A 144,179-nucleotide genomic window follows, 5' to 3' on the forward strand; every position below is an offset into this window, starting at 1 on the left:
CATGCGTACTCGTATCATTCGTAAGTTGAACATAAAAGTATTAATACCACAGATGTGGTTTATTTCATGAATTCTAACATTCTCAGTGTTAAAAGATACTTTCCCAGTAAGAAGAAATGGATTTTTCCAAGCAATTTGGGAGTGCTGTCTCTGTACAATGATGTTGCCTTGCAACCAGAGAGATGTTTGGCCAAGCCAAAAAGCTTGATTCTTGCCCGTGACATTTAAGGGACTCAGTGAACCATTTCTGTCATCATCGCAACCTGGATTCCATAATGAAGGTGTTGTTTTCACAGACAGATTCTCATTGATTGACCTATTTATTGCCCAGATTTTCTGTCTGATTTTAATCTGCAATGCTCATCCCGGGTCGAAGATCATTTCTTCAATGCTTCGTAGGATATTGCATTTCTCTGGCTCTCCTAAAGCGTCTTTGTCTTCCCATCTGTCCCCGGTCATTTTAAAACAGGGCTGCATATTCTTTGACATACCTTCCATCAAGAGTCAAGATCTATGCCTCCTTCACTTAGATCCTGAGCAGGCTCGGGGACCACTTCAAACAAGAGTCCCGGGGAAGCGGTGACGTCCAAGTCTAAATCGTAGAAGACCGTGCGGGTTCCACTTTGTTCACTGGAACACTTGCTCTTGGAGATGTGATTCACCACGTAAAGAGGTCTGATGATTCTGAGGCCACTATGTTGTGCAGAACCCAAGGTACATGGAGAGGCCTTTGTAGATGCTTCAGTCAACTGCCCCCAGCTGGGCTTTGAATCATTCCAGTCACGGGGCCAAACATTTGCATGAAGAAGCTTCCAGAAAATTCCAACCCTTCACCACTGGAGTCTTTCTAACAGAGGCTCCAGAAACTGTGGAGCAGAGACACATCATCCTTTCTGTTTACTGTCTGAATTCCTGACTTTCAAAACCCGTAAGTCCGATACACTTACTAAGTTTTACTAAGTTTGGGAGGGTTGTTAAGCATCCACAGGAAATTGGAATGGACACTAAAGATCCTTTAACGACATTCCATCAGATTCTTTCCTAACCTTTTTGAACTTGTTCTTCGTGGATGGGCTTCTTTTACAGATGTGAAGGTGTCATATGATTGGATTCTGCATCTCTCTCTTGGCTTTTGCTTTATTCTTCAGTTCCAACACCATTAAGGACTATAAAGATCACTGTTGTAATTAGTCAGTTGCTTAATATCTATTTTCCTTACTATCATACAATCTGCATGAGGGCAGGGGTTATATTTTATCTTATTCTCAAGCAGCTAGCACAGGGGTTGGCAAACTTTTTAGTAAGAGGCCAGCTAGTATGTATTTTAGAGTTTGCTGACCATATGGTCTTTGTCATAACTCCTCTGCCCTTGCTGCTGTTGTGGCAGAAAAGAACACATAAATAAATGTGCCTGTGTTTCAATTATTTATGGATAATGAAGTTTATTTATGGATAAATAATAAATTTATGGATAAATAAATAAAGTTTATTTACTTTATTTATGGATAATGAAGTTTTTTTTAAGTTTTAATTTATTTACTTAGAGCGAGCGAGCGAAAGAGAGAGCATGTGTGGGTGGGGGGAGGGGCAGAGAGAGAGAGAGAGAGGGAAACCCAAGCAGGCTCCACACTGTCAGCACAAAGCCTTACGTGGGGGCTCGAACCCACGAACCGTCAGATCACGACCTGAGCTGAACCAAGAGTCAGATGCTTAATCGACTGAGCCACCCAGATGCCCCAATGCAGTTTTAATTGCATATAATATTCATGGATCACGAAGCATTATTCTTTTGATTCTTTTGCCCCAACCATTCAGATAGGTGTCTGTGCTCGTTAGGGCTGCCACAACAAAGACCACAACTGGTTAAGTCACCAAAACAACAGACCTTACTCTCTGACAGCCCCAGAGTCTACAAGTCTGAAATCAAGGTATTCTCTTTGAAGGATGAGTTTATATCAAAATCCTTACCTAGTTGTCTCTGCACAGTCCCTATTTCCAAAAAACGTCACGTCTAGAAGTCCCTGTTAAACAGGAATTTTAGGAGGACACTACCCAGCCCGCTACAAAATGCAAAAGCCACTCGTAGCTCACAGCTGGCATAGGTATGGGCCTAGGACACCGTCACGAACTTAGTAAATGTTCGGAATCCTTGTTGAAGGAGTGAAGAGTGCCTCAAACAGCGCTGGAAACATAGGAGGGCCTTAAGAAATTAGTTGGCCCAAAAGAAAGACATCTAAAACCTTAAGCAGATTCCACCCGCACGAAATTAGCTAAGCATTACGATAACTACGGTAACACCGCATTATCTGATCTATTCCTTGTGTCAGTTCTATGAGGTAGATGTTCTTTTTTTTTTTTAATGTTTATTTATTTTGAGAGAGAGAGAGAATGCATATGCGAGTAGGAGAGGGGCAGAGAGAGAGGGAGAGAGAATCCGAAGCAGGCTCAGTGCCATGAGTGGAGAGCCCAATGTGGGGCCACATCCCATGAACCTTGAGATCATACCTGAGCCAAAAATCAAGAGTTGGAGGCTTAACAGACTGAGCCACCCAGGCGTCCCTGCTCACCGTTTTTTTTTTTTTTTTTAATCTCTGATTCTTTGTCTTTCTTCTGGACAGTAATGCTACTGGGCGCAATTGTCCTCCCTTGATGACCACAATTGATTCACCCATTCTATGGTCTCAAAGCAAGGTGGGTTTTTTTTTTTTGGTTTGTTTTTTAAATCTAAGTTGGTTAACATATAGTATAATAATGATTTCAGGAATAGAATTTAGTGATTCATCACTTACGTATAACACCCAGTGCTCATCCCAGCAAGTGCCCTATGAGGTAGATATTCTTATTCTCATTTGTAAGCAGAGACAGACTTAATAAGTTTAAATGACTCCCGCAAGGTCAGTGGGTAAGGTAGCTCTTGAACCTGTCCCCAGAGTAGCAAGTAATGTTGTGCGTCCCGGGAGAATGAAGCGGTTATAATAATACAATTTAGATAAGATGTGGTGGTGGGGAGGGGAAAGAGGGAGGTCAGGAACAGAGACCTCACTTTCTAATTTATAAAGTGAAGAAAAGCTTCGTGTGGTGATAGGATATGTGCCGGATCACGGGCCAGGGAAGCCACTGGCTGAGCCAGGACAGGGTGTTGGAGGCACAGGTGCATTGCGGGAAGAAGCCAGGGCTTAAAGAAGGACGGCTGGACACATTGGTTCCGTCTGGGAGTGAAGGAGAGAGACCGAGTCACTCTCATAACCTCTGAAATGGCGTGGGGGTTTTGAAACTTGAGTGATAGGGTACAGAAAAGATTTAATGACCGAAGGTGATCAGAATATGCCAACTCCAAAGATACCACTTTGGCATAAGGCTTATTTAGAACTGAAGGCAAGTGAGAAAGAGCAGACACAGGAAGAGCTCTCTGCCCTCCCCCTTCTGCCTAAAGGCAGGACATAAATTTCCTGTGAGAAAGGTGCTGTCCTTGTACCAGGAAGGGGAGAGAGACTCTTATCACTGGAGAAGGGGTGTCAAGGCCGAGGTGAATCTACATAAACAGACTTTACTAAAATAACCCTTATCTTCCATTAGTTCCCTCCATATATTTCCTAGACACCTTCCCACAATTTATTACCTCTAGAAGCCCAAACCCCCCTTTTTTTTTTTTTGTCTAGGCAGCTCTCCAGAATTTATCAACCTTTGTTAAAATGGGGTTTCCACTTCTTTTCTGTGAGGTCCTCTGTGCGCAGAAAAATATTAACATCAAGAGAAATTGTACACCTTTTTTTTCTGTTAATCTGTCATTTGTCAGTTTAATTTGCAGGCCCCAGGCACTGAACCTAAGATGGTAGAGGAAATGATTTTTTCCTCCCTTAATTTAAGATTTTCATTTGGAGGTCTCAAATGAATAGTTAAAAAAGAATTTTTTTTAAATGTTTGTTTATTTTAGAGACAGAGGGAGCACAAGTGGGGTCGGGGCAGAGAAAGAGGGAGACCCAGAATCGGAAGCAGGCTCCGGGCTCTGAGCTGTCAGCACAGAGCCCAACGCGGGGCTCGAACCCACGGACCGCGAGATCATGACCTGAGGCAAAGTTGGACACTCAACCAACTGAGCCACCAGGCGCCCCTCAAATGAATAGTTTTAAACTCTCTTATAGTCATCTGTGTTCTATGGAGAAGTCCATGTGTGGAATTCTTCCTTTTTTTAAAATTTTTTTTATTTTTTTAATGACGAGACTTTTAAAGTTTTATTTATTTGGAGACAGAGAGAGAACCTGCAGGGGAGGGGCAGAGAGAGAGAGAGAGAGAGAGAATCCCAAGTAGGCTCCACTCTGTCAGCACAGAGCCTGATGTGGGGCTCAATCCCTCAATCCCATGAACGGTGAGATCATGACCTGAGCCCGGATCAAAGCCGGATGTTTAACTGACTTAGCCACCCAGGGGCCCCATGTGTGGACTTCTTAAAGGCCTGGATATTTGATGAGCCCTAATGACTAAAATGGAGCCTGCGGACCTCATGGGGTTAGGTGGCAGGTAGCAATTGTGATTTCCAAAGCCTTTATCAACGGGAGTCATGTGAACAGTGGTCCAGGCCGGTTTTTGTGCATTTTAGTGTATGCCTCAGGCATTCCAGTGTAGAGCAAGGTCTTGCCTCCCCAAGGCTTAGGCTGATATCAGCGACCAGTGGCACCATGCCAAGAGCTTGAGACAGTGCCCAGTGGTGGTTTCCTCCTTCAAGTGCTGGAGGCCAGCTTGCTGGGCCTCCCTGGACACCCCCCCCCCCCACCCCCGCCAACACCCCAGTGCTGGCCACACAGCAGGCTCCCTATTAAAATCTGTATTGCAACCTGTATTGCAAATCTGTCTTTGACTCCCTTCCCGCTACCAAACCTGTTGGCTTTACTCCTTCGGGAGTAAAAACCCTCTGCTGCTGCGCGCTCTCTCTCTCTCTCTCTCTCTCTCTCAGGTCCTCAGGGCAGATCCCATTCAGGCCTGTTTACCCTTATCTCCTTCCCTCAGGTTAAAACCTCCACCATCTGGGTGGGGCTGAGTTCAGCTAAGAAGAAAGCGATCTGATTAGAGTAAGTCACACCAAAGCTACAGCCTTCTGGGGCGAGTATTTGCATTTTAAAAGGGAGTCTGGGGTTTCAAAATACTCCGTTTACTCGGCTGGGGTAAGAGGGACTTTTGAGTTTGAGGAACTTCCTGGTTCACTTGATTAACCCAGGCTATTGGGATTATAAACTAATCCTCGAGCCGTACTTTAGCACCTGGGAGTGTGGCACCTGGGAGCTTGTTAGAAATGCTGACTCTCGGGCCCCCGGGGGTGGGGGGGGGTGGGGTGGCGGGGGGGTGGGGTGGGGGGGGTGGCGGCGGGGGGGGGGGTGGCGGGGGGGTGGCGGCGGGGGGGGGTGGCGGCGGGGGGGGGTGGCGGCGGGGGGGGGGGTGGCGGCGGGGGGGGGGGTGGGGTGGCGGGGGTGGCGGGGGTGGGGCTCCCTCAGTTAAGTTTCCTGCTCGCGATTTCGGCTCCAGGCCTGATCTCAGGGTTTGTGAGTTCCGGCTCTGTGCTGACAGCGCGGAGCCTGTTTGGGATTCTCTCTTCCTCCCTCTCTCTGCCCCTCTCCCTGCTCGTGCGTGCTCTCTTTCTCAAAATTAATTAATTAATTAAAAAAAAAAAAAAAAGAAAGAAAGAGGGGCGCCTGGGTGGCGCAGTCGGTTAAGCGTCCGACTTCAGCCAGGTCACGATTTCGCGGTCCGTGAGTTCGAGCCCCGCGTTGGGCCCTGGGCTGATGGCTCGGAGCCTGGAGCCTGTTTCCGATTCTGTGTCTCCCTCTCTCTCTGCCCCTCCCCCGTTCATGCTCTGTCTCTCTCTGTCCCAAAAATAAAAAAAATAAAAAAAACGTTGAAAAAAAAAAAAAAAAGAAAAGGGAAAAAGAAAAAGAAATGCCGACTCTCCGCCCCACCTCGGACTATTATTGGGTTACTAGGGAAGAATCAATCGGATCAGAACCCATTTACAAGTAAACCCATTCGCGCTGGCTGGCCTGTCTTCCCCAGGGGCATCAGAGGCTGCCCTCCTCCAGGTGAAAAAAACAGATTTCTTGATTCCACCTTGTGAGAACTCTGACCCTTGCCCTAGAGTTATATACTTTTTATGTCAGTACTTTTCAATTTTTATTACGCACAAGACTCCTCTGAGGGCGCTCGTTAAAAATGCAGGGCTCCTGAGAGGGATTCAGTAGGTCGGGGGTGTGGTCTAGGAATTTGCTGCTTCTTCTTCTTCTTCTTCTTCTTCTTCGTTTTTTTTTGAATTTGCATTTTTAATGAAGCTGCTCAGGTGATTGTGAAACGGGTGGTCCTAGTTTCGCTGAGAACCTAGTCCTTAGTCTGTTCCAGCCTGGAACAGCGTTTGATGGGAAGGGCTGCCGACCATCAAGGATGGGAGTCTGCTTGCTCCACAACAAAGGAGAAATATTGGCATGAAGGTAGAGGTTCACATAAAAACTCTTTTAGAGGGGGCACCTGGGTGGCTCAGTCAGTTGAGCATCCGACTCCGGATCTCGCAGTTTGTGAGTTCCAGCCCCGCGTTGGGCTCTGTGCTGACAGCTCAGAGCCTGGAGCCTGTTTCAAGATTCTGTGTCTCCCTCTCTCTGCCCCTTCCCCGCTCATGCTCTGTCTCTCAAAAATGAATAAACGTTAAAAAAAAAAACCAAAAAACTCCTTTAGAGTATAAAGTCCTTGTTATTTATAGACTGTGGATCTTCTGCCTGTTGGTTTGTTGAGGAAATATGGTAACTTTAAATTTCAGGGTTTTTTTTGTTTTTGTAATTTTTTTTTTTAAGTTTCAATGTTTATTTTTGAGAGAGAGAGAAAGACACACACAAAGACGCACAACTGTGGAAGGGGCGGAGAGGCAAGGAGACACAGAATCCAAAGCAGGCTCCAGGCTCTGAGCTGTCAGCACAGAGCCCGACGCGGGGCTCGAACTCACAAGATCACGAGTTGAGCCAAAGTCAGACGCTCAACCGATTAAGCCACCCAGGCGCCCTAAAGCTCAAGGTTGGTTTAAGGCAAGTAACGGGAAGTTATGTTTACCACCTGGGCATGTTTCGCTCTTGGCAAGACAGATGTGATTTTTTTTTTTTTTCTCCACCACCCTGGCTTCTTGCCTCCATTATGTCTCTTCTTCCCCTTGGGACCCACCGCTGGACTGTTCACACTTTCCGGAGCCTGGGGTGGCTGCTGAATGCAGCAGGTAAGAGCCTTGCAGGGGGTTGAGAGAGAGAAGACGGAATCACTTTCTTGGTCTCTTCAGAGTTATTACAGAGAGTGGGGTCATCGGCTGCAGGGAATTAATTGAATATGATGAGCCCAGAACTGCTAAAAAATCCCCGTCCCGGGGCTTTCTGGAAAAGTGTGCTGCAGATCGCTTTTCCGGTTTGCCGTTCTTTCTCTAGGGCTTTGGTCGGTGGGGCTGCCGAGGCGGTCGGTGTCCACGCGGTCACACACGGGTCACACACACGCATAGAGTATGGCTAGGCGAACACATAACCCGCCACTTGTGGGTCGTTTAACGGAAGAATCTACGTGTCAGGATGTTCCCACTGCAACTCTGAAGGCTGTGGCTGTTTCTGAGGCTCTGGGTGTCTCTAGGAAGAGGACTGTTGAATATTCCAGAATGTGTCTTTTATTAGGAACGCGGTGATTGCAAGCACGTGTGATGTGGCGGTTCTTTTCCCTGATGAGAGGGCCTGAGAGAACAAAGACCTCAGGAGGTACGTGTGCGTTTGTTGTTCGAACTGATGAAGCTGGTTCCCGACATCCCGTCATGTTCCAACGTTGGGCTGAAATGCAGTCATCCTGTGTGCATCTTGACGTCTGCCCTGCATGTTCTTTTCCCAGTAAAACAGGCGGTTATTCTTTTGTGAAAAATGCCCGAGACGTCCACATTCTGAGGTACATTCTCCGACAGCCGGGGAAATCTCTCCCAATCTCATTTGTTTGGAGCCCTCTGCCCAGTCCTTCCCCGTGAGCCCCAAATGGTGCCTTGGCCTTCCCCTTGATGGATTCATTGTTTTGATTTAAGTCATTGTGGCAGAAAATCTGATGTCATCTGCAGCTGCTACACTGAGATTCAAAGAAGCAGTCATTAACCCTTACAAAGATCCACGCGAAGGCACCGGGGCCTTCCCAATATTCTATGTGTCAGTAACCACGGTGTGAGTCAGATTTCTGTGTTGTATTTAGCATTCGTTTGGTATTTGCAGAGGAGTTTTTAGCTCTCTCGCGCATCCAGTAAATACACGTTTCTTAAACCCTTACAATGTGCCAGGTGAAGGGATCAGTACGGACCACCCTAAATATGCCACTTTGGCATCCGGATTTTTCTGAGCCGAAAGCGATCGAGAATCAGTGGATGCAGGGGGAGTGCTCTTCTCTCCCCTTTTCTGCCTAAAGTTGGCACAGATCTCCCCCAGGGAAGGTGTCCCCCTCTCGCATACCAGGAAGAGGAAAGGAACTTACCACTGGAGAGAAAGAGCTGGAATTGAAATAAATCCGCATAAGTAAACCTCACTCGAATACCCTGTACCTTCCAAAAGTTCCCCTGTGTGTATATTTCCCAGTCACTTTCTCACAATTTTTCATCTCTTGGAGCCCAAACCCCCTTTCTGTAGCTAAAGTGGTATGTAAGCCCCTGAGTCTCATCACTTGATTTTGAGTTTCTTTTTTGTGAACTCCCGTGCACATAAAATATTGAGAAAATGTGTATTCCTTTCCTTCTGTGAATGTGTATTCCTTTCCTTCTGTCTTTTGTCAGTTCATTTGCAAGCCTCCATGTTAAGAACCTAGGAGGGTAGAGCAAAAGTTTTTCCTTCCTGACCCAGGCAAGTAAGTCGGGTCTTGTCCTTAGTCTCACTAATCTCTAGGTGCCTTGAGGATTCCCCAGCCTTCGTGAAAACTTTTGGTTCATGGGCCCTGGGGAAGAAATTCTGCTTCTGGAGAGGTGTTGGCAACGTGCAGTGCTGTTGCCTGAGCCTCAGACAGGCTTTTGGGTGGAAGGTTCGTTCACTCTCAGGTCCTTGGCCCCCAGAACACCGAGGGGGTAGGGCTGGGGACTCTGGCATGGACAGTAATGCCATGAGGTAGTCCCTATGGTGATCAGAGTCTCTCATGCTGTTGGAGCAGGATCCACCTTAGATGTTTGGAGCAGGGACCCAAATATTGGTCTTTTACGTTTATATGTTTGGATATCCTCAAGAGCTGTTGTTTTGTAGGTGAAAGGCAATTCTGTAGTTAATTTCATCGTTATAAATTAACATTTTATTTGCTAGTAACAAATTTCAAAATCTAGATCCTTTTTTTTTAAAGTTTATTTATTTTGAGAGAGAGAGAGAGAGAGCACACGTGGGAGGGGCAGAGAGAGAAAGAGAGAGAGAGAGAGAGAGACAGAGAGAGAGAAGTGAGAGAGAGAGAAACCCAAGCAGGCTCTGTCAGGGCAGAGCCCAACGCGGGGCTCCAACCCACAAATGGTGAGATCGTGACCTGAGCCAAAATCAAGAGTCGCACGCTTAACTGGCTGAGCCACCCAGGCGCCCTAGGGTTAGCGTTCGTATAAAAGAGGCCCCAGAGAGCTCTCTTGCCCCTTTCACCGTGCGAGAGCACAGCCAGAAGTCAGCCATCTCTGAAGTAGGAAGCAGGTTCTCATCAGATGCCAAATCTGCCGATGCCTTGATCTCGGACTTCCCAGCTTCCAGAACGGTGAGGAATAAATTTCCGTGGCTTACGTGCCACTCCGTTTATGGTATTGTGTTACGGCCGCCCAAACAAAATAAGACACACACCAAATACATAAAACTCCCTAACGTCAAAAGATTAGCGGTTTCTATACTAAATTCTAAATCGTCCTGGGATGGCACGGGGCTGACCCGCTAAGGAAACCGTTGTGCACTTCGCACAATATTGGGAAAGTGTTTTCAGCGCAGCGACGCCGAATACATCCTTGTTCTGACCCCAATGGAACATATGGAGGCCTCCTTACGCTCCGCGGCAGGGACACCCCCACGGTGAACAATTGATTGCATTTTGTATTTCTTTGGCTCTTAAGGTAAGAAGGTCCTTTTCTGCCTAATTCCAGAGGACCTTTGGACTGAGAGTAAACTGGTGTTCTTTTTCGCAAAATGTTTTTCTCTTATCATCTTGTGACTCTTATAAGTATTCAAACAATGTCTGACTTCTTTCCGTATTATCTCTTGGCTTTGCTTGGTTATTTGAGTGATAATTGTGTAACCATTCGGCCACAGCTTCTATTGTATTGACACATCTTGATGAAAAGTGGAATATTTTCATGCATATAAAAGCATGACCCTGGGGCACCTGGGTGGCTCAGTCAGTTAAGTGTCCGCTCAGGTCACGATCTCACGGGTTCGCGGGGCTCTGAGCTGACAGTGCGGAACCTGCTTGGGATTCTCTCTCTCCTTGCGCGCGTGCTCTCTCTCTCAAAATAAATTAAAAAAACTTAAAAAAAGAAAAATAGGATGTCCCTAGTCTAGTGCTTGGTACCCAGTAGATAGTCAATGGCGGTCATTAGTATTTGAGATTTATGACCAGGATCCCCAGACCGAGGACCCAGTGGTTACGCCAGGTCTCCAATAAACACTGACTACTACATAAGGTATAGAAAAGAAGAGATAGCTCCTCAATGGTAGGATAAGAGAAAGGGACTGGATAAGAAGGAGAAAATAGGCAGAAAATGACCTATGACCATCTAGAGATATTTATATTTAGTAAAATATTCAGCTTACACACACACACACACACACACACACCCAGCAAAGCATCCAGTTGAATACCCGAACGTGTCACGGCAGGGAGATGGTGATTCACAGAGATTTCCTTCATAAAGAAACAGAGACTCGCCTATTTAAAAGCAGTTCCATTTAATGCAACGCTGAATTGAACAGGGTTTCTTTTCAAGGGGCTACTATTAAAGGCAAGATTATTATCTTCAGCATTTAGGTGCATGCTGACTGGGGCCATAACACCGGGGCACTTAGACGCTCCCATTATCAATGTACAGTATGGTCTTTGGAAGTTTAAAAATAGCTTTCGCAACCTTTTATGGCTTCCCTTGCGCGGGCATGGCTGTGTGTGCTCTGCGAAGCCTGGGCACCCTGCAGGGAAGGCAGCTCTGTTGGAACCTGGCTAGCACGTTGACCTTGGGGGGTCCAGGCTGCGGGACCACCCTGGATGTATGACCCCGTCATAACAATGTCCTTTGAGACCACGGGTAAACTAGAGTTTAGGGGAAAGCAATGTCCTGGGAATAATAGGATTTTTGTCTCAATTATGACATTTGGGCGGTCATTTATCCTTTCTAGGTTAGATAAGCACTTAGGGGCACGGCGAGATTCAGAATTCTCGCTTTGTTTTTAAATCTCAGTTCGGTTCGATGAATATATATTGAGCACCTATGATGTTCAAGACTTCACACTAGGTGTTAGGAATGTAAAGGGGGATAAGGCTTTCTGTGCCTGCTGGTGGGCTGGGGGTGGGAGGGAGGCCTATGACAGATCCATTCGATGTGATTCCTTAGATCTCTTTCTCCAAAGGAGGTGTCCAACGCAAATGCTTATGGGAGCCAGGCCGATCTCGTGATGTGTGAACGGGTGTGCTTGGGGACCACAGCACGTGGAGATCATGCGCTCCATTGTTCCCGGGGGCAGGGATGCAGGCCCAGTGGTACCAGGACTTCCCGTTTCTCAAAGGGATCCAAGATCAGAATTCTTATGTGAACTATCCCAGGTTTTAAGTGTTGGGAATCGTGTGGGCCAACCCCAAATACATCTGTGAGCCGGGTCTGGCCTGGAGTCAACAATCACGTCCCCTCTCGGTGTAAAGGATGATGGAAGGATGGGAACCTTTGCTTCAGTCTTTTTATTTGCCTTTCGTCCAAGATCTTCCTTTTTGATAGGTTTCAGTTACTTTTGAAGAGCATCCTTTCCAAAAGAACAGTCCAGTGAGTAGCCAGGTACTTAGGAGGGTTTGAGTAGGCACTGGTGACCCTGGATGGGCATGCTCTAGAGGGTTCTCCATGCACAACAGTGAGCAGAAGGAGATAGAACCGTAAGGGAAAGGTAGATGGTGCTCAGTTCACAGAGGCAGGAGCTCAGGCACTGAGACGGAGAGCTGACCGCCATGATGGTGAAGCCTGGAGCTGGGGGCAGCAAGTGTGAGCTCCGGGGCACTTACCGCACTCATTACTGAGCCACCACAGCTGCTGTGTGTTCTGGACAGAGCCTGGTATCTGGAGCCATCTAGACTGTATGCGATGTCCAGTACGACAACCATCAGGCCCGTGTGGCTACTTAAAATAATTAAAATGAAATGGAAAATTCAGCTCCTCTGTCACACTTGCTACATTAAGCGCTCTGTGGCCACAGGTAGCTAGTGGCCCCGTATTGCAGAATGTGGAAGATATTTCCATCATTGTGGAAAGTTATATTAGACAGCACTGATCTGCAGTTTTCCATACCTTTTCTTCCCCATGCATGCTTTTTTAAAAATTGAACTTTATGCATTTAAAAAAAAATTTTTTTTCTAACGTTTATTTATTTTTGAGACAGAGAGAGACAGAGCATGAACGGGGGAGGGTCAGAGAGAGGGAGACAGAATCTGAAACAGGCTCCAGGCTCTGAGCTGTCAGCACAGAGCCCGACGTGGGGCTCGAACTCACGGACCGTGAGATCACGACCTGAGCCGAAGTCAGACGCTTAACCGACTGAGCCACCCAGGCTCCCCTATGCATTTTTTTTTAACTTCAGAAGGAGTGAGCATGAGCAAGGGAGAGGGGCAAAAGGAGAGAGAATCTCAAGTAGGTTCCAAGCTCAGTGTCGAGTCTGACACAGAACTCGACCTCATGACACTGGGATTATGACCTGAGATGAAGTCGAGAGTCAGATGCTCAACGGACTGATCCACCCAGGCTCCCCTTCTCCATGCATCCTCAGTTGAGATAACCCGACCTTGCCTCTCTTTGCCATTGGAAAGTCTTCCTAGTACCGTGACTTAAGGTCTCCTTGAATGTCATCTTCTATGAGAAGGATCAATGTCTCTGTCATGAGGTATTCTGAGACTGGTCCTCCCCCAATCCTCGGTTTGTTTATTTATTTTTATTATTTATTATTTACTTTTTATTTTTTTAAATTTACATCCAAATTAGTTAGCATATAGTGCAACAGTGATTTCAGGAGTAGATTCCTTAATGCCCCTTCCCCATTTAGCCCATCCCCCCCCACACCCCTTCCAGTAACCCTCTGTTTGTTCTCCATATTTGTGAGTCTCTTATGCTTTGTCCCCCTCCCTGTTTTTATCTTATTTTTGCTTCCCTTCCTCTGTGTTCATCTGTTTTGTCTCTTAAAGTCCTCATATGAGTGAAGTCATATGATATTTGTCTTTCTCTGACTAATTTCACTTAGCATAATACCCTCCAGTTCCATCCACGTCGTTGCAAATGGCAAGATTTCATTCTTTTTGATTGCCGAGTAATACTCCGTTGTACATATATACCACATCTTCTTTATCCATTCATCCATCGGTGGACGCTTGGGCTCTTTCCATACTTTGGCTATTGTCAACAGTGCTGCTATAAACATGGGGGTGCATGTGCTCCTATGCATCAGCACTCCTGTATCCCTTGGATAAATGCCTGGTAGTGCAATTGCTGGGTCATAGGGTAGTTCTATTTTTAATTTTTTGAGGCACCTCCATTCTGTTTCCCAGAGTGGCTGCACCAGCTTGCATTCCCATCCCATTGTATGTTTATTAAAACAATTTTTTGGGGCACTGGGTGGCTTAGTCGGTTAAGCGTCCGACTTCAGCTCAGGTCATGATCTCGTGGTCTGTGACTTCGAGCCCCGCGTCGGGCTCTGGGCTGATGGCTCAGAGCCTGGAGCCTGCTTCCGATTCTGTGTCTCCCTGTCTCTCTGCCCCTGCCCCGTTCATGCTCTGTCTCTCTCTGTCTCAAAAATAAATAAAACGTTAAAAAAAAAAATTAAAAAAAAAACAAAACAATTTTTTAATTGTGGTAAAATACAAATAACATAAAATTTACCATCTCAATGATTTCTAGTTCAGGGCATTAAATACATTGACGCTGTTGTGGAACCATCCCCAGCATCCAACCCCAAAACCTTTTCATCTTCCCAAACTGAAACTCTACCCATTAAACACGAATTCCTCCTGCTCCCTCCGCCAAGCCCCTGACACCCACCATTCTACTTCCTTTCTCTATAAATTTGCTCTAAGTAGCTCGTGTAAGTAGAAACACACACTATTTGTCCTTTTGTGACTTAGTCACTTAGCCTAATGTCTTCAGGGTTCATCCACGTTGTGGTTTGTGTCAGAATTTCCTTCCTTTTTAAGGCTGCATAACATCCTGTCGTATGGAGAGACCACGTTTTGTTCATCCATCCGTCCACTCATGGACGCTTGGATCGGTCCCACCTCTTGGCTGTCGTGAATGGTGCTTCAATGAACAGGGAAGAACAGATATCTTTCCAAGACCCTGCTTTCCATTCCTCTGGGTATATACCCAGCAGTGGCATTGCTAGATCGTATGGAAATTCTACGTGTAATTGTTTTGAGGAACTCCCATACTATTTTCCACGGCGGCTGCCCCATTTTGCATTCCCTACCCACGGTGCACAAGGGTTCCAATTTCCCCACATCCTCACCCACACTTGGCACTTTCTGTTTCGATCACGGTCATTCCAATGCGGGTGAGTGGTGAGGTGGGATCTCACTGTGGTTTTCCTTTGTGTTTCCCTCATGATTAGTGATGTTGAGCACACTTTCATGTGCTTTTTGGCCAAGCTGTTTTTGTGAAACCCCAGTGCTTAACAGTAAGGAAAGGAGCCATTTTCAAAAATTCAAGCGATTGTTTCTGATGTCACTGTTTTATTTTGTTTCTATTCTTCTGTGTGTGTGTGTGTGGGGGGGGGGTATTTACTTGGCCTTGAGGATAGATCATTTTTGTTGTTTAGGAAATGATTTTAAAGGCCTTTGGTTAGGGGGCACCTGGGTGGCTCAGTCAGTTGAGCGTCCTACTGCAGCTCAGGTCATGATATCACGGTTGGTGAGTTCAAGTCCCGCTTCAGGCTCGCTGTTGTCAGCCCGCTTTGGATCTTCTGTTCCCCTCCCTCTCTCTGCCCCTCCCCAGCTCACACTCTCTCTCTTTCAAAAATAAATACACATAAAAAAAAAAATAAAGGTCTTTGGTTAAACAGTGATAAAGTAACAACCCTCTTCAGAAACGAAGATGTTAGCACAAGACAGACCAATGATCTTAAATTTCTCTTAAAAAAAAAAGTTTGTCTTCTTTGTAGGTGGAAGATACATTTCTGTAGGTTCTTTTTTTTTTTTTCCCCTAGGAAAATCTTCCCTCCCCTTGATCTTGGGGACACTGGGGCTTGGACTTCCGTGGGGTGCAGGGGAAAACGGACTCCTGAAAACTAGGCCTGAGCCTAGGGAGTCAGATCAAAGCTCTGCGCCTGGGGCCAGGGACCTTTAAGCAGCAACCCTCTGGGGGAATCTACCTCTGGGCTCTCAGAGTTGCGTTATCTTTGCTGAGGCCCCGGCCTTCCCTACGATCTCCAATGTTCCAGTCCGTTATTAGTGGACACTGAGGGGAGTTCAGGCAAGGGTTTGCACCCATGCCCGAGGTGAAGCTGAGACAACAACAGCAGCTGCCTGGAGAGTCGGGTTTCAGGGCAGCGAGAAGGGTGGAGCAGTGGCCTAGGGGAGCGCTGGGGCCAGCTGGTGGTTGAGGTGGCAAGTGAGAGGCAGGACAGATTTGTGGAACATGTGGGTAGTCCCTGGGGATTCCCAAAGGGCGGCGGGGAAGGGAACTTGGTACTAGGCTCACTTTCCTCCAGCCAAGTGCAACGAGGCTCGGGTTCTGTTGCTTTGGGCGTAAGAAGGAAGCATAGCCTGGGTTTGTCGTCACAGGCCGGTTCGTTCTGAGACAACCACTGGGTTCCGTGTCCCTCACAAGGTCCACCCTTAGGGCTGGTTGCTCTGTGGCCTTCTTCCCCTCTGCTAATTGTAACTTTTTGTGACTTGGGCACTCTAGTGGCTCACCAAACGCCGTCCCCACTGTCCCCGAGGGGGTTGGGGGTGGGAGACACTCGGCTGGCCTTGAAGTGTACCCATGAACGTTGTGTGTGGGGGGTGTGGTGGCACGTTTTTTGAGGTCCTGTGAGAGAAAGTGCAGACTCAGGCAAGGCTAGGAAAAAAAAAAAATGAAAACCAGTCAGTGAACAAAAAGCAGATACAAAGAGGGCATTCGCTCATTTGTTGGCATTAGAAGTGCTTCGGTAAAGGTTGACTTCATTTGCAAATCTTCATTTTGGTTTGAGCCGGGGCGCTCTTGTCTGTAAATGAAAGTGTGAACTCGGCTCTGTTTTCATCCTGTCCTCCCCTGAGTTCTGAGGTTCTGAGCTGTTGTTCCCTGGGGTTCTCGAAGGAGGAAGCTGAGTGAGCCTTGGAGCAGAGGAACTTCTCTCTGCTGACTTTCACGAGAGGTTTCGTTTCAGCAAAGGGTTCCGCAGCGAAGAGAGGTCGGAAAACCAGCCACCAGATGCCCTCTGGGCTCGTAACTGGACCGCGCTGTGGATTAATCCGTATGTTTTACAAATGCAAGTATCATATGCAGAACAGTTACTTTGTATTCACCGTCTCCCCGTGAATCTATTTGTAAGATGATATTTAAAAACCATACATATTTAAAGATGACCCACAGGCCTGGCTGGTTCAGTTGTTCAGTCGGTGGAGCGTGCGACTCTTGATCTCAGGGTTGTGAGTTCGAGCCCCACCTTGGGCGTGGAGCCTATTTAAAAAAAAAAAATGACCTGCAATTTGGCTTTCTGGTTTCAGTATTGCTTTTTTCTTCTTCTCTGAGGTGGTGGGGGGGACTCAAGACAACCCCAGTGTTGATGGTTTTCTAGGAGGACTCACAACTCAACATATAGTCATACTCATGGCTACGATTTCTTACGGCGGAAGGATGCAAAGCCAATTCAGCTGAAGGTGAAGGTGCGTGGAGTGAAGTCTAGGGGGAAGGCCAGGCACAAGCTTCCAAGGTCCTCTCCCGGGGAGTCCTGTAGGATGTGCTTGGGTCCTCCGGCAACAAGGCGTGACAACACATGTGAAATGGAGTCTATCGGGGAAGCTCATAGAGACTCAGTGGCGAGGGTTTTTACTGGGATCTGGTCACATGAGGCCCCCTTTGAATGGTATGTTCCAAAATTCCAGGTCCCCAGAAGGAAGCCATAAACCCCATTATTCAGGCATGGTGGGCCATTTTTATCAGGGAATGGTGGGAATCACCAGAAATCCAAGTTCCCATCAAGGGCCAACTTCTCAAGCAAGCCTTTCTTTTTTTTTTTTTATTTTTTTTTATTTTTTTATTTATTTATTTATTTATTTTTTATTTTTTTTTATTTTTTAATATATGAAATTTACTGTCAAATTGGTTTCCATACAACACCCAGTGCTCATCCCAAAAGGTGCCCTCCTCAATACCCATCACCCACCCTGCCCTCCCTCCCACCCCCCATCAACCCTCAGTTTGTTCTCAGTTTTTAACAGTCTCTAATGCTTTGGCTCTCTCCCACTCTAACCTCTTTTTTTTTTTTTTTCCTTCCCCTCCCCCATGGGTTTCTGTTATGTTTCTCAGGATCCACATAAGAGTGAAACCATATGGTATCTGTCTTTCTCTGTATGGCTTATTTCACTTAGCATCACACTCTCCAGTTCCATCCATGTTGCTACAAAAGGCCATATTTCATTTTTTCTCATTGCCACGTAGTATTCCATTGTGTATATAAACCACAATTTCTTTATCCATTCATCAGTTGATGGACATTTAGGCTCTTTCCATAATTTGGCTATTGTTGAGAGTGCCGCTATAAACATTGGGGTACAGGTGCCCCTATGCATCAGTACTCCTGTGTCCCTTGGATAAATTCCTAGCAGTGCTATTGCTGGGTCATAGGGTAGGTCTATTTTTAATTTTCTGAGGAACCTCCATACTGTTTTCCAGAGCGGCTGCACCAATTTGCATTCCCACCAACAGTGCAAGAGGGTTCCTGTTTCTCCACATCCTCTCCAGCATCTATAGTCTCCTGATTTCTTCATTTTGGCCACTCTGACTGGCGTGAGGTGGTATCTGAGTGTGGTTTTGATTTGTATTTCCCTGATAAGGAGCGACGTTGAACATCTTTTCATGTGCCTGTTGGCCATCCGGATGTCTTCTTTAGAGAAGTGTCTATTCATGTTTTCTGCCCATTTCTTCACTGGGTTATTTGTTTTTCTGGTGTGGAGTTTGATGAGCTCTTTATAGATTTTGGATACTAGCCCTTTGTCCAATGTGTCATTTGCAAATATCTTTTCCCATTCCGTTGGTTGCCTTTTAGTTTTGTTGGTTGTTTCCTTTCAAGCAAGCCTTTCTAAAGAGAGCAGTCAAGTTTGCTTTGCGAGCCCTTTTCTGCCCACCCTCCCCCTTTTCTCTCTTGTCTCCTTTTTGTTCTTCTTCCTCTTTTGAATAATATACTCAAAGGGTGCCTGCGTGGCTCAGTCGGTGAAGCATCTGACTCTTGATCTTGGCTCAGGTCATGAATTCAGGGTTTGTGAGATCTAGCCCAGAGCTCGGCATGGAGCCTGCTTAAGATTTCTCTCTCTGTCCCTCCCCTGTTCGTGCTCTCTGTCTCTCTCTCTCTCAAAACACAATATATTAGAAACCTTCAACAAAATGGAAGTAGCCCAAGCTTCTTTCCACCTCTGAGAGGCCCTGCCATACTGGGTGCTGTACTGGGTACTTCTTCTGGGGTAGGATGGCAATGGGGAGGGAGGTAGCAGCAAGGCTATGTAGGAGTCTCATGCTCAAGTTCATGTGTGAGGTGATGGGCACATACCAAGGGGGATGGTGAGGAAATGGAGAGGGGACAATTTTGAGAGCCACCAACAGAGAAGGGGGGGTGGATGTGACTTGGAGAATGCTTTTTGGCTGGACTTCCCGATAATTCACCATGCTTTAGGCTGTCTTCCTTGGCATCAGGTGACGTGTTCATAAAGGCCAGTTCTGCCCCCTTCCCCAAATAATAACACATACAGTAGAATCTTCAACTCAAATAAATATTACTTTTCCCTTGTGTTTCATTACCTGTGTCACAATTGAATCTCTTCCTATAGATAGCTTAAATAGCTGCCACTTTCTATGCACTTGAGAATTAGGACTTAGTGTCTCATTGAATGCAGAGGAGCCTATCTACGTTTATGAGGAAAAATTTAATTTTAATACAACCTGCTAATTCAGAAGCTGACACAAAGGGACAGTGGTGAAAAGGTATTGCTTTCTTTCTATTTCTTATACATTGTTTTTGACCAGTTGGATTTTTTTTTCTGACTAGAAATTACACGTGCATGTGTATTTCAGAGCTCAAACTAAAGCTAACTGAAGGTGATCAAAGCAGAAAAGACTCAACTATAGAGTGAATGAGTTCTCTGTTTTGAATTGGTTGAGTGATTATCCTGAACTGATAAGACGTTGGAAAAGCCTGGTTAGATAACACTCTTCAACTGTCCCCAGACAAAGTAGGTTGAGAACTGTTTTTCTGTGTATTTTGTTTTGTTTTTTGCTTTTTTTAATTTTTAAATTATTTTTGTGAGAGTGAATGGGGAAGGAGCAGAGAGAGAGAGAGAGGGAGACACAGAATCCGAAGCAGGCTCCGGGCTCTGTGCTGACAGCAGAGAGCCCCATGCAGGACTTGAACTCATGAACCCTGAGATCATGACCTGGGCCAAAGCTGGACACTTAACCGACTGAGACTGAGCCACCTAGGGGCCCCTTGTTTTTGTTTTTAATTGAAGGATGGTTGACATGTAATATCCTGTTAGTTTCAGGTGTGTAACATAGTGATTTGACCATTATGTATGTTACAAAATGCTAGCTGGAAATGCTCAGTTACCCTCTGTTACCGTACAAAGTCATTAAAATGCTATTGGCTACATTTTCTTTGCTGTACTTTTCGTAGTTGAAAACTGATTTTGATCACTGAAGCTTGTCTCAGTGGCTGGTTGGTGCTTTCCAAAGAGATACACCAAACAATAGGAAAGGGGAAATGAGAGAAGGAAATAGCATTAAAAGCCTAAATCAAGGGACCCAGTTTAATGAATTAATCAGAAATTAGGAGCCCAAAAACAAATGTTTTACACTTACCTTGATCCTTTCAGCTAATTGATCAGTAAAATCACTCCTCATTATTTTTGACTTTTTGACCCTCTCAGTTCTATGGTATTTGTTGTTAAACTCTTCCCCTGACTCATATTCAAGAAGTTAAATTACTTTGAGAAATTGATTTTAAGAATTTGAGACACTGACCAATGTTCCTTTAGATCAGGGGTTCTTAACATTAAAAAGAATAGTAATTATGGATCCTTTCCAAGTGAGTGAAACATTTGCACCCCTTCTCCCAATAACGTCTTTAAGTGCTCAAAATAAAATAAATTACAGAGGAAGCGAATGAAAGTACGTTTATAAGAATCTTTTGAAAAACCAAGTTTACCACAGAGTAATATATTTGCTTCCCTATTAGTGCATCAAGCATCAAGATCTAGTGGCGGGTGATGGGTATTGAGGAGGGCACCTTTTGGGATGAGCACTGGGTGTTGTATGGAAACCAATTTGACAATAAATTTCATATATTGAAAAAAAAAAAGATCTAGTGGCGGGGAGGTGGCGTGAAATGGGTGATGGGGATTAAGTTTATTTATTTATCTTTTTAAAGTAATCTCTACACCCAACGTGGGGCTTGAACTCATGACCCCGAGATCAAGAGTTGCATGCTTTCTGACTGAGCCAGCCAGGCGCCCCAGTTGATGGGGATTAAGGAGTGCACTTGTCATGATGAGCAGTGGGTATTGTGTTGGAAATGTTGAATCATTATATCGTGCACCTGAAACTAATATAACACTGTAAGTTAACGAACTAGAATTAAAATAAAAACTTAAAAAAAAAAAAAAAAGATCCGGTGGCAGACATGATACCATGATTTCAAAGTAGTGATGTGTATAAACAGTGTTTTGTGATCTCTAAAACAATGGTATGTGATATGTGGTTTTTATTGGTGGCAAAGCTACTCATAATATCACGGTCTATTGCTTACATTCAGAATAGAAGTAAGTGCTAAATTGCAGTTAGAGGCTGGTGAAAATAAGAATAAAATCCACCCCACCCCATTTTCAAATCCTCTGAATTCTATCTATGGGCCCCTTGAGGGGTTCAAGAACCCCAGATGAAGAACCCTTGCTTTAGAAAATTGCAGATTCTTTAATTGGTTTTTTCAATCCTTGTTTTGATACAATAACTTCTCTTGGTATTTCTCTAACTGAGGTTTGAAGCAGGTTGCCCTAACCATACCTGGTGTTCACTGTGGGTGTTCTGACTGGATTGAGAGGGCCACCAGATGTGGGGTGCTCTGATTGGGCGCAGGCCAGCAGCACGGGTGGTGGAAAAATTGACCGAAGGCAGAACAAAAGAGATGAAGTGTATCGAATATACCTCCAGGGAGCTGTGGGCAGGACAGCAGAGGGGACTGTCGTCTGCTCCTAGGTGGTGTTGAGGGGCCACAGTTATAGGGCGGAGTCAGGAGGTATGAGATCTGGAATTTTCATTCCAGAAAATTCTTGGTAACTCTGCCTGGCTGTAAGTAGCCCATTGGTTAGTAGGGCTATTTAGAGGGGGGTTACTTAATAAGCCTCTTTGCATCGCCTGTTGGTATTCAGCTCAGTGGTAGCCGTGGACCCTTTTGTCTTGATCAGGTTTCCAGTTGCTCAAGCCTGTTGCCTGAAAGTGCTTCTACATTCAGTGTTTCATTGTTCTATGTATTTTTTTTTTTAAAGAAAGTAATTGAGGATTTTTTTTTTAAAAAGTTTATTTATTTTGAGAGAGAGGAGAGAGAGAAAAAGCACGAGCCAGGGAGGAGCAGAGAGAGAGAGAGAGAGGGAGAGAAGGAGAGAGAGAGAAGAGGGGTTTGAGTTCACCCAATGCAGGGCTCAAACTCACGAACTGCAAGATCATGACCTGAGCCAAGGTCAGATGCTTTTACCGAGTGAGCCACCCAGGAGCCCTTGATAGAAGACTTCTATACCTCTTACTATGTGCTAGGTACTATTGCAAACATGTTAGTAATACTAATTAATATTTACAACTATTTACCAGTAAAACTGAATTAATATTTACAAAGATTAACTCGGTATTAGCATGTTTCTCCATTGGTTGTGGATACATTTCTCTTGGGGGCTGTCACTCTTTCTTTGCTCTCATTGGAGCAAACCATTTCACGGTTTCCTTTTTCCCCAATCTGTATGTGTGATTAGGAAGTAATATGATTTAAAACTTGGACAGCTTTTCACTATTTTCTTTGTATTTATTCTGGTTGGGATTTGTAACGTTTCTGTTTTGTTTTTTTTTTAATGTATTTTATTTTATTTTTTAAAAGGTTTTATTTTTAAGTAGTCTCTGTAACCAACATGGGGCTCAAACTCACAACTCTGAGATCAAGAGTTGTGTGCTCTACTGACCGAGATGGCTGTGCCCCCAGTGATGTTTCTGTTTTTTTACTTTTTGGGTTCTGTGGCTTGATGCCCATTGGTAGTTTTGGAGGGTTCTCCAGCTATTGCTTTTGCCCCATTCTCCTCCTCCCTGGGATTCCAATCACATCTCTTTTAACTTTTGGATGGTGAAGTCTTTTTATGAGACAAATGTCCCATGTGTCTCTTAGGCTTTCTTTCTTCTGTGTTCTTTGTCCATTTTGCTCCCTCAACATGAGTCTAGGTGTTTTCTACTGGTTTATTTTCCTGTTCACTAGCCCTCCCTACAGTCACAACCTCTGCATGGATTCTCAGCCTCCAGCTCAAAACTGCCTGAGAAACCAGCAAATGAAGTGTTGGCTCACCTCAGGGAGCCTCCCTGCTCTCTGGATCCTGGTGCCTTTGGAGAGTTCCATAGCTTTCCAATGTCTTCAGAAAGATGATGGTGATGATGATGGTGATGATGATGACGATGATGGTGATGGTGATGAGGATGATGGTGATGGTGATGAGGATGATGATGATGATGGTGGTAGATGGTGATGTTGATGACGATGATGGTGATGGTGATGAGGATGATGGTGATGATGGTGATGATAGTGATGTTGATGGTGATGGTGATGAGGATGGTGATGATGGTGATGATGATGATAGTGATGTTGATGGTGATGAGGATGATGGTGATGGTGGATGGTGATGAGGATGATGGTGATGATAGTGATGTTGATGGTGATGGTGATGAGGATGATGGATGATAGTGATGTTGATGGTGATGGTGATGAGGATGATGGTGATGAGGATGATGGTGATGATAGTGATGTTGATGGTGATGGTGATGAGGATGATGGTGATGAGGATGATGGTGATGATAGTGATGTTGATGGTGATGGTGATGAGGATGATGGTGATGATGGTGGTGGATGGTGATGATGATGATAGTGATGTTGATGGTGATGGTGATGATGGTGGATGGTGATGATGATGGTGGTGGTGATGATAGTAATGGTGATGGTGATGGTGATGAGGATGAGACAGAATGCGAACGGGTTAGGGGAAGAGAGAGAGGGAGACACAGAATCCGAAGTGGGCTTCAGGCTCTGAGCTGTCAGCACAGAGTCCGATGCGGGGCTCGAACCCACGAGCTGTGAGATCATGACCTGAGCCGAAGTCGGACGCTCAACCGACTGAGCCACCCAGGCGCCCCTAACTCAACTGCCTCTTTAAAAACCCTATTTCCAAATAGAGTCACATTCTAAGGTGCCAGGGATTAAAACTTCAACCTATGAATTTGGGGGGTGGGGTACAATTCGGCTGATAGCACCACAGAAAAGGCTCGTGAAAGTCATTACCAGTTTTCTTAAGAATTGTAGAAATTAAATGCGTACGGGCCATCTTTGTCTTAGCACAGACCTCTCAAAATATGGCGCCTGCTCCCTTCCAATCTGCACCTTCAGCATGAACATTAGCATCGGCAGGAACTGTTGTGAGAAGTGCAAATTCTTGCTTCCCACTCAGACCTATTCAGCTAGAAAGTCTAGCGTGGGTGCAGCAAACCCGTGGGGTGATAGTGCTGTGGGCTCCAGTTGGAGACCTGGCACCCTAGCCACTGGGGAAGGGCAGTTCCAGTGCAGAGCCGGTTCAGCTATAAATTCTGCTCCTGCTAGCCCCAAGTCCTTTTCTAAAGGATGGACTCTCCCGAGACATCAGGGTATGACTGAGGGCCGGATCTGTCAGATAGCAGCATTTAAATCAATGCTCATCTGTCTTGTGGTATCATTCAGCATTCAAGTATCACATACACATTTGAGGATTTATAAAAGAGGTAATTTTCAGTGGAAAGCTTTCTTAGTTGAGGAATGAGATTCTTCACTAATCTGGGCCTCAGGTTTATTATCTCTAAAATAAGAAATCTGGATTCCTTTTCTAGCCCCCGACAGTCTGGGCATCCAGAGGAGTGACTCAGAACAAGTAATATCCCAGTGGTGCCAAGTGCTGAGATTTTTCTGGGATTCCTTGAATGATCAGACCCAACACCCGAAACTGAATCAGGTGGAATGCTTCAGGTGGGTAGTAGTTTCTAGAAATTCTGCAGCCGGGCCCTGTAAATGAGACTGGCCGAAGACAGATTAACAAGAGAACACCGGAAGTTTATTGACATATGCATGCTGCGTGTATATGTGGGAGCACCCAGAGACGAGTAACCCAGAGGGGTGGTTAGAATGTGGGTTTCTATACCATCCTGGGCAAAAACAAAGTTAAGTGGGTGGGAGAATCAAGTTATGGGAATGTGCCCAGGAAAAGTATGGTAAACAAAGGTTGTTTAGTAAGGGTTGTTTGATTATTTATTTTTGAGAGGCAGACCGCTACTGGGGGATGGACAGGGAAAGAGGGAAACATAGAATCCAAAGCAGGCTCCAGGCTCTGAGCTGTCAGCACGAGGGGTGAGATCATGACCCGAGCTGAAGTCAGATGCTCAGCCGTCTGAGCCACCCAGATGCCCCACTTATTTATTTTTTCAAATATTTATTTTTGAGAGAGAGAGAGAGCAGGGGAGGGGCAGAGAGAGCGGGAGACAGAGGATCTGAAGCAGGTTCTGTGCTGACAGCAGAGACCCCAACGTGGGACTCTAACTCACGAACTGTGAGATTACGACGGGAGCCACAGCCAGACACTTAACCCACTGAGCCACCCAGGTGCCCCTTATTGATTGATTGATTGATTTAAAGCAAGCTCTATGCTCAGAGTGGGGCTTGAACTCACAACCGCCTCCCCAAGATCAAGAGTCACACCCTCCACTGAGCCAGACGGGCGCCCCTGTTGTGACGATTTAAATCCTTGCCTTCTTTCACCATTGGTAAGCGTTGTTGAGTCTCCTTTTTCCTTTCCGTAATAAATATAAATGTCTTTTACAAAAGGAAAACTGTGTCCTGTTTGTAATAGCTTTTCCTGAGCTCTTTAACTCAAAATAACCCATATGCCAAGGAGATATGTATTTTGGTACATCGTGGGGCTGGCATATCCTGGTCCCCCCTCAGTGCGTACGCGAGCCACGCTGTGTTCCCCCAGCCCCGACTGAGCGCATGTAATGAGTTCTTGGGAAGCGTGAGGATGGAGGTCAGAATCCCCATATTGTCCCCGAGATCCCAAACTTCCTCAAACCCAGGAAGCAGCCTCACCTTCAGGGTGGCCTCAGACAGAGGGTCTTTTGACCTCCTCACAACCTCACAGGGTAGGGAGGAAGGTTCTGTTCTGCCCATTGTACTGTGCCACGGAATCCTTGGGAAACTGACGTATTTGCCCCAATTTACAAACTGGCCGGCGAAGGGATTAGGAAGAAAACCCACTTGGCTGACGCCAAGGCACTTGGTCCTACCACCCACGTTTTTGGGGACTGGGAATAAGGAGAAAAAAAATACACACCGCAACCAACCCCCTAAAAAAAGAGGGCATGCCCTTGGAGTTTCTGTTCTGAAAGCGGCAGCTTCTCTTTCCTGATACAATCAAATTTATTTTTAAACACGATGAGTTGATGAGTGTCAGGTCAGGATGCAGTGGGTGAGCCGGCAGGACAAGACCTGTTTGGTTCCTGTATTAATTCCTCCTCGTGGCTGTGGAAAATCCAACTGACCAGGTTTCTGGGGAAATGTAGGCGGCTACTGGTGATGCTCACGGAAAGGGCATTGTGGCTTGGCCTTTGTGGAAAAAAATCAATAGGAAGCTAGGGAACCTTGGGGCAAAGCTGGCTCGGCGCGTGAGATTCATAGAAGCAAGATGTTAGCAACCTTACATGCCTGTGTTTGCACGCTGTCATGATGTATTGTCTGTGTATTACTGTTAATTATTTGAAAGTGACCATAACTACTATTAACATGCGACAGTGCCTCATTAGAGTGTGTAATTGTGTCCGTCGCTAATGATATTATTACGTGTCTTTTAACCGAATATGGGACATTAATTCTAGTCCCTCAGCCTCCTCGCTACCAATTTTCCAGGTAGAATCCTAAAGCCCAAGCAGTCTTTTCTTTTCTTCTGTCTGAGTTCGGTTGTGCTTAAACCGTTTTAAGAAAATGGTTGTCTTCAGGGCGCCTGGGTGGCTCAGTCGGTGAAGCGTCAGACGTGATCTGGCGGTTTGTGGGTTCGAGCCCCGCGTCGGGCTCTGTGCTGACAGCTCGGAGCCCGGAGCCTGCTTTGGAGTCTGTGTCTCCCTCTCTCTCTGCCCCTTCTCTGCTCACACTCTGTCTCTCTCTCTCTCAAAAACAAATAAACATTAAAAAAACATTTAAGAAAATAGTTGTCTCTTTTATTAAGGACGTACACACCCCCTCCCTCATAACTCTAAAAAGTCTGTAGCCATTCCTTGGCAGTTTGCTATACTCTTTTACAACTGGCTCCCAAAAGGTTTGCGCTCAGGTCAAACCTAAGCTCTTTTTGATGTACGTATGGCTGTCCCTTCTCTTCTTTTTCCCAGAGCACAGCTATTCTCAGACTAGAAGTGTTACCCTGCTGGCATCTGGTTCCAGGTTTCTTCCAGGGGTGGTGCCCCCGCCCAGGGGGCATTCAGCCATATGTGGGGGATGGTTCTGATGTGTGGTTGTTTACTGTTGTTGTCAAAGTCACAGTGCCAGAGGCTCTACGGGCATTCCCAAGGCCGCACGGGGCCGTCCCATCCCTTAACAAATGGTCTGCCAGGAGCACCTTCATGGAGAAACACTTCTCTGGGCCTCTCTGTCCCTGGTGTGTGACACGTTGTGTCTTTCCGTTCCCCACAGCAGTCTGGCCCTCAGTCTAGAAGTGTTTTCCCAGGAGATCGGAGATTCCTCCTCTGACAGGATGTGTCCTTGCTTCTTGCCGGGCGACCTTGGGCCCTGGGTCTCAGTTTTGTGTCCTAGGACTTGAAATTACAAAGGATCTTCAAAAACCCAACCCACCCTAACCCAACCCTGTGTCCTCGGTCCCGCCAGTGAGGCTGGTAACTAATGACCAGATATCATCACCCTGATTTTATACATAGGGAAGTGGTGAAGTTAATAAAAACAAGGGGCTTAAATACAGAGGACAAACTGAGAGTTGCTGGGGGGTGGCGTGTTTGATGGGGGAGAGGGGCTAAATGGGTGATGGGTGTTAAGGAGGGCGCTTGTTGGGATGAGCACCGGGTGTTGTAGTGATGAATCACTAAATGACTCACTAAATTCTACTCCTAAAACCATTATTATGCCGCATGTTAACTAACTTGGATTTAAATACAATGAAAACAACAGCCACAAAAAACCCTAAGGGGCTTGCTTTCACCCTCCTTCGAGGCCTTCCCTTGCTGGGACCCCTGGGGTGGAGGAGGCCTTGGCGGATTGCATCCAAGGAGGACACCTGACTGCAAGATCCCGCCCGCCACCTGTGACTGACATGGCTTAGTCCAAATGAAGGAACTAAGCCACAGTCAGGCCGTTTCCTGGAACTTGGTGCAGAGGTGTTTCAGTGGGCTGTGGGACCCAGGGTTGTTTGTGGAGGTGCAGGCTGGGGTCGGCATTCTGGGTTAGGGCTCTGATGAGCAGGTGGTGAAGACTTGTTTAGAGAGAAAGCAGGAGAGTCGCGGGTGCCTGGCCCGCTCAGTCGGTAGAACCTGTGACTCTCTCTCTCTTTTTTTCTTAAATTTTTAATATTTATTCATTTTTTGAGACAGAGATAGAGCGCGAATAGCGGAGGGGCAGAGAGAGAGAGAGAAACACAGAATCCGAAGCAGGCTCCGGGCTCTGAGCTGTCAGCGGTGAGCCCGACGCGGGGCTCGAACCCACAAACCATGAGATGGTGACCTGAGCTGAAGTTGGACGTTTAAACCACTGAGCCACCCAGGCGCCCCGAGCATGTGACTCTTGATTTCAGGGTTAGGAGTTCAAGCCCCACACTGGAGGTGGAGATTACTCAAAGAAACAAACAAACAAATAAACTTAAAAAAAAAAAAAAAAAGAATACAGGAGAGCAGAATGAAAAGAGACAGAACTAGAAAGAAAGAGCGGCTGAGAAAACACGGTTCTACTTTCCAGTTCCCAGACTAGGTCCCTGGGAGGCCTCGTGGTACCTTAGCCGAATCCTGTGAACGGCTGTGATTCGCTGTGACTTTTCACGGTACCCTCTCCGCCTTTCTTGGGAGCCAACTTTGAAGAACCTTAGTTTGTGGCCTCATCTCGGCCGATCGGAGACCCTGCTCATAAAGGGAATGGGTTTTTATAAGATGCCGAGGTTTTACTTTCAAAAAGTGTTGCCTTGTGTTCCTGAGGACATTTCTAGGAGGCCCTGTTTATGGACAAGGGCAGCCCGACACTCTTACTCCCCATTGATGGTCTTGCCAGCCATCACGGGAGGACCTTGAAACACCTGGTCTCCGTTAATGCGACTTTCACTTAAGACTGGTTGCCGGCGTTGGGGCAGGGGGTGCACGCCTGCTCAGGAAGGCAGTATCCGATCCTCACTGGGGACGGTCTGATTTATGTTTTCCCTTCCTCTTTCCTGTTGTGCTTCCTCGAGGTCGGCTTCTCTCTTCATAGCGGCCGTTGCTGCCAGCCTGAGCTGGGGCCGTCTTCTGTCACCAAAGGGAAGCACAAAGACAGATGCGTAAATCTTCCGTGGTATCCAGTGTCTGTAGTCTTCTCTTGGCCTCCTCTCCCTCCTGCGTGCCGTGTTATTTAATCTCTTAAAGTAATTAGTAGTTTAGGTAGGACAGGAGGTGAGCGTGTGCAGGTGGGGGCTTTCCAGATCTTTCTCTCTGCCGTCCTTTCTTTGATGTTCTTGTCTACAGGCAGAACGAGAGAGCAGGGGCGCCTGGATGGCTCAGGCGGTGAAGCATCCGACTTCGGCTCAGGTCATGATCTCATGGTCTGTGAGTTGGAGCCCCCGCGTCGGGCTCTGCGCTGGCAGCTCGGAGCCTGGAGCCCGCTTCGGATTCTGTGTCTCCCTCTCTCTCTGCCCCTCGCCTGCTCACACTCTGTCTCTCTCTCTCTCAAAAATAAATAAACATAAAAAAAAAAATTAAAAACGAAAGACACAACAGTTTAAGAGAACAATTGTGCTTGGGGGAACATAAAAGTTTTGAATTCTCGTGGCGGTCAGTTACAGTCTCCCCTCTATGCTTCGATTTTCCAAGGTCACAACTGAGGAGGTCTGCGTGTGGCATCCGTTGACAAGCCTGTGGGTCCCTGGAGTCTTTGGGGGTGATCCCGAGTAACACTGCATTGCACCGAGAATGGCAAAGCTGTTGACTTTCTCTGTTCCCCAGCTGGGTAAGTTCCTAAACCTTGTTTCGTGACGTCACTGGGGTGCTCCTTCTCTGAAGGGCTGATGGAAACTAATCTAACTCCCAGCAAGGTCACAGACAGCCGAGGCGCTACTTTACGATGGGTCTGTACTTTCAAGGACTACCCAGGGTTTCCTGCCTTGGCCTCCTCCTGGCGAAACCGGCCCCTCTTGGTCCACTGGGCCCCTCTGTTCTGGATTGTTCGACTCTATATACCATCGCTGCACTGAGTTGTGTGCAGAGCTTAGACCTTCCTCGGGATTCTTCAAAACAACAGCAATGATGTTCTTGAATAATCTGCCGGTGAGACAAGGAGACAAAACATATACTCCACAGCCAACAACTTGAAATTCCCATGAAATATTCTGTTTCTCCAAAGATACTTTCTTCTTCTTCTTCTTCTTCTTCTTCTTCTTCTTCTTCTTCTTTTTTTAAGATTAAAAAACATTTTGTAAGTAATCTCTATACCCAACATGGGGTTTGAACTCACAGCCTTGAGATCAAGGGTCCCATGCTCCACCCACTGAGCCAGCCAGGTGTCCCTCTCCAAAGCCTCTTTGACAACCTTGGCTGCTTTTCCCACCCTGTCACCCTGATTTTCCTGTACTTTTCAAATTCTTGCCATTCTTATCACATAGAGCAATTCAGTTGTGACCAAACTTGGGGTCAAGGTTAGGGACCTAAACTCATCCAAATGGTCACAAAATAAACATCTAAGGTGGTCAGGACCCAGCCTCCTTAGAAGGCAGATCAGTATTATCACTTATTGCTTGGGATTTTGTCTCTCAACCCATGGGGTTGATCAAAGGATTTCTTCCTGGTAAATCTAGGACTGTCCCTGAACGGAAGTCTCAGTCCAGCTGCTAAAGGAGGCAAGTGTTCCTCTGTCTCATTACACCAGAAGCCGGAGAGCAAAACTAGTCATTAGAACATTGCTCAGCATTCAGGGGATGACAGTGGAAATTGTTGGATGGCTCTGAGGGAGATTTCCGTCTAAGTGAGGGGCAGGCTTGGCTCTCTCTGTGCCGTGCTGGAGCGTGTCAACGTAATGATGGTGTGGCTGTGGCCAAGTTCACGGATGGCTAAGCCCTAACCACTTCTTCCTTCTCCGCTCCCCTTCTGGGCTCCATTCAGTCCTTCCCCTCTTGACTTGGTCTGTCATGAGAACACACTGTGTAACGTCAATACTTTCCCAAGAGTCCTCTTCTGAATTTTATTTTTCTTTATTTGTATGCTTTTTTAATTTCACCTTAAAAAAACGTTTTATGTATTTATGTTTGAGAGAGAGAGTCTGAGCAAGGGAGGGGCAGAGAGAGAGAGAGAGAATTCCAAGCAGGCTCTGTGCTCTCTGCATAGAGCCTGACACAGGGCTCAATCCCATGAACCATGAGATCATGACCTGAGCTGAAATCAAGAGTCAGGTGCTTAACCAACTGAGCCACCCAGGTGCCCCTTCTTCTGAATTTTATTGATTTCATTATTTATTGTGATTGATTTCTTCTCGATGGTGTAGAGAGAGACCCCCTCATTCCATGAGTTCTTTTTTATTTTTTTTAGAGAGAGAGAAAGGGTGAAAATGGGGGAGGGGCAGGGAAGGAGAGAGAATCCCAAGCAGACTCCACACAGTCAGAATGGAGCCCGATATGGGGCTCAAACCCATGAACCATGAGACCATGACCTGGGACAGTCAGAGGCTCAGCCGACTGAGCTACCCAGATGCCCCTCATTCTGGCTTGCCATGTCGCTCTTGCGATGCACTCCTTCAGAGAGTGTTCTCGGCGATCTCCAACCTGCCCACGGACTCCCTATGGCTGTTAGAACTGAAGAAACGTTAACACCACCGATCCAACTTTTACTGAGGTTGGGACCTAGGCTCAGAAGAGCAAAACCACGTGTCCAAGTTCACCCAGGTCGTGTTGAGGCCAGGACTGCATTTTGGCTCTTCGGATGTCTAGTTCCTGTGTTTCCACCCCATCTCCCCGCTACCTATCAGCATGATTTGTGGTTGTTCTTTTGTCCGGTGTCTCTACAATTAGACCCTAAGCTGCCAGAAAACAGGAACTGCGTTTCCTCAATGATTTAGTTAGGTTCCCAGCGGGCACCCCGTCTATGTCGTTTATGCATTTCAACAGATATTTCTAGAGAACTCATTATATTAAAGTGCTATATTTTATATATGCTTGAGTATGATAATATATACACATACAAATATAATGATAAATATATTCTATATATGCTGTCTATAATTTATACATTAATTATTGGTTCTGGGGGCATAGAAGATGAAGGATATACTTTAGGTTCTCTTAAGAAGCTTACTATCCATGAAAACTGCTATAAGAGAAGAGCAGAGAGAGTATACATAAATACAAGGGAAGGAGAGGTAAATTTCGTTCGGGGGCTCTGGAAGCTTTGTGGAGAAGATAGGATTGGGGCTGAGCCTCCTAGAAGAATTTCACCAGAGTCTTAGGAGAGGAAAGGCTTGTGAGTGGCAACTTGAGGAAACACCTAGAGTCAGGAGGGCCAAGGAGTGTGATGCATAAGGGTCCATAGGCTACTGTGGCTGGTGTCTGTGAGATGCAGACAGGAGGTGTGAGGTTGCCGCGGAAGGAGGGGTAGAGGGCTTTGGGCACTTCTGGAACGCTGCAGCAATGAACCCCTCTGTGTCTGTCCGAGCTTGAACCTGGCTGCAAACAGACACTCTATGAAGAGTTATGTTTACAAAATAAATTCATGAGAAGTATGATGTGGGTCCACAGACTACAGGAATCATGGTACCCAGGGGCACTACGTTGCTTAAGAGCGCGGACTTTGGAGCCAGAGTGGCGAGGTTTAAATCCCAGCTTTGCCGGTTATAAGCTGTGCCATCTGGGAAAAGTCTTTCAACCTCTCTGGGCCCCCATTTCCTTAACTGTGAAATGTGGATGACAATGGTGTCTACCTCATAGGCTTGTTAATGATGATTAAATTGAGTTAGTACATGCAAAGCACAATTTAGAGCAGTGCCTGTATCACAGTAAGCACTGTATTTCTTAATTATTTGTATTATTATAATATTACTGGCTTTGTATACTCTCAAACTGGAGGAAAGCCTGTCTTCTGAAAAATGCCTCCTACTACGTGCCCTCCTGTTTAAAATTCTTCCATTAGGCTTTCTTTAAAAATTCGAGGGCCTTTATTAAAACACGTACGTAATTAGGAAGCCAAGAGTTGGACATCAGCCATTAACTCCTCAGCAAGAATTCTGTTCCCTAATAGAGCCCAGAGGAAATGGGCTCTATAAAGACAAGTCAGGAGAATTAATAATAATATAGTTAAATAAGTCACTTATCTGGAGGGAGAGGGACTTACAGAAAATACAACTGCCCAGGCTCTAGCAAGTGTTTCATAATTTTTTTTTTAAATTTTTATTTATTTTGAAAGAGTGAGACAGAATGTGAGTGGGGGGAGGGGCAAAGAGAGAGGGAGAGACAGAATCCAAAGAAGGCTCCAGGCTCCGAGCTGTCAGCAGAAAGCCGGATGTGGGGCTTCAACCCACGAACTGCAAGATCATGACCTGAGCTGAAGTCGGATGCTTAATTGACCGAGCCGCACAGGTGCCCTAACTTTTTTTTTTTTTTTTTTAAAGTAATCTCTATGCCCAGCATGGGGCTTGAACTCACAACCCCAAGATTGAGAGTTGCATACTCTGGAGTGCCTGGGTGGCTTAGTCCCTGGCATCTGACTCTTGATTTCAGCTCAGGTCATGGTCTTAGGGTCTTGGGATCAAGCCCCATGTCAGATTCCCCTCTGGGTGAGGAGCCTGCTTAGGATTCTCTTTCTCTCCCTCTGCCCCTCTACTGTGAGCTCTCGCTCTCTTTGTCTCTCTCTCTCTCAAAAACAAAAACAAAAACAAAGCAAAAAAAACAAAACAAGAAGAGTCATATGCTCTATCCACAGAGCCAGCCAGGTGCCCCTCACCAACTTTATACTCTGGGATGGCACTTAAGGGGTTCCATAAACGTTTATAACATTTAAAAATAGCCTAAGCTATTAAAAAATACCTGCTGTAAAACTATGCACACAATGCCAAATATCAGAAAATTGAAGATTACCAAGATGTTACGATTTGCTATGAAATGGATGCATTTTTGTGTAGAATTTGTAACACAGCTTCTTCTGCATCCTCTGCTTAGTTGAAGAATATCTGGAGACTATAAGATGAACGGCCAAGTAATTGCAAATGGTATCTGTTTTATTTTTATTTATTTTTTTAGTGTTTATTCATTTTTGAGAGACAGAGAGAGAGAGAGAGACAGCACATGAACAGGGGGAGGGGCAGAGAGGGAGGGAGACACAGAATCCGAAGCAGGCTCCAAGCTCTGAGCCATCAGCCCAGAGCCTGATGTGGGGCTCGAACCCACGAACTGTGAGATCGTGACCTGCGCTGATGTTGGATGCTTAACCGACTGAGCCACCCAGGCACCCCTCATGGTGTCTGTCTTTTTTTTTTTTTTTTTTAATATATATATTTTTAATGTTTATTTATTTTTGAGACAGAGCATGAACGGGGGAGGGTCAGAGAGAGAGGGAGACACAGAATCCGAAGCAGGCTCCAGGCTCTGAGCTGTCAGCACAGAGCCCGACATGGGGCTCCAACTCACGGACTGCGAGATCATGACCTGAGCCAAAGTCGGACGCTTAACTGAACCACCCAGGTGCCCCATGGTGTCTCTCTTTAATCAGATTTTTGTCAACCAAAATTTTCTTGGCATTTTGCACTAACATGAAATACAGAAATAAAGCGGATGATAAGGTTGATAGATTTACCACAGTTTTCCTTAGGTCCCCATTTAAACATTTTACGTGTACCCAAGCACCGTTGTTCTTACTGATTTTATTCCAGGTAAATATCATTAATTTGAGTTTATAAGACATGTCTATTAATAAAATGCCACTTTGATCAGTGTTAAAATTCTCTGTATGATGATTTCATATGAAAAATGGGCTCCCTACTAAAAAAGTTTAAAACCCATCGGTTGGGAAAGTGGCTTTGAACTTGGAGATGGGATAAATGAGTGAAGGAAAATATGGGTGATGCAGCCTGAACAACTGATTGGAAGAAGTGACACAGTGCTGTCCTCAAGGCCGCAGACGAAAACGTTGACTCACAGCAGGTTAGAGAACACAGAAGCAGGTTAGAACAGCTGGCATCGTGTGATTTGTTCCGTATCTCTGAAATTAACTGGTTTTTGTTATTTCCAAACAATTTTAGAAAGACCGTGACATGTAGCATATGTTGTAATTTTACTGGGGCACAAAATTTTAAAATAATCCTGTGTCAGTGCATTAATCAGAAAAATCATAAAATATTTTAAGATAACAATTGAGGCATGAACTTGACTCATGCTTGTAACCAGGCTGGGGGTTAGGGGAGATATGGGTGGCAAGAAGTAGTCCTAAGAAGGGTGCCCAGCAGGTCAGGCACCCTGCTTTCATTGGCCTCTCCATCCAGCTGGCTCTCTACTAGTCTTGTCTACACTTGAACTCTTTTGTCCTGTGATAGAAACTCGATTTCTTAAAAAAATTTTTTTTAATGTTTATTTATATTTGAGAGAAAGAAAGAGAGAGAGAGAGAGAGAGAGAGAGAGAGCACGCGTGTTCAACCATGAACTGTGAGATCATGACCTGAGCCGAAGTTGGATGCTCAACTGACTGAGCCGTCCAGCCTCCTTTTTTTTTTTTTTTTAAGTTTATTTATTTATTTTGAGAGAGACAGAGACAGTGTGAGTGGGGGAGGGGAAGAGAGAAATGGACAGAGAGAGAATCCCAAGCAGGTTCTGTGCCATCAGCATGGAGCCCGACATGGGACTCGAACCCATGAAACGGTGAGATCATGATCTGAGCCAAGACCAAGAGTTGGTTGCTTAACTGAATGAGCCCCCCAGGCGCCCCAGAAACTCAATTTCTTTGTGAACAATGGCCTTGAGCTCCTTGGAGAAATGGCTGATTCTAGGGCCGGGGCAGAAAATATGCAAGATGAATTAGGAGCATCTCATAGTACCAGTAAGTAAAGACGTGCAAAACCAAAGCAAACATGGAAACCTAAGCCCTACCACAACATACAGAGCATGTCAAAGGGACACAGGAACCAGCTGAAAGAGCTCCATGGCCAAAGTTGCAACAGTTTGAGTCACAACATAAATAAAGTAGTATTGGATCATAATCCAAAATATAAAATAAATGCCCATGAGTCCATATGGATATAAATAAATGACTAAATAAATCAATGAACAGGGGAGAAGGGACACGTCTCCTGTGAAGAAAATTCCAAATAATTCTTGTAAATATTCTGCTCTCCAAGAGCAGTTGTTTTATGTAACTCATAACTTCCTTACATGGCTGGACATAGTGACTTCTTTCCAAAGAACACAGTAAAGAGGAAACAAAGACTAACTTTAAAGTGAAGAAACTTGACAATTACCACCTTCCCTTGGTGATCAAGGTTAACACATTTAGTGATAAGTCCTGTCGAGAGTACGTACCATGACATGATATGACGAAAATGGCACTTCACCTCTGACACCTTCTTCTTCAGAACTCATAATTTGAGTCTAATCTGGAGAAAAACAGATTTTAATGAAAGGATGTCTTGCAAAATACCTGACCAGTCTTCTTCAAAACTATCAAGGTCATCAAAAACAAGGTAAGTCTGAGAAATTGTCACAACCAAGAGAAGCCTAAGGAGATGTGGAAACAAAATGTGATATGGTTCCCTCGATGGGAATCCTATAACAGAATAAGGGCATTTGGTGAAAAGTAAGGAAATCTGGGGGGGAAGGACTTTTGTTAATAAGAATGTATCGATCTTGGTTCATTAATTGTAACAAATGGACCACACTAATGCAAGATGTTAATAACAGGGGAGACTGTGTGTGGGGTGGGGGTGGGGGTTTTATGAAACTCCTTGTACCATTTGTTCAATTTTTCTATAAATCTAAAAGGTAAAGTCTATTAGTTTTTTTTTTAAAGCCTCTAGAAAGAAATGTTAATGCTACTGAGGAATGAAGAGGTCAAAGGGATTTGGTTCTTAAGCAGACGGTAGGAGTTTCATGGAGAGTTATATCTGGGGATTCATGAAGATCTGGGAATATATCCCATTGGAATATCAAGCGTTTACTGTTTTCAGTAAAAGTTTGTCAACTTTGACTTTAGTGAATAGGTACTACTATCTTTCATCACAGGCAGTACCTTTTTCTGCCCACGTCCTTTCCTTGATTTGTCATGTCATGGAGAAAAAAACTGTTCCTCTAGCCTCTTAGTTTCTCGATTTGGGGACCTGCAAATTAAATTGACAAAAGACAGAACAATAAGCACAAACACAGATCTTTATTCACATACCTAAGTGGGCCCTCACAGAAGAATGGGATTCAAGATGGCGGTTACAATTTGGGGCTTAGGTACCATGTTAATAGGAGAAAGGTACTAATGCGAAAACAAATGACTATTAGGAAAGATAAAAGGGCCCTTAAGAGAAGAGATCAGAGATAGGATCGTGATGTCTGTTTAGGCAGTTCCTTATCCCAGTAACAGGCTTCTCGTCTCCAGTGATAGGAGTCCATTTTTGCTGCTTGCAAAACTCCCGAGGAGGGGATTTATGATAGTTGAATTCTTCTGGGAGGCTCTGCTTTTAGGCAGATAAGGGGATTTAGGGGGAAAAAGGGGGGGAAGGAAAGAAAGAAAGAAAGAAAGAAAGGAACAGAAAGCCCAAACTCTTCTTCCCAGTGCTATATTCGAGATCCCTTCAGTAGAAGGCAGGCTTCCCAAATGCCACCACACTAAGGGAAACACCATTTAGAACTTTGGCAATGTCTCCAGAGGGAATGGCAAGGTTGGAATGGATGGAGAACTGGACATTTCGTTTAAGGCACGTCTTTCAGCACAGTGCTTGATTAAAGATTGGCTAAGGATCATGACCCCACAGTCCAGGGTTGGTGAAAAACACCAGGTATTGGTTTCGAGGGGTGCAACAGTTTAGGGCTTTACACGGTCAGTTAATGGGCTTTTCAGGAAGTTTCTGACTAGACGTTCTGGAATAATGAAGTTCAATCTATGGAGACGTTGGAATAGTAGAGTCGTGTTATTGTACCCGGCGGTTGCTGGGTGTGTGGGGGCAGTTTTTTATTCCTCAGCGTCCAAAGCCGTGTGCAGGGGTAGATGTTTTGGTTCTCAGATTTCACTGCAAGATTGGAAAAAAAAAAAAAAAAAAGGTCCATATATTGTAACAAAAGTAGGATTCACGCTCACCATTCTGCTTGCCGGTTTCCCTTTTAACTCAATGACCGACCAAGGCTGCCTTTCCAAAGTCCTCCATTCAGACCTATGTCATTTCTTTTAATGGCAGAATCCTTGTATGACTTTAAAACCCAATGGCTTTGTGGCCTATGGCTCTGTCTTCTGATCACTTACTGGGGGCCTTGGGGCAGATTCTTAGGCCATTATCTTCTGCTCTCTTATCTTTATTTTTGAGCAAAACAAATAATACTCCTCCAGACAGTTTTCCCCAAGGGGAAGAAAGTCCAATTTATCCATATCTTCTAGATCTTAGACTTGTGCGGCCTTGGCTTCGGCAAGAGCTGACCCCTTGCTGCCTGGGCCCCTCCAAGCTAGCTGGGTCCCTTCCGTGGGTTTGGGAACACTGGTCGAGGACACTAGAAGACTCTGAAACTCAGAAGCTGGAGGTCATTTGGCCAATGCCACACAGGCAACTCTCTAGTTTAAAAGTAAACTGGGTGGCTGAAAGCTTTGAAGACATTCTGTCTCCCAACGGGTGATTAAATCAACTCTATCCTGACTGCCACCCAAGGCAGTTTGTGAGCAATACTTTTTATTTCATTTTTATTTAATATACATAATATGACATAATCTACACATATGGCTGTTCTCCGGTCCCCCTGATGCGTGTTTTAGCCAGCCTGGGTGTCTTTTTTGTTTGTTTGTTTCCCCATCCTGCTGAAGGGGCCAGGATATGCCGCCAGAACTTTCCAGAAAGTTTGGGGCAGAGCTTTTTGATCCAGCCACCAGGCCCCATTGCCTTCCCTAAATTGCCTCAGAACACCAAGCCCTCCCCCATCTTGCCTTTCCAACCCCCAACACTGCTCTCCCCTTCTCTTAGCCCTTGGCAACCTTAAACCTTTCTCCCGCCCACACCCCCCCACTTTTTTTTTTTTTTTTTTTTTTTAAACAGGGACGCAATCTCTCTCTCTCCTAAGCAGGCTTTGCAGGGCCTGTAGGAGCAGCTGACAAAGAGAACAAGCAATTTCTTAGCCTTTCAGCTCGACACTGCCTCTGTTTTTTGTGAGTGGCCAGTGCACCTGTTGTGATAAGCAATACCCCCTTCACAAGCAATTTCAAAAGAAGGCAAGCGTTACACCCTACTCCCGCCCCTTTCTTTTAAGGGGATGTTAATAATTTTAAGAAGGAGTTGGGGGGGGGCGGAGAGAGACAAATTCTCCGGATGGGTTCTTTAGGCTGTGCTGATGTGGAGGCGAATAAAGGGGAGACAGAGCTGACCTCACCGGCTTCCCGAGCGCTGCACCCGCCTAGACTGGGGCTCACAGACTGGGTGGAAGTTGGCTCCATTTGGGGTGGGGGGGGGGCTCTCCTCTCCTTGCTCTCTGTGGGCTGTTTTGGTTTATTTGTTCTGTGGTTCTCTAAGCTTCTTTGTTTGACCCTGGCTGGTAAGGAGGCTGGAGGCTTGGTGAAAAGAACCTTCTCCCAGCAAAACGAATCTTGGCATAAGCAGATTATAGGGCTTCCGCTTTGCCGAGCCGGGTGGGAGGGCGCGCATGTGGCCTCTTCCGTTTATTTATTTATTTTTCTTTTTTAAAGTCTATTAAAGTCATGCCGGCCAAGGTGTTGGCCTGACGGGCTGAGATTCTGCGTTTAGCCCTGGACCAGTGGTCCACGGGGCTGCCTGGTTGTGTGTGTTTCTGCCAGGAACGGATAGCATCACCTCTCGGGGGGAGGACGGCGTCCCAACATTCTGGCCGTTGAGTTCAAGGGGAGCCATTTGCTTCTGTCACCTCCATCCTCCGCGGCTTGTGTTGAGCTAAGGTTGTGGGTCCCGGAAGCCTCTGTGGGCCTGGAGTTATTGCCTAGAAGGTGCTGTCTTCTCGTCTTCGGGGCCTTGGGGAGGGCCTGGCCTTCCTGGTACCAGCTGCCCTGTGCTGTTACTGCCTCTGTTGGGGGAGAAAAACTTTCTCTCTACCCTGTTGTGTTTAGCATTTGGAGGTCTGTAAGTTAACCTGACAAAGGCAGATCAGCAAGAGGAAAGAAGCCGGGTTTAAGGTCAGGAGTAAGCGTGGGAATTCGCAGAGATGTGACTCAAGGAGGGGTTGGCATTTGGGGCTTACAGGTCACCTTGGCAGAGGATAGAGAAGGGCTGAGAGGCGCTTCTGGAAGAAATGACTTCTTGGAAGGGGGCAGGGAGGAAGGTGACTTACGGAAAATCGAATGACTTTTTGGAAAGATAAATGAGCCCCCAGGGGAATAGATGGCAGGTGTGATAGTTGGTGACAACTGTCTGTCTGGTTCTCATCTGCAAGCAGAGAAGATTCCAGAGGCTCCAGGTTGGGGATTAATGACAATTGAGTTCTTTTGGGAGGCCCTGCTTTTAGGCAGATAAGGGATTTCAGGAACGCAGATGGCTTTGGCTCAAAGCGCTTTTTATGACACGGGCTTATTCGCTGCCCTTTCACCTGTGTCTTTCACCGAGACCTACAGCTTAGGAGGTCTTGGGGGACAGCAGGCAGCCCCAAACCCAGCCCCTGACCCCCGGCAGGCCTGCCAAAAAGATGTGGTGAACAGACACTGATATCTGGGTAGTAGCACTTTTTTATTTTATTTTATTTTATTTTATTTTATTTTATTTTATTTTATTTCATTTCATTTCATTTCATTTCATTTCATTTCATTTCATTTTGTTTTAAAGTTTATTTATGTACTTTGAGACAAAGAGAGAGCGAGAGCATGTGTGCGAGCAGAGAAGGGGCAGAGAGAGAGAGAGGGAGAGAGAGAATCCCATGCAGACTCTGAAATGTCAGCACAGAGCCCAACGCAGGGCTTGATCTGCCAACCCTGAGATCGTGACCTGAGCGGAAATCAAGAGTTGGCCACTTAACTGACTGAGCCACCCTGGTGCCCCATAGTGGTAGCATTTAAGTACAAGTGGTCCTAACCAGTGTGTGTGCGTCAGTTATAAAAAGGCTTCAGCTGAGCTCTGTAGAGGGGGTGATGGGGTTTTGAAGAAGGTGAAGGGTTGAGAGATGGGTTGAGTCTCCATGTATGGGTCCTGAGTTGTGTGGGTTGAAGATGGGGCGTGTGGGAGGTTGTGTGTCTGTTCACTATGTTAGCAATTTATCTGAGGTGCACCTTACTTTTTTTTCTTTTTAATATTTGTTTATTTTCGAGAGAGAGAGTGAGAATGAGCAGGGGAGGAGCAGAGAGAGAGGGGGAGAGAGAGAGAATCCCAAGCAAGCTCTGGGCTGTCAGCACAGAGCCCGATGCGGGGCTCCAACTCACGAGATCGTGTCCTGAGCCAAAATCAAGAGTCGGAAGCGTGACCGACTGAGCCACCCGGGCGCCCCTGAGGCACACCTGACTTTGTGATGCTAGATGTGTTTCCTCTAACCTGACGTTCCTTGGCCCAGCACTCTATGGGCCAACCAGAGGGTGACAGAACGTTTTCCTCGCCCGGTATCGGGCCCCAGGGAATTGCCCAGTGTCGAAGCCCTCGAGGGTGCTCGGTTTCTGTGGACGGTTACCTCTGGGAGGTCCTTCCCCACCTGCTGTTGGTTCTTGCCCTGCCCGTTTGTCCACATTCTGCTAGCTTTTCCTTACGGTTCAGTCTGCTGACCTGCCTGCTAATGTCAACTCCTTGACAACGCCTGCTTTCAGGTACTTTGAAAAATGGGGTTTCTAACGGGGGTTTTGGTCATCCTGCCCAAACTGACGGATAGTCAGCTGATGTAGTATCGAAGAATTGACAGCTGCGAGAGTTGGAGATCATCCTGAAGGGAGATTTCTGGGGGGTTAAAAGTGACTTAATACTTATTTTAAAGACTAACTGTCATCACGTCTAAAGAGTCGTTGCATTTCATAAGAAAACGAAACTCTACAGTGGTTATTGTGGGTGATGGTGTACCCTCCTCGGAGCGTCTGGGGGTAGATTGTCTTTCCTCCGAGGACATTTTAGGGTCTTTCTGTCTGGGACAGCACTGGGGAACTAGGTGTTTCCTGAAGACTGGGAAATGGTGGCAGGCCGTCCTCTCACATGTGGCACTCGATAAAATATCAGATTGCAGACTTGAGAAAGCATTGCTTTTCGGTTCTGACCTAGGCCCACGGGTTAAGTCAAAAAGTCTCTGGCTCTTTTAGTTTTTATTTTTATTAAAACATTTTTTTTAATGTTTATTTATTTTTGAGAAAGAGAGAGAGAGTGCAAGCAGGGGAGGAGTAGAGAGAGGGAGACACAGAATCCGAAGCAGGCTCCAGGCTCCGAGCTGTCAGCACAGAGCCCGACGTGGGGCTCGAACTCATGAACCGTGAAATCATGACCTGAGCTAAGTCGCTAAGTCGGATGCTTAACCGACTGAGCCACCCAGGTGCCCCTATTTTTTTTTTTTTTTTTTTTTTAGATTTTTAATTTTTAATTTTATTTTTTGGAGAAAAAGAGGGAGAGAGGATGAGAGGGGGAGGGGCAAAAAGAGAAGGAGAGAGAGAATCCCAAGCAGGCTTCACGCTCAGCATGGAGCCTGATGCTGGGCTCGATCCCACGACTCTGGGATCATGACCTGAGCCAAAATCAAGAATCAGATGCTTAACCGACTGAGCCACTCAAGCACCCCTCTCCATTTGGTTCAGGAATGTCTTGAATCCTTGTCTCCCACCAATTCTTCTTTTTCTCAGGTTTCTTCCTCTTTCTGGTCACAATCCTTGTCATTTTTCTTGGTAAACAAAGAGGGAGCCAGCCCCAGGCTCCCAACCCTCAGGATCCTGCTGGAATCCACAACGCTGCAGTCTCTATATTTATTTTCATGGTTCCCTTCCGTTTACAGCACGTGATACTGGTTGGCAATTTGCTGTGTCAAAATTTTTATTTAACGTCATATTTAAGATAACACGTGAATGGGAAAACAGCGGCTTAGATCGTTTCTATTCTTTTCTCATTGTATCTTCTTGTCTCTTAACTCCTGTTGTTTGAGGGGATGATTTTTCACTGCCGCCAGCTCGATTTCACGGGAGTTTCTCTTCCACCACCAGTTTTGGCTGCTGGAAGGTTTCCTGTCTGAAGGAGGATGAATTATTACTTTATGAAAAAGTCCCTTTTTTTTTCTTAAAAAAGTGTTTAAAATTTATTTATTTTGAGAGAGAAAGATGGAGGATCCCAAGAAGGCTCCGAGCTGTCAGCGCAGAGCCCGGGGCGGGGCTCGAACTCACGAACTGTGAGATCATGACCTGAGCTGAAATCAAGAGTCGGACACTTAAGCAACTGAGCCATGCAGGTGCCCCTGCTTTTCTACCTTTTGCAGCCGGCGCCCATTCTGTCTGTAGCTTGCTGTGGAATGCTGGGCTGGGAGGCAGGGACAGGATATGTCGGCGGGGACCAGCATGCTTGCTCTCCTGCGAACGTTTGTAACCTCTGTTTTGCACCCCCCCTCCCCTTGGCCTTGATCACTTTCTACTCTGTGCATAATGTGCTGGCCTCCTGGCTTACCTTTATTCTGGATAGCCAGGCCTTACAGGTTTGGGCCCGGCTTACTCATCCCTGCGTCTTACACAGGGACTGGGCCATCTTTAGCGCGTGGAGGTCCCCGATAGCGGAGGCAAACTGCTCGGTGTGGCGTTTCAGCAACCGGCAGATTAATTTGGTCAATACCGGCAACCCCGGCAGTTAGCGACAGGTGGAGGTTTTGACAGTTTGTCCCCACAGCCTCATCACCGGGTTGGAAGCCAGGTCTCAGATCAAAGGTTTATTAGCAATTCCCACAGGGGGGGTGAATTGGTGCTCTCGGTGGTCAGGCGCACGGATGAGCGTCTGATATCATAGTTTCCCTCCGAAGTGACACAATGGCCTCTTTTTGGGTCAGGTGAATGTCCCCCCGCAGTGATTAGAGGGACACAAGCCAAAGCAGAGTAGAAGACCCACCATGCTACTTCTAAAATATTAAGATTGGGACTTACCGGATTCTTTTTTTTACTTTTTTTACTTTTTTAAGGTTATTTAATTATTTTGAGAGAGAGAGTGAGCTGGGGAGGGGCAGAGAGAGGGGGGGGGGGAGAGAGAGAGAGAACCCCAAGCAGGCTCCACACTGTCAGCACAGAAGGCTTACCAGATTCTTGCACCTTATTCATGCAAAGTGGTGGAAACTGAGCCATTTTTCTCTCGACCGGTACGTCATACAATGAACACTTCACCAGAACAAAGACGCAGTTTAATCTTCCGTGCTAATAACAAATCCCCTGGTGTGCATTTTCATCAGGTTTTTTTTTTTTTTTTTTTGATGCATTTTTGTAGCATCTTTGGTGGGTTCTTGATTGGGGAATGTCAGATGGTAACTGACTACCCCTAGGCTACACCACCCACCCACACACACACACATACACACACGCACACACACGCACACACCCCACACTGTTAACATGCCGTATTCTGGAGTAAATCACCACACAGGCCATGGGATATTTTTGGAACTGGAGAGCACTGTCCGCAGAGGCAGACGTCTGGGTTTCGGCCACGGCTCCGCCTCTCTGAACGCTGGCCGGAGTAGAAGTGATGTCTTCACGGTGGCTTGGTGGCCCCACCGTATTTCCATGCGTCAGCCCGGCAAGTCACAAATAGGCCCTTCTCATTCATTTCCCGGATTGGCTCCTTATCACAAACACGGGGATAGTAAGATCACCGAAATCACGAGTTTTCTTCTCCGCTTGCGGAACTCAGGAGAAAACACGGGTGAAATTGCCTCGTCAGCTGTAGAAAGCCGTACAGGTGGCAGGACTTTTGTCGTGACTCGACCACGGAGGCCCGGGTAGGAGCGAAGAGGCAACTGCCTCTTTCCTGGCAAGTAGGACTAAATCACCTGGGTCTGTTAAAGGAACAAATGCAAGTCCCGCCCTTCCCTCGGTGGTGCCGAGCCGGGTCCGAGAAAGTGACGGGAACCTTTTCGGTTCAAATGAAGATCTCTGTTCTGCTCTGCGCTGATGTGTCGTCCCGAGGTTCCTTCGTAGCCGGTGTCAGGAAGCATAAAACCAAGCGTTATTAATGCCTGCGTTGAAGATATGGATGGTTGGTTGTTTTGTCAAGAGTAAGGTCATACTTTGTTGTCAGCTTTCCCCTGAAATTTGCACCCATCTCCTTTGGCTTAACTCCTATCAGCGGGCCATCTATCCTCCTTCTGTTCCTATTTCCGCCTGCAACGTTTGACTTAAGAAAACACGCACTTGCCTGTCAACTAGGGACTTGCTCTCCTGTGGAATCAGATTCTCAGAGAAAGCAAAAGAGGGGAGCAGAGGGACGGGGGATGGAAGATGTTGGGTCTCTTTTAGGCCAGGGCTGATCTTCTTGGCTGGCGAAGGCTTTTTTTCTCACCTTTTGGCAAAATCCGAATGGTCCCATGAAGATACATGTAGCCCTTCTCTCTCTCTGCTCCATCGGCCAGGACTCTGTGCCATGTGGTGAACGGCAGGCAGGTTTTAAGTTCCAAACAGCAGAGAACAGGCTAAGTATTGGAACAGGATCATATGTCTCCTGTGTTTATTTTCAAAAATATCCCCCGTTTTATTGCTGAGTGTTGAGTTGCAGCTGGGCCGAGAGAGAGGCTTGGGCGGCGGCAGAAAGAATACTCCACCTCTGAGGTTACGCATGACACCCAGGGCGGGTTTTCCGAGGAGGAGACTGGGGAATCTCTTTTATGAGGAATCTTCTGGAGCGAAATAGCCGGGCTGTGTTATTTTTGGAAACGCCGAGTTAGCCCCGTGTAGGGGACTCTCGACATTCCTTCCACTTCTTCGAGCGGGTGATTTTCGGGGCTGTTGCTTGGGTTCAAGTTCATAAATAAAGGGGAGCGTGCCTCCGCGTCGCGCGGGCTTTCTGGCAACGGGCAGAGCTGGGAAGGGCTGAGGTGGTTGCAGATTAAGGGCAAATAGAACTCATCTACAGTGCAAACAAGCTGTGTTTACTCAGCCTCTTTCCACGCTTGCTCTTGGCTTACCAGTGGGCAGCCGCAGCTGGGCTAGGGAAGTGAGACGGTGCTGGAGGGCCTCTTAAATTCTCGTCCCCGTCGCCGAGAGTGACACACAATCTCTTCCAGGAAACGACGTGAGCCCACGACCGCTGGCCAGGGGAAGCTTTCTGTTCCGGTCAGGAGGGCCCGCGCTGTGGTTAGAACGGCCCGGCTGCAGCAGCCTTGCGGCGAGCTTTGCATGCTGCTGGGCAAGGTGCGTGGGTGGATGGGTGGCCTGTCCCTTGTGGGGAGACTTCAGGGCCTTGGGAGCTGAGTCCAGTTTCTCAGGGGCTTGGGGATCCTCTGAAAATGCCCGCCATGTCACCGGAGGAAGTGCTTCCTGAGAGGTGGCTGGTCCTGGGGGGTGATTGTAGAGCAGGGGTGGGCAGGGGTGAGGGGGGCAGAAGCTACAGCTTTGACCTGCCTCAGATCACTACCCTGTTCTCTACTCATACAGCTCTATTTTCAGGGTCGTTTGCTTAGCTACCCAGCGGAGGCTCTGGGTCCCCCAGCGACACTTGGTGCCATGCATGGTCTCTCAAAGTGGGCAGTGCTGTTGACATTCGGGCAGGGTGCTTCTCTGCGGTGGGGGCTGTCCTGGTTGGTCCCTACTCCCAACATGCCAGCAGTACCCCCACGCCACCATGACAAACAAAAACGTCCCCAGATGTTGCCAAATGTCTCCTGACGGGGCAAAAATGCCCCCAGTTGAGAAGCACTTCATTTACGGAGAATAAGAAACACTCCCCCACCGCCCATCCCTCCACCTCAACCTCCAAATTGATATGTAACTATTTAGGAAGAGAGCAGGTAGGAAGCCTGATAATGTTTTTAATAGTTGAATACAGGGTTCCCTTATTAGCTAGAGGCTCACGACGCGGTCATTGTTTCCGGACGTCCACACTGTTGAATAAACCACAACTTCATAGGGTTCAACCTAATCCTGGACCCTGAAACTGGATTTGCATACAACTCGATCGCAAGGAGCTGAGGACAGGGTCATGACCTATAGTGTTTGCAAGGGGCGGAGTTATTTGAGGGTGGATGGGTGGGAGGGAGGGGAAAGAGAGCTGGAGAACGGAGCCAGAAACATCCAAGAGTCCCCGAGAGGAGGATGGGCTGGGAATCGTTTTACACGTCCTGGCTGTGGGAAGGGAAGATTCCCGCTGGGGTCCCTTAATGGCCGGATCATCCCGAAACCGAGGGAAGGAGGGGATGGGGGCTCCTGAGATACAAGGGTCTTGGAGGAAGAGCGGGCTTGTCCTTTGCTTTCATTTTTTGTAAAGAGCCATCATGGCACCGCCAAGGTAAGTTCTTCAAAACACGGGCTCTTGAGCCTTTTTCTTTCTCACCTGTTCCTTCATCCCTGCCTCTATCATGCCTTGATATGCCCATTTTTTGAAGTTTATTTGTTTATTTTCAGAGAGAGAGAGAGAGAGAGAGAACAAGTCAGGGAATGGCAGAGAGAGAGAGAGAGAGAGAGAGAGAGAGAGAGAGAATCCCAAGCAGACTCTGCACTGCCAGCGTGGAGCCTGATGTGGGGCTTGAACTCCCGAACCGTGAGATCACGACCTGTGCGGAAACCGAGAGTCGGCTGCTTAACTGACGGAGCCACACAAGCGCCCCTCGATGTGCCCTTTTGAAGACCGGTACACTGAAAGCTGTTTATCCATCTCATTATAGAATTGTTTGCCGTTTGATCAGGGAGAAGTCTGGCCCGGGGCAGGAGGGGTGCTAGGTCAGTGGGAACCTGGGAGGCTGGGGCAGGTGAGGGACGGGCCTTGGTGACAACCTGAGGACCGTGGCGGCTCAGACAGAGCAAATCCCTGGATGGAAATCCTACGGATTCACAGGATGAGAGGGGGCCTCAGATACGCGGATCCCCCTAGCTCCATTTCACAGGCGAAGCAACTGAGGTCCAGAACGACCTTCCACATTGCCCACGTCACACGGTGAGTTCCGACACTGGGGACCTAGTCCCTTCGGGCCGAACGGTGCCCTTTTCTCGGAATTAGCCCGGCACGATCCGGAGGGAGCTAAGGTTGCAAAGTTCCGTGGTCTCGGGGCCACGAGGGTTTGCTTCCACGTGGAGGAAAGAGCTGAGTATTAATTCTTGTGCTTTCACTTTCTTTTAATAGCTCTAGTTCCGAGCAGTATATGTAGTGGGCACTTGATACGTGCTTGTCCACCCCCGGCGTGGGCGAGTGACTCTGCTTGAGGGCGGCCTCCCCCCCGCCCCGGGAGCTCATCAGGAGGGCTGGCTCCGGGTGCCAGCCAGGCGATGCCGACTCATGATAGCCTCTCATCCGATGGCAGTCCCTGGCTCAGGCCCAGCAAAAATCCCCATCCGTTTGTGCAGCTTTTAAGTGGGAGGGAGGAAGCAAAATAAAGAAGAAAGCGACCCAGGGCGGTTCCTCCTGACTCCCGCGAGTGGTTCCCTCGCACCCACTCGGTATTTGGGTCAGATTTACTTGGCCCCTTTTCAGGAAGCCGTGCGCATACACCTCCCCGGAGGCGGATTTCTCGGGAAGGGAAGGAGAGCGAAACCGTCAGGGCCCTTCACTTGCATGGCCGCTTTCGGGGACCCCGTACTTAATTTGTATTTGTAATTTTGGATATGCTTTGCATTGTACGAATTGTATGGCTTCAGGTCTTGCAAAAGGCGGACCCACTTGCATTCTGCGATAAGAAACTACAGCCCTTGGTGGCCCAGTATCCTCTCATGTTTTCCCCAAAGCCTGGCTGGCAAAGGCACACGGCAAAGAAGGGCCGATGGGTGGTTAAAGGGGGTGCAGAAAAACGGCCACCAAAAAGGAGGAGGTCTGCATGGGATCTCCCCTCCTCCAGCCCGTTTAAACAGGTGTCAGCCCCACGGATGAAGGCAGCGAGGGTCCCCTTTAATTTGGCTTCTTTTCTTCCTTCTCTCGGTGGTGGCCTCTGGGGACATGGGAGAGAAACAGTTGAGTGGGGCCCCCAGGAGGAGCGAAGCCCAGGGAGAGCTCCCAGGCTGTGCGGGGGCTTTCCCGGGCCGTGGGAACACATCAGGCACGCAGACTCCCCGGGAGAGGCCAACTGAGGCAGGCTCGAAGTGACTGGGATATTGTTACCCGCGTCACCGGGCGGAGATCCGACGTTGCCTCATCGCTGGTTTAGGCGCACGCACGGGCTGCGGGTTCCGACGTCTTGCTGGGGGAACGACGGTCACACCGGGATTGCTTGGGAGCAATTTGGATCGTGTTGCCCTCCCTTCCCCACGCTCCCCGTCCTCGCTGCTCTGTGTGTGTAACTCGAGTGCCGGCTGCTGGCCTGCTCACAAGGGGAGGAAGCTGTCCCTCCACCCCCCCTTTGTCGTGGCGTTAAGTGGACACTCTATTCTGTGCTTCCTGCCTTGCAAGTACTGACCGGGGTCACTTGCAGGGCTGTTAAACAGCCGCCGGGCCTCACCCTGGCGGCACACAAGGCCATTCCGGGCCCATCCATCAGTTTGTGTTGACAACTGTTTTGGGACCTGACTGGGTGAAAGATGGGAAGTGAGTGTAGGCGTGGCCCCTCACTCACCCGAACCCCAAACCTAATTTGTCCAGAGGCCCCGTGTCCCCCGTCGCAGGGAGTGACAGAACCCGCCCGGAGAGGCTCAGGCACCCCCATGTTGTCATCTGCCTGGTGGCCATGGCTACTTTTCTTCTTTTTCACTCACTCATTCAATATTAATTGATCGCCTGCTTAAGAAGACACAAAAGGCTGTTTCGTCAACTTCTTTCTTTCAATAGCTAACATTTGGTGCTGATGGATGTCCAAAAGATTGCTTGGCTCTGGAGAAAAGAAGTTTTTTTTTTTTTTTGGTGTTATTTCACCCTTCGGGGGTGGCTAAAATCCAGCTCAAGGGTTTGGCTTTTTCAAGAGATGATGCCATCTATTTCTAGTTTTATAAACGGAGAATCTGCCTTCAGTTGGCCACTCTGTTCTTGAGAAACCCATGTGGAAAACCCACACCTCTAGTTTCCTGGGCCTTTTGGCCATCACTCCCTTGGTGGCACCAGGGAGCCAGGTGCATTCAGGGCAGACACCCACAGCCCTTGGACCTCAGCGCCTGCTGTGTTTTTGGCCTCTGCTGTAAAGACGAGGGGAGGAGGTGACAGATAGAGATGAGTTATGGGTGAAATAATATTCTTCTTCCTTACACCTCTGTCTGCCCTGAGAACGAGTCCTGGGATTTGTGAGCTCTGGTGGTAGAACGGTCTGTGAGGTTAACCCTCCAGGAGGGCACAGGGAACAAAAGGGAGGCATCGGTGAGCTGGAAACCACGAGTGGGTGTGGTGGCAAATGAATAACGTCTTCTACATAAGTCTTTCAAATATCTGTAGAAGCCATTGTGATATTATCCACGTATATTAGGAAAGGATTGCATAATTTAGAAAAGGCTTTGTCATTGTGTGTTTTCTCCATCAAAGGAAATTAAAATACAATTACTATCATGTGGTAGTGAAGCACATTATTTGACCTAAGAAGGAGAGTCTCATGGTTGAAAAGTTCACTCGTGTTCTAGGAAATAAAATATGAATGTGCATTCTGTTTTTTTTTTTTTAATCCTGTGAGATAAAATAGAAACCACGGAAGCTGGCTGTGCTGTAAAAACTGCCTAATCTATCTTTCACGTTTAGATCATTTGCCTTTCAACAGCACACACAAGCCCTGAGCTCTGTAGCAGGCCCACTGTTATCAGCAAAAGTGCTTTCGGGAGATCTCTCTGTGCCAGGGTGAGTGGGGTAGGACTCTGAAGGAGGAAAGGCAGAAAAGGAAAGTTAATCTTCCAACAGCTCCTGGAGTGTAGAAAGCCCCTCAGATCCCTCAGCACACCTCGGCTGTTTGCCTACTGGCCCGGTTGCCCTGGTGTAGTCGTCGGTTAAATATTTTCCTTGCTTTCCTTTTGGCATGATGGATCGTGGACGTCTAAACATGAGGCCTTTCCCACCTGGACTTGTCCTGCCTTCTTCCTGGGGATATAAGGGGCTTGTTTGAAGGGCCTGACCTGTCATGGATGCTGGGCAAACAGGAGCAGGGGCAAAAACATCTCTTTGTGCTTCGAGCCCGGGCTAAGTAGCCCTTTCATTGGAGTAATCAACACCTTTTGTTGCTGCCAGACCCTTCAGGATGGATCCAGTATTAGCCGTCCTTTGAGGTGGTCTGGAGAGGGGTAAATGTGCCCAGAGCAGCTTCCAGAAGGGACACACTGAACACTGCTTCCATTGGTTCCCTCATTCAGGAGATCTGCTAAGGAAAACAGAAGCTTGTTAGTCTCAATTCTGGCGATAAGTAGAATATATAACCAGAGACAGTAAAAACCCTTCAGAAAGTTCCCACTTAACACATTTGCTTCTATGATTCTTCACATTTTTACATCCTGCCCTTGATTTTCTATTTCCTTTCTATGAAATTTTCATGAGTTCGTTCCTTTTGAAGAAAGAAATCTTAAATCACACATAATTATATTTACTCAGACTCTACTTAATGTACAAACTCGCTGGAACCAAGAGGGGACTGCTCTCTTAGGAAATCCCCAATTCAATCAAAGGCTCCAAACGGGGTCTGTCAGGAGCAGGAACCCACTGCGAGTGGGGCGTGGGGTGTGGTGTTCAAATTGTGAAGCTGCCCGTGTGAGCCGGTTGGTGGTTGGCTGGATTAAAAGCAGCACAGGGCCCCCCCCGGGTGGCTCCGTCTGTTAAGCGTCCGACTCTCGATTTCTGCTCAGGTCGTGAGCTCAAGATTTGTGAGATCAAGCCCGGAGCTGGGCTCTGCGCTGGCAGCGTGGAGCCTGCTTGGGATTCTCTCTCTCCCTCTCTCTGCTCCTTCCCTGCTTGGGCTTGTGCTCTCTGTCTCTCTCTCAAAATAAATAAAAACTTAAAAAAAAAAAAATAGCACATCTACTTACTTTTGCAAGCGATGAAGCCAAAGGATGGTGACCCTAACCGTAAGGAAGAATTCTCATCTCCCTTTTCCTGTCCTCAGAGTCTCTTCCTTTGCCCAAACTGTCAACATTCAGCCTCCAGACTAAGTTCAATGAAATATGACAATCTCCAGGCACTTTTCCTCCAAAAAATCCTATTTTGCTTCCATGCCTCTCCCCCTATATTACCCACTTTAAGGGCTTTTGGTTTTGTTTTGTAATGGGGGGTAGAAGGAGTACCAGGAGGGATTTTGCACGAATAACTGCTTCTGTTCAAACTCTCAGACTCTTGCACTTTTGTCCCAACCCCAGGACTTTAAAGTCCTGTTATTATTATATCCATTTGGCTATTACATTTGCGGTGAAAACCAATGCATGCCTTATATTGGCCCTGGCGCTATCTCTTGTGCAGAGGCGTGGAGAGGTGGCATAGTCTTGTCTTTAAGAAACTTACCATCGAGTAGTACAGGCACGATTTATGAATGCGTCAACTGGAGAGCCACTTTTGGTGGACCTTAAGCTAGTCTTTAATCTGGCGCCATGCATGTGGAAAGAGCTCAGTTGCTTTTTGTCCGGTGAATAAAGTGTTGTGTTTTTCAGACAATGGCACAGTTGGACCTCAGATAATGAGAAGATGTGGTGGGTGCGGTCTTTTCAGGAGGTGGGGGCGTGAGCCACGTCTGGAAGGAGGGCCGAAAGGGCTGAATGAGTTAGAATGAGGGTATGTTAAGAAGATGGGAAAACTAGAGAAAAGACCCAGGGAGCCGTACCTTGGTTGGACCCGAGGATATGGCTTGAATGAGGGCCAATAGGAGATGAGATGAGGTTAATGGTAGAGGGGGTTGAAGATCGGCTGGAGTTGGGGCTTGGAGTAAGTCAAGTGACAACGCAATGAGGGAGCTAGTGTGGCTGTAGAGGGAGTGGTATGCTTAGAGTAAGTTTCTCAGGATGAAGGGAAATTCATAGCCCTCGATCAAATGTAGCAAGGCAGACAGTTAAAAAACAATTATAATTGCCGTAAAACATATCTAACAAAATTTTCCATCCTCGTGATTTTTTTAGTGCACGTTTCCGTAGCATTAGCTATATTCACGTTGTGCAACCATTACCATCATCCATCTGCCGAAATCTCTGCATCTTCATGACCTGAAACTCTATAATCGTTAAACGACATCCCCTCGGCCCCCTCCACTAGACCCCGGCAGCCACCAGTATCTGCTTTCTGTCTCTATGAATTTTTACCCCTCTAGGTACCTCACATGAGTAGAATCATACGGTATTTACCTTTTTACGACTGGCTTTTTTTTTTTTTTTTTTTTTTTTTTTTTTTTACTTAGCATGATGCCCTCAGGTTCATTCACACTGTAGCATGAGTCAGAACTTCTTTCCTTTGTAAGGCTAAGTAATAGTCCACTCTATGTGTATACCGCATTTTGTTCATCCCTTCATCTATCGCTGGACACTTGGGTTCATTCCACTTCTGGGCTGTGGCGAATGAACGTAGATAGGAGTAAAAATATCTCTTGGAGCCCCTTCATTCAATTCTTGTGCCTATATACCCAGAAGTGGAATCGCTGGATCATGTGGTAATTCTATTTTCAATTTTTCAGGGATCGCTATGCTGTTTTCCACAGTGGCTACACCATTTTATATTCTCACCAAGAGTACACAAGGTTTCAACTTCTCCTCATGCTTGCTAACGCTTGTTAACTTCTGTTTTGTTTTTTGTTTTGTTTTTGTTTTTTAATTCTGTTTTAAATTTTTTTTTCAACGTTTTTTATTTATTTTTGGGACAGAGAGAGACAGAGCATGAACGGGGGAGGGGCAGAGAGAGAGGGAGACACAGAATCTGAAACAGGCTCCAGGCTCTGAGCTGTCAGCACAGAGCCCGACGTGGGGTTGGAACTCACGGACCGCGAGATCATGACCTGAGCCGAAGTTGGACGCTCAACCGACCAAGCCACCCAGGCGCCCCGAGAAACGTGTCTTCAAAGCCCTTTGCCCATTTTTGAATCAGGGTTGGTTTTTTTTTTTTTTTTTTTTTTTTTTTTTTTTTTTTTTTTTGTTGCTATTGATGTCTGTATATATTCCGGAAACCAGACCTGTGTCAGATAGATGATTTGCAAGTATTTTCCCTCATTCTGAGGTTTGCCTTTTGACTCTCCTGATAGCCACCTTTGCAAAATGCAAAGATGTGTTCAATTTGTCTACTTTTTCTTTTGTTGCCTGTGTCTTTGGTGTCACATTCAAGAAATCATTGCCAAATCCAGTGTCACGAAGAATTTTCCCTATTTTTTTCTTTTAAGAGTTTTGATAGTTTTTGGTTTTACATTTAGGTGTGCGATCCGTTTTGAGTTAATTTCGTGTCTCGTGTAACAGAAGGGCCCAACTTTATTTTTTGTGTGTGAATATCCAGTTTTCGCAACACCAATTGTCTTTCCCCTCTTGAGTGGTCGTGGCATCCTTGCTGAAAATCATTTAATCGTATATGAAAGGTTTATTTCTCGGTTCTCTATTCTCTTCTACCGGTTTATATATCTGTCTTTATGCCAAAAACACATTGTTGTGATTTTGTAGCTTTGTAACACGTTTTGAAATCTGGAATTGTGAGACCTCCTCCAACTCTGTTCTTTTCATTCCAGATTGTTTTGGCCACTCAGGATCCCACGAGATTCTATATGAGTTTTAGGATGGAATTTTAGGATGAATTTTAGTTCTGCCAAAAAAGAAAAAAAAAAAAGGGATTTGATTGGGATTGCCTTGAATCTATAGATTGCTTTGGGTAGTATTTGGCACTTTACCGGTATTAAGTCTTACAATTCATGAACGCAAGATGTTTTCCCATATATTTGTGTTTAATTTCTTTCTGCAACATTTTATGCAAGTCTTTTACCTCCTCTGTTAATTTTTTTCTCCTAAGTATTTCATTCTTTTTGACACTATTGTAAATAGAATTGTTTTCTTAATCAAAGCAGACAGTTTGGCCTTACGTGATAGTTTTTATGCCTCCATTCTGCTCTCTCTCTTGCGGAGACCGGCCGATACTAATTAGGATGAGAGTTCAGGCCACCCAGAGGGTCACCTTTGCCCTGGGAGGTGGCCGCAGCTCTGAGTCTACGGAAGGAGCGAGTCAGGGCTGATTTAGAGTGGACCAGAGGTTGTTCAAGGTCTGGGCCTCACAGACACATTATCTAAGACACTTTATCTGGAGCACAAGTTTGAATAACTTTCTTCCAAATACTTCTTCGAACAAAGGGAAGAGACGTATAGCAGCTGCTGCGAGGCTGTTCAGTTACTGAAGTTCAACTGCAAGCAAAAATCGCAAGAGGTAAACGGTATGTCCTTGGCTGTGCCACTTCTCAGGCCAGTGCTGCTTTGATCTTTCACTTCTATTATCCTATTTCCCCGTTATCCGGTTATCTCCCTGCCTCACTCCTTTTTTCAAAGCTCCCTGTCCTCGGCCTCCTTCACAGAATGTACCTGTCCTACCAGGATTCCCTCGGGTCCTTGCTGAGCAAAACAGCAAGCTCTTCCTGAAAAATTCACTCTTGTAAAGCAAGAACAGGTACAATCTGCAGATTTATAAGGCGACAGTATCTTCATCTGAGCAAAGTGACGTGAGTCAGTCTAATCCTGGTGACTGCAGGAGCCCAAAGACAGGGAGGGAAAGTGGTGACCAGAACCTGATCCAACGGTGGGCAGGGAAGCCGGGCACGGATGAACTGCTGGCCTTTGAGGCAAAACAGCTGTCCTACGGGAGGTGCCCCGGAGGGCGACCTCAGTCCTGCCTTTGAGTGGCTTGTCACAAGGTCTCAGGGAGCCTGGAGCTGGAACTGATACTGGTTTCTCAATGATCCGCTCGTAACCTTAGAGCCTCCTGCAGGCTTGATGTTGGCGGTGGTTTACCCTTGGACCACGTGGTCGCACGACCTTAGGATGCTCCCGTAGGAGTGTGTTAATTAAAGTCTAGCAACGAGGAAGGTTTGTTTACAAGTCAGGGCACCTCAAAACTAGAGGGCCCCAGACTGCTTGGACTGGCCAAATATCAGAGCATGAGCTAGTGTAGAGGCCACGCCCATGGGCCTTTGTCGGATGTCCCCCGTGCCGCCACTGTGGGTGGGTAACAGGCACCGGCCTCCAGACCTCCTGAGGCCTCCCTCCTCCTCTGGAGACCGCCGAAGGCCGCACACTTCCTTGGCTCCATGGTGGGAGGGCGGGGGGCTTGGCAGTGAGCAGGACTTGGGATTCTGTTTTGAGTCCCATTGGTCCACAGAGCCATCGGCAATGGGAATTTGGTATACAATCCACCAGCATTTCACTGCCAAAGGCATATTTTATCTCCCTTGCCAGAATCTCCGAGAGAGCCAAGCTTGGGGGCTTGCCAGTCAGGCTCTATTCCTTGCGTCTGATCTGGTGTAAGTGATGTTGGTGGCCATCCACCTACGGAACCCCAAGTCCAGAGCTCTGGACGCAAAGTGAAGAAGATTGTAGTTTTTTGGGGGGGGGGTGGTGGCTAGAGGAGAAAGATGGCAACAGTAATACCTCAGGCAACGGGCAGCGAGCTAAGTACTCAAACAGATTGAGGTAGACCAGAAGAGAAAAAAAAAAAACCACACAGACCAAAACCAAAGGTGAACGCTTCTCTCCTACTTCCTTCCTCCCAGGTACCTAATTTGTGTTGGTGGAGGCTGAAGACTGATTGCTGTTTTGGGGCCTCTGATTACAAACCCATGTGTGTCAAGATTCAACTGTAAGATTAGGACCTTCTTTGTTGAACCGGTGAAATCTCATGCTATTAAATCTTCCCTCTTAACTTGCCACCTGTTCCCCTCCTCCCCTGGCCCTAAGACCTTGAACCCCTTTCCCCCTTTAATCTTTGTTGCCTGTTAATTCCTGTTTCATCAGTTACAGGACTTGTTTGGAAAATTAAGGTTTTGAAGGCAAGGTTCTTCTTCAGCCCGCCTCTCTCTGGGGAGGACAGGGAGTCCTGAAGGTTCCCATAATTACACCTTGCCTGTGCCCCCCCTTGCACTTATAATCGCTAATAGCGTGCATCAGACGCCTTTCATTTATAGCCTCATACAAAAGGGATCTTTTGCCCGTGTGCGCATTTTGTTGCCAACCAGACTGTCAGATGGGGTGAAACGGGCTCCAGATCTACTTCTAAGTAGCTCTAGAATTCTCCGGTTCTACGTAACTGCTCTGACAGCATCTCGGTAACTTCATCTTTGTGGGCATCTAAGCCCCTAATGGCACAACAGGCACTCAGTTCGTGTTTACAGTGGCCGCCCTCTGGGGACGTTCCTAGGGACTGTCTTAGATGTCTTCCTGTCAAACATTGGGGTGGGCGATGACATCCCTCTCCAGATTTAAAGTCAAGAGGCAGACGTCACAGCAACCCATGCCTCCTCCAAACTCCGTCGTAATAGGAGAGCCCAACTGCCACTTCTTAACAACTGTGAAGCCATGATAATAGGCCTAATAAATTTTCCTTGCAGTTTCAAGAGGATGTGGTATCTTTCGCTTCCTGTCCCAAACTGCTCCCCATGGTTGCACCATTGCAACAGCTGCTTCGTATCAAGGCAGGGCCAAATTCCAGCTGGGGCGGGGGCGGGGGGGGGGAGGGGTGAAGCTTGGAGTGCCACAGCGATGTAGGGGCATCTTCCATTGGTGGCGTAGACTCTGAGTCTGCCCTCACAGGCTGCCTGGATGCTGATGTCTAAAACAGAACATGAAAGCGTTAGATCGGGAAGAGACCGGAGCCCTCATTCCAGTGTCACAGATGACCCACGGATGTCCTGTAGTTCATTGACACCAGCTTGCTGCCTGCTCACGGTCGTATATCAGGCATGCTTTCGTATCGTTTCGCTTCTTTCATAAATAGAAGGCAGGAATGAGGAGTTGCAGGGCTATGTAGACGGGCAGGGGAGAAACGGTCAGAAATCTCCCCCGTGCTCCCATGGTACTTCATTTATACCTGTGCTATCACACTTTGCTTGTGTTTCAGGAAATCTTACAGCGAGACAGGTTGTCACTGACCTCACCGTAAAATAACGGGCCATTCATGAAACAGCTGAGGGACTTGGCAACCGACCCTGCAACGTCAGTGCCCACCCTTTCCCCAGTGGACTTTTTCCCCTGCCATTTTGTAGCAGGGCCATTAACAGGGACCTAATTGGCGTCGTGTCTATGCAAGGAGAGAACCAAGATACATCTGTGAATCAGGGTTCAGTTGACTTATTTTCTCAACTTTTTCAATCTTGGAATGATTTCAGATTTACAGAAAAGTTACAGGAATAGTAGAAAGAATTCTTCCACACCCTTTGCCCAGATTTCCTGAATATCAAAATATCATCGCATTTGTTCTCTCCTTCTCTCTTTCTTGGTAGTGCACCGCAGCCAGTTTGTTTGGGCTTAGGAGAGCCTATGGGTAAAATTTCTGGAACTTTGTGAGCCAGTTGTTTAACATGGCCATTGTTAAGATTTTTTTTTTAATTGATTTTTTTAATGTTTATTTTTGAGAGCGAGAGAGAGACCGACAGAGTGCGAGCAGGGGAGGGGCAGAGAAAGAGGGAGACACAGAATCGGAAGCAGGCTCCAGGCTCTGAGCCATCAGCAGAGAGCCCGACATGGGGCTCGAACCCACGAACCGTGAGATCATGGCCTGACCTGAAGTCGGACGCTTCACCGACTGAACTAGCCCGCTGCCCCAACATGGCCATTGTTAAACATTAAATGATTTTAGCTTATGATTCAACATGAAACATAAAGAGGCAGATGCCCCAGTGACCAATGCCCCCTCGAAATTCCAAACTCAAATAAATACACAATGGGTCAACACTCAAAACTCACCTCTTAATTATTTTACTCTGATCTATGCTCTGGAGGTGAGTTTTCTTTTATGAGATCGATGGTGGAAATACTATCATGGAGCACCAGTGTGTTTGTCTTTGCAAGGCCACATTCAGTGAGCTCTCATAGAGACAAATCAGGGCTTGGATTATTTTTTTGTTATTTATCTAGACTTAGGAAAGTAATAAGACTATGCTAACCACGTCTTAGATTAGAGTGCGTTGTATCTGCAGGTGTTACATCGTGAACAGCAATCTCAGGTTGAGTATAGGTGGGAGAGCTTGGCAAGAATCACCGAAAGGATTCTGTGAGAATCAGTTATATAAAATTTACAATAAAGCATCCTGCATATTTAATCTTCTTTGCAAACTGGGTACGATGCATTCTTTCTTTTTAATTTTTTTTTCAGTGTTTATTTATTTTTGAGAGAGAGAGACACACACACAGAGTGTGAGCTGGGGAGGGGCAGAGAGAGAGGGAGACACAGAATCCCAAGCAAGCTCCAGGCTCCGAGCTGCCGGCACCGAGCCCGATGCGGGGCTCGAACCCACGAACCGTGAGATCATGGCCTGAGCCCAAGTCGGACGCTCAACTGACTGAGACACCTGGGCATCCCCACGATGCATTCTTTACATCAGTAAGTTTATATCAGTAAACTTATATGTATACATATCAGAATATATTGCCTCAAGAAATGAGGACATCGTCATGCACAACTCCAGTCCATCAACAGAACCAGCAAGTTGACATGAACACATGACAGCACCCTGTCATCCCACTGGTCCTATCCAAAACTTGCCAATTGTCCCAATAATGTCCTCACTTGTCCAAGAGGTAATCCTGATTCACTCATTGCCTTAAGTCCTCATGTTTCCTTATATCCTTGAATCCAGAATCATTTTCCATTTAAAAAAAAAAAAAGATGGAAATTTTTTTCCATTTGGGGCAGCTAATTTGTAGAATGTTCTTTCATTTGATGCTTTCTCATGCTTTGGTTCAGATTTTGAATATTTAGTAGGACTAGACAAGAAGTGCACTGTGTCCTTAGTGTTTCACGCTGTAGGTATATGATGCCAGTTTTGTTTCATTAGAGGTGATCCATTTAATCACTCTGGTAAGGAATTTGTTTTACTACTGTAAAGTTTTTTTACTACTGTAAAGGTTTTACTACTGTAAAGTTATTTCCCTCTTTATAATTAAGAATCTTGGAGGGAGATAACTTGAGATGCTTTAAGTATTCAGTTTCAACAGACTTTCATTCACTAGCTTTAGTATTCAGTGATGATTCTCGAGTGTTAATTATGACCGTAGTAATAATAAAGTGCTTATTTTTATTAACTGGCTTTCTCCAGTAAGCATGAACTTTTCCCTCTGTCACTAATTGTTTATTTCTTTATTCCTTTATCAGAGTATGGGCTCAGAGATTTGTTTTTTTAATTTAGTGGGTATTATCCCTGACTATCCATGACTCCCATGATTACCATTATTTATTTTGATGTTCAAATTGTTCCAGATTTGGTTGATGTGAGTGCCTCCCAACTGTGTCCTGTGTCCTTTTATAAGTCATGTTCATTGTTGTATAATTTATTTACAGAAAAACCTACCATTTAAAAAATGTTTTTAAGGTTTATCTTTATTTATTTTGAGAGAGGAGCAGGGAGTGGAAGTGAGAGAGCGAGAGCGCGAGAGAGAATCCCAAGCAGACTCCCTGCTGTCAATGTAGAGCCCGATGCAGGGCTTGATCTCACAAACCATGAGATCATGACTTGAGCCCAAACCAAGAGTCAGACGCTGAACCGACTGAACCACCCAGGCACTCCAAACCTACCCTTTTTGAAAGAAGAGTTGGGTAAGTTTTGGGAAATGTACATGGCTGTGTAATCAGATACAGAACAGTTCTGTCGCCCCAGAAAGCTTTCTCCTGCCTCCTTGTATCAGTTCTTTCCCCACTCCCAGTTCCTGGATATCATTGCTCTGATTTTTGTCTCAATATTTTGCCTCTTCAGGATGTATTGTTTGTTTAGCTTCTTTCACTTGGCATAGTCGTTTTGAGATTCATCCGTGTAGTTTCAGGTATCAATAGTTCATTCAACCAAGATTACACTATATGTTAACTAACTAGAATTTATATAAAAACTTGAGACAAACAAACAAAAAAGAAAAAAAAATCATTCATTTACGTCGATTGATGAGTAGTATTCCATGGTATGAATATTCTACTGTTTGTTTATCCATTCATCTGTTGGTGAACATCTGAGCTATTCCCAGTGTTTGGTTATTAAAAGTAAGGCTGCGATTACATTTGTGTACAAATCTTCATATGGACATGTGCTTTGATTTCTTTTTTACATTTTTTTTATTTAACGTTTTATTTATTTTTGAGACAGAGAGAGACAGAGCGTGAACAGGGGAGGGGCAGAGAGAGAGGGAGACACAGAATCTGAAACAGGCTCCAGGCTCTGAGCTGTCAGCACAGAGCCTGACGCGGGGCTCGAACTCACGGACCGTGAGATCATGACCTGAGCCGAAGTCGGACGCTTAACCGACTGAGCCACCCAGGCACCCCTACATGTGCTTTGATTTCTTAGGGGTAAATAATGCAGAGAAGAATGGCTGAATCAGATCGTAGGTGTGTTTCGCTTAAAAAAATGGCCGAATTGTTTTGCAAACTGGTTGGTACCATTCTGGATTACCATCACCCTTCTGTGGAAGTTCCAGTTGTGCTGCATTCTTGCCAAAACTTTTTTTTACTTTCGGCCATTGTCGGAAGCGGGCAGTGGTATCTCACTGTGGTTTCAGTGTGCGTTTTCCTGATGACCCACGATGTTGAGCATCTTTTCACGTCCTAATTTGTCATTCATGTACCTTTGGTGAAGTGTGGGGGGTTCAAATCTTTTTGCCCATGAAAAAAATCGGGCTTTCTCCTTATTATTGAGTTGTGAGAGTTGTGTCCTGGACTCGAGTTGTTTATTTTGTATTGTGAAGAAAAAGAATATAGATGTCAATTTCAGTGAAGACTTAAGCTAGGGATGAACTGACTTTTTTTTGTAAAGGGCGAGACGTGAATATTTTGGGCTCTGCAGGCCGTCTTTGTTCCAGCTACTCAACTCTGCACTCTTTGTGTGAAAGCATTCGTGGACGATATGTAAACAAATGACCCTATGTTCCAGTAAAACTTAATTTACAAAAACAGGTGGAGGGATGAACTGGCCATTGTTTGCTAACCCTTGGCTTAGGCTTTGGTGTCTAGAACTTGATAGGGGTGACTGAACCTGGGTTCCTGGTGTGAAAGGCAAGATTGAAATACCAAGCGAAAGCCGATTAACTAGAATTATTTGGGAGCTAAGTCCAGGCCACTTCGCCTAAAAGTCAGAGTCACAGAATATAGAGAATTTCCCTAAATGTATCAGGTTCCATGTTTTCTAAGTTATTTTTAGTGTCCAAGAGCCATCTAAGGATACTTTCATGTGCAACAGGCCACCAGAAGAAAGTGTCCTTTTTGGTCAGTGGTCTCCATACTCGGGTGTGATCAGAATCACTGGTGGAATTTTCTTACATGTATTTCTGGGCTCTACCCGTTGCATCAGAAGCTCAAAGATGGGTTGAGTTGTATGTGTTTCTATTTTTAAAGCATTTTCCAGGTGTTTCAGACGAAGCCAGATGAGGGACTAGCACTGTGATGAATAGAGCTTCTCAGGGACTTATCTTAATGAAGAGATGAGAAGAATCGCTAATTACTGCATTGATTTTATGTAAATAGGTACTTCTAAAGGGTTCACAATGTTTTAAAAGTTAATAAGTGGTTAAAATATTCTTTCCTAAGCCCTCTCTCTAAACTCGATTGCCACTATCAAACTCTTTTCTCACGCGTGGTAAAGAACAAACTCCAGAACAGCCTTTGCTGGATTTAAAAAAAAAAAAAAAAAAAAAAAAGTCCCAATTATTGGACTCTAATTTAAAGAGTCTAAAAAGTGTTGTGGAAATTCAGGCCCATTACCATTTATTCATAAGGACAAGTGACAATCAAAACAGTATCTCTGATGGATTAAATGTGTTTAAACAAACAGTTAACTGTAATACTCGAGGATTAGTATTTTTGGAGGGTTCTATTTTTGATGGAGTGTTAGCTGATATTCTTTTGATAATCCCTATTTTCCCCTGGAAGTTGATGCCTGCATTTGCTTTGGAAACAGTCCTTTAATATATTGCGTTTTCACTCTATACGTGCAGGACAGAGAATGAAGTTCTGCTTATGATGTAAAACGTTTATCACGTAAGCTTGGGACATGACAAGATAGTTTTTTTGCACATTGCTTTAGACCTAAGACAGAGGGGCGCCTGGGTGGCTCAGGCGGCTAAGCGTCTGAGTCATGATTTCAGCTCAGGTCATGATCTCACGGTTTGTGGGTTCGAGCCCCGCATCGGACTCAGTGCTGACAGTGCAGAGCCTTCTTGGGATTCTCTGTCTCTCCCTCTCTCTGCCCCTCCCCTGCCTGGGCTCTCTCTCTCTCTCAAAAAATAAATAAACTTAAAAAAATTAAAAATTAAAAAAAAAATTTAGACCTAAGGTAGAGAATCTGAAGATATCAATCTAATTTGTGATGTGTTAATATAAGACTCTAAGCTGTTTTTACATTCACAGAAGTCTAATCTACTATTAAGAAAAATTATCTAAAACTTTTGATGTCATACTGGGAGATTGTCCAACAAGCCCATCCCAGGATTATTTAATTCACTACAGAATGTACTTTTGCTTTAATTAGTATTTACTCTTGATTAGGGCTCAGACGCTGGGGAAGTTACATGTTAACTTAGAGACATTTGTTCATTAGAATACAAATAGTTTTCTGACTGGTGGAGAAGACAATCCCAATGCCTACAGTTTTATTGTCCTTTCTGTCATTAACCAGTTTGGTCTTTAACTCAGAAAACTTACTTTGGCATACCTTTCTTGATTGATCACATAAATCTCTGTTCCTTAAATTCTCCTCTGAACCCGGTCTGTTACACTGTGGGGTCTCTCATTAATGGATTACACAATTTTTTTTTTTTTTTCAACATTTTTTATTTATTTTTGGGACAGAGAGAGACAGAGCATGAACGGGGGAGGGGCAGAGAGAGAGGGAGACACAGAATCAGAAACAGGCTCCAGGCTCCGAGCCATCAGCCCAGAGCCTGACGCGGGGCTCGAACTCACGGACCGCGAGATCGTGACCTGGCTGAAGTCGGACGCTTAACCGACTGCGCCACCCAGGCGCCCCTGGATTACACAATTTTTGATTGTGCTTTACCCATGTAAAAGTTTCACGTTTTTCTCTGTTTGAAAATTCTCTGTTTCGTTTCTGTTTTTCTTTAGTGATCCAAAGGTACGCAGGTAGTTTTTGTGTATCAATGACATCTGGCCCTAGCTTTTGCTCATTTTTTTTTTTTTTTTTTGCTCGTTTTCTGATTGCAATTGTCAATCATATGAGTGAAATATTCCATCTTTCACCTGCGAAGTTAGTTTTTCAAACTGATCACCAGCCGGACATTCAACTTAGCTAGAAAATAAATGTGTTCATCCTACACGTGTCAGGTATAGGGGAAGCTGGGTAAGGGACTCTTGGAGCCTTCCTCTGGAGCCTCCATAGCCTGGTGGGCGAGAGAGAAGTGCCACGGGCCGGGCGCTATGTCAGAGGTTTGCACGGGGGGTACGGTCCAGGCCTATCCTCCTCGACCTAGCTTTAAGTTCTTTCTTCCCTGGAAGGGAGAGCGTAGAGTCATCCACAGGCTTCGTTTAGTCCTTCTTGAGACCAGCAGCACATGAATAGGGCAGCAGCAGAGGAAAGGTGCGTCTATATGGCTCTGAAGTCAGATGGACGTGGAGTGGAATCCTGGCTCCTCCATTTACTAGAGCGTCACCTTCCGATCTGGCTCCGCCATCTAAAGCCTCCCCGGGGACGCCTGGGTGGCTCGGTCGGTTGAGCTTCCGACTTCGGCTCAGGTCACGATCTCGCGGTCCGTGGGTTCGAGCCCCGCGTCGGGCTCTGGGCTGACGGCTCGGAGCCTGGAGCCTGTTTCGGATTCTGGGTCTCCCTCTCTCTCTCCCCCTCCCCAGCTTGTGCTCTGTCTCTTTCACTCTCAAAAATAAATAAACATTAAAAAAACTAAAAAAAAAAAAATCCTCAGTTTCCTCGACTGTCAAATAGGGTAACAGTACCAATATACAGCTCTTCCTTGACTTATGATGGGCTTATCCTGATGTGCAATCCATCTTAAGTTGAAATATTGTAAGCGGAAATTGCATTCAATGCACCCAACGTAGTGAATATCATAGCTCAGCCTAGCTTACCTTTTTTTTTTTTTTTTAATTTTATTTATTTATTTTTTGGCATACCTTTCTGAAGCAGGCTCCAAGCTCTGAGCTGTCAGCACAGAGCCCGATGTGGGGCTTGAACCCACAGACCGCGAGATCATGACCTGAGCCGAAGTCGGACGCTTAAGCGACTGAGCCACCCAGGCGGCCCTCAGCCTAGCGCTTTAAACGTGCACAGAACACTTCCGTTAGCCTATAGGTGGGCAAAATCAGCTAACACAAAGCCTATTGGATCATATGGTGTTGAACATCTCATGTAGTTGATTGAATACTGTACCGAAAGTGAAAGCGGGATGGTTGTGTGGGACAGAGTGCTTGTCCGTGTGTCTGCGGTTCGCCCCTGTGATTGCTGGGTGGCCGGACGGTGGCCCGCAACAAGGGAGACTATTGCACGGCATACGGCTAGCCCGGGACAGATCAAAACTCAAAATGTGAAGCATGGGTTCTGTGGCATGGGTATGGCTCTCACACCGCCATGAAGTTAAAAAAAAAAAATCATAAACTGAACCGGAGTAAGTTGGGGACCATCTGTAGGGGATCACCGTGAAGACCGAATGGAGCTGGCTGTAAAGGGTGGACTCAGCGAGTTTGGAGAGTTCAAACTCCAAAACACGCCGAGGACGCTGATCCTGGATGGGCTCCCGGGGGGTGGCCTTTAAGGCCGCAGCGTATCCTGTCTGCTACGAACGTCCGTTCATCTGGGGCCTTGGGACAGGCCAGGTCGTTTATGCAGACCGTGTGATCTGCGACGGAGGCCTTGGGTCACGCTATTCCTGAAGGGGATGAAAACTGCGAAACGGGGGTCAGGCATCCAGGTACGCCGTGGCTACGTGACTGACCCCCAGGCAGAACCCTGGACTCCCAGGCTTGGGTGACTTCCTTGGTTGACAATGCTCTGTACATGTGGCCATGCACTGTTGCTGGGATAATGAGGCATCGTCTGTACAACCTCCCTGGCAGAGAAACCCCGAAGCCTCACACCTGGTCTTTCCCGGACTCTGCTTTCATGCCTTTTACCTTCGCGGATGTTAATCTCTGTCCTTCTGCTGCACTAAATTGTGACTGTGAATTAAACAGCTTTTCTGAGTTCAACGAGTCCTTCTTGTGAATGACTGAACCTCAGGGTGGTTGTAGGGATTGTTCTCTGGAAACTTTGTTCCGGAAGGAGAGCAAAATATCCAAGCTCAGATGGTTGGCCGAAGACCCCCTGCTTGTTCAGGTCTGACAAGCTATGGCCTGTGCTGGTGGTTAACTTCTAACGTGCCTCTATGTCCTGCCTTCCCCCCACCCCCCGATTATGATTCAAGGTTCAAGAGTGCTTCCTGCGTCCTTGCCATCCACAGAGCCTTGCGCCTGAGATGACAGCATGGTCTGGTGGGAAGCGCCTAGGATTTCGAGGTAGAAAAAGCTGGCTCAGATGCAGCTCGGCCACGGCACCTGCCACGTCACCTTGGACGAGTTGCTCTGAGCTCCGCTTGCTCATGGGCACAACAGGACGCTTATTCCCAATCCCACAGGGTTGCCGGGAGTTTGATGGCATTCTTTCTTGCTGGCCGGACCTAAGACCTGCAATGCCAGCCCTTGAGTTAGGTGGCCCACTCACAGAGGGAGTTTGTGCACTTTACGCGCATAAGCCTTCTCTAGCCGGCATGGAGTGCCAGGGGACACTCAGGACGAGGCTCAGCCCCATCCTCTGGTTTGCCTGGGCTCTAGGAGTTTCTTAGGAAGCGGTGTGAGCTCCGCCCACAACCAGGGTTCAGGCATAAACAGACACAGCTGATGGACTGGAGGGCAGGACAGGCACTAAAAGCCAGGTTGCAGGTACGGATTACTCTCGCCGAAGATTGGGTGAAGCCATCTAACTAACCGTATGCCAGATTCTATTCTAAGCAATTAGCGCGTATAGACGCCTTTAGTCTTCCTAATTTCTAAAACGGAGGCCACTTTTTGAAATCTGAAACTAAGGCACAGAGAATTTAGGCACCTTGGCCCAGGCTACCCAGCTGGTAAGTGGCAGAGCTGGGACTGAGTGCCAGGCAGTCTATAGCCACGCTCTTAACCATTGTACCATATGGCTCTAATTGAGCTAACTCGCTGCCCCAGTGCCAGCGCATTCAGGGCAGGAGAAGCAGCGGTAAAAATAGAGCTCTTTATTACTGGAAACATAATAAACTCTCCTGGGGAAAGCTTTCTCAGAGAATTGGGTGGGAAAACTGAAGTCACTGCAGCGGCAGAAGCCCCCTTGTAGCCTTGGATATGCAAGGAGGAAGAGGCTTCTCCCTGCTGGATGGAGAGAGAGCTAAGTCCCCGGAGATCTGCAGACAGGGAGCATGAGGACTTCAGAAAGCAGCAGAGGGCACAGGGGACCAGGACCTCTGTGATCTGGAGCTGATCAGGTGACCCCAATGCAGCGTTGGCCTCCTCTCTAAAGCTGAGACCTACAGTCCAGACACCAGAAAAGCACATTCCCTTTCCCTCCTTTTAAGACTTTTGTACCGGAGTGTATGAAAGGGACAGGACGCACACACGCCTGGTGTCGAGTTCCAAGAACAATTAATTATAAGCCGATTCCAGCCCCCGGCCAGGATCGAGAATCAAGATGTTGGGATGTCGGGGGTGGGGGGGCGCTCAGTCGGTTAAGCATCTGACTCTTGGTCTCGGCTCAGGTCATGATCTCAGTGCATGGGTTCAAGCCCTGCGTCAGGCTCTACGCCGATGGCATGGAGCCTGGGTGGGATTCTGTCTCCCTCCCTCTCTGCTCCTCCCCTGCTCAAGCTCTCTATCTCTCTCAAAATAAATAAAAATAAGCCTAAAAAAAAAAAAAGAAAAGGAATCAGAATGTTACCGGCACCCGGAAGGACCTGCTATGGACTCCTCTGGGCCATCTCTCCGCAGGGACACTGCCATCCTGACTTAGCCGCTGGTTCATTTTGCCTGATTTCAATCTTTTTCCTCCCTATTATTCTAAATTGCCTTATTGAGTTAAAAATTTTATAAACTGATGAAATATGTGTGAGACAAGAGAGAGATGGTTTTTTAATGAAGTTTAAACTGAATGCTTTGGTAAAGACATGACAGAGACAGTTGCTAGAAAATTCCTGTCAGAGTATGTGTAGGTGGGACAAACAAAAAAGATTGCAATAAAGAATAAAACTCTTGGGGCGCACCTTAGAACATCAAAAGAGTGGATCTACATTTAAAAAATAAAATAAGGCCTTAGCCCAACAACAAAATATTGGTGGATGCATGTACATTTTGAAGGTTTAATGTAAAGCGTTAACGTGTGTATATTTTGAACGATTCCTCGCATTTTTTAAAGTTTATTTATTTATTTTTGAGATAGAGCACAAGCAGGGGGCGGGGAGAGAAAGAGGGAGACACAGAAGCCGAAAAAGGCTCCAGGCTGTGAGCTCTCAGCACAGAGCCGGAGGCGGGGCTTGAACTCGCTAACTGTGAGATCAGGACCTGAGCCGAAGACGGATGCTTAACAGGCTGAGCCACCCACGTGCCCCAAGTGATCCCTCGCTTCAACGGGCTCTTTTCTTTCTCCAGCTTTATTGAGCTATAGCCGCACATGACATCGCGTACGTTTCAGGCGTACAAAGTGATGATTCGATACATGTGTATATGGTGAAATGATCTCCACAGTAAGGTGGAGATCTTCAACAATTTTGCTGTTGTTACAGTGAGAACATTTGATATCTCCTTTCATAACAACTTTCAACTATGCAACACGTGGTTGACGTCGTCACCACGCCCTACATTAGATCCCCGGAACTTACTCCTTTTGTAACTGAAAGTTGGTACCCTTTGACCAACATCGCCTCATTTTCCCCACCCTCTTGCCCCTGGCAACCACCGTTCTGCTCCGTTTCTTTGAGTTTGGCTTGTTTTAGATTCCACGTACAAGTGAGATCCTGCAGCATTTGTCTTTTTTTCTGTCTGACCTCTCTTCACGTAGCAAAATACCTCCAAGGTTCAGCTGCGTTGCTGTGAGTGGCAAGATTCCCTTCCTTTTTTATGGCTAAATACTATTCCACGGCATTTATACACGACAGTGTCTTTATCCATGCATCCGTCAATGGCCAGGTTGTTTCCATGTCTTGGCTCTTATGGATAACGCTTCGGGGAACGTGGGGGTGCAGATAATCTCTTCAAGATAGTCGTTCCGTTTCCTTTGCTCGTACACACAGAAGTGGGATTGCTGGATCGTGTTGATTTTGATTTTTATATGAGTGGGCTCATTCTCGCATATTTCCTTTTGTGTCTTTCTTCTTTTGAACAGCTTTATGTTCACGCTCTTCGTACCGATGGGGGTAGAACGTGGGTTCGCGCCCTCTCATCGCGGCCTAGTACTCCACTGAGCAAATAATGCCGAAACGTTCCCGTCCATTCTATTGTCGACGGGCATTAGAGCAGAATTTCCAGTTTGGGGCCCCTTCCCCTTTTGAGGACTCGTAGAAAGACACGGGAAGGGGGAGGGTTGAGAACCACTTACCGGTGGAGCTAGGCAGAAATTCTTATGGTAATTGCCGTAAGACTCACAACAGAGGGTTCTCAGAAATATTTGGAGAAGAAGGAAGCACAAACGGGGGTCTGGAGTACTGAAATGTGAGGGGTTGACTGTAAAGTTGCTTTCATTTATAGTCACCACCTGGAGAAGCCTGCTATGTGTGGCTTATAAGGACTGGAAATAATATATGAAACACCTAACCTGGCACCACGTTGGCACCCCAGAAGTGGAAACTGCGGATAGTGTTACTTGCGCACCGAAAGCCATTGTTAACTTTACGAATCAATATTTATGTGCGACAGAAATGGGCTATGGTAATGAGAAAGAGAAAGGCATGTTCAAAGTGATACGCCGTCCAAGCGGGGACTATTTTCATTTTCCCTGGGGGCCTTAGGGGCCGAGAGCAGGCTAGGAGGGCTTTGGGCAGAGAATAGGGTCCTTTATTTTAGCACACACAGGGCTAGAGAGTTTTGTGACTTATCTCTGGGAGCCTCGGAATGATTGTTTCATCTTAGAAAGGCAGAGCCAGGAGTCCTGGTCAAAGACGTGAAAGAAGACACCGCACCCCAAGGGGCAGGGATGAGGGGTGCAGAGATTCACGGGTTTGCAAAGTTAGTTTGTGGAAGGTTGGGTGGCAGATGGCCTCAGGATCATCTGGAATCAAGGTCCGGGATGTTTCCGGACTCTTCCCTCCTCTTTCAGTAGGGATTTTTCCATCTCAGAAGGCTTTCATCACAAAGCAACTAGGTGGCTCTTGGTCACTCAATGTCGCTACCGGAGAGGGGCCATCTCTCTCCTTCAATCCCTAAAATGAGGGAAAGGCTCCGATTGGTCTGGTTGGCTTTTACTCTTCCCTTTTGGCTTGGGGAGGGATGGCAGCCTCCTTTAGAATTATGCATTTGTGGGGGGAACAGTTTCCCCGTAGAGGGGGAGTAGTATTTCTAGAAGAAAGGGGTGCAAGGCAGAATAAACACTAGGTATTCACTACGTCAGCTAAGATGCTGTGGTTGTATGTAACAAAGCCTAACCTGAACTAATTTAAACAGCAAAGGCAATTGGTTGGCTCACATTGTTTAGCAAGTTCAAGGTGGGTCCTGGCATCAGGAGCATTTTGATCAAGTTCAAGTCCCTTTCCCCCATGATTTCCTTTTGTTGAATATTTCCTGCCGTGTGTGTTGGTTTCATTCTCAGGCTAGCTCCCAGGACGAGAAATATTACTCGTGTTGTCAGCTGAAGTCCTGAGATTCATTCTGACTCAGGGGTAGGTCACAAGCCTAGCCCTGACCCATTTTGTTGTGCTCAGATGACGAATACACTAGCTTTTCCTAGTCTTTTGGCCCGCGTCTGGAGCTATGGTAGAATTGGCTTCCCTAGCAGGGAAAAGCATAGATGCTCGGGTGGGGGAACAAGCAACGGGGACTCACTTTATCACTAAAAGAAAAATGAAGAGAGGTTAAAGACCTTACCCCAAATCACACACCTAGTACATAAGATTTGACCTCGGTCTGCATGATCCTCAAGGTCATAAGCATTTGACTACAATTCCTCTCCCATGAAGCTGTTCTGTTTATCTATTGCTGCATTACACACGATGCCAAACACACTAGCTTAAGACAGTGACTGAGCGGTTCAATTGGTTAAGCGTCCGACTCTTGATTTCAGCTCAGGTCATGATCGAGAGATCTCGGTTTGTGGGATCGAGCCCTGCATCAGGCTCTCCGTTAAGCATGGAGCCTGCTTGGGATTCTCTTTCTCTTTCTCTCTCTGTTCCTCCCCTGCTTACACACACTCTCTCTCAAAATAAATAAACACTAAAAAAAACAAAAAAAAAAACAAAAAAACAATGGCAAAGTGATTTCTCATAGTTTTGTGATCTGGGCTGAACTGATCTGGGCAACTGCTCTGTTCCATGGGTTGGCTGCTGGGTCTGGATCATCCAAGACGGCTTTTTCACTCATGTGCCTGGTGCCTCTGCTGGGATGCCTGGGTGAGCTGGGTGCTGGAAGGCATTTATCTCTCTGGCTCGGCTCACCAGTAGGATAGACGGACTTCTTCACATGGCGGCCCAGGTCTCCAAGAACACGCGTCCCTTCCCAAAGGGTTAACCTCTGCTGGTGTCATCTTTGCTAGTTTTCACTGGTCAAGGCAAGTCACGTGGCTAAGCCCAGAGCCAATGTGGAAGGAATGTGAGTATCAGAAGGCATAGGTTATTGGAGGCTGCCCAGTGTAAAGACCACAGTGGGACATTTTGTCCTTTTCCATGAATACAGAAACGATTTTGTCATACGGCAAGGAGCAGAAACCTTTTTTTTAAACTTCTCTGTTCTTTGAAGGAAATGAGTGTTCATCCTTGGTCCGATCAGAGATGCAACGTGCCATCAGAGGCCCCATCCCTGGACCATCAGAGGAGCATTGTGGGGGGTGGCCACACAGACAACGGCTCTGCAGCTGATAACATTGGAAGTTTCCATTACAATCTTCCTCTCACAATATAAACTGTCCCAGACGGGCACTGCAGAGTTTGGAGTTTTATTTGGTCTTATTTAAAAAAAAAAATTTTTTTTTTACATTTATTTACTTTTGAGAGACAGAGTGAGACAGAGCACGAGCAGGGGAGGGCCAGAGAGAGAAGGAGACACAGAATCCGAAGCAGGCTCCAGGCTCTGAGCAAGCTGTCAGCACAGAGCCCGACGCGGGGCTCGAACTCATGAACGGCGAGATCATGACCTGAACCGAAGTCAGGCGCTCAACCGACGGAGCCACCCGGGCGCCCCTATTCGGTCTCATTTTTTAAACATCGGTTGAACTTTACATAGTTTCACTTGGGGTTTTTTCCCCCCTTTAGGTTTTATTTGGAGAGCTTCACGCGTCTGAAGCCGTGCTCAGATGCCATATATTTCATTGCCCTTTTTGGACACCCAAAGCATATGTTTTACTTTTGGCATTTGGCTGGGAAGAAAAAAAGAAGACTATTTTAGAGGAGAGGTCATTTGTCACCTACCCAGTGGTCTCCCATAAGGCTGTGGTGTACTGTTCAACTAATAAATGTCTAATCTCTACTTTCCTGAACACCTGGGTGATCTGTCTGCTTCTGACCCGTTGCTGGCATCCCATTTCTTTTTTTGGAAAATACAGCAGCTTTCCAATTGGTATCTTTTTCCTACAAAGCTTACGGATTTCATTCTGTTTCTTTCCTTCTCCCCTTCTAATGTAAGATCAGTTCAAATATATTCAAGTTTCTAAACTTCAGGGTTAAGATTTGTCAAGATCAATATTCTTAACATCGTATACATATTTTGAGGAGGTGTGAGGGCATTTATTTTTATTTTCCCTCCAAGGGAAACGTGGCATGGTTTTCTTAATTCAGCTCTGCCTCTTTCCACACGGGGATGCTGGTTTTAGCATTTTGTTGTTTCTCTCCTCTCATGTTTGTTTTGAGATTTTATTTTTAAGTAATCTCTACACCCAGTGTAAGGCCCGAACTCACAACCCTGAGATCAGGAGTCATAGGCTCCACTGACTGAGCCAGCCAGGCGCCCCTCTCTCCTTTTATTTTAAATATCTGAGTTTTGCTCTTTGATCTTCTTGCTTGGCATTTTTTATTCTATGGATGTGTCTATCCCATGTTAGCTGTTTTTCTCACTCTGGTTTCATGGCTCATAAAGAAGAAATAATTTGAGAGCGTGGCTTTCCTGGTGACTCTCAGTGGTAAATGTTTCGAAGTCAGATGATGGCTCCTTTTGGTAGATTTCCAGACTATTTGCAAAGAGTGAGTCAAATTTCTATCTTACTCTGGAAAATCATGATTGGGTATCAGGTTCCCTTTTTTGGATGCTGAAGCTTGGAGATGCCAATAAAATGCCTATGGCTTTTGGTATCTGTGGGTCTGCAGAAATTCTTAGGAAATTCATTCCTAAGTGCTCTCTAAGGACAGCCTGTGACGACCTGTATGCTGCTATCAACCACATGGGGGTTGTCGGTTCCCGGCTCATGCAGTTAAGAACCATGTGGAGGGTGAAAGATCATATGATGCTGAAATTATTTAGGGCCCTTGCCTCTTCACTTGAACAAAGCCGCTGGCAGTGTTCCAGCTATGTGGAAGTCGGGTATGTGGTCTTTCCCAGGGCTGAAAGGAATTTGAGATATCAAGTCTATTCCCATTTATTAAATGATGTTTTTCAGCTAAATGAGGCTCTTCCTGGCTCAGAGCAATGTTCATGGATGGTTTCCAACTTTGGTGGAGTTTAACCACTCTTTTGGACGTCCAAGCCAAATTGTATCCATCAGAGTCCATTAAGCCTCCATCTTGGTCTGTCTTTGTTGGCCGTTGTGGGAGACCCTGGCCAGGCTCGTTCTCGTGGAAGGTTCCGCACCAACCCTTCCATGGCTCAACTCTCCACAGTAGACTTGCTGCTTTCCCAGACCATATAGATCTGGGTGGGGCCGTCCGATGAATTAACAGAGTTCTGGTCAATAGGATGTGGGCAGAAAAGACGAAACCACTTCCAGAACTTCTCCCCCAACTTTCCTGAGTGATCCTGTATGTTCATTCTCTCCCTGGGGATGCCAGCTTATGTCAACTCCCAGGGCCAAGGCACGGGGGCCACAGGTAGAAGACAGAAGAGCCTTTGTCGCCTGTGTTTCATAATGGCTACGTAGATGAAGTTGACTTCCCTGTTTCCGGCCATTAGGCTTGGTGTGAGGAAAATTAAATGACTCTAAATTTTGTGAAGCTGCTGAGAATTTGCAGTGCACTAGGTATGCGAGGCAGCGTTATCCAAACCGTAATACTCAGGGGATTTCTTGACCTTTGTGGGCTGCTGGCCATTGCCTCCACCTTGGGCATGCCCCCATGGGGAAGAGTCAGCAGACAACAAGAAGGCACACTCACTGTGGACTTCCCTGGGTCTAAGCAGCTCTGTCCTTTACCAACTTGTTAAATCTTGTGACTAGAAATGATTGATATCCTTGAGTTTCATTTCTGCCTTCCCCTGAACCAGGGCCTGGTTCTTTCCAACCTGGGCCTTAGAAAAAATTGCTTTTTGATGCCCGTTTGCTGTCCTCTATGTGAGTGACCAGCATTTATTAATTCCTTGCTATCTATCTAGCCCTGGGCTGGGACTGAGAGAAAGAGAGAGAGAGAGAGAGAGAGAGAAAGAGCCAAGAACACAGTTTCTCTTTCCAAAGGTTTTATAAATTAAATAGAGAAGCCAAAGATCCGTATAGAAATCAACCACAGGATAACGTGATGTCCTAACGTAAGAAGATTCTACAGGAATTCAGCGAAGGGAAAGATTCCTGTGGACCGGGCTTGGTTGAAGCTATTCATAGATATGAGGATGCTGCTTGGCCTTGGAGGGAGTCTGAACACCAGAATACGATGAGTCAGAATGGGTCCTGATGCGAAGTCTCCTATGCCCTGCTTAGCGCAGAAAGAGCCCATCACCTTCTGGCTGGAGAGGGGGAGTTAGGTTTGGTCCAGCAAAGTTGAGGATGAGTAACTGGAGAGGGTGAGAGCGGTGGGGAAAATTAGTGAGGTTGACACCCTGTCACCCAGGGCTCATTTGGGGGAGGGGGAAATCCCGGATGGAGACGCAAGAGCCTATGGGCTGGTTTTTCTTATTCTAGGTCCTGGGGAGCTATAACTTCTCTGGGGACCCTGTTCATAGCATACGCTCCCCGCAACCAGGGGGTGTGCTGAAACCAACTTTTATTGGCTTCAGAGGGTCAGCTGACAAATATCCAAGAATTTTGCCAGCCAGGTGTGAAATACGTGTATTAATATTTCAATTAAACTACCTACGTCTTTTCTGAACTTACAACTGAGCACATTATATTAAAAAAAAAAAAAAAAGTAATCAACACTCAAAACTCATCACTTCCCTGGTAGTTGCTACGTTTTTCTATTCTTTGTGCGCTTCGAGGTTATTTCCCATCATTGTAGCAGCCGTAGGGTGGTCTTATGGGTCGAGTCGTGTCTCCGCACCTCCCATCCCCAGTTCCTACGTTGAAGTTCTAATCTCCAGTCTCAGAATGTGACCTTATATGGACAGGGGGTTGTGACACACGTAATCAGTTAAGAGGAGGTCATTAGGGTGAGCCCCTCATCCAGTGTGCCTGGTGTCCTTATAAAAAGGGAAAATTTGCACACAGACGTGCACGCACAGAGAGCACCACGCAGACACAGAGAGCCCCTAACTTCACCGGAAGTTAGGACGGAGGCAGGGCACAGAGTCTGCCTTACAGCCCTTGTAGGGATCCAACCCTGTCCACGCCCTGATCTGGGACTTCAGCCTTCAGCACAGTTCCTTATGCACCAGTTTGTCCTATTTGGCGACGGCAGCCCCCGCAGAGGAATGCAGGTGGAAACACTGTATCTTTCACCTAAGGGTCCGCCGCTGCACGTCCAGCCTTCTGCGCTCATTCTTTGACATCACAGCTTGGAATCAGCCACCGTGGGCTGAACTGCAAAGACATACCACAAATCGGGGCTTGATTCATTGTTGCATGGGTGGTCTAGACAAGGGGGTGGCCAGCTGCAGCCTGTGGGCCAAATCCGGGCCCCCGCCTGTTTTTGTACAAGCGTTATTGGAACACAGCTGTGCCCATCCGTTGTCCACTTGGCCGTGGCTGCTTTCAAACCACGAGGGCAGAGTCAGCACTTACAACAGAGACCGAACGGCTCACAGAGCTGACAATATTTATCATCTGGTCCTTTAGAGCCAAAGTTTGTGGACCTTTGGCCTAGACAGAAGAAAGGGATGGAGGGGCGCCCGGCTGGGTCAGTCGCCGGAGCCTGCGACCGGTGGTCCCAGGGTTGTGAGTTCGAGCCCCACGTTGGGTGCAGACATGACTTAAAAAAAGAAAAAAAAGAAAAGAGAAAGACAATGATGGGGGCAATGTTAAAAATACAGATAAAATTTTAAAGGGCACTTGGGGCGCCTGGGTGGCTCAGTCGGTTGAGCATCCGACTTCGGCTCAGGTCAGGATCTCCCAGTTTGTGAGTTCGACCCCCACGTCGGGCTCTGTGCTGACAGCCCAGAGCCTGGAGCCTGTTTCAGATTCTGTGAATCCATCTTTCTCTCTGCCCCTCTCCTACTCATGTTCTGTCTCTCAAAAACAAATAAATGTTTAAAAAAACAACAAACAAATTTAAAGGGTTCTTGTGTGTAGCTATCACATTGTGATGGCCAAAATATTTTTAGAAAATATTCTAGTGTTTGAAATCTATTATCTGATTCTGCAAAAAAGTTCCTCTTACTGTGGACCGGCAAGTGACGTTCTGACATAGATAATGTTGTTTTGCTTTTCTCTTACTTGTTTATGTAAATAAAAATATCAGCCCAGGGGCTCAGGCGGTTAAGTGCCCGGCTTCGGCTCAGGTCACGCTCTCCCAGTTTGTGAGTTCGAGCCCCACATCAGGCTCTGTGCTGACAGCTCGGAGCCTGGAGCCTGCTTTGGATTCTGTGTCTCCCTTTCTCTCTGCCCCTCCCCCACTCATGCCCTGCCCCCCCCCCCCCCCCTCAAAAAAAAATAATAAACATTAGAAAAATATATCAGCCCACATTCAGGTCAGAACTACACTTGATTGTCAGTTTGTGAGTGGTAACCGTAGGTTGATTACAGATAGGAATTTGTCAAAGATCAAGGGAAGTATCTGTGAGAATCAATGAGATATGTGGGATGTCTTTGTATATCGGTAGAGTTTATAACAAACTTATGTAGGTATATAGGCACACATTTTCTCCCTTGGAGAGCAAGCTTTGTTTTTTTTTTTTTAAGTTTATTTTTATTTCTGAGAGAGAGAGAGAGAGCACGCGCACACACAACCGGGGCAGGGGCAGAGAGAATGGGAGACACGGAATCCCAAGCAGGCTCCAGGCCCCGAGCTGTCAGCACAGAGCCCCACGCGGGGCTCGAACTCATGAACCGCGAGATCACGACCTGAGCTGAAGTCGGACGCTCAGCCGACTGAGCCGCCCAGGCGCCCCGTCAGAGCCAGTTGTTGAACATTTACCAGCCCGGCACTTCCCCCGAGCTCCATGTAACATGAGCAGAGATCACCCAGTTCATGGGTCTGTTGCAATGACTTTGGCCTTGGCTTGGTTTCCCCACCGTGTTGGTCTGGCTTGCCTAAGAGCGCACTGTCGGTGGGCAGTAGCCCTAGGAAAGCTTGGTGGCAACAAGAAGCCCGGCCTGGCTCAGATCTGCTGTGGGGGAGGAAATAGCGAGGGCCAAGTGTTCACGGGTAAAGTGGGCTTGCGGGCAGAGGGCTGTGAACCCTAACTTGGATTCCTACCAGCCGCACACGTCCTTAGGCAAGGGAGCAGCAGGGCAAAGAAGAGGTTTAAGAAGCTGGGTTTGGCAACAAAGTGAAGGACGCGGGGAAGCCCAGCCCGCGGGCTGTTGCAGACTGGACCTTAAAAAACAGCCTCAGGATCCTGATGGCTCCGCCGAGTCGTGTTTCCTGGCATTTGTCAGGCAGGCTTGCCAGACGTTAAGAAATGGGATCCTTGCTTGATCCTGGAGGTCTCAGCGGACCCCCGGAGCTTGCAAAACAGAGGACTAGTAAGGCAGTTCCGAAGAGCTTTGCCAAATGGCTGTCGTGTGGCTTTCTACTATTCCGCTGTTGATTTCTGGATGTCCGGCAGAAACGAAGAAATGGTGTTTCTGGAACCTTCCTCAATAACAAACAAGACACGCGTGGGGAGCCTTGCTTACTGAGATCCCGCCTTTGCGGGAGTTGGGAAGGTGTCGGGCTCCATGGGGAGTTTTGGTGGGGGGACTTCCAGAGGACTTTGGGTTTACCCTTTGCAGAACATTGCCACCCCGTCCCACCTTCCCTGGCCTGCGAGGGCAGTCCTGGGGCCGTCCCCCGCAGTGTAGCCAGGGCCCCATTGCTGCCTGTGACTTTTCGAGCTTCTCACCCCTCAGCAAGGCAGTGACTTCAACTGGCATCTTCTCAGACCTTCCCCTCCCCCACCCCCCCAAGTTCCAGGAGCTTCTCCTCAGGGCTGCTCTCACTCACCTCTGCCTTCTGGGCCCAGGTTTGATGCGCTGACCTGCAGCCTCCAGACCTCGGTTTGCTACCTGCCTGCCGCGTTGCGTTCAGTACTGGTGACTTGGCTCGTGCCCTTCTCCAGATGCAGGGAGGGGGCGACAGATGCAGGGAGGGGGCGACTGGACCCACCCTGGGGTCCCCGCTCAGTGCTACCGACCCCTGAGATCCCGGGTGTGGGCTTGTTCATGCCCAAACCCCTGTGGCCTTCAGAAATGGGTTCCTGCCCCAACTTGGTGACTGTTGACAGAGGTTCGGATAACGGCCTGAATGCATGCTTCCCACATCTCCCAGAATGGCCTGTTGCTAGATTTTCCTTTTCTCCTCTCTGAATTGGACTTCGGGTATATAGTGGAAAAAGACAATAGTGCTGAAATCTCACCTACTGGGGCTCAAATGTATGATTTGTCACAAGGTAGCTGTTTGTTCTTGGGCAAATTCTTTAACCAAAGTCTCTGAGCCCCAGTCTCTTTCTTTCCTTCTTTTCTTTCTTCCTTCTTTCCTTCCTTTCTTTTTTTTTCTTGCTTTTTCTCTTTCTTTCTTTCTTTCTTTCTTTCTTTCTTTTATCAAAGTCTCTGACCCCCAGTCTCTTTCCTTCTTTTTCTCTTTTCTTCTCTTTTCTTTTCTTTTCTTTTCTTTTCTCCTTTCTCTTCTTTCCTTTCCTTTTCTTTTCTTTTCTTTTCTCTTCTTTTCTTTTCTTTTCTTTTCTTTTCTTTTCTTTTCTTTTCGTTTCTTTGTTTTGAGAGAAAGAGAGCACGAGCAGGGGAGGGGCAGAGAGGGAGGAGAGAGAGACTCGGACAGCACAGGGCCTGATGCGGGGCTCGAACCCACCAAGCGTGAGCTCATGACCTGAGCCGAAATCCAGAGTCGGATGCTTAACCGACCCAGCCACCAGGCGCCCCGCCAGTTTCTTGATCTGTAAAAAGGAGGTAAGATATCAGGGTGTTCTGAGGATTCAAAGAGATGATGTAGGAGGAGGGTATTTTATTTATTACTATACTCTTAGACCCATGCATTCAGATGTTCCAGTGCAGATTCTGATTCAGTCACTCAGGGGCTGGGCCCGAGGTTATGTCTGTTGAAATGACTCCCAGGGCTGCTAATGCGTCTGGGCTCCAGACTCCATTCTGAATGGCTGAAATCTCACACTGACACTTCTTTTCCACGTACTTGCAGCCTCCGGGTCCTTCTTTATCCGGGCGGGAGGCCCTTACTTCAGGCCAGAGCCCCCCTGGCCTGACCTCCCCTGCCCCTCTGTCCAGCCCCGTCAGGAGACATGTCTCTGCCTTTCATAACCCAGCGGGACCAGTGACAGGGAAGAGCTCTTACCTTCACAGAGGAAGAAATGAAAGTGTGGCAGTGAATTTAAAACGAGGACAGTGAACAGGGACAGAGGCAGTAGCAGGTACAACAGGAGAAGGTGTCAGGCCCAGTACATCCATGTGTCTTAAGAGCTTTGCTTTGGGGCCCCTGGGTGGCTCAGTTGGTTGAGCGACCCACTCTTGATTTCCGTTCGGGTCATGATCTCTAGGTTCGTAGGTTCGAGCCCTGTGTAGGGCTCCACGCTGACTATGTGGAGCCTGCTTGGGTTTCTCTCTCTCCCCCTCTCTCTCTGCCCCTACCCACCCCCCCACCTCAAAATAGATAAATAAACGTTAAAAAAAGAAATAGAACAAGGACCCCTGGGTGGCTCAGTCGGTTAAGCATCTGCTGGTTTCAGCTCAGGTCTTGATCTCATGGTTTGTGAGGTCGAGCCCTGCATCGGGCTCTGTGCTGGCAGTGCAGAGCCTGCTTGGAATTCTCTCTCTCTCTCTCTCTGCCCCTCATCCTCTCTCTCTGAAAATAAACTAAAAAAAAAAACACACACAACAAAACAAATGAAAAAAAAAGAACTTTAACCTTTTTTTGACATCTATGAAGCATGAAAACTAGAGACCTAGGACACGGCAAAAACTTGGAGGGAGGTTCAGCTCTGCCCCTTGCTAGAAATCTGAGCTGCCATCAAGTATGGAAAATTGCAAGAGGGAAGCTGAAAGATGAGGACAGATGTGTGTGTCTGTGACCTGACAGGTTTTCCTTCCTAGAAATCCACCTTCTCCTTTATTGTTTTCCTCCCTGAATGTTTTTGTGTGAGCCTCTCCCTGACCCAAGGGACAAACCCTCTTCCTTCTACGAGGCTCAGCTCCGAAGCCGCGTCCTCCACGGAGGTTTTAGCGAACCCACTGGCGAAAGGGTCACGGCTCTCTCGAAGCCATCCGAGCCTGGGGTGTGAGGCTGTCCCAGTGACAGAGCCACAGGGGCTGCTGATTCACCCATGGGCTCATTTCTGGAACACTCCGGGACTTCTGGGCTCTCGCTCTGATTGGAGGGGTGGGGAACTACCGAGCTGCCCTCCCCCCCACCCCCCCCCCCCCCACGCCAGGTCACGCTCTGCATCAGGACAGTGACCCAGCTTTCCACTGGCCTGCTTTTGTTGTTGTTTGTTCATCTTCCCCGTCTCAGGAAGCTGGCAGTGGTCCCAAGGGAGCCGGCCTGGAAAAGTCCACCTTCCAGTTCCCTGGGTGACCCCTGTTCTGCTGTTTGAAGACGGTCTTTCCACACAGGAGGTGTCGGCGTCCAAATGGCCGGGCCTTGCCCTCCCCGTGAAGCTTCTCAGACAACAGTCTGGTCCGTTTGCCGGCCGTCGGTTAGCTTTGGCCTGTCTTCCGGAAGAGAAGGGCGCCTTCGGAGGAGTTTCCTTCCTCCACACGTCCTGAAGTGTCTCTGTCTTCTGCACTTCTACGACCTGCTTCTGGCCTCGTCCTGTGTACACGTGTGTTATCTCAAAAGGTGCGAGGAGTTGTCCTCGAGGGCGGGAGACAAGCCCGATCTATCTTTGTACCTTTTGCATCGACGGTGTTTGAAAATACGTACTTACTGGGTGACTGGGTGTGCTTTTAGACCAGACATGGCTTGCGAAGCCAGTCTCGCTTAGATCTGGAATCGATTTTTTTGGGCCACCTTTGTCTCGTCCCAGCTCCTACCGGCTCGGACATCTCTCCGAGCAGTGGTGATGGACAGCCACACCACCCGTTGTACCACGTGGATCCTAGGGAAGTTACTGCCAGACCATTTCTCCAGCCCCACACCAAATACTACGCCGTCTGAAGACGCAGGATGGTTTTTCTCGAGTGCTACGGCTAGAAAGGCAAGCCAGAATGGCAAATGCTTGTTCTAAAATTCTTCCAACGTGACGATTGCGGTTTCTTGTTTTTCTCGCTTTGCACGCAATTGTCTGCAGAGCCTGGGAAGCGTATGTATCACAAATGCGACGTCTCTGCTCCCTGAGCCCAGGCCAGCTCGCATTCGGGACCGTCACCGGGAGTGGGTTTGAATCGGTTTTCGCCGGCAAGGCCCAGCTCCCGCGTGACCGTGAATGGTGGGATTGGGGGTGCGGCAGCTAGAACCCAATGGGATTGATTACTCTATGTCGTGACCCGAGCGAGCAAACTGGGGAGCAGTGTCTGTATCCACGGCCGGGGACACTGACATTGTCTTGCACGTCACCAGCTGCAAAGGTTTTCTATCAGATTATGTTTTTTGTGTTGTCCCTCATGTAGGGCAGTCGGCTTCCCGTCTGCAGGACACGGTGTCTTCTCTGGGCTACCTGCGCTTCTTCCTCCCGTCAGGCTTTGCTTCCCCGGAGGGGCTGGGGCTGCAGGTTGAACCTGTGGCCTCTATAGCGGGGACTACCTTTCTAAACTCCTTTCTCAGTGCCTCTCGGCCCTCGTTTCAAAGAAATCTCTGACGCCTGGGTGGCTCAGTCGGTTAAGCGTCTGACTTTGGCTCAGGTCATGATCTCCTAGTCTGTGGGTTCGAGCCCCGCGTCTGGCTCTGTGCTGACAGCTGGGAGCCAGAAGTCTGCTTCAGAGTCTGTCTCTCCCTCTCTCTGCTCCTCCCCTGCTTGTGCATGCTCACTCGCTCTCTCTCTCTCTCTCAAAACTAAATAAATATTGAACAAAAAATCTCTCATGCGTCTTCCTGGCCCAAGTGACTGTGGAGAGAGCCTCCCCTTGGATCACGGGGTTGACATGGGTGTGGATCCATGCACAGGCGTGCGTCACTTAGACTTTTCGTCTTGAAAACAGTTAATTAACCTGCCTTCTTCCCTGCCCACCCTGCCCGCCCCCCTGCCCAGAAAGAAAATGAATTCTTTTTTTCCCCCTCTCTGAATTTGCTGGCTACTCTTGACCAAGCAGCCCATTTTACCAAGTTGACGTGCACCTCTGTCTTGTGGGAAATGCACAAATAGAGGCAATTTGCTGACCGTCCCTAAAGAGACCAGGCGATTTCTGGGCCCCTGCGGCATCCTGGGATTCGCGGCTTCCGCCGGAGGAATGATGATTGTTTAGTTCTTACGCTGGAAGTTTGTAATAATGCTGTTCCAGGGTCAGGGACCGTGGGTCCATGGTTGTATTGCAGTGAGGTCCCTCTTGGGACTCACTGTCAGAACTAGAATTTCACTGGCCTATGCCCCTCCTCTAGCACCCAGATTCAGCCTGCTATTTCTGTGAGCCCCTGGGGGCTCTCTCGTGTTCTTCGGCTTGGTCCCCGCGATGTCCTTGGTCCCTGCAGCTGTTTCTGGACCTTGCCTTTCCGCGGCCAGAGGTTGCCTACCAGGCTCCAGCCGACAGGCGCCCAGATCCTCGGTGACTTTCCCGAGCCACGCCACCCGGTGCCCTGAGCTCCGAGGAGAGGACACAGCTCTCGATTTTGGGTCGCATTTTGTCCCCTGGGCATGAGGTGGCATGGCTTGCGCTTCTGGGCCCCACACTATCTTTTGAGAAAACAACTTCGGCTACTGCCGTCTGCAACATCTCTTTCTGGGGAACTTGGTCGTAAATCCGCGAGGCCGGGTCCAGAGACCAAAATCTCTGAGCCACAGAGAAAGCACGTCCTCGCTGACATCACCCCCGTATCGGCAATGGCACACATCCGTCCCCCCTTTCCCTCCATGCGTCACCTCCTTAAACAGGTGGCTCCTGAGGTCCACCGCCATCAGTTGTCCTACATGCCCAAGCTCAAGGCCTCTTAGGTACGCGCTTTTCTTCCTGGCCTCACCGTTTCATTCCGGGCCCTCGTTACCTCACCTGGACCGCTGCCATTGTTTCCTAATTGGCTTCACGGCCTTCTGGCCGCTGCTCCCCTCCATCCTGTACCCAGAGTTACTTCAATAAATGGCCATCCTTGGATGGGGTCCAGTCGGAATCTCCCTTCTACAGTATTCATTCGTTTTGCTAGTTAGAACAAGGTTCCAGGATATCATTATAATCACATTGCTAGTTATTGGCCAGTTAAATATTTTTACGTGTATGATTTTTTACCTTCCCCATTTTCAGTCAGAATTAGACAACGTTAATCATTCTGGATATTCCCAACCTATCGGCCTCAAGGGCAAATGGCCATTTAGAATCAACAGCTTTATTTTTCCACCTACTTATGTATGGAATCGGAAAGGATGGCAGTTCTCATGGAGAAATCGATCCCTACCAAATTTCAGAAAGAGAGTGGATTTAGGTCAACCGTAACTCGATTGACCATGGCCTTCCAGGCCCGTGTCTGCAATGGATTTATTTTCTGGAGAGTGCTGTCCTGCCCTGGTGCCTCATGGAAACCGCTGGCAAACAGAGCAGCAAGGTGTAAGAACTCAGGGTATTAATGAGGCCGCGTCGGATGAATCAGACTGTGATCTAAGACATCAGGAAACTGAAGCTTCCCGAAAGAGCTGGCTTTTTAGCATTGACCGGGGCAAAAAAAAAAACCGACAACGATAAAAACATTTTTTCTTTCAGTTTATTTATTTATTTTGAGAGAGACAGAGATGGTGTAAGTGGGGGAGGGGCAGAGAGAGAGAGGAAGAGAGAGAGAGAGAGTCTCAAGCAGGCCCCTCACTGTCAGTGTAGAGCCCGACTGGGGGCTCGATCATGAGGTCATGACCTGAGCTGAAACCAAGAGTCGGATGCTTAACCGACTGAGCCACCCAGGCGCCCCCACAAGAAAAACACATAAAAAATATTTTGCGAGCAAAAATAGTTTGAGATTTTTCTCATTTTCATTTTGAAACAAAGAGGAAAAACCTCAGGAGGCTCTGTTCTCGGTGTATGTTCTGCCGGCTCTGGGGGCCCGGATCTGAGGACCCAAGTGGGAGATCTCGGTGGAGGTCGAGATCTAGAGGGGATTTTGCCTACAGAGCTGGCTGGAAAATATTTCTCCAGAGCCAACCACCCCCAAACCAAGAGGACACTGATGTAGGGGGAGGAAAAGTGTTCCTTGACCTTCTTAGGGACCCTGGCCAGGACTGAAGATTAAACTTACAAAGAGAAGTTAATAAGAGAAAAGCACACCCATTTATGCAACATAGTTTTATGTGATGCGGGAGCCTTCGTAAGGAAATGCGGACCTGTAGAAATGGTTAAACATGGGTGTTCCTATACTGGTTGTGATGAAGAGGGACAGTTGTGGACAAGTGTGATACGGAAGGGATTTGAGGTAAGTGTGGTGAACCGGGGGGAAACTTAGTGAGACCTGTGTGCTTGGGTTCTTCTCAATGTCCCTCCATCTTGGAGACAAGGATGTTCCTTCCCTGCAGGTGTGGAGAAGTCACCTTTCACAAGATAGGCTTGTCACCTGCTTCACAGGACTGAGGCGGGGGGTGGGGAGGGGGGGAAGGTCACCCTTGTGTAACTTTCTTGCGTCTGCCATTTTCCCAGACTCCTTCAGTGTAAGATACTCAGTGTGCTGAGCTGCCATATTTGGGAGGATGTGCATTTTGAACCCTGTCACCGAGGGAAGCCAGGGTCTTGGTGAAGGAGGCCTCTATCCCCTTTACCAAACAAAGGAAAAGGCATTGTTTTATCCTTACAGGACTTCACTGTGAGGTAGAGACTGACTGTAGATAGAGACCCAGGAAGGCCCAATTGGACAAGGGAAGAGGAAATTGCCCTTGTTTCTGAAGGAGCGGTAGGATTTAGACCATCAGAGGTGAGCCCATTCTCAGCAGGGAGAGTGGAGTGGGGGTATTAATGTGGAAGATGGGATTTTGAGACAGTAAGGCCATTGAAGAAGGTATGCTCTGGGAAATAGGACCCTCCATTTCTCTCTCTCTCTCTTTCTTTTTTATGTTTATTTATTTTTGAGAGAGAGAGAGAGAGAGAGGGACAGAGACAGAGTGCAAGTGGGGCAGGGGCAGAGAGAGAGAGACACACACAGAATCTGAAGCAGGCTCCAGGCTCCGAGCTGTCAGCACAGAGCCTGATGTGGGATCTGAACCCACAAGCTGTGAGATCATGACCTGGGCCGAAGTCGGACGCCCAACCGACTGAGCCGCTGAGGTGCCCGGAAGCTACAATTCCAGGCGGGCTGGGACTTTATGACAGAGGGCTATGAAAGCCAGGAAGAGAAGTTTAGATTGAGTCCTGTGGGAAGCCAGAAACCATGAAAGCAATAGAAGAGAGATTTGGAGAGGAAAAGCCTGGGTTTGGGGGTATTGTAACTTGAGATGTGAGGGGGACACTGAGGTGAATGTGGTTGCACTGGGAAAGACTGTGTGTGAGGGACAATCTACAGAGCAAAAGGGTTGAGACTTGAAGTCTGACCAGAATGAGAAGGGAAGGGAAATGATATCGAAGATGCCAGCAGGTTTGGGCCAATGGAGACCACGGTGGCGTAGACACGAGGAGGAGCTGGTCTGAAGGGAGCCTTGTGCGTTTTGCTCTGGTTGACAGACCCGAAGAAATGATGAGAAACCCAACTGGAACTCAACAGTGGGGCCGCTTCCTGAACCCCCAGAGTCCAGAGACCTGCTCAAAGGTGATGGACTCTGTGAGCAGGGAAAACGTTCTCTTAGAAACAGTGTTCCGAAAGAAGAGCAGAGGTCTGGGACTGCAAGTTAAGAGGAACCTATGAAGGAAACAAAGTGCTTCTGGTCAACGACTCCCCATCCTGTAGGATGCCTTGCTGCCGGTTGCTTGGGACACAGTATCCATCCGTACCAGGACAGTGACAGCTCCAGCTTGCGACTGAGAGAAGCAATGCAGGACTGGAAGCCACCAGAAAGGTATTTAATTAAGGTGATTTGCTACAATATTTGACCTGCCCACTTGGTGTCTAGTTTAGGGCACAATTTTAAACATGGCGCCCTTTGTCAGACTCAATGTCCACATTATCAATTGCTTAAGCTGATACTGACAAGAAGACCCTGTAATTAGGGTTGCCAGATTTGGCATAGGAAACTATGGGGCACTCAGCTGAACTTTGAATTTCAGATAAACAATGGAAAGATATGTAGAGTGAGTATGTCCCAAATATCGCATGATATATACTTACACAAAAATCGTTATTGTTTTTCTGAAATTCAAATTGACTAGGTATCCTGTGTTTTATCTGGCAGTTCTCCTATCCTCTGATGAGTCTTCTGACTTCAGCATTAAAGGGGTCACGACAACTCCTTTTCTTAGCTGAGATTTCCCTTCCCCAAGACACAATGCAGTCTCTTTTTTCTTTCCCTCCCCCTGAATCAAATGATGTAATTCAGAATCAACAAGCAATGTTCTTTAGTCACCATGCTCCTGACAAGGCCCAACACATTTTCACACATACAATATCAATGGTTTGCAATTTGTTCAGGGGATACAGCACCTGGAGATCAGGTGTTTTTGACAGAATATCTTGAACTTGAAATAATTTTACCAGCGTTCTGGACAATATGGGAGTATTAGCCGGCAGGCCATAATACAACACAACAATAGAAAAACACATATATCCACAGCAGAACAATTATGTTTTTAAGTTTTAAGTTTTGGTAATTGTGAGAAACAATTTATTGAGATATTTATTTTTGTTTTCCCTCTTGTGGTTTCCCCCATCCCGAGAAACCAAGCCTTTGTGGTTTGAAGCCAAAGCATGATTTGTTGGTACCCAGAAGGCAATCCTACCCAATGCTTTATTGTTTGAGTAGGATCAACTGGGTGGTCCAAGAAAAGAAGTGAATGAAGGAAAGTATTTGTAATTGAGGAGTTGCATTGGCTCATTGTTGGTGGGTAGGGAGGGGGAGATTCCATAAAACTAAAAGGAGAGGCCGACTTTGGGGTTTCTAGGCATGAAAGGTCCCCAGCCCCTCTCCAGTCAAGTGCCTCCTGAGGATTGTGGCCAATTTTCTGTAGAGTAGCCTTGAGGGTCCCATGGGTGGGTCTGTGGATACTGCATCTACAAGGGAATCCATTCAGAGCAGAATGTCCAGACCTGGCCAGGCAACTGGTGACAAAGGCTCTCTTCTTGACTCGAGTTTAGTGAGGCTCCTCTAAACCAACCATACTTTGACCTTGAGCTTCAGTGTTTGTCTTTGTCGGACCTGTATGGCCCACTTTTAGCAAGAATCCCGTTGGGTGAGTTGGAAAGAAACCCCACACTTAATGTCTAATCATCCTCTGTATCTGATCAGATTCCCCACCCCCCCATCCTTGGTGTCTGGTCATCCTGGCTTGTTTTCAGCAAGGAATCTGTTAGGCCGATTAGCTGGAATCCCCCTGCCCCTGATGTCTCTCCTCTTTGTAAGTTTCTATCCACTGACCTTCTCATCCTGCTCCTTGGCCAGAAATCCCCACTTTTCCTTGTTACGTGTAGCTGTGTCTTGAATAAAGTCTTCCTGACCTTCAGAATAATTTTTAAACCACCAATCAGCAGCAGGAAGAGGGACATTGGCTACGAGCTGCCACAGCTCAACCTCCTGGCACCTCCTCTCCCTCTTCCCCCCCGTTCTTTCCCGGTTTCCCATCTTGTTCGTTCTTGTAGTCTAAGAGGCCACAGGAAAAACAAGTTGAAGGAAAATCTGGGCAGGAAAACCTAACGTTGATAAATTCTATATCCTCACTTCCAGGGTTATGAAAACTACCACCTGAAGAACGTTTTTAATGTAACAACAAAAAAATTAATTCCAGTGTGGTTAACACACAGTGTTATAGGAGTTTCATATATTAGTCAGCGCTCATCAAGAGACGTCTACTCTCAATCTCCTTCACCTACCATTAAAGTTTTTTTTTTGGTTTTTTTTTTAGCAGCTAAATACCTCAGGTCAGCGTCACAGGAATGCGGTTAGAAACATCATATCTCATCACATAAGGCTGAGCACAGGACGCTGACATTTAAAAACCCAATGTCCAGCATAACACAATGGTGTTATTTGCAGGGCAGCGAAGATTCAGACAAATGTGATGCATAGGGAGAAATGAAAAGAAGGAAGGGGCAAGCCATAGAAATTGGAGGCTGAATTGAGACGGAAATCCCCCAGCAACAATCTGAGACACATGGAGCTTTTGTAGGGTTCCTGTGATTAGCAGGAAGTTGAGGTGACTCACTGTGTCCTGTCACCCTGACTCTGTGCTCCCATTTATCGCCACCAAGGGTTTTCGAGCCCTGGTTTGTGTAGGAAACTTACACAACTTGTCAGAGAATGTCTGTGGTCTGCTTTTTTATATCTGTATTTAAACACACACACACATACACACAATGGTGTACTTCTCAGTATCTAAAGCTGACTGGGTCTCCCAGAGTGACCTTGCCCTGGGCGGGGGGGGGGGGGGGGGGGGGGGGGGCTGGGTGCCATGTGGTGGGAGAGCACCTAGGGTGAGCTTTATTATTTTTTTTATGTTCATTTATTTGGTTTGAGAGCAAACGAGTGTGCATGGGGGAGGGGCAGAGTGAGAAAGAGAGAGAGGGAGAGAGAGAGAGAGAGAAAAGTCCTGGTGGGAGGGTCGATCCTATGAATGGTGAGATCATGACCTGAGATGAAACCAAGAATCAGATGTTTAACTGACTGAGCCATCCAGGCACCGCTCTTTTCTTTTCTTAAGTAGGTTTCAGGCCCAGCGCTAAGCCCAACACTGGGCTTGAACTCATGACTCCTGAGATCAAGACATGAGAGCTGAGATCAAGAGTCCAGTATTTAACCGACTGAGCCACCCAGGCACCCCAGGGCAAGCTGTCTCCCTGGGGAACTTGGCCTCCAACTCTTGTCGTGCGTGGTTTTGACAGGAACTATCCTCAGATAAATCTTCAAGTTTCTTTGGCTTTTCTATCTTCTAGCCTCAAGTTAGGTCTTGAGTTGACGTGGGGTGGGGGGGGAGGATAGAGAGAGCTGTCTCAACATAATGTGGATAAAATCAAGAGAAATTCTTTTTGTTTTCTTCTTCTTCTTTTTTTTTTTTTTTTTTTACTTTTGTCCTAATTGTCATTACTGGGGTTATTCCTTTCCTAGATAGTTCACTTTCACCATGAACTATTATGACCTAGAAATTAAAGAGAGATATCTTGGCTCATTATTCCCTTTGGAATAGGCTGGCCTGTGGTGATCAATAGAGGAAATGTGGAATGTTAACAAATGTGTGGTCTTACTTGAGAGTATTGAATTAAGTGATATGTGTTCAAGGTAGAAAGATGAAATCATTTAGAAATGAGTTTTTAAAAGTCTTTGGTCATTATCACTTGCATTTAGAAAACCCATTTGAAAAAGAAAATCAATCTGAACTGGATTTTTTTTTCCCCCTTAAATCTTTATCACTCCTTAGGTGACAGGATGCTACAGAGATAAAAGGGAAAAAAAAAGGAAGGTAAAATCTGTTGGCTAAATGTATGGAAACAGCCACCAAAAACCCCATTATTCACATGGCCTGGCATCCAGGTTTATACATTTTCTCTTTCCTGTCCTCCCTGACGTGTGTCTATTGGTTAGCAACTTAGCGATTACAAGTTCTGGTGAAATACCAAAGGTGAATAAAGACAGAATTTTGCCCGAGTTTAAGGGGCTTTCCTGGGAGCTGATGTTATTTTGTGGCCCAGCACTTCACTACCTAGTCTGTAGATCTGGTTTCTTTTGAAAACAAACCCTAAGTCTGGAATTTTCCACGCTAAGCCTCCACATGAGTTTCAAGAAGAAGGTCTAGAAGACTTAGCAGAGTAAAAGCCATACTCGAGATGAATGGTTAGTGCTGTTCTTTCTCACTGGGAAGGCTGGGGACGACGGCAAGGATTAAATGACCTTTTTATACAGCGGTGATGTTTCTCTGTGCCTCAGCGTTTTCATCAGAATGACTGCAGCCGAAAGAAAAATAAGGTACAAACAGAGAGGGAGGCAAACCAGAAGAGACTCATAAATACAGAGAACACACTGAGGGTTCCTGGAGGGGAGGAGGGTGGGGGATGGGCTAGATGGGGGATGGGCCTTAAGGAGGGCGCTTTTCGAGATGAGCGCTGGGTGTCATAGGTCAGAGATGAATCACTGGGTTCTACTCCTAAAGCCCAGACTACACTACATGTTGACTAACTCGAATTTAAATTAAAAAAAAAAAAAAGAGTGTAGCCCAGCAAGGGGGAGAGAAGCTTTTGTGGGGACACTGGCAGTGTCATTAGGGCCTCCAGTCATCTCAGAAGTCTTTGTGTAACTTCCTGTGGTCATGTCAGGATGTAACTTCCTGTGGTCATGGCAGGAGGCGTGGGAGACGTACGTGCGTCTGCTCTTTGGATCGTGTGAGGGAGCCGATCAGCTTTGGAAATCTCCGAGAGTTTGAATTAACATCCCCGAGCAGGGGCCCTGAACATACTTCCTACTGTACCCACCCAGACAAGGTGCCTTCCGCCGCGCGTCACAACTCGCTGCCACAAGGCACGATGCTCAAATACCGCTGTGTCTCAGGGCCGAATGCTCCAAACAGGGCCCTGTGCTTGCTCCCTCCAGACGCCCGCTTGTCCCCAAAGTGTTCTAGCCTTTGCTGCACAGAAGTCTCCTGCCCCTCTCTTCTCTGATTTCCTAATTTAAGTGTGGCGAGTAGCAGGCAGCCAAGCGAAAGGAAGGCCTGGGGTTTTCAAAGCAAAGGCAGAAGACCGGGGGCACAAAGGAAGAGCTTGTCTCATTCAGTTGCCGAGGTGGCGTTAACCGTGAGACTCCCCCGAGTTTTGCATCAGTGCTCGGTTCAGTCCTAAAAGAAGTTGCGTCAGGCATGGCAACTTTTGCCTGCTTTGCATTCTCTCTGGTGAATGAAGTATTAATAAATGGCTCCCCGGGGGAGTTTGGGCAACCTATCCTAGAAAACAAATTGAAATGTGAAATTCTTGGGACAGTAGAGACGTCGCACCATATTTACCGGTGGCGATCGACTCTCTTTTCCATAATTTCAGAAGAAAGCGAGAGAAAAAAAAAAATGTGCGGCTGACGTAGTTTCCCCTTTTTCCTTCACTCATGAGCTCTTTGCCTGAAAACAGCAATGAGGCGGCACGTGGCTGGTTCAGTCATTGATTGGAGCATCGGACTCTGGATCTCTGGGTTGTGAGTTCAAACCCCACTTGGGGTGCAGAGCTTACAAACAAACAAACAAACAAACAGACTAGCAACGGAAACCACGGGTAGATACTTAGTGGGCAGATTAAAATCTTTCTAGGAGACACAAAGAAAGGAAGATGATAGCTAGTTGTTTGCCACCAACTCGGGGAAGGGGAGAAGCATGGTTATTCCGGTCACTTCCCCGCTCCCAGTCAGCTGCCTGTCCCCGCCACTGGCCTGGCCCTGGAGCTGGCCATCAGGAGATAGCAGCCTTCCATGGGCTTCTCAGCTTTGGAACAGACACAAGGCGGGGCCATCTGTCTAGTCTAGTTTAGGATGGTGGCATTTGTCCAGTCCACCTTTACTGGGTTAAAAGTATGTGTGAGACAAAAGCGAAACTTGAAAGTTAGAAAACGCCTACATGTAACCAATTTCCCCTTCGCCTTCATGGTTTTCTCCCAAACACGTGAAATCTCCAGAACCACAGTTATAGAGAACTTCCTCTAGACAGCGGCCAATAGTTCACAGAAGAGAGAAAAACATCCAAGATCCCCTGTATTTGGTCGATGTGTACCTGGTCATGTTCCAAAATTGTTGTTAGATGCGTGCATGATGAACCATGCCACTGGCTGCCATTATTTACTGCAAGTCCCTTTTGACTGCAGCTTAGGGCTCAGCAAAGAGCCTCCAAGCAAATGATAGTGGGCCGCAGAGTTATCTTCGTCGCCGTAGGAAGTACTCTTCAAATAAGACGTCACATGAGCCACACTCAACATGAGCCAATATGGTGTGCTAGACACAGGTCACTGGGGCTCTCTAAAGGTGCTGGGCTTACCGATGAACATAGAGGAATGAGAGAGGATGGGAAGAAAGAAGGGTGGGAAGCCAACAACACGGCCAGTGCATTGGAGCTGGACAATGTCAAGTGACGATAGGGTCTTGGTACAAAGGCATTGGCAACTCCGGGGCTTTACTCACTCAGCCGGTGCTCTGCTGGGTGGCGCTTTGAGTACGACCCTAATCCCAGATCACATCGAAGTATTCTAGTCTTGACAGCCAGATTTCGAGGTATCTAGAAAGATGCCCGCCATCCATGCCTACAAAGGCTGTGTGACTCTCAGGGAAGCTGAAGGCTGAGTGGTGCCTTTTTGCCCTACGTGGTGACCCAATCTTCCTTTCCCCAAACACTTCTTTCCATTTATTCAACCCCTCTCAGAAAAATTGTTTGGGGTCGCAATAGAAGGGCACTTTGGAATTTTCTTGGGCTGTCTTAGATTTCTCTTTAATCATTTGTGCCTAAAAGATGCTATTTCTTTTTTCTTTTTAAAGAGCACAGAGTAAAGATGCAGTAACCGGCCAAGATGAAATGGCACTGAAACACGAAGATGCCCGATTTTTTCTCTTGCTACCTCTTCTGAGAATTTTCCCACGGAGCTACAGTGACATAAATCGGCAGAGGGCAGATCTGCGTCCTTAGCAGTCTCTGTCATTCGACAGCCTTGTGATCATTCGACTTCTTTCTCCAGAACGCTTGACTCACCAACCTCGTTCCTGGCGATGTGCGTGCTGGAGAAAGCAGCCAAGTGTTAGGACCTAGTTGGGGTGATAGGCCAGCTCCCCACCGGCAGCATTTATTTCCAGTAAAGGGGACAACATTGAACTGACATGAACGAGGCCCACAGAAGGCTCCCAGGAAGGAGCCCATCGATACACAGCAAAAGTGATTCAGGCTCCCGTTTGCCACAGGGGTCTCCGAATAGCCAGAGGAAGCTGTGCCCAAGGCATCACACACACACACACACACACACACACATCACCTTTTGTTACCTTCACCCTGTCCGCCCCCCTCCCCCCATAACTTTTGACTGTGATTTTTTTTTCCCCCTGGCCCTTGTGGGAAGCAGTTTAGTTTTGAGAAAACCAGGCAAAGCACCATCACACGGGCTTCAACCAGCCTCTTGCTTGTTCTCAATTCTCTCTGTTCTTTGCCCGCAAGCCACACATCTCAAGTCAGAATCCAGGCTGGTGGATGCATTTTGCAGGAGTTTCTATGTATCTAGGGTACAGGCTCCTCTTTCATCCTTATCCCCCTTTTCTTTCATCCTTATTCACTTTTTCTTTGGTTTGCTTTCATCCACATAGGGGTATCTTGGCGGCCAGGCGGACTCTTAAGCGAGAGGTTGCCTTTTTCTCCCTTCTCTTCTTAGACGTGGGGAAGTCTGGGCTAATTAGGCCACGGAGGAAGCGACGGGGAAAGCCATCCACGTCGTGCTTCCTGGAGAGGCAACTTTAGATTATTTCTGGAGACGGAGGAGGCGGGTCTGTTGTGTTTTAAAGCAGTGGCATTTATACACGTGTGACAAACAACATGTTTTGCTGACTGTTTCTCCCTGTCTGAACAGGTGGCCCTGCGGTGTGGGTACTTCCCCAAGTCTTTCATCGTTGTTCGCCTACGAAAGTGTCATCGCTGCAGACACAGTGACAACGCTTGTAAAGACGAGATGGCGTAAGAGAACTGAGATGTCCCGGGATGGAGATGTGGTTGGCGGGTCTGGAACTCCAGAGAGACAGGAGGAGGCGCCGAAGTGGTTGTGAGCCAGACTGGGAAGGGCTTAAAGGCGGTGTGGGCTTTTTCTTGACGGCTGTAGGGGAGCCCCTGAAAGACGGTAAACAGGGATCAGGTTCGCCTTTAGGAAACATAGTTATGGCCCCGGTGCCAAGAATGGCCGTGAGGGGCACAGGTGGCAGGCAAAGAGTCTAATTAGGAGGCCACAGAAATAATCCACAGGAGAAATGACGAGGGCCTGTGCTCTTAAGGATGGGAGCCTTGGGAAAAGCATGGCAGAGAGGAAAGGCCAGGGGTCTTAGGGGCCCAATGACATGGCCGACCCAGTGTACCAGCCTCGGGATGGTTTACCTCTGAACCTCATGCCACGTAAGAAAAAAATAGACATCTTTTCTCGTTTAAGCCCTTGCGGTATCCGTCATTTTCACCCAGCAGCCCAAAGCACTTCCTAAGGGAGACAAATAATGATAAACTGGGTGTAGGGGGTGAGCAGAAGGATCTGAGGGCGAACTCCAATTCGTTGCTTGAGTGATGGAGTCGTTGCTAGATGATGGTGCTAATTGCAAAGATAAGGGATGGAAGGAGAATTCAGGAATCGGTATGCATTTCATTTTGTACATAATGAGTTTGATGAACCCCTTTGATGGCCAATCCGTGTCCAGGAAATAATGGGATATAGACCTCGGAAATATGCCTCTGGAAATATCACCTTACAGATAACAGCTGACGTCATGGGAGTGTTTTAGGTCACCTAGGGAGAGCATAGGAAGGCCAAGGACAGAGCCCACGGAGCCCGGCATTTGAGACTGGTGTGCCCATAAGCAGGATGGGGAAGAAGCACCTAGAGCAGTATCGTGGAAATCAAGAACATTCTGAGGGCAGAGTGCCCACGAATGCCATTGTCAGGAAGTTCTTAGAAAATAGAATGGAGGGTTCAAGAAGAGAAATGGTCAGAGGGTTCCTTCCTTCCACAAAAAGGCTGTTCTCAGAGTGCTCTTTCCCTGGAAGAGGCCCACAGGTGCAATTTGTGACACCACTTGAGTTCTGACTCTTTGGGAGTCTTGTAACGCCTTGTTATTTGTTTCACTAAAGAAAAAAAGTCATTCCCTCTTCCCCCAGTTGTTCTATCTCCCCAAATGTGTCAAATGATGTATTTTATTTAAGATCAAAGTGTACCCAAATGTGTCAAATGTTCATTTTAAGGTATTTCTTTCTAAAGAATTTTGGGGGATCCCCCATAGCACACTGAGGTAAAACACAACTGAGACAGGATTTGATGAAATACATCATGAGACATTCTCAATGCTGTAAGAGGAAAATAAGGTTTTTAAAGAAGCGTAAGGAAGAGAGTCGAGGCAGAGGGCAAGAACACTTAGCTTCGCCTGCGTGCTTCTAACAATGATACCAACAAGGCACACTTACCCTCCACCGGTGGGACCCCCCTGGCCTGCTCTCAGACTCTCTGGCCTTTGCCGGATGCTAAGCCGAGCTAGCACAGGCTAGATCTGTCTTTTGTCTCTGAAGTCAATTAGTGTGATGTTTAGGATTGTTTTCCTAAAGTTTTAATTTATTTTCTTAAACTAAGAAGGGAGGCGTATGTCTTCTGGGGAATGTCCTCAGATTGCATCAGCCAGGAGCTCTGAGGACCTGCTCTCTCCCTGGTCCAGGTCTCTCAAGGATGCTCAGAGAACCTGTTCTAGCTCTGGGCAGACTCCAGCTAAGAGTGATTAAAATAATTGTTTTCACATTTAAAGGGCAGTTGAGTGGGAAGCTGTGAGGCGAACTCATTGCTTTTTAGCTCGCTCAGTGCTCTCTCTGGGGAACACGTAATAGTACTCATCTGGAATATTTTAATTGGGAAGAGATTGTATTTGATATCCCCAAGAAGGACCCCAGACACCGCTTTGATAAGGAGTGCCTTGTCACTTAGGAGCTGGGGCTGTTCCTTGGCCCATTAGTCAGCTCTGGGAGAATCAGCAGCAACATGAGTGTTAAAGATCACTCCGAACAATAAATATACTGTGAACTTCCTGGGTATAAAGTTTCTGTTCAAGATGTCACACAATGACGCATTAAAGATATGATACCTGCTCTCAAGTTGCTTGAACCCTCAGGGAAGACATTATAGTTTGAACTCATCACCTGTAGGCTAAATATCTATAAGCATATGCGTATAGAAAACACATCATCCATCACACCTAAGCGATGTCATAAAACTTGGCTTGTCTGGTGGTCACTTCTTTAGCTAGCTCAGCTATCCAGAAAAAAGCTGAGGTGTCTGAGCAGACACGTTTGATGTTTAAAAAAAGACTTAGACGATGCTACAGCTCATGCTTTTTATTTGCACTGTTTCAAGTTCATTTCCCCTTATTTCAGGTATATTCTAGACAGTTTTTCCAGAACATTCTGGAATAGAGTTGTGGAATGTGGAATAGGGCTGTTGCAGGCAATGGCTACAGACCAGCTACAAGGAGAAGTGATTTCCGGGAGCTGACATTAAAGCAGTGGCTCTCAAACATGTCTGACACACATTAGCATCACCTGGGCATCTTTTTAAGCAATTTTAAATCCAGGCCACCCCCAAGATGGATTCATACAAACCCTGGAGATGGGACATAGGCTTCGGTAGTTTTGGAAGCTATGCAGATGATTCCAACATGCACATAAGATTGGGAGTCGCTGCATTGGAGGTTAAGGAAGAACAAAGGGCGTTTAATTGTGGGTGTTCTGGGGCCATTTTGTATAGGGGCAGCTACCTTTCCAATTTCTGTAGGCAGTCGATAACTTGCTTGGGGTGCAGGAAGGTGAGACCTTGTCCTGAACCGGTAGCGGATACATGCTTTCTTTCTTTGGCCATTGGTAGTCCTGGGAGACAACCCTGTGTTACAAATGTAACACATATCGAAGCTCCCTTTTCTGTGTCTCAGGGTTGGTGCACGAGGATCCTCTGGAAACGGAAAAGTTGGAAACTTGCGTGTCTCCAAGATGGGACGTCTTCTCTGCTTGGATGATAGTCTTCAGAAGGTGTTCTTTCTCAGCTGGTCCAGTCTAGCCTCTGAGGGGTTGTCTCCACTTTCTGCCAATGATGACGGAGGAGAACGGACACCCCCACTAGTCAGAGGGTATTATCCCATAAAGGTGCCCCTGCTTCTCCTGGACATGTCTTTTCACTTCAACATGTCTCCCTTTTCTTTCTTCCTGTCTCAGTGTCTAGAATCTCCCGTTGCTGTACCTTGCTCCCCAAGACTCGTAATTCCTCTCTCCAGAAATAGGGACGAGTCGGTCTCTTAATTCATTTATGGGTCCTACAGATTTCACAGCCTCAGGCATGCTGTGTCCACCATTTCTCTGCTCTTTCAAGCTGCTACTGCCACAGCAGAGGATGGGGGAAGCTCTGTTCCCCTGCATGGGGGCAGGAGGGGACAGAGAAGTAGGGAAAACAATGAGGACCTGGGATTTCTCTCCTGGTTGCCGTTGTTCAACAAAGGATGCTTCCTGGAAAACCGGCTATGCCATACCGTGAACTTGTAAGAGAGCAAGCTATGAACTTTTGTGTTCGATCTATTATATCTCTATCATGGCAAACTTCCTAAAATTGGATTGGACAAAAGCCTAGAAAGACATGCAAATATGTTAACAGTGGTTGCTTCTTGGATGGTAGGACCATGGGTAACTAAAAAAATTTTTTTTCAACTTTTCACAAGGAACGTGTTGTTTTTCTAATTAAAAAAGAAGAAATATTCAAGTCGATGCACCCAAGTCAACACAAATATTTCAGATGTTGTTCATTCCTCTCTGTTTAAGAAGGCGGGGAAGAGAATGATCTGCTTTAGTAAGATCTATCGAACAAGGCAGCGGGAGAAGTGAGGGTGAAATTTTTCATCCCCTAAAGGAGGCCCAGGCTTGTTTCTTGGCCTGTGTAATGAATACTCTCTGTGTGTTTACTTTCCTTTGCTTAAAATCTCTATTGTGCAGCACGGTGTTTGGCACATAACAAGTGCTCAATAAATATTGGTCCATTCAATGAAGCAAATAAAATATTGATGCTTAGGGGAAAAGCTCTGATTGTCTAGAGAAGTCTGCTTATTCCCCTAAATAATGATGACAAATGAGATGATTTCTGTAGGAAAAACATGTTAACACAGACCAAGTCTATAGTCAAAGGACCGTAGGGGTGCACCATGTGTTGAGTTCATATTCAGAAAACGAATGGGAACTTTGTAGACTGGGTAAGACTTAAGCATGACTTTGAAGAAGTCAATAGAAATTTTATAGAAAGAGTGGGACATTCCAGGCACATGGACTGGCTTGTGCCAAGATCTGATGGCCTTGGTACCTTCCCAGCCTTGTCTTACATCACCTGTGCCCTGCCTTCCCCTCTGCACAGGTCCCCATCCAAACACAAGATGATTCCATTCTCTGCTTTTGCGACTGCTCTTTTTTTCTGATCTGGCATTTCTCAGGCCCACCCCACAAACCCTTTATGCAAAATAATGTTACATACAAGGCTGTTCACTGCCCTGCTCACCCTTCCTAGCACAGCTCAAGGTGCCTTCTTTGCAAAGCCTTGCCTGTTGCTTTGTCCATGCTTCGATCCGAGTTTGTAGAAGATGACTTATTTACGTGGTTATCTCTCATGTACAATATCGGTTCTCTTAGAAGGCGAGATCTGAGTATTTGCCATCGTGGTCCCAGATCCTAGGACAGAGCCTGCTGCTAGGTAAATCCTCACTCAGTATTTTATGGATGAAGTAATGAATATAGTCTGTATTCTTCTCACATTTTCAACTCCCTCCCATCCCCAAAAGGTCCCATGTTCTTTAGAACTTCATCCCTGAAGGTGAAATGATTAGTGGACCATTCTTATCCCCTGTTCCTACATTTGCATGGAGGGATGAGAATTTCCTTGCCTCTGGGGTGCCGGAGGGAACGATTTGGGGAGTGACACTTCTATGGCAACATGTAACATGTGTTGCTGGTCTGGTTGAGCAGACCATGTGGCTCAGCCCTTCTGCAGGCTCCTTTTGGGCCTGGCTGTCCTCAGGAAACCCACTTTCCTCTGAGGCCCTATAATAAACAGCCATTACTGCACAGAAGACTGCCCTTTGCAGAGGAGGCCTGCCGGTGGCTGGGTGTATGGGTTTAATTATGGCTTTTTTTGGTTTGTTTTTTGGTTCAGGGCAGATATTAGAAAACCCATCTGTTTCTGGGTCTAAGCTTTAGACTCCAATCGGCTTTATCAGACATAAAGCAGATATTTTCATCTCCATCTGTCTGATTCCTGTGACTGTCTCTTGATTGGTCCCAAGTCGGAGCTGGGTTGGGGAGGGGGCTGGGGAGAAAATTGGGACAGGAATATTATTTATTTTCTCCTCCCAAATCCCAATAATTATCCTATTATTCAACTGCGAAGAAATCAGGAGTTATTCAAATGCCAGCCATCTGGAGGAATCTTAAGCCACAAAATGATTTTGGAGAGAGATTCTGCTTTACAGGGTGAAGGGGTGACTGGGGTAGAGCTTTGTATGTGGGAAATGCCTTATACTATTTAAATGAATGAATCAAAAGGTTTGTGGGCAACAAGTTACACTTTAAACTCAAGTAACCTGAGGCAAGAGAAGAAATGGATTTTCCATTTTCATCTATCAGATGGGCAAAGACCAGAAAGTTTAATAATCCACTGTGTTGGAGAGGGTGAGGGAAAATTAACAATCTCCTACGTTGCTGGTAGGCATGTACTTTGTTAAAAATAATCTATGGAAGGCAATTTAGGAGTGTCTATTAAAAATACATGTGCACATGGCCTTTGACCCAGAAATTCTGTTTCTAGAAATTTATACTATGGATCTACAAACATGCAAAATGACATTATGTCCCAGAGTATTCATTGTCACATCATTTGCCATCGCACAAATTGAGAAGTATTCTGATTGTCCAACAGAGAACCTGTCAAAGAAATGAGGGTGCCTCCTAACGGGCTATTTTTATCTATCAGGAAAGGTGAGGACGCTCGTTGTATACCAAAATGGAATGATTTCCAAGATTGTTCCCAGTACTGACAAATGGAAACAATCAAAGCACACCGGGTTGAGTGTGTTATGCTATCATTTAAAAAAAGAGGGAGAGACAAAATGTATTTGCTTGTAATGCTTTTATCTGCAAATATACAATAGAAGCTGATAACATTGTTTGCCTCCAGGAAGGGGAACCAGATGGCTGGGAGAACAAGGTGAGGAGGGAGACGTTGCTTTATACCATTTGTACCTTTTGAATTTTAAACAATGTGAATATTTAATTAAATTAAAAGGCATGCACATGCGCGCACACACACACACACACACACACACACTTTGGTTTTTGTTTTACCAAAAACCAGGCATTTAGCTTCCTTCGACAACAATCTCAGGAGGACAACAGAAGAAGCAGGAACTGATGCCGGCTAAAAGGGGTAATAATAGTATCAGACTCACAGTATTGCTGTGAGGATAACCTGAGAGAGAAATGTGTGTATAACCTGTATAAAGGTGGGTTCCCATGTGGTCCTGTCTCCACTTACAATCACATTCAAAGACAAAACACAAGTTAGCAGAGAAGCTCGAGCAAACGCAATTCAAGCAAACGTTTGCTGTAGTTTCTGAAGAGAATTCCGAGAGGGTAGAATCTACATCAGGAAGAGCCACACTTAAAAAAAAAAAATTCTCTGCCTTCAATTTGTCTGCTCCTTACTTTCAACCCAGAGTGGCTGTACTTGAAAATCTGTCCTATTCCACTCTCAACTGCCAAGTAAAACTTCTCAGACTCGCTCTGCTGTGCTTTCTTGGAGCTATTCTTTTTTGTTTCAGCCAGGAGTTCTCTTTATTTCAAATATAAATCTTCTTGTCTCTCAGGCTTGCAGCATTTTCCCCCAACCTGTGGATTAAGGGCCCAGGAGCTGAGGATATGGGGAAATGCCAAGTAAACCAAATCAGAATTTTACTGGTGGAAGTGAGGGTGGAGAGAGAGCTGGGAAGGGGATGGAAAACAGGCTTTAAAAATATTCTTATATTAATAATTTTTCGTCCTCCATTACACGTGTAAGGAATTTATAACATTGTCTGGCATATTATAAGCACTCAATAAATTTTGGCTATTAATATTATTCATAATAACCGCTTTTCCACAACCTGATAATACTAACGTTAACATTTACAGAGTCTGCTATGTGTCACGCGCTGTTCTGGCATTTTGCACGTATTAACTCTTATAAGCGTTACGCCACCGCCATAAGCATAGGTCTTTCAAGAGCCCTCATTTTACAGATGAGGAAACAGAACTAGAGAGGTTTCATGACTTGGAGTGACAGGGTAGGAAGGGGGCGTGTCAGGACGTGAAGCCAGGCAATCTGACGCGAGTCCCATGTCGGCGGCCATTTGTATTGCCTCTGAGTCAGGTTTTCTATTTAATGTACTTACCAGGAACCCAGTCAATTCGATCCTTCTGTACTGGATGTTTTCCCCAGGGTTCTCTTCTACTGGTTTCCATAGTCCTTAGGGCTCCCAAGTGAGGTATGAGCAAATAATAAGGGTGGTGGGCACCTTCGTGTTCCTGGGAAGACTATTATTGTTGGATCCTGAAGGTTTCTGGCTCTGAGCCAGAGAAAGGCCCCTGCCAGTGAATTCTTAATGAACACATTGGAGGGTTCTCTTCATTGCCTCCCTAGTTACCTATCTACTGAGGAAAATAATTCCGGGGCTAACCAGATCATTAAATGCCCGTAACAAATCAGCTTATTCTGCGGGATGTACTGGAATATTTGTTTCCCAGCTGCTAGTGCAACAGGGGACTGTAGTCTCGACATATCCATGTATTTCCACTCCTCGCTATCAGGCTGTCCTGGCATCGAATCTGTCAATTCGGGGGAAGGAGGAGACCACCCAGAATAAAGAATCTTGGCTTCGCTTTGGGTTTCATGTTAGAACTGTTGTGTGAAAAGCGAGAGAGTCTTCAAACCCAGGCTCTGCTGAGACGGAAAAGTGTTTCCCAAATTCCAAAAGGCTTCTATCTGTATATCAAGAGTAAAACTTGGAGGCCGGAGATAGTGTCATTATTTTGAGCCATGATGTCAAGTTCAGAACTTGAAAGGAGGTCACCTCACACGGTGCTGCAGACTGAGAGGAGGTGGCCGCAGCCAGAAGGAGGGCGGGTGATGTGTTAGTCAAAGGAGCCTGGTGCCCTGGCCCCATGCTGCTGCCACAGTGTGCGTTAGTGGAGATGTGGGTGAGACTGAGGCACTGGCTTGGTGAGCCTCACCATGGTGAAGGGCCAAGTTGTCCCGCACGAGAGCGTTGGAAAGGTGATTGCTGGAGCTGAGGGTCAAAAGGAGGCTAGAGCAGATTATGCGGCCCTTATGGGACCAGTGAGGCAGCTCTTGTCAGCAGTGGGACAGGCCAGTGTCCCTAGGAGTAATGACCGTGTGACGCCTACACCAGGGGAACAGACACTGGGTCACGATGGCCTTGGGCGCTTAAGCAACAATAGCAGTGACAACAGACGCCCACACCTGTCCTCGGGTAGGAGAAGCCGCAGCCAGGGGAGAGTGTGACCGTAAGCCTTCCTTTCACCGCCACGAGGATACTACGTTTCCCTCCACACCTGGTAAACGTGGGTGTGCAAGTCCCTGAGAGAGATGAGACAGCCTGTCCAACTGAGCGATTGCTGGAAGACACTGGTTTCCTCCAACAAGACTGCTTGAAGCCGTAAGAAACTAAGACCCTCCCCCACCCCTCGTGGCTCCCACCATAACAGTTGGAATAGGAAGTTCTGATCAAGTTACAGAAAGATGTCAAGGGTGTGTATGAGTGTGGGTGCATATATGTAAGGGTTTCCCCTAGTGATGCTGGAGGAAAAAACATGCCATGGGCCTAATTACGTCCTCTTCCCTGCCCCAATTCATACGTTGAAGTCTTAACCCTAACCACCTCAGAATGTGACCTTATTTGGAGACAAGATGTTTAAAGAGGTGATTGAGATAAAATGAAGTCATATGGATGGGCCCTAATCCAATATGACTGGTGTCCCTATAAGAAGAGACTAGGACAGACACACACAGACCGATGGAGGACCACGTGAGGGCCGGGTGAGAAGGTGGCCCTCTGCAAGCCAAGGAGAGAGGCCTCGGGAGAACCCAACCCTGTCCAACCTTGACCTTGGACTTCTAGCCTCCCGAACTGGAAACATATGTGGGAAAATAAACTTCATGTTGTCTAGGTCACCCAATTGCTGGGATTTTGTTACGGTAGCCTCATGCAGACCAGCACCGCAATCTGGATCATTAAACATTTAGGATGAAGCCAGCAGTTGTGGAGGTTCACAAGTAAGTTATGGGCATAATATACACCCGAAACAAAGGAAGCAACATGGCATGGTGGAGAGGCCCAGCGTGCCGGATAAAAGTCCATGCGGGGCTATGAGATGGCTCGAACGCGTGCTATTTGATCGCTTTTCGGCAAAGTTGGAATTTCTCCTCCCTGATTTTCCCAAACCAATTCGGTGCCAGGAGGCAATAAAATACTCCTACTTTTCACAACTTTTCCTCCTCTCCGTGGGGGGTGATGATACATAGCAGGCAAAAACAGAGTGATGCTCTCCGTGTCCTTGTATAGGGAGAAGGTAGGTGGACGGGATTAACGGTGGGGGATGCACGAATAGCTGCTTCCACCTATACCCCAAACTGAAAGATTTGTTGTGGCCAGAACCATTTCCTCCAGCTCCGGGTAAGCGATTTACTCCAAAATATCTTTATAAACAGCCTTGCCTTCATCTCGTCCTAAGATGCCAGTTGCCGTGGTCTCTCGGACTATGACAGACAGTGTGAGACTCAAAACACAATGTGATTTATGATCTCCATAAATCACAGAGCTAACGGTTATGATTAAATCTCGTATTTACAGCTAAGAAGTCCAAAGGGGTGGGAATCATTTGTAATGCAGGATTGTGGTTCCCGTGTGAAAATGCATGATTTCGCACAACCTGAGGCCAGTGTGAATGAACGCCTTATTAAAATTGAACGCCGGGCCCACGTATGACCCAGCAATGTCCGTGTGGGCTCTGTGTCCCTGGGCCTGCCGAGATGGTACGTGATGAGGCACAGAGAATGTTCCAGTCACCTTAGCATTTTTCTTCACTGTCCCCGCTTCAGGTTGGGAACCCTACAGGTGAGGTAAGTCTTCGATTATACCGTGAATGTGAAATTGGATGAGCTATTTGCCCAGAGAGAACATTCTTACTTCGTTCCCGACGAAGTGACATCTCGAGACACCATTAATTGAAACCTCATCTGTTTTGCGATGATCCCTCTCTTCTCCTTTTTCTTCCCCATCCCTGTCACGTCAACATTTAGTTAAAATAAGCCGCAGTGGTGATGCCTCCACTAATTAATTTCTCTTCGCACCGATGGAGACCTTTGGCTAGCGGGGCATATTAAAAATAAAGAAGACCCCAAACATAAGCATTCCATCTCTCCCTGACGCACGGGGGGTTCCACGTTTTCTTTTCACTCCTCACTAGAAGATGGTGGGCTGACAGCCCTGTGAAACTACATCTTTTTTGTTTTTCCTTTGAACAGATACAGCATATGATTTTTTTTAAGTTTATTTATTTTGAGAGAGAGAAAGAACAAGCAGGGGAGGGGCAGAAAGAGAGAGAGAGAGAGAGAACCCCAAGCAGGCTTTGCACTGTCAGCGTGGAGCCCGAAGCGGAGCTCGAACTCACAAACCGTGAGGTCATGACCTGGGCTGAAATCGAGAGTCAGTCGCTTAACCTACTGAGCCACCCAGGTGCCCCACTGGACAAGACTTATATCAAGCAGTGCTGAGTTATGCTGGTACTGAGCTGGATTGGCTGGGGGTGGGGGTGGGGGTGGGGGCAGAAAAGCCCAGAGGAGCCCAGGGAGTCCCTGCCTTCCTCGGGAAATAAACCCTGACCCTGGAAATTAGTATGTGTGTGAAACAAGGTGTCAAACGATTTGGGGTCGGTTGTCTGATAGAGACTATGCGAACAGTAAGGATTTAGAGGAGGCAAGAACCCCTGGAGCCCAAGTTAGCCAGAAAGACTTAAGGATATCAACCGTGAACTGAAGCGCCCGGCAAGCTCAGTCGGCAGAGCGTGAGACTCTCAACCGTGAATTTGGCAGCCAGGAGATAAAATCCATTCACTTGGGTTCACTTGTGAGAGTGACTATTCTGAGCTATTTCCGCCCCCAAGTCTGAACTCTTTGGTAAGGTTCACATTTCCTTAGGGAATAATCGAGTGAATTGGGCATATCTTTTGGCTAAACGGCAGCAGGATGTGGTCTAATCTCCTGTGCAGGGTGCCAGAATTTAATTGCCAGGTCTGGGGGGAAGCATCGTGATGTTTGCATCTAAGAAGCACCTCCCCCGCCGCCCCCCTCCTCCTCCCCAGATGCAACTGTCTTTAAATGGCCATCTACTGGTTACTTCTCACTTAGCTCTCTTATGGGGAGGAGAGTAATATTATTCCCGTTTTACAGATGGGGCTGAGACTTAGAAGGAATTTGCTGAACTAGGGAGAAGAAAAATTGGTTCTCCAAAGGTGAGAAAACCCAGGACAGCGTGAGCAATCCTGAAACATATCACTTGGTTTTCCTCTTATTGTAGGAGTAAGGTGTTCTTGGTAGAAAATTCAGAAAATGCAAACGTGTTTAAAGAAGAAAAGAAGGACCATCTACAGTTTCACAACCCGGATACCTCTGTCATCAGAGTGGATTTCATTCATTTAAACATACAAAGAGGAAAGTACCATAAATACTCCTCTGAAATTGACTTGTGTTAAGTGTGTATTTGTATTTCACTTTTTTTTTTTAAACCTACTGTTATACAATAAGTAGAATGGTAGAAACTTCTGGCACTGCTGCTTAGCTGGCTCCCCGCCTCCAACGTAGTAGGACTGCATTTTTTTGCGCAACGTGACTAGCTCTGGCCAATGGGCCGTCATCAAAAGTGAGGTGTATCGCTTCTGGGCTGGAAATTGAATGCCTGCGCGGGACGATCTTGTCCTCTCTTTCACTGCTGAGAGGCTGGTCACACGTTCATCTGAGAGGTTGGGGCTCTGGGTGATTGTATGGGGGGAGCCTCCCCCATCGCCTCCTGCCTAATCTCACTTGGATGTAGAATGTGAGCAAGAAAGGCATTTTTTGTTGTGCTGAACTACTGAGATTTTAAGGCTGTTAACTGCGGGACAACCTAACTGGTCTCAGTTAGTTACCATCGTCTCTCATGTCAGGAATTCTCCTGAAAACTTGATTTCCAGCGACGACAACAGTGTTTCATTATATGCATATTCCAAATTTTATTTAGTCATCCCCCTGTTGTGAAGCATTTATTTATTTCACACTTTTTTTTTTTTTTTTTAAGCGTACAGCTGTGAAAACTCTCAAGCGCTTATCTGATGTGTTCTCACGAGAAATTTTTATAAATGGAGGAGTTAGGTCGGAAAAATACGAACGTTTTCAAGGCTCTGGATGTGAATTGGCAAACTCTCTCTCCAGAGACGGTTTTTGCATTTACGCTTCTTTGGGCGGCACACGAGAGTGTCCCCATTTCAATGCGCTGTTGCCAAAACCCTGTCTTAGAAGCTTAAATCTTTTTGTTTCCTTTTGCAACTTTAAAGAAAAAGTAATTCCCTTTTATTTGAATAACAATGAGTTTGACCTCTCTTTAAGCGCGTTTTGCCTATTTGTATGTTTGTAAATGCTGTGAAGTGTAGTCAGACAGACCTCCTGGGGTTCTTTTGTCTTTTTCTTATTGACTTGTTACTACTCTGACATCCTAACTTGAAGCTTCTTGTTGATTTAAATATTTTGATATTTTATATAGTTTCAGGGAGAAAAACGAGACAGATATGTATGGGATAGATGTTCCCTAAGGAGAGTTAATTACAGCCTTCAGGATGAGGGAAGGAAGAAGGAAATCATGTGAGGCGTGCCTGTCCATCAGAGACCGCTCTCTGAAAAGCCATCCTGCGTCGGGGGAGGAAGGTGGGGGACTCCCTAGTGCTTCTTCGTGACTCGGGGACAGGTCCGGGGGTTCCCATGCACAGATCTCCCTCAGCCTGATAGGAACCCTAGCATTTGAGACAGGTGTACGTTTCCCCAGGCAAGGCCCAAAGGCCTTAGTGGGAAACACGGGATTGTCCGGCACTCTCCTAAATCAGGTCTCAGTGAAGAGTTTTCATCGAGCACAGGAGGTGAGAGGAGCACAGGAGTTGACTGTCCTGCACCCTGGGACAGAGAAAGGAAAACAGAGCAGGAGTGCAGGTGATGTGCAGCACATGTGAGGGGGAGGAGGTCCCTGCTTCTACCTGCCCGGGGCACCCTGCCCGCCGATGAGAGCGCTGGGGCGATGGCATTTGGCTCAGTCATGAAAGTTGGGTAGAAAGTCGCTATTCTGAGACACGCATATACTGAGTATGGGACGTTATTAAAAACTGATTCCCTGTTTATCTGAAGTTCAAATTCAACTGCGCATCCTGTGTTTGCTGCCGGGCTAGAAGCGGATGGGGGTGAGGGCTCTCGGGGTGGGGTGGGGGGGTGCCCATCGCTTTGGCCTCTTGCCGGGTGGGAAGGGCATGGCTGGAGGAAAGCTGGAATGGACTTCTGGGCTGTGGGGCCCAGAAGGGGGACCCCGCTTGCCAGGTCAGGGCAGCAATGTAATGAGGATTACATTAGACAAGAAATATAAAGTGACTTGGTAAATGTTGGCGAAGTGACTTGGTAAGCGGTTACTATGATTGCGAATCTCTCCTGGGGGTGGTGAATGGTAAGTCTACCTTAGGACCTACAAAAACCTCAATCAATTGGCCCATGGGCTACATAGAAAAGCATTCAAAAATAACTTTTTCATCCTTTTTTTGTTTGTTTGTTTTTTAACTAATTTATTGGGGTGGGGAGGGGAAGAGAGAGAGGGAGAAAGAGAGAATCCTAAGCAGGCTCTGCACTGTCAGTGTAGAGCCCCATGTGGGGCTCCGACTCATGTGGGGCTTGAACTCACGGACCGTGAGATCCCACCTGAACAACAGTCAGACGCTTAACTGACTGAGCCACCCAGGCACCCTGATTTTTTTTTTTTCATTCTTGAATAGATATTTGGATACACTGTATACAGATGCCTTTCAGAATTCTTTCCGCTTTCGTTAACTTGATGTTTTTGTTTGGTCATACGCCGCATGACCTGTTAGCTTACTTGGAAACTTGGGCTTCGGATTCCCTGCTTCCATTGTCTGCATTCGATTGTTGTATAATAAAGGGAGGAACAGGTTTCTGTAGCATCCCATATTCAAATTCTGGATCCCCCGAAGGGCCGCTGGCAGCTTTTGTTTTATGGAACCCTACGCTTAATCTTTCTCACATTGTCTCATGGCTGTCTGTAGAGTCAGCATTATTCACTCCAGAAGGGCAGGGACCTTGCTTTGTTCTGCATTCCCTCAGCATGCAGGCTCTGAGGTCTGAGTTGCTGGTGTTTGTCACTCAACAAATACTTGATGGATTAAGCGGATCACCAGAGGAGCTGGGTTCTTTCCTCGGGACCCCTGTTTGTGTTATCATGCAGGCACTGTAGGTGGAATTTGTGTAATAGATGTCTGCACTTTCCAGGGTGGCAAATCCTCCCCTAGCGTCACGGATTCCCTTGATTCGTGAGCATGTTCTAGGTACCAGGCACCGGACTAGGCCCCGGGATACAAAGATAAACAGGTAGTCCCCACCTTCAAGGAGCTTGTAGTCGGAGATGAAAATCGAGCTGAGTTACAGTGGAATCATGCTATCACGGAAGAATGGACAGGCTGAAACACGGGAGCCTCCCAGGCAGACTAATCAGTTGGCATTCTTCACAATGATATTCCTTTAACGTATGTTCAACATATAATCAGGGTGGCTCAGTTGGTTAAGCGTCCGACTCTTGATTCTGGCTCAAGTCATGATCTCGCGGGTGTGCGAATTCGAGCCCCACATCAGGCTCTGCCCTGAGGGTGTGAAGCCTGCTTGGGATTCTCTCTCCCTCCCTCTCTCCGTCCCTCCTAAGTTCTCTCTCTCTCTCAAAAGAAAGAAACTTAAAAAAAAAAAACACAAAACAAACCAACCCACGTAATCAGGGAGGATGTAGAGGAAAGAATTGTCTAGTAATAAAAACTACTTTCTTCTTTTTTTTCGAAACACGAGATTTATGACAGACACTGAACGTAACAGGACAGCTTCTTCACCTCTTTGGAAGTACGATTTTTGAAACCGGGCAACTTTTGGGGAGGCCTACATAAGTTGTTTAAGATTTTCATATTTCACCCGTTACCTAAAGAGTCACCTGGGGAAATTTGCGTTAACTGGCATCATCCACCAAGGTCATTGTTGGTGTCTTGGGCGGATGTCCAGGTGCTTTGCTCTTTTGTCCGACTCTAGCAGTAGAAGCCCCAAAGTCAGGCCACGGGGAGACAGGGAAGGTTCCTCGGGTGAGGGGGGAGCTATTGCAGCCCCAGTCTGAAAGCTAAAGTAAAATTTTATTGGAGCACCGAGAGAGGTGGGGAGGAGAGATTGTATTCTGGCTTAAGGAATCACACGTGAGAAGACCAGGAGACAGGGAAGATGTTTCCAGATCATGAGGCCGTTAGAGCAGTTAGGGGATAAGGAATACGGCAGGCCAAGGACAGGAATTTCACTCTTCAGTCTCGGCCTCACGAAATGAGCTAACAATTTTGTTTTTTTTTTACATACATACAAAACTTTTCCTCCAATATTTCATTATGAAAATTTAAAAATATATAGAAACACTTAAAGACTAATACAGTGAATACCAATATACCCAGCCCCTAATTTTATTTTATTTTTAAAAGATTTTATTTTTAAGTAACCTGCACGACCAGTGTGGAGCTCGAAGTCACAATCCTGAGATCAAGAGTTGCTCACTGTACTGACTGAGACAGCCAGGTGGCCCAAATTTACCACCTAATTTTATTTTATTAAAAAAATTTTTTTGACATTTATTTATTTTTGAGAGAAAGAGACAGAGCAGGAGTGCGAGAGGGGCAGAGACAGAGGGAGACGCAGAACTGAAAGCAGGCTCCAGGCTCTGAGCTTTCGGCACAGAGCCCGACGCGGGGCTTGAACTCATGAGTGGTGAGATCATGACCTGAGCTGAAGTCAGGTGCTTAACCGACTGAGCCACCCAGGTGCCTCCTGCCCCCTGCCCCCACCTAATTTTAAAATAGCCTCTTGCTGTATTTGCTTTAGCACTTGCCAAAATGTGGCATTTGGGAGGTCAAAAAAATTTTCATGATAATGCTAAAATGCTCTTTCTTTCTTTCTTTCTTTCTTCTTCCGTTTTGATATTTGTACTGCTGGGGCACAAATGAGAGTAGACAAAACTCTCATCTGAGGGTTTTGAACCAGACATTGGCACTCGCTATACCAGTAGTCACCATATTCTTTACTGCCACTCACTCATAGTATAAAGAATACCCCCTTGGGGCGCCTGGGTGGCTCAGTCAGTTGGGCGTCTGACTTCGGCTCAGGTCATGATCTCACGGTTCGTGAGTTCGAGCCCTGCGTCGGGCTCTGTGCTGACAGCTCAGAGCCTGGAGCCTGTTTCGGATTCTGTGTCTCCCTCTCTCTCTCTGACCCTCCCCCATTCGTGCTCTGTCTCTCTCTGTCTCAAAAGTAAATAAACGTTAAAAAAAATAAAAAATAAAATAAAAAAAAAGAATGGTAGATTTCTTTAAAAAAAAATAAAGAATACCCCCTTCAATTAAGATTGTCCTTAGGGATTACTAAATATTTAAAAGCGTTCTTGATTGAATTTACATTACGGTAAATTGATAGATACCACCCTCAAGATAAAAACTCTCTGGGGTCCTTCAGTTTTAAGTGTGTGAAAGCGGCCCGAAACCAGGATGTTTGAGAATTGCTGTTCTAGGAGTTGGGACAGAGCAGTGGAGGTCGAGGGGATGGGACCTGGAGGACTCTGGGGAGTGGGGAGGCAATTCCAAACTTGCTAAAGGGCAGGAACAAGGAATGAAGGGCAGAAAGGGCGGAGCCTATCTGGGGAGGGTCAAAGAGGCCACTTTGGCAGGAGCAGAGCGCTATAAGGGGATGTGATGGGAAACCCACGTTGCAGGCTGGTGTGAGGCTGGGCCGCGAAGGACTGTGAGTCTGGCATGCAGGCTTCATCTGGAGGCGGTGGAAAAGCATTGATCGCCCTGCAAGTGGGAGCGCCCTGCTGGATGGCGCCGCTCCCGATGGGGAGCCAGAGCCGTGTCTGTCTTCAGGTTGTCGTCTTGATCCAGGCAGGAGGCAATGAGGACCACCCCCGAGTCAGTGGAGGAGAACGATGGAAATATAAAAGGCTGAATACGCGGGGCAGACATTTGACGGAAAAAACCCAACTCTCCATGATGCAGAATGATCCAATGAGTGAAAGCGATGAGACAAAGACAAAGTCATTGTTATGTCCTACTGAAAAGCGGTAATATGACATCTGAAGCTGTCTTTTCAACCGTCAGATGAAAGGATTTCTATTCGTTCCCCACCCTTCTGTCTCCCTTAATTTTACAGACTAATTTTGTTAAATGCACATTGATTTGCAAAAGTCTTGGATAGGAGCAGAGTCCTACTCTTTGGAATAATCAACGAAGGTTTATCCTTGATCACTTAGCGGCATTTACACCAGAATTTAAAATTTATGCTCTGCTCTAGAGGGATGGAAAAGCCAGGTCTGTTTACTGAAGGAGGAAGGAATTTCTTGGAAAAGAATGCACACCAGGGCACCTGGGTGGCTCAGTCAGTTAGGCGTCGGACTTCAGCTCAGGTCATGATCTCGTAGTTCATGTGTTCAAGCCCCGCGTCGGGCTCTGTGCTGACAGCTCAGAGCCTGGAGCCTGCTTCGGATTTTGTGTCTTCCTCTCTCTCTGCCCCTCCCCTGCCACACTCTGTTTGTCTGTCTGTCTCTCTCTCTCTCAAAAATAAACATTAAAAAAAATAAAAAAAAAAAAAAGAAAAGAATGCACACCAAAGGGAAAAAAGAGGGTCCTAATACTTTCAGAAAAGTGGAGGTCATGTGCTTGGTTCCGGGGATATAACTGAGGCTCAGAGGGTGTGTACTCTCCTATCATTCTCCAATTTTCCATCAATGAGTTGTGTCAAAGCCCTCTTGGTCACCAACCACCTCCTAATCATATTCCCTCTAATAGACTACTTTCCTTGAAACTCTGTTTTCTTTCGGCTCCCATGACATCACTTTCTCTTGGTTCTCTTGTTACCCCAGAACATTTTTGATCTTCCTCCAGGATTCTTTTCTCTCTACTCCGTAATCTTTTGATGTCCCTCTGAATTCTGCCCTTGGTTTTCTTTCCTACTCACTCATCCTATATTCTCTTTCCAAGTGATCTCACCCACTTAAAGTTATTATGACTAGAACGTAAATTCCATGTGGGTTGAGGATTTATCTTCTTCACAGATGCATTCCCAGCCCCTAGAAGAGTACCTGACATGTTGTGGATGCTCATTAAATATTCAGTGAATGAATGAATTGCCATTCACAGGGAAAATCTAAATGTAACCCTAATAAAGCCTGGCTGCCTTGAGTCCAGTTTAACGTGGTGACGTTAAAAAATAAAACAAGACATAAACTCGATTTTTATTTTATTAAAACAATTTTTTTTAAACATTTATTTATTTTGAGAGATGGAGACAGAACGTGAGCGGGGGAGGGACAGAGAGAGAGGGAGACACAGAATCTGAAGCAGGCTCCAGGCTCTGAGCTGTGAGCCCAGGGCCCCCCCCCAGCGAAGCTCGAACCCACACACTGTGAAACCATGACCTGAGCTGAAGTCGGATACTTAACCCGACTGAGCCACCCAGGCGCCCCCAATAAGCTTGATTTTAGAAAAAAGCATTTGTAAGCGCAGATTGGTTGGAGCTCTTCTGGAAGGCAGTCCGGTAGCTTTTAGTTGAAACAAGCATGCGTATACCTCATGACTCCGTAACCACTTTCCCGGTTTTATAGTGTAGGAAGAAAAATGTCATCTGGGTCCGCAAGAGAACATAAATGAGGATGTTCGTCTGGCATTATTTGTGGTAGGGAGAGCAGGGGGCAGTCTAGGTGTCCTTCACTGGGGAAGGTTACATGAATGCGGCAGGAGCATATGGGAGAGACTCTGAAGTAGCTGGACGTGAATATGTAAACACAGACGCATACATCAACCTTGAAAATGTTTGTTGTGTTGTGGAATGAGGTAAGAAACAGAATGGTATCTGTTATTCGATGTCATTTATGTAAGTTGAAAATACGTGCACTGAGCCACAGAAAAAATTCCCCGTCTTAAGCCGGGTGGTGGTTACCTAGGTGTCTACCTGGGTAGAAATTCAACAAGTTGTGTAATTAAGGTCATTTCACTGCCAGATGAAGGTATACCTCAAAAAGACAAAAACATTCACACAAAACAAGACGCATTGTATATGAACACTTAGCAAAATGTAAGGCTACCCATCAAACACTTGAGAAAATTGCCTGAGGTGGGGAGGATGGGGATAAAAGGGAACGTGTGAAGTGACTACTTTTAGAAAATCAGACAAAAATGGGGTTTTGTATGAGCCAATGATGATACTGTGCTGTGAATTGATGAGGTGCCTCCGTCTATTTCATCGATGTATCTATCAGTCTATTTATAGAGTTATCTGCAGTCATGACGTCACCCATGACAAGTCTATGTGGATGGTTCCCCAAATATGACTCACGGCCCTACTGTCTTCCTAGACTCCAATCGCCTTCTGGGTACCTCCCTCTGGATGCTTTTGTTTTTGTATCTTGCATAGTAAGAAACTCCTTTAGCTTCCTTCAGAGACGGTCGGTTCCAGCATCTTGAAATGCTCGTGGGTGAAAGAATCTCTGGGCCTCTCCAAATGTTTTAGACTGGAGCAGAGTTTTGGGTCAATAGCATTGGCATTACTTGGAGGCTTCTTAGAAATGCAGAGTCTGGGGCGCCTGGGTGGCTCAGTCGGTTAAGCGTCCGACTTCAGCTCAGGTCACGATCTCACGGTCCGTGAGTTCGAGCCCCGCGTCGGGCTCTGGGCTGATGGCTCAGAGCCTGGAGCCTGCTTCCGATTCTGTGTCTCCCTCTCTCTCTGCCCCTCCCCTCCCCCGTTCATGCTCTGTCTCTCTCTGTCTCAAAAATAAATAAACGTTAAAAAAAAAATTAAAAAAAAAAAAAAGAAATGCAGAGTCTGAGGCCCCATCCCAGACTCACCGATTTGAGACTTTCAATTTTAACAAGATCCCGAGAGATTTGTTTGCACGTTAAAGCTTGAGCCACCTGCTCTGTTTCTCGTTTACTTTGTTAACCTTGCTCAGACGATTGGGTAGACCTAAATGGGGGCCCCTTCCAGGAGTACCCAAGTGGGGTTAAAGACACGCTCCATTCATGTTTTGTGTGCCAGGGTCTTTTAGACGAAGAGTAAGGCATCCAGAGTTCGAGTAAGGCATCCAGAGTTCTAGCCTCTTCTTCGAAGAGTGACCTTGAAGGGGCCACTCCTCATTATGCATTTCAATCGCACTATTAACAAAGCACTTCACCCTCAATTTGTTAGCGATTTTCTCTCAAACTCCCTGCATCATCTTTCCAAGCAATAAATCGTGGTGGATTTTCTTTGTAACCCATAAGTGGTTGTACATTGTAAACAAATGGGTTGAAAGGGGACAGCGGAAACGTGTTTCAATTTTCCTTCATCCATCCTCCATGCATCACTTAAGGAGAAATCAAGTGCTCACGGGCTGGATTGTGTATCTAGAATACAATTCTAAACAGAGAAGAACTTTATGTTGCATGATATAAACCATTCGTTTGACAACTCTGGATAGGTTTGACGAGGTGGTCTGTCGGTCCAGTGGAACCTGTCGAACGTAAGGGCAATGCCAACAAAATTCAGCGACAGCCTTCCACCCTCTGACTGCGTGCATATCACGACTGAGCTACTGTGTTCACGCAGAGACGAAGTATATTCTGCATTAGCTTGTGAGCTGCCTCAATTTGAGTTGGACATGAAATACAACCATGAATATGCAGTCTGATTTGTCTTCTGTATGAATTGATTCTTAAAACACGTTCCCCTTCGCTCAGAGTAAGAACAAAGGGCGACTCTAAAAATGCCCTCTCCGTCTGCACTCATTTGTCTCCAGGAACCTCTCTAAGCTCTACCTCTGTGTCTATGAACAAGGAAGCTCCTAGAATGAAGGGGAAGTCGGAACACGAACCAAAGGTATCAGGCAAAGAACTGAAGAAAAGCAAGACAGGCAGAGGTAGAGCTTAGCTGTCTTGCTTTTCTTCAGTTCTTTGCCTGATACCTTTGGTTCGTGTTCCGACTTCCCCTTCATTCTAGGAGCTTCCTTGTTCATAGACACAGGCTTCAGTTCCCTGTTGTTTTATATCCCTGTTGCTCATGCTAGCCTCACCTACGCCCATGCACAAACCAGGCCTCCCTTCCCTCCCCAGCCCCAGAATGATAGCCCAGGTGGGCACCCCAACCAGTTCTGACTCAACCTCCCCCTGAACAAGATTGGATGGCCCCCATTCATGCCAGTCATCGTCATACGTCTTAGGTTCACCCAAGATAAGAAGCCGAATATGCAGACCTAGAATTTCATGGCCAACTCGTCGATTTTGGGGCTGGTGATGCTCTGAAAATCAATGTTTTGGTTATGTTTGACTCCCAGAAGAAAAGAGATTTCTAGACACAACAAAGAAGCAGCAACCGCTGGCCCATGGAGAACCCTACATATTCATCATTGAAAAAAAAGTGAGCTGTGCTACAGGTATGAACACAAGTTTCAATATGTAATACAAGCGGGGAGGGGTGTGGATGAGAATAAAAAAATAGAATGAATGAGAAAGAGACAGCCTTTTGGTGAGCAACATCAAAGAGCCTGCTGACCCCACTGGAATTTGACGAGGGCAGGGCCAGCACTCCATGGGGGAAAGCAATTATTTTAAGAAAATCTATTTGAGGGCAACGTTGTCATTATCCTTTAACGGTGCTGCTCCAACAATCCAGTTAACAAGTAGGCTTTAAAAAATAAAAAAAAAAATGCTCTTTTTGCCAATACAATTAAGGCATTTTGGAGAGGCAGATGCTGTTAGTTCAGCTTATAAAGCCTTTTTCTCACCATTTTAGAAAAGAACATTTTTGCAAGTGTGGTGTAGTGCAGCAAGCAAGTCCAATATAGGCGGGCTCAGCCAAATGATTGTACTTTACCAGGTTTACCAGGAAACACACACACACACACATGCACACGCACACGCACACACACGCACACACACACTGCAAAACAGAGCTTCCTCTAAGATCCAAACAAATCTGTTTCACATCAGTAGAGAATAAGTGGAAAATTACTGTGCTTTCCAAATAATAAGAGAAGAGATAACTTTTGGGAAGCTAGCAGGAAGTTTTTCCGCATGTCATAAATCAGTTGCCCTATAAGCGGATTACCTCATCCCCCTCTTTCTCTGCATAAGGCAACTACATTCGCCCAACGTCAGGGGGTTCAAAGGGGCTTTAAGTTTAGCTAATTAAAGAAACTCGAGGAAGGAGCTGGAGAAGCACGAGTAGAAAACAGATAAGGATGAAAAGGTTTAGCCTTTGTCCATCCATTACTTGAAATCCAAAATGAACCCGGAGAATATGATTCCTGAAGACACTGAGCTTTGAAGGCAAGTGTTCCTTCCGAAGCTTTGCTGTGTTATCTGCTGTAGACAGGCCAGAAATCCAAGAAATGGTTTCACTCTAGCAATATGCAAATGTTCCCATTTGACGTTGAACGGGGCAGATATGAGCAAAATAGAGAGGTGACAGGAAGTTGTAGAAGTACACTGCCCCCCAATTTCGGACCAGCAGATCAATTCCAACTTGGGGGCACATTTGGGGATGGGCTCTGTTTCATTCACCCGGATAAAGACAACCGCGTGACTGTGAGACACACGAGAGGCACCCATGTGATCAGGGATTATAGCTGTGAGACGGTTCCCTGACTGGAATTTCGTACAGGCGTGTTGAAAGACAAAACCTTTCTCCTTACCGCAAACCACAACGTAAAGGACCTGGGTGGCTCCTTACCAACTACCCTGTGCGTGACCTTGAGTGACTCAATCTCGTTTGGCCTGTAGGTTCTTCAGCCATAAGATGAGGGGCTATAGTAAATGACCTCCGACACATTGGAGGTTTTAGGTTCCGTAAGACTCTGAGTACAGGTTACGGGCCACTTGCTCATGGAAGTGCCCATCAAATCAGGGAGACAATGCACGCACACGATAAAAGTTGTCCGTGCAAGACCGTGTATATTAGGCGCCAGCTGAATACTGCAGCCGCTCACTTGGGTGTGGCCAAGCTGCTCTGCTTGTAAGGCGAATCCTCCCGTGACCCTCGTCCTCCTCGAAACGTGTACACCTTCCCTTGCTCCCGCCTCTCATGGCCACGTTTCTAGAATGATCCGACTTCATGTGCTGTCTGTGACCTCATCTTCCGTTCAATTCTCGGCACACCAAAGTTTGGCTTCCATTCCCCCAGCTCCACGACAACTATTTTCTGTCAAGGTCACCATCAACCTCCAAGTTGCCAAATCCCATAGACTCTGATCTTCTTATCTTTCTCCACTTCTCAGCATTTTACAGCACTGACGTGCTCATCTCGAAACTGTCTCCTCCCCTTATTCCCAAGGTCCCATTCTCCCTGGTTCTCCTCTTTCCTCGGCTTCTTCTGTTTCTTTTATGGGCATCTCTCCACTGCCTGCTCTGTAAATCCGTGCTGCTTCAAGCTCTGTTCTTGGCTCTAGCTGCACACCCGACTCTCTAGACAAAAGCTTGCAAGGCCACACAAATGCTGCGGGTTCTCTAATCTGTCTCTCTAACTGACACCTCCCCATGCTCCTGTTGACTGGCTAATTTATGTGATGTCTCATAGTATCCCCAAATTATATCTGAAGCTCAACCTACAACTCCTCCCCCCAGACGTGAGTCCACCATCCAAAAGTCGGTTCTTAACTGTTGCTCAAGCTAGAAATTTGGGAGTTGCTATGGATTCCTCCTCTTCCCTCATCCTGTGCCCCACCTGTTCTCTCTTGCTGAGACCTGCCAATTCTACCGTCAGATTTGTCCCCTGCTCTCCCCTCCCCCCGTCCCCTGGTCCAGGCTCTCATCATCTACCTCTGGAACTTTGGCAGTGGCCCCCCGACCGTCCGTCTGAGCCTCTGAGTCTCGGTCTCTCTTTCACATCATCCTCCCCACTGATGCCACTGGGCTCTTCTCACGCTCAAATGTGACCATGTTGAATATTCTTTGTTGCACTGAACTCTAGTGGGGGCAATGCATGCCGATGTGTGTAGGAATAAGTCTGCAACTTACTGTGAAATCCATAAAAAAAGAAAAACAACAAACAGATGGATTGATGGATGGATCAAGGGACTGATAGATGTGTGGTAAACTAGAGTACTCTGTCTTTTTTTGTTTTGCATTGTCAATGATTGTTAAGCAAGTGCATATATTGTCTCATATATATGAGCGTCTCAAAGGCTGGCCAGCATAATACACTTCTGTATTCCTCATGCCTCCAAATACAGGAATGGGTCAGAGGAAAGTCTCCGCTAATATTTTTGGCAGAAACTAATGGAGGGTATCATTTTTATTTGGCTTTTTGCCTAAGCTCAAAATGATGACAAGGAATACCGCAGAGAAAATCAAGAGGCATAAGCTGAACGTATCTCTACTTTTAATTGCGTATGTTAAGAAGATTATTGATTGAAATATGCTTTTTGAAGCACTAAGCGTTCATCTATATACCAGAAAGTGGGTCCCCCCAACCTACCCCCCCCCGCCCCCCCCGCTCTGTTTTTCTTCATGTAGGGGATTGAAACAGAAGTAATCTTGAGGCAATTTTCATTTTGGAGAGAGCACAATGACAGATTATTTTGTCAATAGTAAGCTGTTAACACTGAGTTGTGTAGATATTTAAAAGAAATTCACTGGTGCCCCACGATGAACCACTACGTGAGTCTTATGCTTGGGAATCAACGATGAGACGATTTCCTAATAAGCCCTGTTTGCCACCTCAATAAATAAACACCTTTGGATGGTGCTTAACACACCCTTTTATATAAAATCCTGTTCTTTGGAGAACAGTAATACGGTGAAGACCGAGGAAAGCCAATAATTTCTTTTGCAAATAACACAATGCTACGGATATTTATAACCTCTAAAAATAAGGAAGGATTTATTCCACATTGCGCACGTTGGTTATAATCTGGAACTCTTTTGTCACAAGAAATCGGAACCAAGCATATCCTAGTTCCAAGCATAATTTGGCATTATTTTATTTTATGTGGTTCCAATTTCTTGGAGTGAAATAAGTCCAATTTGCTTTTCATGAATCCAATTCAGAGTAATCTTTCCAACAGAGTTTGGCATCAGGGAGAACGTTGAGGAACGTATGTGGTTAGGGGTGTTGCAAAAGGGGAATTGGTCATTAGTGCTGAATTCGTACGGGTGAATACTCTGCCGTTGCAAAGAATTTTTCATCGCAACTCGAGTTTTGGGGACCTTTTTAATTTTATGAAAACTCCTTCTTTGGGTGTCTAAAAAATAAGAGCCACAAAAAGCAAAACCAAGAACAAGATAACTCCTCCCCCCCCATTTTTGGTGTCAGCATAAAAGATGTACAGTAGGAACATTCCCAAGAAGTGCTATTAAGCAAGCCTTCTTAGGAGGATATAGACGAAGATGTACTTTTACCAAATGTCAAAATTATGTTGTCAGGTGTGATATGCAATGCCACAAAAATGAATTTATTGCATAGATTTCCATGGTAGCAGTTCTCTGAGGGCAGGAGTATATTTGGTTAGGGAAATAGTTTGCAATCAAAGTATTATTGCTTTGGGGGCAAGGAGGATGCCGTTCAGAATAAGACAGTAGCAAAACATACTGACAAAAAATTTAGTTACCACACCATTAATAGAAAGTTATGTGTGTTTAAATAGCAACCGTAGTTTAGGTTCTAACTATTAGAAACTCTGGCATTAGACTTAGGAAAGTGGCAGGAAATATGAAAGAGTTTTGTAGGACCAAAGCAAAACTAAGGGTTCATGGATCTTCTGGAACATTCACTCTATCAGTGGTGTCCGAGGAATAGCGAACTAGGAACACTGAAGACGACTCCTTCGCTCTGGTGAAAACTACCAGTTTTTAACCACTGGCGTCCTTTACCAGACTACCTAAACCAGAGCAACCCAAATCCCACACCGACTTCTGGTAAACGCATCCATTTGCTTTCATTACTCTGTGCAAAATGCACAGACTTTGAATCGAACAGAGCTGGGTAATCCCAACTCTCCCACTCACTCCCTGGACGGTGCTGGACAAACGGCTTTCTCTTTGGAAGCCTCAGTTTTATCATCTGTCGAAGGGGGATAATAACTCTTACCTTATAAATGTTATGGAAGGTTTCACAGCATATTGTTCATAGACTCTCAATTAATAAGAGCCATTATAGCTATGATAATAGTAGGAGATTTGCTTTTGCTCTTACGGGGATGGAGTAGTTTCTCCCAAATGACCCAGGGGGGAGTACGAATTTGGGAGGCAGAATTTTGTCAAGAAGACCAAAGAATTTAAAAAAAAAATTTTTTTAAATCTTTTACTATTTTTGAGAGAGAAGAGCAAGCAGGAGGGGGACAGAGAGAGAGGGAGACACAGAATCGGAAGCAGGCCCCAAGCTCTGAGCTGTCAGCACAGAGCCCGACGCGGGGCTCGAACCCACGAACGGTGAGATCGTGACCCGAGCCGAAGCCGGACGCTTAACTGCCTGAGCCACCCGGGCACCCCAAAGACCAAAGGTGTTTTGACCTTCCCTCCCCAGTCTCTGTAGAGCGGCCTCTCCTAGAACCTGCTCCTGGAGGCCCCTTTTTGGGGTCATGCCCTTTCTGTCCTGAGTTCCCCACCAGTGGCCCTTGTGAGGCTGCCTGCTCCCAACTGGGAGAAAAAGTCGTTTTCTACAAGTCAAAATATTAAAATACTCCTGAATGGGGTGGTGAAGAGCAGCTGCCTCAAATCTCCTGAGTGACTCCCCCCTTTCTTACTCTCCCCAACTGGATCCCTTGTGTGATGGCTGGAGTCTCACGTGTCAACTTGGTGAGGCGATCGTCAATGTCTGGTGACTCGATCAGACCTCGTTCTTTGCCGCGAGGTGTTTTGCGGGCATGGCTGTCAGTCGGCTACCAGTAAAGGAGGTTTCTGTTGGTCGTGTGGGTGGGCTTCATCAAGTCAATGGAAAGCCTTGAGAGTGAAAACAGAGAAGAAATTCTGCCTCAAGACGCCAGCATCGAATCCTGCCCGAGTTTCCAACCTGTGGGCCTGTCCTACAGATTTTGAACTAGTAAGCCACTATGTGGCATGAGCCACATTCCTTAAAATCTCTCTGTCTCTCTGTCTCTGTCTCTGGCCAGCTCTCTCTCTTTCGGCCTCTCCTTTTGTGTCTTTGTCTCTGTGTCTCTGTCCCCCTCCCCTCTCTCTTACTGGGTGTCTCTGTCTCTCTCTGTGTATTCATACCTCTTGCAACACCCAGTACAATGTTTATATGGTGCATGCATAGTCATATATGCGTGTGTATATCCTACTGGTTCTGTTTCTCTGGAGAATCCTGAGTAATACACTCCCTTGCTGTCCTTTCTGTGATCTGTAAAGTGTTAAAATCAGCTCAGCAGTTATCCAGCCGGGGACCTTTCTCTGTTCGGATTGGTTGGTTTCCAGGCTGCAAGGGTTGGTACCTCTTTGGAAACCACTCCTGGCTCAATGAGACTGCATTGCCCAGGAAGGTACACAGAGAGCAGAGCTTCTGGAAGGTGGACTTCCTTTCCCCTTAAGCTTTCCTTGGTGGTCTATTACCCCAGCCCTGGTGCTCTTTACCTCTCTACGTCAAGGCGGTTTCAATTTCTCGCAAAAGAAATTGCGCCGCCGATAAACATTAGTTATGGAAAGGTTTTCTTTCAAACCCAGGGGAAGGAACGAGATAATTTCCCCTGGTTCAGGAAAGTCGGAGTAGAATAAAGCTTCTTGAAATATGAGCTTGATAAAAATAATATTGTCAGTATGAAATAAAAATGAGGACTTGGAGAGAGTTTCCTTCAAACTCACTTGATCATATATAATAAAGGCAAGAGAAATCGGGTCGGGGCAGGGGAGAGATTTGAACATGCTGAATTGAATCTAGCCGAGTTTTTAGCTTGTAGTTCAGCTTTCTCTGGCAGAATGTGGGAAGAGTCACGTGGACAGGGGCTGTTTGTGGATCTCAGGGGTCTGGGTGAACAAAGGAATGTGCTGGGGCCCCAGTTAGAAACACTTCTCTGAGCTCAGGTTAACTTCGCTTTTTCCCACCCCACAAACAAAAAACCATTACCTAATCTGTGTTAGTAGACTCCAGAGCCCCTAGAACACTGGACATTTATACAGTTAAAATCCGCAGTAACCCGAAAGGCCCACCTCACCAGTTTAGAGAAAAAAGTAAGGCCACATCTGAGAGCTCCTTTATATCAGATGGAAGAACTCTAGTGTTCATGTTCTTGAAGTTTCTTACAGTTTCGGGGTATCCCTGATGACTGCCATCGTGTTCTACAAATTCATCCTGGTGGGACCCAGCCATTTAAATCGGATATATGAATCAACCTGGCTGGTTCAGTAGCTGTGCTCTGCTGTGTCCCCTCTTTTCCTCTATCATGGAATTTTCCAGGTCACATGGTCACTTGTTTTCCTTGTACTCCAGCACTGGGTGCTCTCAGGCCTTGGAGGCCCCATATCTGGCTTCAGGTTTTTGCCTGGCTTGCAGCAGATTTCCACATATCTCTTCTAGGCTGCCTCCTGGTATCTGTGGGGCACTCCCCAAGCCCCTTCGCTGGGCCCTCTGCCCCGTGGAGCAGAGATGGTCCTCCCCTCTGGCAAGGACTCCCTCTTCTACCAAACTTTAGTCAGACTCCTTTGATCACTCTTCTGGATCAGGCCTTGTCCTTGGCCTGCTGAGCCCAGATTAGTGAGACTCCCCCCACTGTTGATATCTAATCAAGTTCCTCTTCGTAATTTTCCAACCACTGACCCCATCACTCACTGGCTGGCCGTGTAGCAGTTTTTGCCGTATCCAGAGTCAGGCTCTGTTCTAAACCATTGTCTCCCTCCCCTGCTATAGTAGCTCAAATAAAATCTGCCTTGTCTTTTTTATTTTTTATTTTAGTTATTTTTTAATATATTTTTTAAGTTTATTTTTGAGAGAGAGAGAGAGAGAGAGAGAGAGAGAGAGAGAGAGAGAGAATGTGTGCAAGTAGGGGAGGGACAAAGAGAGAGGGAAAAACGAAGATCTGAAGCCGACCCCAGGCAGACAGCACAGAGCCCAAACCACGGGGCTTGAACTCACAAACCATGAGATCATGACCTGAGCTGAAGTCGGCCGCTTAACTGACTGAGCCACTCTGCTTTGCCTTTTAAAACAAATGTTGGATGCAGTTTCCCTCTGATATCTTCCCCAGGTGCAAAGCCCGCTCATTCCCTCTCTATGGCCCAACATGGTTGACAATGGGGACATTTGTTTCGTTTTTTTCCTTCCCTCTCAAGTTTATTTATTTTGAGAAACAGCACACGTGCGTGCACACACGAGATGGGGAGGGGCAGAGAGGGAGGGAGAGAGAGAATTCCAAGCAGGCTCCATGCGGTCAGCACAGAGCCTGACTTTGGGTCTCCATCCCATGGAACCGTGAGGCCATGACCTGAGCCAAAATAAAGAGTCGGATGCTTAACCGACCGAACCACCCAGGTGCCCCAACACTCATTTCCTTAAGAAGAAAATGCTACCTCTACCGACAAGGCAAGTCTAGCCTCCAGAGTTTGAATCCTGATGTCTCGTGAGGACAACCCATTCTCTGTTCTCTTGCCTTTGGTATTACCTGAAGACACTGCAGGTTCTTTTCTTTAGAGAGGAAAAAAGGAGAGCTGGTTGATTGACGTCCGTATTCTTCCTCCACTTGGTTTCTTCACAAAGAGGACTTGATGAGAAACCGATTGGTCGACAGGTATTTACAATTTTAAACATTTTGGGCATTAGGGTGGATGCATTGGGGGGGCTTGATGAGGCAGTGACCATCTGCATGATTTCTGGCTCCTGGCAGGCTTATAGGAGTCTCTATATCCTGGTATTGGGCAACTCTGATTCTGTAAGAGACACTTTGTCTTTTTATTTCCATTTCTTCTCATTGCTCAGTCCCCTGTCCAGGGCTCACGGTCTCATGCTCCCAGCTCAGCCGGAATGTTTCTGGATGTCTTGCCCATTACCATGACCCTCTCTCCTTCTGACCTGACAGCTTTAGGACACGTGCATTTTTTTTTTTTTTTCCTCCTGAGTCTTCTCTCTTTTTTCTGGTTCATTGTCATTACTGGCTAGTTACCATAGTTAGAAAATCAGTGTGCGCTTTCCTTTCTTTACCTATGGATAATTTTATGAAGCTTTCATTTTGCTGTGTGGTGGGGATAAAGACAAATGAGACAAAATTCTCACTCCTGAATCAAACAGTAGTATAAAAAAAAAAAATCAGGAAAATAGAACAATAGAAGTTTGAACATATGCACAAAGGAGCCTTCCCAGAGGAAGTAACTTTAAGTCTGTTCTTTGATTCGGGATCATCCTGATGGAGACCCCAAGAGGCTAGTGTATCCCCACCCCTGGCTCAAGTCAGATTCTAGAAGCATCCATGCCAAGCAGTAATTGGCACGGCAATTACTGGCACGCCCCTTCCCTGTCCATACTCTGTCTGACTCTGAGGGTGGTGACAGCAAGAAGAGACAGTGAAAACACAGCGGCTGTTTTTTTTTAAATATTTATGTATTTTTGGGAGAGTGCAAGTGAGGGAGGGGCAGAGGGCTCCGTGCCGACAGGCTGACAAAAGCGAACTCGGGGACCGCGAGATCCTGCCCTGAGCCAAAGTCAGACGCTCAACCGACTGACTGGCTGGCGCCCCCCCACCCCCACCCCCACCCCCACCCCCACCCCCACCCCCACCCCCACCCCCACCCCCACAGAGGGTATTGATGTTCTTTTTCTCGCATGTGATTTCAGGGCACAACAAAAGTTTCAGCTTCAAGTTTCAAGCAGGTAGATCCTCAGGGCCTCACGGTCCCACCTTCCCCGAGGACTCCCGCGGCCTGTCCTGGCCCACGTGCACATTGGATGGGACCCTTCTCAGGCATAGGGTCCCCATGTCTGTCTACTTGACCTGAAGGGGTCGGTCAGGGAAAGTTTCTGAGGAGTCATTCCATCCTGCCCCCTTGGCTTATGATCTCCGTACCTAGGAAGACCTATAAAATGCAACCAACGCCTCGTTAATTTTAAATGAATCTCCCCATGTAACCACTCATCTCTGACGGCCACAATTAACCTCCACTCCACACTCCTCTCCTTTTGTATTTGGCTGGGTGACTCCTTACCCGTCTGCCCTCTCTTAACTGGAACCCTGGGAGTGCTGCAGGAGGTTCAGTAAAACTCCAGGGGAGAGGGGGACTCTCAAGTTGACAATCTCCTTCTTTTTCTACAGCTCTCCGGACCCCTCCCACCCCCCCTTCATTCTGTACCTATCACTTCTAGACCAGCCAATAATGCTTTCAACATGTTGAGTAATCAGACTTCCTCAGGCGGTCACTTTGACCTTCCGGTTTCCTCCCCTACCTTCTTCCTTTGACTTTCGGGCTTCATGACGTGTGTGGGCCATGGGCGATGGAGTGGACTTCACCAACTCTGCGTTTCCCGCAGCAGGAAGGAGGAAATTCTGGAGTTGGTCTTGTCTTCACAGCTAAGAAACCGCTGTTTTGCTTGCTGCTGGGTCCCCTGGATTTCTCTGTCTTCCCCGAGCCCTGGGCCCAGCTTCCTTTATGTGTACTGAGTGGGGAAAGTCTGGATGGGTCACAACGAGCGGAACCTTCCCTGTGGCCTAAAGGAACCGAAAGCTGTGTTTTTTTCAAACCTACTTTGTCTATTGAGCATTCCCTCGCACTTTGCCCTTGGAAGGTTTCAAGGCCTTCCTCTACGTGTGCATTCAGCCCGGTGATCGTGGACCCCCGAGGGAAGGTGTCATTGAGCCAATGTCATTGGCTCCCATGCCCTCCCGGGCTTAGCCAGCAGTATAGGTTTCTGACGACTTGGGGGTGTGATTTATATGTTGGTGATGGGAGGGCCGGCCGAGGACCGGGGACTCCTCGGTGGGGGGTGTGGGGGGACTTATTTCGCCAGGTGGAGAGAGACATGGCAATTATGGCAAATGCGATAAGGTGTCTGGAGAAAAGCAATCATCTGAGTGCAGAAGGCCCAGGCTCTTGTGAGCCTGAGCCTTGTCCTGGTTCCCCGAGAGGCTTCGTGGTTGTGCAGTGATGATGAAACCTGGGCTCTTAACTCCCTGCGTGCTGGAAAGGTCTAGTAGAAGACGGACTCTGCTCTGGCACCTGGTGGCAGGAAAAGTTCCTCCTCCACGAAATTACAAGCGAATATTCCGCTATATATACGCTATATACTCCATTGGTCTTTTCAGACTAGCTGAGGATTCCTCTGTGTCTGTTGTCTGCTTTCCTTCTGTCCTTTCTCCTGGCCCGTTCTCAGTTGCTTTCCCTCCCCCATTTCCCTCGCTCTCTGCCTTCATCCCCAACTCTCTGTGCTTCCCCATACTTTTCATCCTTTTGACTCTGCCCGCCTCCCCCCGCTTCCCTCCCCCCCCCGCCCCCTGCCCCCAGCCCTGGAACGTGACCTGTGTTTGCATTTCAGGTAAACAGCAAGTAAAGATTTAGTACAAACATGCCCGTGCGACATTTGGGACATACTCACACTAAAAAAAAATTATTCCTTGTTTACATGCAGCTCAAAGGTAACCACACATCCTATACTTTATCTGGCAACCCTGTCCCAGGTGTAAGGCTGGTGGCTGGTGTGCTGATGGCTGGTCAGTTGTTGCCGCACCCTCCCCCCACCACATTGGGTCTATTGACAGGGGACAATCTATTTCTTTTCCTGGGGCATTTCATTTTCTCCTTATTCTTAGCCTCAGCACAGCCAACAGAGCCAACTGATCCTTAGTTCTGTTCACCCCAGAGTCAGGGATCCAGCTTTAGGGTGGTTAGCTCAGATAATGCAGTTCAGGAAGGGGCCCCAGCCCCACGCATTGACCATGAACCAATGGCGGCCTTGGGCTGGCACTTTGGATGAAACCCCTCTTGCCACGTCCACAGCAAGCCCTCGACAGTTATTCCAACCCCATTTAACAGATAAGACTCAGCGTGTAAGTTACTTGCCCGGAGGTACACTGGATTGGAACCCTAGCTCCCGTTCTGTGCTGAATTCCAGACTTTTCCACTCAGTTTGGGACCATGTCTGTTAGGAGAGAAAGGACCCCTGTGTTTCTGCATCGGCTTTGGTTGGAAAAAGGGAGGTAAACATGCAAGAAGCTCTTCAGGTTTGGGGAGGAGGTTCGGGAGCTTTCTGATGGATGCAGTGCATCCCCTGGGAATGTGCTACCCCCGGGGGGGGGGTGGGTAGGACCGCAGGAAGGAAGGATCTCACCAAGGAAGGGTCTCACCGCCAGGCAGACTTGCGAGGCAGTTCTGCCACGGCCCTGCTCCCGGGTGACTTTGTCCTTCTTCCAGACGCCTTTTCTGCCTCACACGCTTTTCGCTTTTCGTTTCGCAAGCCCCCCTCAACCTCAACTAGCTGCTCTCCCAGTAGCGCCGGAGAAAGTTCTCTCAGACGCCCTGCTTATCTGAGAGTGTTGTTTTAGCTTTAATGCTTGACAGCTCTCTCAGATACAAGAAGCTAATACTATTTTAAATCGTCTATCTCTGGCAAGGTTAGGTCGAGTTGTTCTGTGACTTAAAATTGTATTAGCATTTTCCTCTTTTGCGAAGCGCTATCTTCCTGTAAGCCATAAATACCGAGTGGCAGATTTCAGGGGTTATGACTCTCCTTAAAAGAAACAACGAGAAAGAAAAAAAAAGAGAGTGCTCAGTCTTTGTCCCTATCATGGTGCAAGTTTGTTTTCCTAATGGGGCATTTTCCAAGAGCTCTTAGGGCTGGGACTTGATGGAATAAATGTGGTGGAAAAGGGCACACTTCCCATGCCGAATATCCTTTTTATTCTCTTCTGCTCCTCTGAGCTTTGCTTCTGAATACACAAAACCTGTATTTGTGACTGCCAAGAGGCCTTCTACTGTGAGGGAGAATGCATTGTAAATCACTCTTTCACGGCCAGTTAACAGGCAGTGTCTTTCTCACCAATAATTACGGTTTTGCTTTGAGTTGAGAAGGTTGTTTTTGGGGCAATAAATTGTGATGTCAGTTACCCTTCACTGTCTTTGCATGTCTTTGCTCGGTCGGAAATTGGTGTTCTTAACAGTTGAACCTCTGGGGTCTCTGAGGGTTTGCAGCTGAAAATCTTGGAGTCCTCTGCTTTGGAAAGAGGAGAGAGAGAGAGAGGGAGGGAGGGAGGGAGAGAGAGCGAGCGAGTGCGATTCAGAGAAGGCCCTTTTGTTTTCAACTTTGGCGATAGGGAATTTGAAAGTGGGGGAAGGGACCTCTTCTTATGGAATGTGATTTATGGTAGAGAATTTTAGCACGGTTGTAAACTAATAAGAATTAAAGCAAAAAAAAAAAAAATCAAAACCGAGTGGAATAAGGTCATGACCAGCTGAGCACTTACAGCGGTGTGTCCTTTCTGTAAAGCCCTTTGTATGCTCACGTGTTTTCTGAGAAGCACCCCCACGCACACATTTGGATCATCCCCATGCCAGGCCGTCAAACTTTGTGAGTAAGGAAATTCCAAGTAGAGTAAGAGAATCGGAGCTCTTCAGTTCATGGAAATCATTAGTGCAAAACTTCCTTCCCCACATCACATCTGATTTTACCGACGGGCAGGCTGGGATACAATTGTTTTAACACTTAAAAGCACACTGTTTTATAAGTCTTCGCTATTGACGGTGTTCTGACGTTGTTATTCTGCTCGGTGTAGGTAAACAGTTATCAGAATTGTTTGTAACTCCCTCAAGACAGAAAAGCCATTCACCCAGATTTCAGGCAATCCAGGGGAATTGGTCAACCCTGCTGTGGCCAGGGCCCAAAACTTGGGGCTTGGCCTGTTTCTTCTTCTTCTTCTTCTTCTTCTTCTTCTTCTTCTTCTTCTTCTTCTTCTTCTTCCCCTTCTTCTTCTTCCTCTTCCTCTTCTTCTTCTTCTTCCTCCTCCTCTTCTTCTTCTTCTTCTTCTTCTTCTTCTTCTTCTTCTTCCCGTTCTTCTTCTTCCCGTTCTTCTTCTTCCCGTTCTTCTTCTTCTTCTTCTTCTTCTTCCTCTTCCTCTTCTTCTTCTTCTTCTTCTTCTTCTTCTTCTTCTTCTTCTTCCCCTTCTTCTTCTTCCTCTTCTTCTTCTTCTTCCTGTTCTTCTTCTTCTTCTTCTTCTTCTTCTTCTTCTTCCCCTTCTTCTTCTTCTTCTTCTTCTTCTTCTTCTTCTTCTTCTTCCCGTTCTTCTTCTTCCCCTTCTTCTTCTTCTTCTTCTTCTTCTTCTTCTTCTTCTTCTTCTTCTTCTTCTTCCTCCTCTTCCTCTTCTTCTTCTTCTTCTTCTTCTTCTTCTTCTTCTTCTTCCTGTTCTTCTTCTTCTTCTTCTTCTTCTTCCTCCTCCTCCTCTTCTTCTTCTTCTTCTTCTTCCCGTTCTTCTTCTTCTTCTTCTTCTTCCCCTTCCTCTTCTTCTTCTTCTTCTTCTTCTTCTTCTTCTTCTTCCCCTTCTTCTTCTTCCTCTTCCTCTTCTTCTTCTTCTTCTTCTTCTTGTTCTTCTTCTTCTTCTTCTTCTTCTTCTTCTTCTTCTTCCCGTTCTTCTTCTTCTTCTTCTTCTTCTTCTTCTTCTTCTTCTTCTCCTTCTTCAAGTTTTAATTTAATTCCAGTTAGGTAACATACAGTGTAATATTAGTTTCGGGTGTACAGTATAACGATTCAACACCTGGGGCTCACCACAAGGGCTCTCCTTAACACCCATCACCTACCGCCCCCCGCCTCCCCACCTCCCCTCTGGTAACCATCAGTGTGTTCTCTAGAGTTAAGAGTCTGTTTCTTGGTTTGTCTCTCTCTCTTTCTTTCTTTTGTCTCTTTGCTCGCTTGTTTTGTTTCTTAAATTCCAAATACGAGTGAAATCATATGGTGTCTGTCTTTCTCCGACTGACTTACTTTGCTCAGCGTAACACATGCTGGCTCCATCCACGTTGTCGCAAATGGCAGCAGTTTGTTCTTTTTATGGCCGAGTAATATTCCAGTGTATGTAGGGACCGCACCTTCTTTATCCATTCATCATAATTTGGGCTGTTTTCATAACTCGGGTTGTAGATGCTGCTGCCATAAACATCGGGGTGCGTGTATCCCTTTGAATTCGTATTTTTGTATTCTTTGCGTAAATACCGAGCAGTGCGGTTGCTGGGTCGTGGGGGAGTTCTATTTTTAATTGTTTGAGGAACCTCCCTACCGTTTTCCAGAGTGGCTGCACCAGCTCGCATTGCCACCTACTTCTATTTTATGTTTGGATGAGGCACAGTAGTCACGCTGGGGAGGCTTGACCGGTGGCATTTCTGACTTGCGAAGCTCAGAAGTTTTACAAGAGGGACGGCGTGGCGGCGTGGCGAAGAGAATGAGCTCTCAAATCAGGCCAGTCCTGACTGGAGTCCTGGCTCAGTGTGTCACCAGCCGTCACCATCTTGGGCACGTTTCTCCGCCTTCCGTTTCCTCGTTTGTAAAATGGACACGATAATGCCAACGGACGGTAATGGCGCTGTCTCTGCCTTCCACATATTTCCAGAAGCTTGCTGCCTCTCACCGCTTCCTCTGCTGCCACCATCGTATTCCACCTGGATTATTACATTGGGCTCCGGACCAGTCTGCCCTTGGTCCCTGGCGATACGTATAGTAGACAGCGTGGGTCTTTAAAAAGGTGAGCTCAGAAGTCTCCCATGTATTCCCAGTCCATTTAGAATATAGCCAAAGTCCTTGTCGTCACTTGGAAGACCCTGCTTGGTTTCGTTTCTCGTTACTTCTCTCTTCTCACCTTTAAATACTCTCCTTTGGATCCAGGCACTCAGACCGCTTCGTTACCCTGAAAGCACAAGAACTGTGTTCCTGGCTTAGGGAATTGTACTTGCCTGGAATGTTCTATCCCTAGGGCTAACACCCTCATTTCCTGCTCAAATGTCTCCTGAGCAGGAAGGCTCTTGTTCTGCCTTATTTTTCCCCCAGAGTTTGCATTTTTCGCCGTCCTGTGCACTTTGCACCTACTGTGCTTCTCCAGCTCTGGAATGCAGGTTCCCTGAGGGGAGGGTTCGTGCCTGTGTTATGTCTTTATCCTCTGTACCTGGAACAACGCCGGGCTGATAGAATCTGCCTCATGGAGTTGTTAAAAATTAAATGATATTACACTTCTGAAATGCTCGGGACAGTGCCTTACAGAGGGTAAGAATGCAGCGAACGTTAGCTATTATTATTCGTACTGCACAGTTTAGTAGCAGGAAAATCACTGATGAAAATGGGGATTTAAGCAGACCTAACGGACAGAGCCAACTGGTGGGAAGAAACTCACCCCAGCTTCTTTGTTGGGGCCTGGATTGTCTTTGTGGTTCTTCCCTTTCTGCTTTTCCTTATTTTAATGGTAATACACAAAAGACAGAGAAGAATAATAAAGATGAACTCATAGGACATGCTAGAACAGTCACCTCGAGCAGTGTGGGGATGTGGGGATAAGGAAGAGCCTTTAAGCTGGGGCAGCTGAGATTACCGGCAGGTATCTTCTCTGATTGAGGTCCCAGGCTTGGGGGGCTATCGGAAGGAGGCACTGAGGTGATAGGGCCTGTGTCCTGCGTTGTAAGAATCATGGGGTTAGCGCCCATCTTTTGTATCCGTGACTTACCGCTGTGTAACAAATGATCCTGAAACTTAGCGACTTGAAACAACGATGATTCATTATGTCTCACGATTCTGCTGGGGGTCAGCTGGGTAGTTCGGCTTCTTCTGACATTAGCTGGGGCCACCTGTGTGGTGTACCTGTCTGGGCGTCGGCTGGGCCTGGGACCGTCACGAGGATGGTTGTCTGGGTTTGTAGTGCTGGCTGCCAGTTGGGAAGCCTTGGTTCTCCTCCACATAACCTCTTACCGGGAGGCCTCTCATCATTCAGTAACTGGTCTAGCTCGAGCTTGTTTACTTGGTGGCTGGCTTCCAAGGAAGCAAAAAGACACAGCAAGGCCTCTTAAGTCCCAGGCCTGTAATTTACAAAACGCCACCGTGCTGCTTTCTAATGGTCAAGGTATGTTGCAAGAGTTCTTCTCTTGCTGCGAGGAGCGGTGCGCACGTGTGCCTATGGAATTGGGAAGGCGGCGGCCGCCATCTTTGTGGACAATCTACCGCACCCTTTAACTTGTACCAAGCGAGGGCTCTTGTTCTGAACTCCTGTAAATCCTTCCGGCTACGGGGAAGCTGGACTTCACAGCCCCAAAGTTCCAGTCTCCGTGCCCAGCTTCATACAGAAGACCCTGACACTTGTGGCGAGGGGTACAATTTTTCTCTCTGCTTAAAAAAGGAAATTATTCATAATTATTGATTAGAAGCCTATTGCTTGGGAGCTGTGTGCTCTGTGGGCTTCTTTCTTTCTTTCTTTCTTTCTTTCTTTCTTTCTTTCCTTTTTTAGATTTCACAAGTATTTATCAAGCCCCTCCTACATTCAGACACTGGCCAAGCTCTTTAACATATTATGTCATTTAATGTTCACACCAAACCCAGGGGGATTTTGGTGATTCAAATGGAAATTGTTCACCCCGTTTTTTTGAATACAGGATGTCATTTCGTCAGGGTTACATGGCTAGTAAAGGGCCGAGATGAGAGTCAACTTACGCTTCTCATACTACACATTTCCTGCATGTTCTGTGATACCATTCAGCGTCTCTTTTACTGGGTAAAGAAAGTCACCAAGGACTAAAGATGGGGAAAGGCATGATACTTATTTTGGCCTATTTAGCTGAAACGAGCCAAGGTTCCATTTAATATTCAAAGAAAAGCATTGGCGTGGATGTGGACTCTGGAGGCAAAGCTGTGTCACATGCATTGGGCAGGATTTTGTTTTGGAGTTTCTGGAAGTTATCCATTGAGTGGCAAGTTTTGACTCTCAAGTGGGCTTGTCAGTTAAGATTAGGTCTAGCTGCACGTTACAGAAAACCCCACATAACAGTGACTTAAATAGGACAGATATTTCTTTCTCTCTCATGAAATGAACTCTGAGGCGGGTATTACGAGGCTAATGTGTCTACTCTGTAAAGCCAAGGGCCACGCTTCTTCTGTTCCATTTTTTCCACCACCTTCCACATGTTTCTGTTCATGGCCCATGGTTGTAGGGTCCAAGCCATTTGTATTTATCAGGAAAGAGAAAGGGAGAAAGAAGGAAACGTTTCTCCCTTTTAGATCCTTCTCAGAAGGCGCACGTGACGTTCCTGCCTATATCCCATTGGCCAGACGCAGTCATAGGCCATATCCAGTTAATAGGCTGGGCAGTGGCCATCTAAGAATTGGAGTTTTGGGATGCCTGGGTGGCTCAGCTGGTTAAGGTCTGACTTCAGCTCAGGTCATGATCTCACAGTTTGTGACTTCAGGCCCTGTATCAGGCTCGCTGCTGTCGGTGCAGAGCCCGCTTCAGTTCCTCTGTCTCCCTCTCTCTCTGCCCCTCCCCTGCTTGCATTCTCTCTCTCCAAAATGAATAAACATTTATAAAAAAATTGGGGTTTCTTCTACTAAAGAAAGGAATGTAACCTGGGAGACAACTAGCTATTTTTGATATAGCAGATGTCATTTGTCGAGGGATATTTTAATCAATGTGTGAAATAAGAATACAAGTTTATTAAGCGATTGACAACTAAAGGTGAATAAGAAAGCTATCATTTTTTTTTTCCTTAGGCGCTTATCTCTTCTCATAGAAAGCTACTCCAGTGTTGCCTTTCAAACATAGGGTTTGGTGGCAAACTATAAGAGACTCTTAAATAGAACCAACTGAGGGTGGATGGGGGGGGGGAGGGGGAAATGGGTAATGGGCATTGGGGAGGGCACTCGGGATGAGCACTGGGTGTTGTATGTAAGCGATGAGCCACGGGAATCTACCCCCCAAACTAAGACCACACTGTATACACCGTATGCCAGCCAATTTGACAATACAGTATATTAACAAAAGATAAGCATAGGGTGTGGTAAGGTTAATGGATGTTTAAATTTAGATGCTTTAACCGGGCGCTCTGTTTTCGTTAAATAGGGAAAGCCTGTGGATCGCCATTGCAGATGACCCTCGTCATTGGCGCAAGCCATCCTGTTTAGGCCACCCAGCCAAATGTGACACACTGACCCTAACTCCTGGCAGCTGACTCATCCCGCCACGGAGAAGGAGGAGACAAATACATCTATCTAGTGTGGATTTTTTTCCAACCCGTAGGAAATGAAAACCTAGGAAGTAAAAATTATAAATGCAGCATGAGAGTCTTCAGGGTCGCTAACGCTTGCCACGCAAGCCATGCTCGAACACAAGGGAGTTTCTTTGCTTGTTGCTGTGATGGTCAAGACAGAAGGAATTTGTCTGGTATCTGTTACATGTTGGGCTCCCATATGTCGACCATAAGGGTTGAGGGGATATTCAAGACGGTGAGACAGCTTCCTGGTTTTCTGTGCATTAATCATACAAGTGAGATTAAAGATTAAGGTTTAGCTCGATTTTGAAGTAGGAGTGGGATTTGGCCGGAGAGGAGGGAGGTAGGGGGGACGTGGTCCAGGTGGAGCTTTGGAGTTTATCAGCACGTTCGCACCTGGGGTCCAGGGAGGAGGCCAGCACCCGGGCTGGAGCAGAAGGAAGCATGGTGGACAAAGTTGGCAGGGTGGGGTCAGTGTGGAAGACGTCCGAGGCTATTAGTCCCAGTCGGTACTTGGCTCTACAGGCAATGAAGATCCACGGGCTATTCCAGAGCATGTAAATAATGAGAAAAGTACAAGGATGAGGAATAATCTGAGCCTTGGGGATGGATCATCCTCCTGTTCCCACCTTTGAAAGGGAGCCCACGAGGAGACAAAAGGGAAAAACACCCGGGGAAAGACCTAGGAGGGCAGAGTGCCGCGGAAATCCAAATGGGGGAGATAGGGGGTGGTCGTTACCAAATTGTGAAGGGTTTCAGAGAGTTAAAGGTGAGTGAGAGATGAGAAACAGTGATGCTGTGTATGGTCAAGGATCACCGCTGACATTTGAGAGCTCAGGGGTCCAGGGGTGCCGGGTGGAGCCGGGCCAGGCTACTGGAGGGTGAGGAAGGGATATGTGCTCAGCAAAGGCAATGGGGATGGGGTGAGATTACCTGAGCCAAAGAGTGGCTGAGAAGGAGGGAGGAGAAGAGGTTCAGAGGGGGCCCCCTCCACACCCACAGACGGAAATGGGAAAGAGTAGCATGTTTCAAGGCAGAAAGGCCGTGGCTCTAGAAATGGCCTGGATAAACATGTGGAGAAGAAGCGGTCAGGGGTGTGAAGTCTCTTGGGTGTTAGGGTGGGCTGTCCTTAGGAGGAAATCCTCTGTGCCCCTAGGGCTGGTAGGATACACGACGGGATGGGAAGCCGAGGGAGAGACAGGCTGGAGCTGGAGGCAAGGGTTAGGTTCGCGGGGAGCCTTGGAACTCCCCCGGGAATGTGCGAGGGGAGATGGGCGGCCATCGAAGGCTCGGAAAGCAGCAGAGAGGTTTCCATTGAACGCGCATCTTGGATGAGGGGCAGCGCTGTGCGTGACCGTGGTGCAGACAAGCCACGACGGTTCGCTGCGTTGGGGACTGGCTGGACATCCGGCAAAGACATAAAGGGTGCAGAGGGGTCTCTTGGAGGTGTGGAGGTTGTCAGCTCCCCCTCTGTCCTTGGGCAGGGATCCCATCACGCATATTTAGTCATCAGTTTGTAAATGTCTCGTAGGCGTTCATTTTATCTCACACGAGCCGCTGGTGAAAGCGGGGTCCCCTTTGACCGTGGCACTCTTGGATTCCCTGGCACGCGGAAAGTTCTAAGGAAGTACTAAATGTGGGAGCAGGGGTTGCTGATAAATAGCTTGCTCCAGCGTTAACAGCGCGCCTCACAATCTGCGTCTTTGGAGAGTAGCTAGAGGCCTTTTGTTCTTTCTCTTAATTCCGTTTGAGGCCTCGAGCCGCTGCACTTCATGGAGGGCATTACATGGTCAAAGTGTTATTGGCCTCAGGCAAAAGCAAAGCTCATAGACACGGGAGAGGCCTTTAAAAGCAGTGCGATTGTTAGTGCTTCTGTGTCTGGACCAGACCCAGCGGGGTCTACAGGTGGCCCAACAGCACAGGGGCGGGACCCAGGTTCCTTGGCTTCTGGCCGACTGTCCGGAGCAAACCCGCAACAGACAGGCGACAGACGGCAGGGTGGGGGCGGGGGAGACAATAGCAGGTGGAGCCTCTGGGTAAATGCAGACACCTGCCCTCACCTCCTGCCCCTTCCCTCCCTCATTCGGCTGTGCTCTTACCAGGAGAGAATCAAACAGAACATGATTGTTTCTCAGGCCCTCATTAAATAGTTACTCACTCGGCCCGCGGAGCGATCCAGCTGCAGGCAGGTGAGTCAGAGTTCACGGCTGGCTCAGTGGGAACCCTCTGTTGTGGAAAACAGTGTCTGGGCCAAGGCTGACACCAGTCCTCCTCAAACTGCAGGAGGATGGCAGTCTGGCCCCATCGCCCCGTCTCCAAGCAGAGACCGGCTCCTAGGAGTTTGTGTTTCCATAGAACGCACCGATTACCAAATCGGCAGAGAGTGCTGGAAGGGAGGTCGCGAGTCGCTGAAGCGAGTGGTCAAGATCCCAAGGGGATCTTTGGAGGAAAGGACACCACCTGTCCTTTACTGGAGACCTGATCCTTGACATGTGGAGTTACCCTAAAGCCGAGGGTTGATGGCGTCTCCTATTCCCTAGAAGCGTGTAACTCTCCGCTGTATACAATGTGTGCAATTCACACTGTATCCAGGAATCCAGAATTCGTGTATTCAGTGCAGCTGGTGAGTAGGGGTGTTAGAAGCCTGAGTGATTAGGCTTGGAACGTGTGATCTCTTTTCCTCCACCCCTGCATTGGGTCCTCTGAGAATACCAGGTTGGTCCCACAAACAATGGCCTTAAGCACTGTTGGAAAAGGGCTGTTTTTTGTTTTTGTGGTTTTGTTTTTGGTTTGGTTTTTGCTATTTCCCCGGAAGCCACAGGTCGAGATCAATAGTGCTGGGAAAGATAAGACACAAGGTTAAGGGTTAGTGATACCCAAGGCTTGGCCTCCGTCTGCTGGGTGACCTTGAATAAATCCCCCTTCCCTCTGGCTCTGGGGTTGGAATGCGGGCTGATAATACAGCCCCACTGCCAGCTGGCGGAGCTCAGGGAGGTGTGCGGAGGCTTACGCAGGTCACTTCCGTACAAGGGCTTCGGGCTCCTTGCACAGAAAAGCGTAAGACCCCGTGTCCCAGTCACCAATACGGGACTGTGCCGGGAGGCGCCTGAGTCCCAGACGTAGGGACTTCCAGCTTCCCCACACCCACAGCCTCTGTGACAGTCGCTCCAGAATCACACAGGCTCTGGGCTGTGTGTCGGTGGACATTGAATTTGATTTATCTTAGGCTGGATGAAGTCAACTAGCCAACAAGTCCACGATTGTTTCTGAAGAGACGTGGCTCAAAGGCAGGTCTCTAACCACTTAATTACCCTCAGTTACAGGAAGAGCGAAGTCTGGATTTGAATAGGGCATTTGCATATGTGCAAGGCTCTCCTTCTGTTCAGTTTCTCCTCAAACTCGCAGAAGGTTCCGGCTGCACAGCTCATCGGATTTCAGGAGGGTTTTTTTTTTTTTTTTTTGACTTTGGCCAGAAGAGCGAGGTGATGTAGAAACCCAAACGTTTTCTCGTTTTGTTTGAGTTGCGGTCTGGGTTTAATCACCGTTGGGTCTGCGTGTTCTTTCATTTTGTATCTGTCTGTCATATATACACATTCTTTTCTTAGCCTCCAGTGCCTCAGGTATCATCAACTGCATTGAGAGTGTTCAATCTTGACCCAGAAAAATAGGTTAAAATACTCTCGTGGCCCTGAGACCATCTCTCTCCTCTATAGCAAGGGCTGTGCCGGAGCGGGTGACCCGGAGGCTCCTTCCCTGTAGACGAGAAGGATCCTTTTCACTGTCTTTCTATAATCAGCATTCCCCGGGGGATGGGAGTTGCAGACCGACTCCAAAGTCAACCCATTGTCTTCCTCCTCCAAACAACGAGGGCCGGTCATTTTTCAGAGGAGAATCCTGGGCACTGTCTCTTCCTTCCAGCAGTTCTGACGCTGAGGCTGTGTGGATGTCATGACCTCCCACGCTACCGAAAACAGTGCGAATAACCGCTCCCTGTTCCTATCCACTGTCCTTTGTTCGTGATGCGGGAACCACTTCCAACAGTGACTTAGCCGCTCGATGTTACTTTCTGGGTCGCGAGGAGATGGCGTGTTCCGTCTCTATTTCCTCCTGACATTTCTTCCCCGTCAGGCTTCTCCGGGCCTTTTCATTCTTTTGGCCACAAAGACATCTGGAAAGAAGGAGCCTGTAATCATGGCCTCCTTTCTCTCCTCTCAATTCATTCATCGTTTAATTGCACTCTGGCTCTTGCCCCATCCCTTGCCTCAAACCGTTCTGGCAAAGGTCAGCGACGACCTCATTGCCAGTTGGGTGACTTCTTCGGGGTCTGTGAATTTTGCTGGGGCCAATTATGAGCGTAGGCAATCAACCACAGTATTGGTGTTCGTTGTAGCTAGATATCTCCCTAGATATTTTAATACCACGTTGCAGTTACTGGAGGTGCCTCGAAGTATTGTTTTCTTTCATCACTGCTGGGAAGTGGCAATGGTTTACCGACTACCTTCTAGATCTTACCACATAATGCATTAATAGAGAAGCTATGACTATAGGGTGATGTTTTAATATTTTGACAGCTGCATTTCAGTATAAGTAGTTCTATTTTTAGTCCCGTGTGTTGTATTTTAGATATGTAACAGTATTATTTTTGAGAAGGGGCCCATGGGCTTCACTAGACTGCCACAGAGGTCCACGGTGCAAAAAAGGAGCAAAGAACCCAGTTTTAATCTTTAGCCACCCGATTTCCCTACATCATTTCTCTCATGATGAGAAGCTCCTTGTTCACAAGACAGCACTCTGCCTAACTCTTCATTTTCCTTTAGTTGATGTCTTACGCTTAAGACTTCTCCAGGATTTTTATCCTCCTTTCCTTTGTCTTTTCCTCCCTTCCTTCTTCCTTCCTTTCTTTCATCCACAATTATTATTTCTTTAATTGATTTTTTAATTTCCTCGTGTAATCTCTCTACCCGACATGGAGTTTGAACTCACGACCCTGAGATCAAGAGTCACATTCTCTACTGACGGAGCCAGCCAGGTGCCCCCTGCTCTTTCTTTCTTTTTTAAAATTTTTTAAAATGTTTATTCATCTTTGAGAGAGAAAGAGAGAGAGAGAGTGTGAGTGGGGGAGGGGCAGAGAGAGAGGGAGTCACAGAATCGGAAGCAGGCTCCAGGCTCTGAGGTGTGAGCACAGAGCCCAAAGCGGGGCTCGAACCCACAGACCGTGAGATCATGACTTGAGCCGAAGTTGGCCGCTTCACCAACTGAGCCACCCAGGCGCCCCGTTATGCACTTTTTTTTAAATCTCTTCTTGGAGTTACTTGAAGACAAGGAATGAGTCCTGTTCATCTTTATGTGTCTAGCACTTGGCATATTGCTGGGCCCATAGTAGCTTTCTAAACCGAGCCAAATTAAGTAAGAGAAAGCACAAAGAGGTACAGAATTTGTCTACAGTTATATAGTAAGAGAGCCTACGAATCCCCTCAGAGCTGTCCATAGAATCATGAAATCTCAGGATGAGAAAGTCATCTAGCTGTCCTTCAGCTTCTTAAATATAAGTACTTTTTAAAAAAAGTGTTTATTTACTTAGTTAGAGACAGAGACAGCACGAGTTGGGAAGGGGCAGAGAGAGAGGAAGAGAGAACGAGAAACAATCCCAAGAAGGCTCTGTGCCACCAGCACAGAGCCCCGTCTGGGGCTCAAGCTCATGAACCGTGAGATCGTGACCTGAGCTGAAATCAAGAGTCTGATACATAAGCGCTTTGTTTTTGTGCAGGAGAAATCTGCTGGGCTTATACCTCCCCGGCCACCTCCAGCCCCTCAGTGGGTGTTAACAGCCAGGATTCAGAGGTGTTTTAGCAGGACTTTGAAATTTTGTACTTTTAGTAATACGGATCTAATAATCTTCTTTTGTTTTTTAGTGGGAAAGAGAGATCCCCCCCCCCCAGGATGATACAGTAGAGAATACCTAAAGTTAAAAAAAAAAATTTCTGTAAAGTTAAAAAAAGTTAAAGTGTAAAGTCACATGGATAATCAGTCAAGGGAGATTGTAGGTTGAAAGCCAGGAAATCCAAACCCTGAGCCCGTGGCAAAATGTACTTGTGTGTGGCACGCCATCTTGGGGGGAAGGGTGGGATCCATTGGCAGTCCCAGTTGTAGAGATCTCACCGTGAACCTGGGCAGAGCCCTTGAGGTGCATCGATAATTGGCAGGGGGTGACCTCTCATACAGCTCCCACCTTGGATTTCAGAATCTAGAGGAAAAAACACAGGGTACAGACTATATATATATATATATGTTCCTGTTGGTGCTATTTCCCAGCTTTTCCCCATGATCAAAATGGAAAAAATGTTAATGGTTCAGGTTCATTGCTTTTTATGCAGGCGGCAGCCAGACAGCAGAGAACGCTGGGAGTTGGAAAGAACATCATAAAGATTGCAGGTGACTCCTTAAACTTTCTGTGTCTGCAGGTCAAGTGGGGGAAAGGGCTGCTTGCTGGCTCGAAGGGGTGATCACGTAACAGGCTCTTTTTCTTAATTCCTGGCGGGGAGAATGTTGGCCAGCACGAGAATCAGGCTGCTTCTCATGCCTTCCCAAAGCAGGAATACATGGTGAGGGGGGTGGGGGTAGTTAACCCCTGAAGAGACAAACAAAACAGAAACTTCCGCGGGCTCTAAAAATAAGACAGTTACTTGCGATGGTGGGTGAGGGAGCCCCAGTCTACGTGGGACAAATCTTCGGTATTGTTGTCAGAAATTTAAGGCAAAATTTCGCCTAGCCAGATTTTGGCAGGGAAAGTTCCCTTGGTTCCTGTCAGGACTAATCCCTGTAATTGGAGATTTCATCAGCTAAGGGCCAGCTGGGTGGCTCAGTCGGCTAAGCGTCCAATTCCTGATTTCAGCTCAGGTCACGATCTCACGGTTCGTGGGACTGAGCCCTGCATTGGTCTCCATGCTGTCAGCACAGATCCTACTTGGGATTCTCTCTCTCTCTCCCTCTCTCCTTGTGCACTCGCTCTCTCTCTCTCTCAAAATAAAGAAACTCAAAAAAAATTTTTTTCATCGAGTAAGTTGTTAAGTTCTGTGGAGTAAAAAAATTGGGAGGCCCAATTTTTGACGTAGGGAGAAAAGAAGGGATAAAAGTTGGACTTTAAGAAACCCTTGGGATCAGGTCGGGCACCTGCAATGGACTGAATGTGTCTGCCTAAAAATCATGTTAAAACCCTAATTCCAATGGGATGGTATTTGGATAGTACTGGGGGGTCTTTGGGATATAATCAGGTCATGAGGGCAGAGTCCTCATAAGTGGGATTAGTGCACTTCTAAGAAGAGACTCTAGAAAACTCTCCCAGCTCTTCCACTGTGTGAGGACAAAAAGAAAAGTCAGCAAAACTTAAAAAAATTACCTAAAAAAAGGGGGGGGTGCCTGGGTGGCTCAGTCGGTTAAGTGTCCAACTCTTGAGTTTGGCTCAGGTCATGATCTCACAGTTTCGTGGGTTCGAGCTTCGCATCGGGCTCTGCATGGAGCCTGCTTGGGATTCTTCCTTTGTCTCTGCCCTTCCCCCTGCCCGTGCTCTCTCTGTCTCTCTCAACATAAATAAATACACATCACAAAATTATTAAAAATAAAAAAGAGATAAGTCAGCGGTCTACCACCTCCAGGAGAGTTGTCAGCAGAAGCCAAGCACGCGGGCATCCCGGTCTCAGACCGCAGCCTCTAGAACCGTGAGAAATAAATTTCCGTTTATAAGGCACTCAGTCTGTGGGACTCTACAGCAGCCCGGACAGACCAAGATAGCACAATCGTTCTTGCTTTTGCTCACTGCCACTGTTGAAAGCCCCGCTTTGCAAAGATATGACTTCATTGCAAGGAATGTAGCACTATCTAATGATGAAGCTATGGACTAGCTGTGCCGTGTGAACGGCTCGATAGATGCGGAGCTCGCCGTCCGAGCGAGCAGAGACAGACAGATGTTCAGTGTGATGTGGTTACTTCCAACTTCAGATATTCCACAGAGCCACGTCGAGTTTGTGGTGGCAACTGGGGGCGCCTGCACGGTTTCGAACGCCGTGTCGGAATGGCTATGGCAGACCAGGGGCGTTGGAGGACGCTAGAAAAGAGAAAGTCAATGCAGTCCAAAGTAACCCATGAGAAAAAAAAAAAAAAATCTCCAAAACCTGTCCACAGCTGCCAACTTCATAAAACGGAGGCTCTTGAAGGCAGGGAAGTGTAGAACTGTAAAATATTAGAGTCCGAGGAAATGGCTTAGCACACGAGCCACGGGTGCCTATTTTGGTTTAAAGGCATCGAACCGAAATAAAGCTAAAAATTCAAATCCTCAGTCGCACTAGCCACATCTCAAGTGTTCAGAGCCACAGTGCGGTTAGACATTTCCATCGTTATGGAAAGTGCTGTCGGGCAGCAATGATCTGATCTGAGGCAGGAGTCAGCAGACTACGTCTCCGGGGCCAGCTGCGGCCCACTGCTTGTTTTTGACATAGCCCATGAACTAAGAACGGTTTTCACATTTTCAAATGGTTGAAAAAAAGTCGTGGAAATTCGTTTACTTTCTTGTTCTATAAGTACCTGCAAATAGCCTTGGTTTTGCCTCTTGGCCCATAGAGCCTAAAGTATTTACTATCTAGACCTTTCCAGAAAATGTTTGCCAACTTCTGGTCTAAAGCATCTTCTAAAAAAATTTTTTTAATGTTTATGTAGTTTTGAGAGAGAGAGAGAGAGAGATAGAGAGAGAACACGAGCGGAGGAGGGGCAGAGAGAGAGGGAGACACAGAATCCGAAGCAGGCTCCAGGCTCTGAGCTGTCAGCACAGAGCC

General features: G+C 46.9%; 1 long non-coding RNA gene across 1 annotated transcript; it reads left to right on the forward strand.

Moving 5' to 3' along the window:
- The first annotated feature begins 24,564 nt into the window (after positions 1-24,564).
- LOC122238554 lies at positions 24,565-98,677 on the forward strand. Its single transcript, XR_006217481.1, has 4 exons — positions 24,565-24,695; positions 29,768-29,903; positions 94,652-94,755; positions 97,743-98,677. It is a non-coding gene; the product is annotated as an uncharacterized LOC122238554 (long non-coding RNA).
- Positions 98,678-144,179: the final 45,502 nt, after the last annotated feature.

This window comes from Panthera tigris, chromosome B2 (assembly GCF_018350195.1).
Source record: "Panthera tigris isolate Pti1 chromosome B2, P.tigris_Pti1_mat1.1, whole genome shotgun sequence".
NCBI lineage: Eukaryota > Metazoa > Chordata > Mammalia > Carnivora > Felidae > Panthera > Panthera tigris.